The following is a 144,179-nucleotide window of genomic DNA, read 5'->3' as shown; positions in this document are numbered from 1 at the left end:
AGGCAAATGGTCAGGGCCCTTAGTGATACTTCTTATGTATTTCAGTTAAAGTAGCTGAGCATCTGTCCCAGCTTTGACTTTTGAGAATAGTGAGGCAGTGATAGAAAAAATACTTTGGATTGGTTTAAGATCTTAGGATTGCTACCTATTAACTGAGATGTCACCTCTCTAGGCCTCAATTTTTCCTTCTCTGCAGAAATGGGAGTGGACAGAAAGGGTTGGATTAAATAACCTTTAAGATTTTCCTTCCAGTGTAGATTTTGCAATTTCAAGATCAAAATCAGTGATTAGAGAGAATGCTCCTAATGCTAATAATGATCAGTGTTAGTTCAATCTTCTTATGGACCATTTCCTTTTTTTTCTTCTTCTTCTGTTTCATGGACATAGACTATACTCATGTCCGTACTGGTTATTAATGTACTATGCTAGCAGATTGGAAGGCAGATTTTTAAAATGACATTGTTTCTGGCCTTTTAGAGCTTGTAATATCATAGGAAAGGCTGAGATATACACACAAATGGTTATACTATAGGGGAGAGAAAACAAGACTAGGACAAGTCGTAATGACCTAAGTGATTTAAGGTGGTAGCCGTCTTGCAAATAAGGGCTGATCTGTCAGAACCAGGTATATCTCCCTTAACATGTGGTACATGAATGTTTATCGAATGAACAAAGTGAGAAATTGTAGAGAGTTCAGTGCAGATCCATCTCAAAGACTAGAAGCAACTCCATGCCCCCTCAACATCAGGTTAGATGAATTGTCCTTATGATAGTATGGGTTACTAGTAGACCAGCATCCCATTTTCCCCTTGGTTTAAAAAAAAATCTTGCAGTGCTTTAATTCTTTAATATGAAAGATAATGAAGTAACTAACCTTCCAAGTTTTTTTTAGCTTTGTTATCCCAGGACAGAAGAGCTGATGCAGTGCTGTCTCACTATGGTTTCTATACAGGTAGTCCTCAAAGATGGAATAGAATCAGAAATGAGAGGCAACCAAAGAAAGAAATTGGGCATGACACTAAGAGTGAAGATGACAGTAGAGAATGTTCTTACCATAGCCAGGCTTGTGCCCATTCCTCTGATTCAGAGACTGAGGGTGCTGAGGAATTATTTTTTTCCGTTATTGTAGGTGATGTACCATGGAACCCTGGGAAGAAACTAAGTCTTAATCAGAAGAATGTCTTGTGGGATACAGAAATGATGAGTGGCACAGCCACTCAGGCTTCCTGGATCATCGGGAGAAGTCACTCAGCATATATTTATTAAGTGCCCACAAGGTTCACAGCTGTGTACTCAGAGAACTTGGTGGTACATATTAAAGAACTGAGGTGGTCCCTGGCATCAAAATGTTTATAATTCAATAAGTTCCTCACAGATGAATCAAACATGGAATCACTTTCCTTAATTTGAAAAATACTCATTAATAATTTTCTGTATGCTTAGTCCTTGCTAGGTATTGGGGAAGAGGGCATGATATGGTTTCTTCTCCTAAGGAACTCATAATCCATGTATCTACAAAGCATACTGAGGTGAAAAGAGGTGGCTAAATTGTATTGGAGAATGTCATGAGTTACTCTCACTCTGAAAAGATTTCCTAGAAGAGGTGAAACTAGAGGGGAGAAGAAAGGGGAAGGAAGGGGCAGAAAGGAAACTGTTCCTTGAACACAAAATATGGCTTGGGAGAAGATTTGGCAGTGGAAGAAGGCATTGTCACAAGGTCATTGTAGCTGGAATAAGGGCTCCAGATGGGATATTGGGACAAAGAATAATGATCGGGGTTAAAGGAAGGAAACTGAAAACTCAAAAGTAGTAAAAAAAAAAAAAAGCCAAAAAGCACATTTGATCTTTGGCTACATGAATCATAGGGGCAAAATGTATAGGACTAGGGACACAATAGTCTTTCCATCCTGTTTATTTGTCAGGCCACATATCATTATTTTCAGTTCTTGGTGCCACATTAAAAAATTAATAGTATTTTATTTTTTCTAATTACATGTAAAGACAATTTTCAAATTCATTTTTTGAAAGATTTTGAGTACCAAATCTTTCACCCTTCCTCCCTCCCCTCCCCCTTCCCCAAGATGGCAAACCATCTGATGTAGGTTATATATGTGCAATCATGTGTAACATATTACCACATTAGTCTTGTTATAAAAGAAGAAACAGAACAAAAGAAAAAAATACCCCTCTCCAAATTGAAAATAGTAAGCTTCAATCTGCTTTCAGACTCCATCAGTTCTTTCTCTGAATGTGGATGGCATTTTTCATCATGAGTCTCTTGGAATTGTCTTGGATCATTGTATTGCTGAGAAGAGCTAAATCAATCATAGTTGATCATTGTACAATGTTACTATTACTGTTACTGTGTATAATACTCTCCTGGTTCTGCTCACTTCCTGCATCATCAGTTCATGTAAGTCTTTCCAGGTTTTTCAGAACTCTGCTTGCTCATTATTTCTTTTCTTTTCTTTTCTTTTTTGGTGAAGCAATTGGAGTTAAATGAATTGCCCAGGGTCACACAGCTAGTAAGTGTCAAGTGTCTGAGGCTGGATTTGAACTCAGGTCCTCCTGAATCCAGGTCCAGTGTTTTATCCACCATGCTGCCACCTAGCTGCCCCTTGCTCATTATTTCTTACAGCAAAATAGTATTCCATTACATTCATATACCACAACTTGTTGAGCCATTCCTCAACTGATGGGCATCCCCTCAGTTTCTGATTCTTTGCCACCACAGAAAGAGCTGCTATAAATATTTTTGTACATGTGGCTCCTTTTCCCTTTTTTATGATCTCTTTGGCATATAGACCTAGTAATGGTATTGCTGGGTCAAAAGGTATAAACAGTTTGATTGCCCTTTGGGCATAGTTCCAAATTTCTCCCCAGAATGGTTGGATCAGTTCACAACTCCTTGGTGCCACATTACCAGAAAAGAGCAACCTATATAGCAAAGGGAAACTCAAGATCATGCTAGATGTGACTCAAGTGAAGGAACTAGAGAACTGGACCCTGGAAAGGGAAATGTTAGAAAAGGGGACATGAAAGTTGCCTTTCAAGTATTTAAAGGGCTGTCAGGGTAGGATTCTATTTGTTGTGTTTGGCTCCCAATGCATAACTAGGAACAAATGGTGAGAGTGGCACAGAAGCAAAGTAGACTCAATGAAAGAAAAAAAAAGGAAAAAAGATCTCTGGTGAGGGGAAATCCACTACTTCCCCAGGCAGTCTAATACACTTTTGGTTAGCTCTAATCATCAGCTGTTTTTTATTTACATTGACTCCAAAAATTCAATCTCTGCAAATTCTTCCCATTCCTCCTAGTTCTGAGGCCAAAGAGAATGAGTTTAATCCTGTATTCAATTGAAAGTCTTTCAAATCCTTGAAGGCAGCTATCACAGCCACTCTAAATTTTCTGCTCTCTAAATGTATCTGGTCCTTCAAATGATCCTCATATGACATCATCTCAGAGTGTTTCACCATCCTAATTACCCTTTTCTGGGCATTCTCCAGCTCTTTTGATGTCCTCCCTAAAATGTGGTACTCAGAACAAAACAGGGCTTCAGAAAGCATTGAGATGCAATGGAAGGAATGAGGAATTGGGAGTCATAGGACCTGAGTTTTGAATTCCAGATCTGCCACTTACTACTTGTTCAACCTTGGACAAGACACTAAACCCCTGTTGGCCTCAGCTTCCTCATCTATAAAATGAAGGGATTCGACCTGATGGCCACTAAGGTGGTCAATCCTGACCAAAGTGGAGTACTGAGGAACCATTACCTATCTCATTCTGGACAATCTGCCAATTTCCTTTCATGCAGAGTAAGATCCTGTTAGCTTTTTGGGCTTCCATAGCCTAGTGTTGAATCATAATGAACTTGTAGTCCACTAAGACCCCCTGATCTTTTTTACATGTAAACTACTACTTAACCATCTCTCACCCATGTTGTACTCATGAAAATTATTTTTTTTCTAACTGAAGTGTAGAGCTTTATATACTAATCTGTATTAAATTTCATCTTGTTCCAAAAAATTAAGACTAAATGTACCACCAGACTGTTGAGATCTTTTTAGATCCTGGTTCTGTCATTTAACATGTTAGCTGCCCCTACTAACCTTGTGTCCTCTGAAAATCTGGAAAGTATGTGAATCTATCCTTAATCCAAATTGATAAAAACATCAAACAGCATGACAGGGCCAAGAATAGATCCTAGAGGTACTCCATTAGGGACCCTTCTTCAAGTTGGCATTGAATCATTAAGGATTACTTTAGCCAGTTTTGAATCTACCTAACCATTGTAAAGAATTAATTGTTATTTGAGGTTTTTATGATCCCATCTTTTGGCTAGAATTAAAATAAAAAACCTCAGCACACGCAGTGGCCTCTGGGGCCACCAACTGGTTGTAGCCATCACCATGACCCTGGCACCTCACGTCATCACCACTTGCTGATGCCTACATGGGCCTGGCAAAATTATAATGATTGGAAGCCCAGTGAAGGCAGTCATGTGACTGTCAGAGCAGCCAGCCAATTGGCTGGGGCTGTGTGTGGTCAGCCTGGGGTCTGCTGGAAAGAAGGGAGGTTTTTTCACCATTCCAGCTTGAAGCTGGAAGGTGACAGGATGCTGCTGTGTGTTCTCAGCTGATTCCTGGGAGGTGGTGTTGTTCAGGTTGTATAATTTCCCTTTCCCCATTTTATTTCCTTTCCCTTAATCCTACTGATCCTGTTTGTGTTGTTTTTTTTTAGTCCGTTCTTGTTAAATAAATCCTGCTCTGTTTAGAGGGAGGCTGTCTGTCTCCTTCCTTGCCCCAATATTGTGACGAGCTGCTTAGCTAACACTCCCCAATTAAAAATTGGTCCCCACACCATACAATCATGTAACTTAAATTCTGTCCAAAAGCATAGCATGAAACAATTATTCTGTAAGGTATGTATGAGAGTGTGTTGACCAAGTTAGATGTGTATTCTATATGTGTTGTCCACTGGCTCAGAAGAAGCATTGATAGATATCCCTGGAATATTTCTTACTTCTCTCCAAGGAAGACTGATTCCTTCCTGCAGGGAAACAGAAGAGGGTTATGAGTCTGGCTACTCTGCCTCTGAGAGAGAGGGGGCACTAGACTAGAATTATATCTTTTGCCTTTCTAGATTCAAGCTACTTTGTTTTGGTCATGCTATCCCTTAAAAGTGAAGGTTAAAATCATGCTTATACCTGAAGGACTGATTCTTTTTCACTTAATGTACGAAAAGCCCTCATAAAGGGTGAATAGTGAGTAAACTCATTTATCCAAGCCACTGATGAACAGAAATCAGAGAAGTTATGCAAATTACAATATCCCAGAAAACACAGAGAGTGAGTGAATTCTAACACTGGAAGTTCAACCAAGAGAAGAGGTCCTGATATCACAGAAGGGGAGATTTCCTAGTCACTAGGGAAGCAGATTGTCGAGGCTCTAGCTCCTTTACATGTTTGCCTTGTTCCAAAGACTTTTTTTCTCTCTCTCTATGAGTTTCTCCCTGAAGAGAGTTTGGAACTAGGTATATCTTTTCCCCAAGTTGGAATAAAAAAAATGTGTTTTCTTTACAAAGCCCTTGAACTAACCACAGGCACACAGAGAATAATCATTGTCTTCACCAATCCAAAAACAGGCCTCAAAAGAAACATATAAAATGCCAAAGTGTGTTTTGAAACCCAAGTTACAAATGCTCTACAGTATTCCCCCAGTACTACCATCCTAGTAACCCTTTCAAAAAAGGAAATGAGGTAAGTCTGACATAATCTGTCAGGGGAGTGGTACTGGTGGGGGCTTTTTATTTAACTGTTTTTGTTGATGCCTTTAATTTCACATCACATTCTTTTTTGAAAATGTAAGTGTCTTCAATTAACATTTATTATATCTGTTTTCTCTTCTTACCTCCCCTTGCATTGAAAGAAACCAAAAATCTTGCAAGAAATATGCATAGTAAGTTAAAAACAACTCTGAGGTACCACCGCACACCTATTAGAGTGTCAAATAAAACAAAAAAAGGAAAATATTGGATGTTGAAGGGAATGTGGGAGGGCTGGAACACTAATCCACTATTGGTGGAGTTGTGAAAAGATCCAACCATTCTGGAGAGCAATTTGAATATATGCCCAAAGGGTTTTAAAAATTTTCATACCCCCCTTTTTTTAAACCTTGTTTTTATTGTTAGGATCTGGGTTACTTGAGAGGGATGAAACGGGAGTGGGTGGCTCCAATACCCTGCCGGCTGTGTTTCACAGGCTTGTAGGTGATAGAGAATTCACCCAGGTAGTTTCCAGTCATCTCGGGCTTAATTTCAACCTGATCGAAGGTCTTACAGGTGTAGATGCCCACCAAACTGCCCACCATCTCTGGCAGGATGATCATGTCTCGAAGCTGTGTCTTCACGACCTCGGGCTTTTCCATGGGGGATGCCTCCTTCTTGGCCTTCCTCAGGCGCTTAAGAAGGGAATGCTGCTTGCGCTGCAGACCCCAGTTGAGTCTCCGCCGCTGCCAAGCGCTGCACAACTGCATGAGCTGTTCATAAGACATGTCCAGGAGCTGATCCAGGTCCACGCCGCCGTACGTGAACTTCCGGAAGGTTTACGTCTTCTTCTGCTCCACTTCTGCCATCTTATCTGCTGTCAGGAAAAGCTGTGCATACCCTTTGACCCAGGAATACCACAGCCAGGCTTATATCCCAAAGACATCCCCCAAAAGAGAAAAAGAACTATTTGTTTAAAAATATTTATAGCATCTCTTCTTGTGGTGGTTAAGAATGGAAAATCAGGGGGCAGTTAGGTAGCGCAGTGGATAAAGCACCAGCCCAGGATTCAGGAGGACCTGAGTTCAAATCCGGCCTCAGACACCTGACACTAACTAGCAGTGTGACCCTGGGCAAGTCACTTAACCCTCATTGCCCCGCCCCCCAAAAGAATGGGAAATCAAAGGAAAACCCATTAATTGGGGAATGACTAAATAAACTAAACAAAGATTTTGTAATGGAATATTCTTGTGATATAAGAAATGACAAGCAGGATGATTAAAAAAAAGTCCTGGAAACAGGACTTAGATGAACTGATGTATAGTGAAGTGAGGAGAACCAGTAGAACATTGTGCATAGTGACAGTTACATTGTTTGATGAAGAACTGTGAATGAGTTGCTATTCTCATCAATACAATGATTCAAGACAATCCCAAAGGACTAATGATGAAGCATATTATCCACCTCCAAGGAAAGAACTGATAAATGATTGAAGACAGAAGCATGCTATTTTCACTTTCATTCATTTTTTCTTTTATTTGAGTTTTCTTATAGAAAATTACTAATATGGTAATGTTTTACATAATTGCACATGTGTAACCTGTATATGATTGCTTCTTGCCTCAGGGAGAGGGGAGGGGAGGGAGGGAAGGAGGGATAGAATCTGGAAATAAAACTTTAAATGAAAGTGTTCATATAAAAAGAAAGAAATATACATAGTTAAACAAAATAAATTCTTATGTTAGCCACACAAAAATGTACAGCACATACTGCATCCCAAATATATCATTTTTCCATTAGGAGGTAGGTAGCATTCTTTATTGTTTGGTCTTCTGAAATTGTGACTAGTCATAAAAAGTTGTCTTTACAATGTTCTTATTCTTTTTTTGCTTTTTTGTGTGAGGCAATTGGGGTTAAGTGACTTGCCCAGGGTCACACAGCTAGTAAGTGTCAAGTGTCTGAGACCGGATTTGAACTCAGGTCCTCCTGACTCCAGGGCCAGAGCTCTATCCACTTCGCCACCTAGCTGCCCCCAATGTTCTTATTCTTATTAGTTGTTCTCCTGGTTCTGCTCATTTCACCCAGCATCAGTTCATACAAATCTTCCTAGATTTCTCTAAAAATCATTCCCTTCATCATTTAAAAAAATTTTTTTTTTTTTGGCGGAGCAATGGGGGTTAAGTGACTTGCCCAGGGTCACACAGCTAGTAAGTGTCAAGTGTCTGAGGCTGGATTTGAACTCAGGAACTCCTGAATCCAGGGCCGGTGCTTTATCCACTGTGCCACCTAGCTGCCCCCCTTCATCATCTCTTATGATATAATGTTATATTCAAATAACATAATTTGTCCAACCATTCCCCAATTGGTAGACATCCCCTTAATTTCTAGTTCTTTGACCTTACAAAAAGAAATGCTAAAATATTTTTGTACATACAGAATTGAATGTGACCACCTGTCTTAACACCTCACCATCCTACTTTCTCTTCCCAGAGAGTCTTCCCTGGTAACTGATTTTAAAAGAACATTTTTTTTTTAAGTTCAGCAAAAGCAAAACTTCCGCCATGTCTGTCAATATATATGTAACATTCCATACCCATAGCCATCTATCTCAGTACCGAAGAGAGGGAGGTATACACATTTAATCCTATTTGCCTAAACTTCCTCATCTGTAAAAATGAGCTTGAGAAGGAAATGGCAAAACCACTCCAGGGTCTTTGCCAAGAAAACACCAAAAAGGGGTCATGAGGAATCAGACCTGACTGAAACAAGTGAACAACATAACCGAAGAGAAGGAGAGAGATAAGAGAAAAATAGATAGTTATTCTCAATGAGTTCAAGTTTAGATGAGCAGATTCAGATGAACTTCATCCCAAGGTAATGAAAGAACTGGTGAATGTGATTGCTGAGCCACTGGTTCATGGACTTCTAAAGTAAATTCCATGAAATACATCTTTCTAAGGCAGTTACTTTGTGCAAAGCACTGAAAGAGGCAGAGAAGTCATTTAAAGACTAGGAGGACTAAGAAAAGGCTTTCAGATTTAGTAGCTATGGTAACCTTTGAGAAAGCAACTTCAGGAGAGTTATGGGGTTGGAAGTGAGAAAGCAAAGGTCAAAAATGAGAAAGTAGATGTAAGTGGAGAAACCTTTCTAGGACTTTGTCAATACAAAGGAAGAAGAAAATGGGCTTTGAAAATGGTAGGATAGGGGCAGCTAGGTGGTGCAGTGGATAGAGCACCGGCCCTGGATTCAGGAGGACCTGAGTTCAAACGTGGCCTCAGACACTTGACACTTACTAGCTGTGTGACCCTGGGCAAGTCACTTAACCTCAATTGCCCCCCCCCCACACACACACACAGATTAAAAAAAAAGAAAATCGTAGGATCAATGGAAAGTTTTTAAGGATGGGGAAAATCTGAACCTGTTTGTAGAGAGAAAGAGTCAGTAAATATGAAGAGATTGAAGATGTCTGATTAAAAGAAAATAATCAATGGAACAAGTTCCTGGAACTCATAGGAGGATAGGGACTCAAGGGCACAATCTCTAGAAACCAGAGCAAAGGAGAAAAAATGTATGTGACTTAGAAAGTTTTCAGATGCAGAGTGTAGAAGATGATGAGGCAATTCATGATGAATGACCTTGATTTAGTTACCAAAGCAGGAAATAAGATCCTTTGCTAAGCAGAGAGGAGAGGGGTGATATTGAGGGAGGAGGTTTTAAACAGCTGCTACAAGGACCATGATATAGAGTTATTGAGTGAAGACTAAAGAAGACACTGTAGAAGAAAAAGGGCCTAGTTGTTGCTAGATAACATGAATGTGCAGTGGTCCTAATGAACACATTTGCATGACCTTTTTTTTTGCATGACTTCTAATAGCAGCCAGCAATTTGAGAATAACATAAAAGAAGGCAGATGGCAGGGGTGACTTGGGTTGAGGATTGCTATGCCATGAACACTGGCAGAACAAAAGGTCAAGAAATTTAAGGATAGAGAACAGGATGTTGCAGAGTGGATTAGTTATGGGCTCAAGACTATGAAGGTCAAGAAGATGAGTGCAGATGAGGGATGATGGACTGGGAGAACAGGCAGGATTAGTAAAATGAAAGGTTATGTATGGTAGGGTTGAAGCCTAGGTTTGGGAGGAGTGAGCAAGTGAAAGATGGAAAGATGGAATTATTGTTGAAGAAGGGAATTTCAAAATATGAAATTGTGGAGGTATATTAGTTTTGGCATGATCTAGGGCGTGGTGTGTCTGAGTGCCTAAGGTAGGTCATGGGATTCAGAGACATAACTCAGAATTTTTTTTTACCTAGGACAAGCACTGAAAACTGTCCAGAGCAAGTAGTACCAAAGGTACTCACAGCTGGGAAGAAGGGATATATACTGTTTGTGGTGAGACAGACACCTAAAGATACCCAAAGGGCACTCCTGGAGAAGCTGCCCAATCCCTAAGTCCCTAGAATAATAGAGCCATTTGGCAGATTTGTAGGACATGGACCATATTTTTGTAGCTAGAAGGGAACTTAGAATTCATTTAATTGACACTCATTTTATAGATGGGGAAACTAGAGAGAGAGACCTAGAGATATTCAATGACTTAGACAACGTTACATTAAGTGATAGAGCCAAAAATTGAACACAGGTCTTCTGACAGGAACCCCAACCTTTCTGTGAGTATTAAATGAAAACAAAATCCATGAGAAGAGTAGCGCATGGAAGACATGGGGAGCTAAACCAGGCAGGAGATACTGGACAGAACCAGTATTATTATTGTTCAGTCATTTTCCAGTGATGTCTGACTCTTTGCGACCTCATTTGAGGTTTTCTTGGCAAAGATACCAGAGTGGTTTCCCATTTCCTCCTCTAACTCATTTTATAGATGAGGAAACTGAGGCAGACGGGGTTAAGTGACTCGCCCAGGGTCAAACAGCTAGTAAGTGTCTGAGGCCAGATTTGAACTCAGAAAGCTAAGTCTTTTTGATTCCAGGCCAGGTGCTCTGTGCACTCCACCACCTAGCTATCTAGACCAGGATTATGAATAGACAAGCCAGACAACTACCTAGGGTGCTACCTAAGAGGTACACCATGAAAGGCAAAAACAGATTTTTAAGTGTGTGTAGTTTGAATGACAGAAAGTCCCACTTTCCAGGATTTGCAGGAATCGATTTTGTGATAAAATGACTATTACAGTAAAGACTTAAAACCTTGGGTGTATGTTTATACTTGAGGAGGTATGGGGCATAATTTTCAAACCTTGACTAGGACATATATTTGAATCTACCTTGCCCTGGCTCTGATGGAGACGTTAAAACCCACAGATTGGGAGGTAGAGTGGAGGAGAGGGTGGTGATGAAAGTAGAAAGCAGGTGGGGAAGGCAGCCTTGGGGAGACCATTGGCATGGTGGAGAAACAGAATGTAACATCACACTGAACATTTTCCAGCTCCTTGAATGCCCAAGGTAAGTGCAGGAAGCCATTTCCTGTGCCATTCACAGGATAAAGAAACCCTCACCATCATCTCTTTTGACAAAATAAAATTTAGAGTCCCTATTTCCAGAGCTGTGCCCTGAGCTTGGCAGGACAACAATCCCTCACAATCACCCTCTGGATGATCTCACCCTCTGGGCTAGTCACACAAGTCACCAGGTGTCCTCTGGTCAAAGCAAACACTAGACAAAGTCGGAACATCCTGCAGTGAATTAAACTTGTCACGTGCTTGCTGCTCCCTCATTGTTAGGGCTACGACTCATGGGGCAGTCACTAGTGTAAGTGTAAGTATTGAAATCTCCCCGCACTAATTCAGGTCCTCCCACGAGGAGTGGGGCCCCGACACATGTGTCTATAGCTCCACCTTGCTTGCAAGCCTTTTTCCTCACTTAGAAAATAAACTTTCTAATTCCTGACTTACCGGTCTCTGGCCTATTCTGTGCAGCTTCAGTCATCCATAAGTTAGAGACTGGTTCTGGAAAAAGTCCGGTTGATACTTTCTACTCCTTCATGTTACCAGTGTATGTGAGAGGTGATATAGCTTGTGCTGAGTTACACAGTAAGTACTAGATCTAAGATTAAAATTCAACATCTTCTAAATTCTGTATTCATTTCATTACATGGTGCTACCTATGTATTCTCAGCTTAATATAAAGGGAAGCCCCCCCCCCCCAAACACTCTGTAGAGAAGGCAGGTCATTCCAATAGGAATTGAGGTAATGAATTTTCCATCTCTGAAAGTGCTTGAATGGAAGCTGAATGAGGTGGGATAGAGCACTGCACATGGAATCAGGAAGACAAGTTCAAATCCTGTCTCAGATACTTACTTACTAGCTTTGTGAGCCTGGCCAAATCACTTAACCTCTGTTTGCATCAGTTTCCTTAGCTATAAAACAAGAGAATTGAATTTGGTGGACTCCCAGAGGTAGTTTTAGCTCTAAATATATGATTCTGTGATGTACAACCCTACTACCACCCATCAGGAATGTTGCAGTTATGATGAGCAGTCTGGCTATGGATTAGGTTAAATGATTTTGGAAATTCTTTTCAGTTCTACGACTTACTGACTGCCCACACCTGCTCCTTACCCCTTCTCTTGCCTTTACCAACATCATTGTGATCAAAACCAGAATCCTGCTACTGTGTTCCCCAGGGCCCTCACTGTTTCTCCTTATAAGCTCAGGAAAAATCCTCTTTCCCTGCAGGCACTGCCTGGCTACCACCACCTCCTCACAGAAAAAATGTTGTGTCCCCCAGAGGGGTCTACTAACTGCCCTCCACTAATGTGGTCACTCTTAAATGTTTTGTTCACTGCCCCTCACTAGTGGGATTACTGTCATGTCATCTGTTCTTCATTCTCCAACATCTCTGTTGGCTGCTCTCTATATCATCTATTTTCTGCCCTTCATTCAGATGGTTATCCACAGCAGTGGTGTCAAACAAATAGGAATGGAACCCTGGGAATTTTGCTGATCACAGCAAGTTTGATATCTCTGCCTACAGTGACCATAGCAAACTCAATAACACTCGAAACAGTACATGCCATTTTTGGATAATTTTGATTGTTAGGAAGTTATTTGTTTTTTCTTTCTTTCTTTCTTTCTTTCTTTCTTTCTTTCTTTCTTTCTTTCTTTCTTTCTTTTTTTTTTTTGGTGAGGCAATTGGGGTTAAGTGACTTGCCCAGGGTCACACAGCTAGTAAGTATTAAGTGTCTGAGGCCACATTTGAATTCAGGTCCTCCTGAATCCAGGGCCGGTGCTCTATCCACTGAACCACCTAGCTGCCCCTTGTTTTTTCTTGTTCTTATTTTTTGGGGGGAGGCAGGGTCCCAAGTTTATAGGAAAGAAGACAAAAGTAAATATTAAATAGCTCCTTTTGGTGTTTTGAAGTTCATCCAAACCGTGGACTGGGTAACTTGCAGGTTGGACAAACTGCCAAAGTCCAGAAATTTCAACATGTCTTGGGTAACAGGATCCACTTCAATAATCTCCTGATTCAAAGCAGAGACCTCAGGGACATAGTTATCCTTCCTTTTTCTTCTTCCTGCAATTTGATGGAGACACCCCTCACAGGGCCTCTCCGGATCCACTTCAGTAGGTGAAGAACATATCCCATGATCTTGTTGCAGAGCTTCTTGTTGGGGATGATGGTGATCTCCTTCCTCATATGCTTGGTGAGAAAGTCATTGCCCAGGTGGGTGTAGTACTTTCCATGATCACACTTGCCATCTTCTTCATGGTCTTGGTCTGAACGCAACCCATGTTGGCTCTGGAGGGTGAAGGGATTCAGCTCTTATTTTTAAGTATATCTTTATTGGTGTCTTTTTTTAAACATCATAATCTCTCTTAGTATCTCTTCCTTTCCCCTTCACAGAGAGCTACACCATATAACAAAGAATATTTGTAAAAGACAGAGAAGAAAATCAGTATAACTGATCAATACATTGAAAAAGTCTGAAAGTATGTGCAATGTACAACACTTGTGGACCTTCCACCTTTGCAGAGGGGTGAGGTAGTGGTGCCTTCTCATATCTCTTCTTTCAGGTCATGCCTATTCTTTCTAATTTTGCAATATTCACTTTTGGTGGCACAGTGGATAGAGTACTAGGCTTGGAGTCAGGAAGACCTGAGTCCAACTCTGGGTTGTTATGAATATCAAATGAGATAATATTTGTAAAGAACTTAGCACAGTGTCTGGCATATGGTAGGCACTTAATAAATGCTAGTTTTCTTTACTTCCTTCCCAACTCCTTGCCTCCCTTTCTTCATTTTCCTCTCCTTCTGCCTTTACTCTCTTCCCTCTTCCCTCCTTTCCTTTCCTTCCTCCCTCCTTTCTTCCCTTCCTTCCCTCCCTCCTTCCTTCCTTCCTTTGTTCCTTCCTTCCCTCCCTCCCTTTTCTCTCTTTGCTTCCTTCCTTCATTCCTTTCTTCCTTCCTTCCTTCCTTCCTTCCTTCCTTCCTTCCTTCCTTCCTTCCTTCCTTCCTTCCTTCCTTCCTTCCTTCCTTCTTTCTTTCCTTCTGTCCTTCCTGTTATTGTATATATTTTTTTCTTGGCTCTGCTTACTTCATTCTACATCATCATGTAGATCTTTCCATGCTTCTCTGAATTCATCATATTCTTCATTTCTTATGGCACAGTAATATTCTACTACATTCATGGACCACAGTTTGTTTAGCTATTCTGCAATTGAAAAAAATATCTACTTTGTTTCCAATTCTTTGCTGTTACAGAAAGCACTGCTATAAATATTTTGGTATATATGGAGATTTTCTTCTTATCAGTGGTTTCTTTGAGGCATAATCCAGTAATGAATCTTTGAGTCAAAGGGTATAGACATTTTAGTTATTTCATATATATATATATATATATATATATTGGGGGGGCAGGGCAATGAGGGTTAAGTGACTTGCCCAGGGTCACACAGCTAGTAAGTATCAAGTGTCTGAGGCAGGATTTGAACTCAGGTCCTCCTGAATTCAGGGCTGGTGGTCTATCCATTGTACCACCTAGCTGCTCCCTATTTAATATTGAATAAATGAAAATCTGCTTCTTTGAAGCTTCTGTTAGTGTGACTACCCTCATATGATCTGATCACTGGCATGTATTTGTTTTTGTTTTTACCAATCTTCTCACTGCCCTCCCTTGGCATGATCTATCCTACATGGTCTACCTTCCACTGTCATAGTCACTCCTACTTAGTCTGCTTTCCGTCCTCTAGTAATGTGGTCTCTTCTTCATGGTGTTCTTACCACTCTCCTATGTTTACCTCTATATACTCACCAGCATATAGCCACCAGTTGATTAAAATGAGACGGTGTACTACAGTGGGAAAAGCACCAAACTTGGTATCTTAAGACTAAGAGTTTCAATCCCAGATCTACCACTCACTCACTACCTGTATATGACCAAGGGCAAATTGCTTAACCTTGGGCCCCCTTTCTGGGCCTCAATTTCCTTACCTATAAAATGAGAAAGTTGTACTAGATTATCTCTGAGGGCCCTTCTAGTTCTAGCTCTATGATCTTATAATCTTGCTTTGCTTCACCAAGCTTTCCCTGAACACTCTATGTGTAAATAGAGGGTATTAGAAGAGACAGGTGAGAGGGTTTCTTTTCTGGCTACAGCTCTCAGCCATCTCTATATGTCCACAGAGAAACTCCTAATGTCTCCTCTTTTTTCTTTTTTTTTTTTTTGCGGGGCAATGAGGGTTAAGTGACTTGCCCAGGGTCACACAGCTAGTAAGTGTCAAGTGTCTGAGGCTAGATTTGAACTCAGGTCTTCCTGAATCCAGGGCCAGTGCTCTATCCACTGTGCCACCTAGCTGCCCTCCTAATGTCTCCTCATGGAGGGTCATCTATCTCCTTTCCTTCAGAACTTTCTAGTTCCATAGGGTGGGGCTGGGTATCCTTTTCTCTAGGGGGCTATTATACACCAGAACTTTTCAGGGATTAGCTGGCTAGCCCAGCTTTCCCAGTTTATCCCCATTAGTCACTGAACCTCAATAAGAAAACTCCCTTGACCTATCGTGATATTCATACCTTTCCTCATGTTCAGGGAGACCTGGTTTTGAAGTCTGATTCCATTCCCAAGTCTGTATACCTTGGGGGCTTATCCTCAGTTCTCCAGGTTGGGGACTAGGCCTTGACAATATTCTTCGGATCACTTGGGTTTCAGACATGCATACTTGGGGCAGCTAGGTGGTACAGTGGATAAAGCACCGGCCCTGGATTCGGAAGGACCTGACTTCAAATCCAGCCTCAGACACTTGACACTTACTAGCTGTGTGACCCTGGGCAAGTCACTTAACCCCCATTGCCCCGCAAAAAGAAAAAAAAAAAAAGAAGTGCACACTCAAAGAATCATAAGTCCTCAGTGGGAAGAAACCACAGAGGTTATCCTATATCTGAGGAAGAATTCTCTCTGGATACAGTCTGCTTGAAGACTTAAAATGATAATGAACTAACCACCACTTGAGGTAGCCCATTTTACTTTTGGATAATTATATCATATTGGATCATGTTATATTATGCTACATTTATCATTATATATTATATTATGTTTACTATGTTATATTGTATTATGTTATGTTGTGATATGATATGACATGATAGGATAAGAATTATGTGCCAAAATCTACTTCTTTGGAACTTCCACCCACTGTTTCTAAGAAGTTCTGCCCTTTTGGGCTAAATGAAATATCTAACCCTAGTTCTCCATTATAGTCCATCAGATAATGGAAGGCAGGGAAAGTGTCTCCCCTGAATCCTTTCTTCTTGTAATAAAGTAGTTTTATTATAGCTTGGAATAAGGCAGATACTCAGACACTTACTAGCTGTGTGACCTTAGGCAAGCCACTTAGCTTCTGCCTGCCTCAGTTTCCTCAACTGCAAAATGGGGATAATAATGGGGTTGTTGTGAGGATCAAATAAGATATCTGTAAAGCACTTAGTACAGTGCCTAGTACATAGTAGGTGCTTAATAAATGCTTGTTCCCTTCTCCTTGTCCCTGGAGGATATGTAGATAGGATGGAAATAAATCTTGTGTAATAGGAAGTTGGAATCTAACTAGACCCTGTGGTCTAACCTCTAAGGTTGTTCCTCCCAGCTCTGAAACATTATCCACATGATGAGCTCTATGATCTATGGAGTGTGCTGGAGCCAACTCAAACCAACTCACAAGAGCTAATTGATATGTTTTCAGAGTATTTACACCTTGGAAATGTGCAAATCAGACAAATCAGGCCTAGATTTATCATTTTGTTGATTATCTAGACTTAAGAAAATGATGAAGAAAATGTTAATAATGAAGATTGGGGGGGGCGGGGCAATGAGGGTTAAGTGAGTTGGCTAGGGTCACACAGCTAGTGTTAAGTGTCTGAGGCCAGATTTGAACTCAGGTACTCCTGAATCCAGGGCCAGTGCTCTATCTACTGCGCCACTTAGCTACCCCCAATAATGAAGATTAAAGTGTGTTCTGCATATATTTCCCCCGCCCAGAAAACCAGCTGTCAAACATTTACCAGCACACCACTGTATGATTTATTTTCTAATATCCTACCGTGTTTCCTAGAGAAGTTTTTAAGTAGCTCTTTTGCTTTTATGGTTAATAAGTGCTGGGAAAGAGGCCAGATGAGAGAGACCCAAATCTTGTTCTCTGAGGCCAAAGTTCTCTGACCTGCCTCTGACAGTTTGACAGGACATTTGAATCTGATTATTCTAGGCTACTTACTGGCAAGGTTATTTTATCTCAAAGTTTGACTTAAAACTCAGATTTAAATGTAAAATGTGGTGGTAATTCTGAGTGGCTTTGCCAACAACTTTGACTCACTCCTTAGGTAAGATGTGACATACTTGGAACTCACCTAAGGGCCTGGAGGTGAAAAGCATGGATTTTCAAAGGAAGGAAAATATTAATATTTAGTGGTCACTGGGAATAACCCTCAGAGGTTGCTGGCCCTTTTGAACAACACAGAATGCACTGCATGTATTGTGACATGCGAGGTCACCTAGGATGAGGGATCCTCTATTATTCAGAGTCCCCTGAACTGGAGGGAGGTGTGTCCTCTGTCCCTAGGATTCCCCAGTTCTTGACTGCTGCCTCCCCAAAAGTTCCCCCAGCTCCTTCAATACTGGAACTGAACTTGGCTCTCTGCTGCCTCTTGGTGGTCACTCCTAGCAGCAGCACCTCCACCATGCTGGTTGCTTCTGATAGGTTGTATCAGGCATAGATCTGGAAATGGAAAAGACCTTTGATCATAGGATTTAGAGAGGGAAACACTTTCATAAATCATCTAGTCCAACCCATTAATTTTATAGATGGAGAAACTGAGGCCTACACAGGTGAAATGACTTACCCAAAATCACATAGGTAATGAGTAGGTCTGGGGGATCAAAGTCTAAGGTTCTCTTAGCTACCCAACACTGCCTGACTTTCACTCCATCTATTCTTTCAGTTTGAAACATACTCCTTAGACTGTACATCATCCTGCTCTTGCCCTAATTTAGGGCTACTGAGTTTCTAACCAGCTCGAAAGCCACCATCTCCAATAAATTTCCCCTTGAATTCCCCCGGGTAGATGTGATCTCTCTTCTCTCTGCTCACAGAACCCTTATATATCTTATCACATTCTTCCTTGTATTATAATTATCTGTGTCCTCCTAAACTGTGAGATTCCTGAGGGTAGAGGTCAGTTTTCATTTATTTTTATATTTCCCTTAGAGATCAACACTGAGCATTATATTCTTTTCTTCCCTTTGTTACTTGTTCTGTCATTTTCCTTCATGTCATGTCTGACTCTTTGAGACACCCTTTTGGGGTTGTCTTAGCAAGGATACTGGAGTGGTTTGCCATTTCCTTCTCCAGCTCATTTTATATGTGAAGAAACTGAGGTTAAGGGAGCAGCTAGGTGGTACAGTAGATAAAGCATCAGCCTTGGATTCAGGAGGACCTGAGTTCAAATTCAGCCTCGGACACTTGACACTTACTAGCTGTGTGACCCCGGGCAAGTCACTTGACCCTCATTTCCCTGCAACCCCCCCAACCTCCCCCCCAAACAACTGAGGTTAACAGGGTTAAGTGACTTGCCCAGGGTCACACAGCTAGTTGGTGTCTGAGGTCAGATTTGAACACAGGAAGAGGAGTCTTCCTGACTCCAGGCCTGGCATTCTATCTACTGTGCTACCTACCTGCCCCTTCCCTTGTTACACTTTCAATTTTATTGATGTGTTTTTTTTCCATTACAAATATTTATAATCTTCTGTTTTGTGAGGTCTCTTGTAACAAAGTAAAATAGTTATGTAAAACTAATAATACAATGACTTAATCTGAAAATTCATGGAACATTTCACATCGGTAACACCCTTGATCTCTCTATTTCTTTTTACTTAAATCTATTTTCTTTTCTTTCCCACCACTACCCCATTTAAAAAAAATGAAAAAAAAAACAATTTCTTGCAAAAAAAATACAGTCAATTAAAATAAATTCCCTCAATGGTTGCACACAGATATCTATTTTTATATGTATTATTCTGCTCCCCCAATCCTTAACCTTTCTGTAATGGATGGCATTCTTTACTACTGGGGCTCTGGTGTCATGAATGATCTTTGCACTAGTTCTTAGTTCTTACAGCTTTCAAAGTTCTTTTTCTTTAGCGTATTGTTATTATGTAAATTGTTCTTTTGGTTCAGCTCATTTCATTCTTCACTAGTTTGTAAATTTCCTCAAAATGATTAATTGTTATAATATTGACATTATAATATAAATTATTATTCTATTTCTTCTTTGTCCACTTGGCTTTGGTGCATACAAACAGAAGTGTCAAACTACCCTGCTTGACCTGCAAAATTCCTAAGTGTGGCCTGAACCAGATTAAAATGTTAATTGGGAAATGTTTACCAAAATAAATGAAAATTCAATACAACACAGATTTTCTAAGTTGAGATGAGGTTACAGGGATACATATATATAATTTGGGGCATCCTTCCTCAGTATTCCATCCTCAACCTCTGTCTTGGAGCATACTAGTACTCTATGAGAGTATTTACAGTACAGACCACTACCCTCAATGGGTGTTCAGTGAATGTTGGTTGAATAAACCATAATATCATTGGATTCCTAAGAGGAAGAGACTTCAGAGATCCCTGAATTTGGTTCTCTCATTTTACATATGAGCTCATTGAATCCCAGAAAGAGGAAATTATTTGCTCAATGTCACAAAGAAAGTAAACAACAAGAATTAAAAACTACATATTTAGACTACAAATCCATTGCTCTCTACACTACCACTGAATGAAACTTTTCTCAAGCTAATCCAACAGAGGTTTAGTTTGCACCCAGACCTTTTCACACACGGAAAGTTCTTAAGGACCCAGGAATTTTGAAAACTTCAAATATTCTTTCCCTGTATATAATCCATGAATCAGAACCACAGCTTTGGACTCACAAGGACCTGGGTTCAATCTTGAAAGATTCTCAAAATAACTCAACATGCTTCATTTTACTTCCAACTAATCTCCCCTGGGAGTATCGGAATTTGGCTTATGTCTTTCTAAGGGTGTTCATCTCCTGGGCAAGCATTCAGGCTGACAGAAATACCAAATGTAGCACAAATTTAATTTCACCCAACTGATAATACAAAGGAGTAATACTAGAACCCATAGTCAAGATAAGTCTCCTCTCTTGCATACTTGGCCTCCCTATGGAACCTATACAATTGCCCTGACATATAGTACTACTTTGGGGGAGGAGTGGTGCTTAAGGAAAGAATCCAGAGTTGGAAAGCCAGTCAATACTAATAGTATTCTCCTGGGGTTGAGAACTCCTCCTCCCCCACTGTGCAGAGGAAGAACCTAAAAAGTGTGGCAATATCTGGCCTAGGAAGGCTATAGAATATACAGTAATGCAATGATTATGGGTGTCTCGAGAGACTGGGACCCAGGTAATGAGTCTATGATATAGAGAATAAAAGGGAGACGAGCAACCCTCCCCCTCTTACAGGTCTCATCTTTCCTTGGAACCTATGGCATCCACATGTCTCAGTGCCAGTGAAGGAATAGGGTTAAGTTCCTTCCTTTTTTTCTCCATGTTTCTGTCAGAGTCCTTTCTCTCTGCCCCATATCTGATGACTATTTCTTTTTGTTAGTTTTTTAAAAATTAACAAGCATTTATTTTTTTCTGGTGACTATTTCTTTTTTGCGGGGAGAGGCAGGGCAATGAGGATTAAGTGACTTGCCCAGGGCCACACAGCTAGTAAGTGTCAAGTATTGAGGCTGGATTTGAACTCAGGTCATCCTGAATCCAGGGCTAGTGCTTTATCCAGTGCACCACCTAGCTGCCCCCTGGTGACTATTTCTTGATGGTGACTATTTCTTGCCTACTTTGGTTAGGTTCTTCTCCTAAGCTGCCTCAGTTGAACTGCTCTCTCCAGCTGTCCCTCCCTCTGTGGTGGTTCTCTTCTAAAGTCCAAACTTGGCATAGTTCTTTTTTGTCTTTAGAGTACTGTTGTTATATATAAATTGTTCTCTTGGTTCAGCTCATTTCATTCTTTACTAGTTTGTAAATTTCCTCAAAATGATTAATTGTTATAATATTGACATTATAATATAAATTATTATTCTGTTTCTTCTTTGTCTACTTGGCTTTGGTTCATACAAATGGAAATGTCAAACTACCCTGCCTGGCCTGCAAGATTCCTAAGTGTGGTCTGAACCAGATTAAAATGTTAATTAGGAAATGTTTCCCAGAATAAATAAAAACACAACACAACACAGATAATGTTTTGTGTGTGAATTAGTTGTAACAGTACCACAGAAGAAAGGTCACAGGCAGAGCCATGAAGACTCAGGACAAGGAAATTCAGGGGATACAAGGGGTAAGAGGTTAGCCTCTTGGGTAAGCCTGGGTATATTACATGTTTCCATCAAAACTTTACCAAAAGGGGCAGATTGGTGGTACAGTGAATTAAAGCACTGGCCCTGGATTCAGGAGGACCTGAGTTCAAATCCAGCCTCAGACACTGGACACTTACTAGCTGTGTGACCGTGGGCAAGTCACTTAACCCTCATTGTCCCACAAAAACAAACAAAAAAAAAACACCTCACACCTATCAGATTGGTTAATATGACAAAACAGGAAAATAATAAATTGTTGGAGAAGATGTGGAAAAATTGGAACACTGATGTATTGTTGGTGGAGCTGTGAACTGATCCAACCATTCTGGAGAGCAATTTGGAACTATGCCCAAAGGGCTATGGGACTGTTCATACCCTTTGACCCAGTGGTACCACTGCTAGGTCTGTATCCCAAAGAGATCATAGAAAAGGGAAAAGGACCCACATGTACAAAAATATTTATAGCAGCTCTCTGTGGTGGCAAAGAACTGGAAATTGTGGGAATGTCCATCAATAGGGGAATGGCTAATCAAGTTGTGGTTTATGAATGTAATGGAACACTATTGTGCTGTAAGAAGTGATGAGCAGGAGGAGTTCAGAGAAACCTGCAAGGACTTGCATAAACTGATGCTGACTGAGAGGAGCAGAACCAGGAAAACATTGTATATGGTAATAGCGACATTGTGTGATGAACAATGGCTCTTCTTGGCAGTGCAATGATCCAAAACAGTTTTAAAGAACTCATCATATGAGCAGAACCGGAAGAACATTGTACACAGTATCATCAACATTGAGTGTTGATCTACTGTGATGGACTATATTCTTCTCACCAATGCAATGGTACAGAAGAGTTCCAGAGAACTCATGATAGAAGAGGATCTCCAAATCCAGGGAAAAAAAAAAGAACTGTGGAGTATAGATGCTGAATGGACCATACTATTTCTTTTGTTTTTGGTGCTGTTGTTTTTTCTAATTTGAGGTTTTTCATCATTGCTCTGATTCTTCTCTTATAACATGACTAATGCAGAAATAGGATTAATGTCATTATGTGTGTGTGTGTATATATATATATATATGTATGTATGTATGTATATATATATATAGATATAAAACCTATATCAGATTGCCTGCTGTCTAGGGGAGGTCGGAGGGAGGGGAGGGAGGGAGAAAAAATCTGAAATTGGAAAGCCTGTATAAACTAAAAAAAAAATTAAAAAAAAATTAAAAATTAAAAACAAACAAAAAAACCCCAAAGAACTCATCATAGAAAATGTTCTCAACATCCAGAAAAAAGAACTGTGAATTATGAATGCAGATTGAACCATACTGTTTCTACTTTTGGACTGTTTTTTCCCCTTCTTTTTTGAGGTTTTTCCCTTGTGCTCTGATTCTTCTTTCACAAGATGACTAATGTAGAAATATGTTTAATATGATTGTATATATACAACCTATATCAGACTGCTTTCTGTTTTGGGGAGGAGGGAGGAAAGGGAGGGTGGGAGAAAAAATTTGGAACTAAAAATCCTGTGAAAACATATGTTGAAAACCATCCTTATATGTAACTGGGAAATAATAAAATACATAAAAAAACAAAGACAAAAACAAAAAAACTTTACCAAAGGCTTTTTTCTATCTGAATGTTGAGCAACAAAGCAATCTCCTGCTGATTGATTGCTGTAATATTTGTTTCTTGGAAGTCTGTAGAGAAGGGAGGCCTGGAAACCTTGAGCTTATTTTGAACTCTTCCCTTTCCCTCATATTCTATATCCAATCAGTTATCTAGTGCTGTCACTTCCTCCCCTTAATACTTCTAGAATTCATTGCTTTTGATTCTCACAATTAACTCCCTAATATGGCTTTTCATTACCGTCTGTCTGAACTATTATAATAGGCTCCTAATAGGTCTTCCTGCCTCTCCAATCCAATCCATCCTTAATACAGTTACCAGTAGAAATTTACTAGGCAGTGATGTAGTCATAGGCTTATGGATAGATCTGGAATGAACCTCAGAGGTCATCTAGCCCAGGGCTTCTTCAACTTTTTCCAATCATGACCCCTTTTCACCTGAGAAGTTCTTACATGCCCCTGGGTACATAGGTATATAGAACAGGTATACATAACCTTTTACTGTTGTCAAATTTTTCACTTCCCCCACATTCAGTTATGCCACCCGTTATTGATTCTCAACCCACAGTCTAAGAAGCTTTGATCTAGTCCAACCACTTCATTTTAGAGTTGAGAAAACTGAGGCCAAGGGAGGGCAAGAGACTAGCCCGGGGCAGCTAGGTGGCGCAGTGAATAGAGCACCAGCCCAGGAGTCAGGAGGACCTGAGTTCAAATCTAGCCTCAGACACTTAACACTTACTGGCTGTGTGACCCTGGGCAAGTCACTTAACCCCAACTGCTTCACCAAAAAAAAAAAGAGAGAGAGACTAGCCCAAGGTCACACTGCTATTGCCAGAAGCAAGAACTCAGGTTCTCTTACTTCCTGGCCAGTTTTTCTCAATATACCATGCCCCCTCCCTTGAAGGCCCTGACTCCTGTGCTCCCTGTTGCCTTGTTGACAGGGGTTGGAAGAGCTTTTTGTGTGTGAGAACTGCTGTGTTAAATACAGGATTTGAACTCAGGGCATCCTAACTCTAAGCTGGTCTATTTGCAATAGCAAGCTGCCTCTCATAGTAACTTACTTTTTTTTTTAAGTTTACAAAGTGCTTTCCATATTTTATCTCCTTTTTTTACAGATGAGGAAACTGAGATGTTAAATAAATTGACCCAGGCCATACAATTTATGTCAAGGCCTGTGAATAAAACTAGACTGTTGGCTTCCCGAGGGCAAGGGATCTTGTCTCCTCTAACCCCCAGCCCCTTGAAGTACTGGATTCTGCACTCAAAAAGTTCAATTTTAATTATTCCTTTTTGGGTTTTAACAAATTTTATTAATATCTTTGCATCTTCTAAGTCTCCTAATATATCCCTCTCCCACCCCCTCCCGGAGAGCCCTCACTTGTAATAAAGAACAATGAGAAAAGAATCAGCAAAACTAACCTACACATCAACGAAGTCCGTGGAGCATTCCACACACATGGTCTGCAAAGAAGGGAGATGTATTCGTTTCTGCTATTGTTCAGTCATGTCCTACTTTTTGTTTTGTTTTTTTGGGTTTTTTTAGTGAGGCAATTGGGGTTAAGTGACTTGCCCAGGGTCACACAGCTAGTAAGTGTTAAGTGTCTGAGGCCGGATTTGAACTCAGGTACTCCTGACTCCAGGGCCGGTGCTCTATCCACTGAGCCACCTATCTGCCCCTAGGGGTTTTCTTGACGAAGATATTGGAGTAGTTTGTCATTTCCTTCTCCAGCTCATTTTACAGATGAGGAAACTGAGGCAAACAGGGTTAAGTGACTTGCCCAGGGTCACACAGCTAGTGTCTGAGATAGGATTTGAACTCAGGAAGATGAGTTTTCCTGATTCCAAGCCCAGTGTTCTATCCACTGCGCCACCTAGCTGTCCAATGTATTTTTCTATTTCCTCTTTGGGACCAAGCTTGGGCATAATTCCACAGACTCCAGTAGCGCATTTTGTCGGGGTTTTTTTGCCCTTATGCTGCTTGTTGTCATCATTTACATTGTTTTGTTTTCTTGGTTCTGCTTATGTCGCTTGGAGTCAGTTCCCATGTTTTCCCCTGCCTCCCTGTATTCTTCATATTCGTTGTGTCTCATGGCACATTCATATACCACAAATTGTTTAGTCAATCCTAATCAATGGACGACTTTGTTTTAAGTTCTCTGCTACTGTGGTGTTGCTATGAATATTTTTATGTATATAGGACTTTACTTTCTATCTTTGATCTCCTTGAGACATATTGCTCGGCTCTGGGTCAAAGGGTATGAGCACTTAAGTATCTTTTCTTTCTTTTCTTAAAGGAAAATGCCAAAACATAATAGGCTTTAATTATCTGTTGAATCTGGGATATTGAATTGAGGAAAAGCCCAGAGGCTGGCCAGTAAACTGAGAGCTATGCCGGGATTTGAAGATCCCTGGGACCTTTCGCTGTCCCCCAAAGTACAGGTCCGAGCAGCGCCGCCCCCTGCCCTCCAACCGCCCCGCCCTTCTTCTCCCCGCCCCCGCCCCTAGCTCAACTTCCCTGGGGAGACAGATTCCAGACCCCGCAGCCCTGCTCGGTAGGAACCCGCGGCTCTCTGTGTTTCTCCTCCAGCGACTGGGCTCTGCGCTCTCATTTCATTTCTCGCTTCGCGGATAACGAGTGGAACCGGCACCAGAACTGCCCCAGTCCCTGCCCGATCGTGCTTAGTGCATCCCTCCTATAGCGTCTAGCAGGTAGGGCGCGCGTCGGGGTGTGGGGGCTCTCTGAGGGGACCGCGGAGTCGTGAGAGGCGTCATGGGGGTTTCTGTGGGGAGGAGAAGGTCGGGTTCGGGCAGGAATCAGTGGTTCTTGGAGAAGGCGAGAGATCTAGGGGTTCCTAGAGAAAGGGGACTGAGGGTCTTGATGCGAGGAAGGGGACCTTTGGAGATTCTGATGGAGTCGTAGGTGAGGTGTCTGGGAATTCTGGGGGGAAGGTGGCATTGGAAATAACGAGAGGATCATGGGGTCTCTAATGAGGGGGAGCAAAGGGCACTAATTGGAAAGGCGGCTCTGGGGGCTCTGGCCAACTTAGGGGGTTCTATTGAGAGAGGGGGTCAAGGAGTATTCTGTCCGCGAGGAAGGCTTAGTTAAAGTGGAGCGGGAGAATAACTCCCGGGGGGGGGGGAGGGGGGCCTCCGACTACCTAAAAGGTATGCAAAGGAAAAAAAGCCCAATTAGCTGCCTTAAGAGAGCAGCTTAAGGGCTAGAGGGGCGGAGTCCGTTGCCAGGGCCCTTCGCCTTCTTCAGGCCAAGCGAGGTGAGTGCCGGCCCCGGCCTGCCGAGGGATATTTAAAGGTACAAATGTTTAACTTCTTATTTTAACCTTCAAAGAGCGATTGTTGCAAACCCCTGGTTCTCTTTGCTCGGACAACTGTTTGCACATCTGTGGGGAGCCAAGCAGAGATGGGAAGAGAAGTCTCTGGTGGAGCCGAGGTGGGCGAGTTGCCACGGGCTGCAGACCCACTTTCCAGCCCCGAGTGGAGCTCAGAGAGGGTGTGTCTCGGTGGAGACTGCACCCTGCCCCGGGCTTCCGGGGCTCTGTCTGGCACTCGGCCAGCGCTCCCTGTGACCCTCGGCTCGCCCAGATCAGACCTGGAGCTAATTCTATTATTCATTGAGACGCTTGACTTAACTCTGAATATTTTTTTCTCTTTTTCTTAACTAGATTGTATCTGATAAATTGCTTTCCATGCAGGGTGTTTCCGAATTTACAATGTTAGTGTTAATTGTTACTTTGCATTATGTTTGGTAAACTGGAAGCCTAAAAGAAGTGCTGGAGCTTGGTTCCCGGTTCTGGGTGTGAGGGACTGAGTGTGTTTGGAAGAGAAAGCGAAGGTGTCGCTTTTTCACCCATTCATTTATTATACTCTCTTTTTCTTTCACTCTCTCTTTCATTCTTCTTGTTTTTTCTTTATTTCTCGTAATCTTCCTTTCTGTGTCCTTAACTCTCTCTTATCTCGCTTTTCATTCTCTTTACCTTTCCCTTTTTTCTTCCACTCTATCTTCTTTTCCATTCTCTCCCTAAATTCTTTTTCCTCACTCTTAGACTTCCTCTTTCTTTCCCATGACATTCATTACAAACAGTGACTATCTCAGCAAAAACTAATAAATAATATTATGCCTATAACCAGAAACCAAACTTGTTCGATAACAGAAAATCAGTGTTTGTATACCTATAAAACAATAGTATTTTCTCTGTGTCCATTTCTGGTCTTTTATTTCTATTTATCACATTTTTGTTGTCGTGTTCTTTTTACTTATAGTCACAGATATCATTCTGATCCTGCTTTCTCCATTTGGCATCACTTTGAGTAAATCTTTGCATTTTTTGTGTGTATTCTTTTTTGTTATTGGGGCAAAATAATCTTCTGTTTAAAGTGTCTCAGTGGTGTTGAGATTCAGGAAGGTTATGCCGTCTGAGCACAAGCTTTGGCAGGTACCATCAAGCTGGAAAAGTTTCAAGTAAGGACTGGACTGAGGACTTTGTGTCTCTTTTCAAATGACCAGCCTAGCTAATTGCAGAGGAAGGCTCTTTACCAGAAAGGGTGGCCGCCTGAGGCCATTTTTTCCCAGCAGCCATGAGAGCTCATGAAACTGCCATCTCAGGCAGTGGTGACATACAGGGAAAGAAATGGGAGCCACTAAACCAGACCAAAGAATCCCTGAGGGCGGAGTATTGACTTAGAAGAACATATCTTAAAATTATCTATGTTTTCATGTATTTTTATTTTGTTCACTCTTTTCCTCCCTTATGTGTCTCTTTGTTTTGTTTTTTTCCCCCCATATTTAAATGTTTCCCCTTGGTTTCTGGTTTCACTTAATGTTGTTCTGGAAGAATGTGGTATTTGCCACCTCTGTTCTAAGTCATCTGCTTCTATAGAAGGAGTAGTTGAAGCTATGTGACAGTGGATAGAGTGATGGGAATCTGGAAGATCTGGAAGTTATGGGACCCCAGGGTAAGTCACTTTAATTTCTCTCAGCCTCAGTTTTCTCATCTGTAAAGTGAGGATGGAGCAGCAGCTAGGTGGTGAAGTGAATAGAGTACCAGGCCTGGAGTCAGGATAGACCTGAGTTCAAAAGTGGCCTCGGACTAGCTGTGTGACCCTGGGCAAGTCACTTAACCCTGTTTGCCTTAATTTCCTCACCTGTAAAATGAGCTGGAGAAGGAAATGGCAAACCATTTCAGTGTCTTTGCTGGGAAAACCCCAAATGAGGTCATGAAGAGTTAGACAAGACTGAAATAACTGAACTACAACAACAAAATGAGGATAATAATTATTTTGAAGATCAAATGAGATAATCCATGTAAAATGCTTTCCACACTTACTATTATATCAAGGATCCTGGAAAATTCTAGATTATAGATTATAATAAATTCTAGATTATAATTATAAGAAATACTCTATATTGACATGCCACAATTCCTCATCTTTGGTTTCAATATAGGTTGCTACAAGCTTTTATCCCACTGCAAAAAAAGCCACTATGAATATTTTTATACAAATAGACTTCTTACCTTCTCCCCACCCCCTTTTGAGAACTTGCTTAGGACATAATACTTGAAGTGAGATCGCTGGGTCAACTTTATATCTTATTTCCAAATTACTCTGCAAATACATTATACCAATTCATAATCTACCAATAAATGATAGCTAGAATTTATAAAGCACTTACAGGTTTGCAAAATACAAGTATTATCTCATTTGATCCTTATGACAGCCCTGGGAGGCAGGTACTTTTTATTATCCCCATTTTACAGATGAGGAAACTGAGGCACAGAGGGGTCAAATGACTTGTCCAGGGTTAAACAACAAGCATCTGAGGCTATATTTGAACTTAGGATTTCCTGAGGTCAAGTCCTACAGTATACAGGCAGCTTGCTGCTTACCAACAATCTTAACAGTATAATTTCCCCCCATAGTCCCTTACTAGTGAATTTTATCTTTCTTTCACAATTTCTTTAGTTTAATAGATACCTCAAAGTTGTTTTGATATGCTTTTGTCTTGAGATCTTAAACAATTTTTCAAGTGATAATTAGTCATCGATTGCCTCCTTCCTCAATTATATGTGAATATCCTTTGACCTTCAATGTCTTGCATATGGCAGGTTTTTAAGTAAATGTTGCTTGACCTGAATCTGACCATACATTGGGAAATGGGTATTCCTCTTATAAATTTATTTCAGTTTTAGGGACTTCTGTTCCTTGCAGTTACTCTGTTGAAGAAGAGCAGTTTTTCATTTCCTTTTTTGATGTGGTATAGAAGAAAGAACCCTTCATTTGGGATCAGAGGACCTCACTTTTCAATTCACATCTTTGACTTACTATCTGTGTGACCATGAGTAAGTAACTTAACCACTGCTGGACTTTAGTTCTCTCATCTGTAAAAGGAGGGGCTTGTACTAGATATTCCCTAAGGGTCTTTCCACACCTAAATCTATGATGCTAAAACATGTGATCTTTAAAAAAAGGCAAAACAAACGAGCAAAAACCAACTACTCACAAAATTGTCTCTTTCTCCTTGATGATTTATTTTTTTCTTAGCTGGTCACATGGCAGATTTCTTAGGTGTATTCTTGCCTGTGGGACAGTTATGGAATACTGACCTTCTGAAAATAAATAAATAAATGTAAAGTTCATTTCAAGAGATATCAGCCTAGGTAGCCAGGTGTTACTTATGGCATCAACTCAGCAGTATTCGGCCTTTGTTTTTTTTTTTCCAGTTGTGTCCAACTCTTTGTGACCCTGTTTGGAGTTTTCTTGGCAAAGATACTGGAGGAGGGGTTTGCCATTTCCTTCTCTAGCTCATTTTTACAGATGAAGAATTGAGGCAAATGGGGTTAAGTGACTTCCCCTGGGTCACTCAGTAAGTGTCCTTAAGTGTCTGAGGCCAGATTTGAATTCAGGAAGATAAGTTCTTGACTGTAGGCCAAGCATTCTATCCACTATGCCACCTAGAAGATAAGTTCTTGACTGTAGGCTGAGTGCTCTATCCACTATGCAACCTAGTTGCCCATATTTGGGCTTAGTTTTCCAGAAAATAACTGCTGTTTGGACCATCAGTATCTGATTTGGGATCGCAAGAAATCTTTCCTCTAGTTCACTGGTGTCCACTAGCCTCAGGATACATTTGGGAATTAGTAGATGAGGCATTTGTAGGCTATAGTGAGGTCTTGAAAATAGTTGCTCATTTTTTATTATCTATCTAAGCTTTTACTGTTCTGATTTAATAACAATAGCTAACATTTCTATACCCCTTTAAGGTTTACAAAGAGCTTTATGTGGATTATCTGATTTGATCCTCACAATGACAATGAGGAAGGTGCTATTATTTATCCCTGAGGTAGACAAGTTTAGTGACTTGCTCAGGGCCACACAGCTTGAAATTATATGAGGCAAGATAAAAATTCAGGTCTTCTTGATTTTAAGGCCAGCACTCTGTCTAGATGTCTTATCACAAAACTAGCCCCAGTGGACTTGGGGAGCAGGATTTTCTAGCCTTAGAAATTTTTATCTTTCAAATTGATGTTTATATAGCACTTCAGAGTTTGTAAAATACAAACGTTTCAATTGATCCTGGCAACAACCCTTCAAGGTGTGTATTTCAGGTGTTATCTCCATTTTACAGATGAGGAAAATGAGGCCCAGAAAGGTTCTGTGACTAGACTATGGTTAGCCAACCAGATGGCATAGTAAAAAGAATGGAGTTCAAATCCCAGCTTTGCTACTTAGGACATGTGTGATTTTAGGTGGGTTAACATAGATGTGCTAGTAAATGTTTAACAATAAGCTTTCAAGAAAAACTGCATACATGTATCATACACTTTTTTTTTTTGGTGGGGCAGAGGGTTAAATGACTTGCCCAGGGTCACACAGCTAGTAAGTGTAAAATGTCTGAGGCCATATTTGAAGTCAAGTCCTCCTGATCCAGGGTGGGTTCTTTATCCAATGATATACTTTTTTTGTGTGTGTGTGTGAGGCAAATTGGGGTTAAGTGACTTTCCCAGGGTCACACAGCTAGTAAGTGTCAAGTGTCTGAGGCCAAATTTGAACTCAGGTCCTCCTGAATCCAGGGCTGATACTCTATGCACTGTGCCACCTAGCTGCCCCCAATGATATACTTTTAAGTTTAATCTGTGTTATTCATATTTTCTCCATCATATTCCTTCATCTGGACAATCAACAAAACAACTGGAGCTCTGATTTGTAACTTTCACCGTTTTCTGAGGTGTAAATGCTCACACTGAAAATGTGAACATTCAGCTTTCTGATGCAAGCTGATTCCAGTATATCCCTGAGCCCTTTCAGCTTTAAATATGAACCTAATGCCAGAGGTGAGAAATCAATGCATTTATTTTAAATATATACATACACATACATAAACATACATACACACATATATTTAAAAGTTGGTTAAATGCCGCACCTCTCCAATTTTTTTCACTTACCTGGTAAGACAAGTAGGTGAACAGAAGGGTGTGACTGACCCATTGCCTAGAAAGGCACATTAGTACCATGGGGCAGGTGGAGGATCTGATTGGGGTGGAACAGCTATCAAACTGTAAGGCAGGCATAAAGAGAATGTGGGGAGGGCATGGTGCAGAAAGGCTTAAGCTTTCTTGATCTAGATTGTCAGTAGGAGTACAGACTGTAAAAGTGGTGCTTCAACGTTTTGACCAGCAGCCATTAGAAAAGTCGACACAAAGGATTCTGTCCCTCCCTGCTCACCCCCTTTCCAATTTGTGCTCTGGGTGGCAGCCTATTTCACCTTTACATCAGCTCTGCCTCAAAGTCACTTTAGAGATTCCTGATAAATAGTCCAGGTTACAGCTTTTAACTGTGGGTTCAAGGGGAGGGGAGAGGGATGGATTGAGATGGGATGGTTAAGGGGCAGCTAGGTGGTGCAGTTGAGTCCCGACTTCAGGAGGACCTGAATTCAAATCTGGCCTCAGACACTTGACACTTACTAGCTGTGTGACCTTAGGCAAGTCACTTAATCTTCATTGCCCCACCAAAAAAAAAAAAAAGGAAAAAAAAAGAGATAAAACAAAAAAAGAGAAGGGGTGGTTAGGATTCAGAGATCTTGGATTGGTTTTTTTTGGGAGAGACTCAGAAGAGGAGAGAATCATAAAAAAAGCCTGGAGAGGATTCATGCCCAGGTACATACAGGTTGGCTGACTGTCAGCATTGTGTAAGATTTGGAATCAGAGGCCTTGAGTTTAAATCCTAGATCTGTGACATAAAGGTAGGAATCTGTGATCTCAGGCTTAACCTCTCTGAGCTTTTGTTTCCTCATCTGTTATGGGGAAAATGAGGGCTAGGTGGCCTCTGAGGTCCCTTCCAACTCAATAATTTTGATAGCAAGAATTTTTTCAGAAGAAGCACCTTGGGGTGTTTGTGTGTGTGTGTGTGTGTGTGTGTGTGAGAGAGAGAGAGAGAGAGAGAGAGAGAGAGAGAGAGAGAGAGAGAGAGAGAGAGAGAGAGAGATGGTAAGGATGAAAGAGGGAGAAAGAAAAGGAGAAAGAAGAGGGAGAGGGAAATGGGGGAAGGGAGATAGGTTTAGCTCCCCTCCAGTCTTTCTACAATTCTGATTAATGAGAATTGTTGGACATGTGTTTTTGTTTTTTTGGGTTTTTTTTGGTTTTGTTTTTTAGTGAGGCAATTGGGGTTAAGTGACTTGCCCAGGGTCACACAACTAGTAAGTGTTAAGTGTCTGAGGGCAGATTTGAACTCAGGTACTCCTGACTCCAGGGCCGGTGCTCTATCCACTGTGCCATCTAGCTGCCCCTGGGTTTTTTTTTTTTTTGAGGCTCTGTGATGCAGCTAGGTGTTACAGTGAATAGAGCACCTGGCCTGGAGTCAGGAGGATCTGAGTTCAAATCAGGCATCAGACACTGACTCTGGGCAAGTCACTTAACCCTGTTTGCCTCAGTTTCCTCATCTGCAAAATGAGACAGAGAAGGAAATGGCAAACCACTCCAGTATCATTGCCAAGAAAACCTCAAATGGGGTCATGAAGAGTAGGACACAACTGAACCAACTCAACAACAGCAAAGGTCTCAGAATTCATCCTTTCCAGTTTTAGGAGTCTTAAGCAAAAGACTAGAGGCTTTTTTGATTACATGACAGATTCAAATATCTCTGAGCCACAAGTGCACAACCACATAATACAAACTTATTTTTTACCAGTAAAAATGGAGTTAATAGAAAACTACAACCAGAACATCAACATTAATCTGCTAAAGATGCATCATGCTTGAGAACTGTGTTCAGCTGTCTAGTAATAGCACACTTTGTAGTCACAGTATGGACATAGCTTGTTTTATGCAAAAAAGGATGTTCCTAAAAAGCCTGGTGCAAATCAGTTTGTGGGGCAATATAACCCCATTTTCAACATTCCAAGTGAACTGCGAATGCTCTTTTAAAAAGGTAAATTACATTGTGGTTCAGGGGAAAGACTATTGAATTTGGAGTCAAAGAACTTGAGTTCAAATCCAAGGTCTGTCACTTACACTCTAACTCTGTGACCTTATTTAGGATCATCTTGGCAAAAATACTGGAGTGGTTTACTTTCTCCTTCTCCAGTTCATTTTATAGATCAGGAAACAGAGGCAAACAGGGTTAAGTGACTGAAACAACTTAGTTAGCTCACACACTTACTGGCTGGGTAATCTTGGGCAAGTCACTTAAACCTCTGTTTGCCTCGGTGTCCTCATCTATAAAATGCAGATAATAAAGCATCTACCTTCCAGCATTGTTGCGAGGATCTAATGGGATAAGAATTGTAAAGTGCTTAGCACAGTGCTTGACATTAAGTGTGCTTATTAATTGTGCTTATTAAGCACAATGTAAATGAATGTTAGCTATTATTATTACTGCCTATATAACCTTAGGCAATTCACTTTATTTTCTCTGTGGTCTGTTTCCTCTATAGCAAATGGGGGAGGTAGACTAGATTATCTCTGAGGTTCTTGCCCTCTGTTTTTTTTTTTTATAATAAACATTTTAATTTAAAGTTTTGAGTTCTACATTCTATCCCTCCTTTCCTTCCTTCCTATCTTCCTTCCCCCCTCCCTGAGATGGTAAGCAATCTATAGCTATAGGTTATACATGTGCAATTATGTAAAACATGACCATATTAGTCATTTTGTATAAGAAAATAAATAAAAAACAAAAGTGAAAAATAGTATGCTTTGGTTTGTGTTCAATCAATATCAGTTCTTTCCTTGGAGGTGGATAGAATGCTTCATCATTAGTCCTTTGGGATTGCCTTGGATCATTGTATTGCTGCAAATAGTTGTCATTCACAGTTCTTCATCAAACAATATTGCTGTCTCTGTGTACAATGTTCCCCTGGTTCTGTTCACTTCACTATACATCAGTCCATATGTCTTTCCGGGCCTTTCTGAAATCATCCTGTTTGTCATTTCTTATAGCACAATAATATTCCATCACCATCATATACCACAGTTTGTTTAGCCATTCCCCATTTAATGGGCATCCCTTTGATTTCCAGTTCTTAGCCACCAAAAAAGATTGCCCTCTGTTTTATTCTATATCTTCACATATATAATTGTTTCTTCCTTCAGCCTGTGTTAGGGCAGCTAAGATAGAGCATGGGCCTGAGTTCACATATGGCCTCAGGTACTTACTAGCTGTGTGACCTTGGGCAAGTCACTTAACCCTGTTTGCCTCTGTTTCCTGATCTATAAAATGAACTGGAGAAGGAGAAAGTAAACCACTCCAGTATTTTTGCCAAGACGATCCTAAATAAGGTCACAGAGTTAGATATGACTGAAACAACTCAAGAGCAATTAGACTGTGGACTCCTTGAGAGTGGGGACTATTTTTTTTTTTGGCCTTTCTTTGTATCCCCAGCAATTCGGGGCAATGATGGTTAAGTGACTTGCCCAGGGTCACACAGTGAGTAAGTGTCAAGTGTCTGAGGCCGGATTTGAACTAATAACTGACCTTTTAAAGTTTGCTTTTTCACATTTAAAAAAAGGTGTCCCAAAAGTCTTAATGCAATTCTAAATTATGAAAAATTTCTTTTTCATAACTTAAAACTACACTGTCTTACTTCCTCCATATTGCACTTTATACCTCACAGGATTATTGTGAAGGACACTTTTTGCAAACCTTAGGATCATAGTTCTAGAAGGGACATTAGAGATCATTTAGTCCATGAGGAATGGAGACCCAGAGAAGTTGTGACTTGCCCAGGGCCACACAGCTAGTGATGGTCTGAAGTGGGAATGTCATCATTGTTATTATGCTTCTGTCCTCAAATAAAAATTGCCATTTAAATACCACTTTGTGGGTTTGGTACAGAGAGGTCAAGCCTATTTTCCTTATTTGGTTGCCAAGAGTCATCTGAAGGATATCAGCTTATAGAAAGATTTTAGAGCTGGAAGGGACTTTATAGATGAACCCTTTCATTGTACAAGTGGAGAAACTGAGTTATAGAGGAGGGGAAATGATTTGTCCAAGTTAACATAGCTAGCAAGTGGTACAACATGTCTTATCACTTTCTCTTATTTCCTTTCTTTTTTGGGGGGCGTGTTGTTGAGGCAATTGGGGTTAAGTGACTTTCCCAGGGTCACACAGCTAGTAAGTGTCAAGTGTCTGAGTCCAGATTTGAACTCAGGTACTCCTGACTTCAGGGCCAGTGCTCTATCCACTGTGCCACCTAGTTGCCCCACTTATTTCTTTTCACTATATATGCTGGTATTAATATTGGTCTCCCACCCCACCTTTAAGACTGTAAGCTCTTCGAGAAAAGGAACCATGTCTCTCTCATGTCACTTAGCAAGGAACTGTTGTGGTTTAGTTGTCTTTCAGTCATGTTCAACTTTGTGACTCCATTTGGGGTGGTTTGCAATTTCCTTCTCCAGCTCATTTTTACAGAGGAGGAAACTGAGACAAACAGGACTTGCCTAGGGTCACGCAGCTAGCAAGGAGATAGGCTGGTACTATATACACAGGTAATAGTACTTTACAACTGCATTGGACTCTAGTGTTGCAAAATGCCTTCACGTGCCTATTGAGCCTCATAATTAACCTCAAAGGTAGGCAAAGGTACAGACTAGTGTCTCTGTTTTAGAGATGGGGAAAGGGGGGCTTGGCTCCAATGGACCATACAATTTAGAGCTGGAAGGATCCCGAAAACCAGCATTCTTTCTACTACCTGATGCTGCAGCTGATAAATGTATGTAACCTTTGTTTGCAGAAGATAATACTGGGCTCAGCACTTCTCACCCCCATTGCAGGTTGTGGTCTGTGTGCTATTTGTTAAACTCTGTTCCCTCAGCGAGCCCTTTGGGGTCTGTAGGAGTCTAACATGTAGCTTGTGGGGGAGGGAGATGATGGTGTTCATCTCTCTGTTCTGCCTCTCGTTTCTTGGGGGGAAGTTGATCTCTTCAAGGTCTGAAGGCAGTCCAATATATGGTACTAATAGCCGAACTGTTGGCTCAGCAGCAGCAGCAGCACCTAGTGGGCAGTCAGCGGCCCTAGGGGATATCCTTTGGAGGCTGCCTGAAGGATGTTCCAAGTTCTTTTCTCCAGCCAAGGTAAAGCTGGGACAATACTGAGGGCAAAAGCTCCAAGGCAAAGAAAGGAAATGCTCACTGGACTTGCCCATGCAGGAAACCAGCTGTCCTCCAGCCTCCCCTTCCCCCCTCCCCAATCTCCCACTTGGCAGATGATAGGAGTTGCAGCTGCATGGCCTACATGTGTGGAAATCCCTGCTATGTGGTCAAGTGAGCTCTAAACATGAGATGGTTCCATTCCCAGGAACTGTTGCTTCTTTGTGGCAGGCAAAGAAAGCAGAGACACTATGCATCTTTTCCCCACAAAGCTCACTTACCCCATCCTACTCTCGATTGGGGCTACTGTCCTCTCTGACAAGGCATATCCCATTCTATTCAGCAATGGTCCTGTTCAGTGCTTTTACTGGGTTCTGTCATTTATCTACTAGGAGGAGGTGTATTATATGACAGCCAAATCTGTCCATGTTCTAACCATCATAGCTTCCTTGATTTAGAGCTGAAAGGAACTCTAGAGATCCCAGAATCATATATCCTCAATCAATCAATATTTATTAAACACCTACTATGTGCCAAGTACTGCACTAAGCACTGGGGATACAAAAAGAGGCACCAGACAGTCCCTGTCCTCAAGGACTCACAATCTGTTTTTTTTTTCTTTTGACTTGCCCCGAGGTCACACAGCTAATAAGTGTCAAGTGTTTGAGGCTGGATTTGAATTCAGGTCCTCCTGAATCTAGGGCTGGTACTCTATCCACTGAGCCACCTAGCTGCTCCAATCTATCCTTTTTAAAAATTTATTTTTCACTCTTTGTTTTTTGTTGTTTTTTGTTTTTTGGTGAAGCAGTTGGGGTTAAGTGATTTGCCTAGGGTCACACGGCTAGTAAGTGTAAAGTGTCCGAGGTCAGATTTGAACTCAGGTCCTCCTGAATCCAGGGCCAGTGCTCTATCTACTGCGCCATCTAGCTGTCCCAATCTATTCTTTTTTTTTTTGGGTGAGGCAATTGGGGTCAAGTTACTTGCCCAGGGTCACACAACTAGTAAGTGTCAAGTGTCTGAGGCCGAATTTGAACTCAGGACCTCCTGAATCCAGGGCCAGTGCTCTATCCACTGTGCCACCTAGCTGCCCCCAATCTATTCTTTTTTAAAATTTATTTTTAACATTCAAATTGAGTTCCAAATTCTCTTCCTGCAGTCCCTCCCTTCCCCACTGAGAAGGCAAGTGATATATCAATTATACCTGTGAAGTCATATGAAACATTTCCATATTAGCCAATTTGCAGAAAAAAATACAAATAAAAACCCCCAAAAGGCAAGAAAAATAAAGCAAAAAAAAAAAAGCATGCTTTAATCTGCACTCAGGGTTTATTGGTTCTTCCTCTGGAGGTAGATAGCAGTTTTCATCATGGGTCCTTTGGATTCATAATCTAATCTTCTTCCTTTTTTGGATGAGGAAACTGAGGCCCAGAAAGGGAAAACGACTTGCCCAAAGCTATACAAGTAGTAACTAGCAGAGCCTAGGTGAGGGAATTTGGGATGGTAATGGCCTAAAAAAGAGTTGGAAAGCAGTGTAGTGTAATGGAAAGAGCAATGGCTTTGGCCTGAGGGATCCTGTGTTTGAATCCTGGCTCTCAGAACAGGGGAAAGGGGAACAGCTGAGTGAGGGGAAGAGTGGCATCCTTTTGATTTGGTGTTGGCCTTTTTTTTTTTTTGGTGGGGCAGTGAGGGTTAAGTGACTTGCCCAGGGTCACACAGCTAGTAAGTGTCAAGTGTCTGAGGCCACATTTGAACTCAGGTCCTCCTGAATCCAGGGCTGGTGCTTTATCCACTGTGCCACCTAGCTGCCCCCTGGTGTTGTTGCTGTTGACATGCACCATGATGTCTCAGTGGCAGATGTCTCCATGGCACAAGATGGGATTGCCTTTTCCAAACGGTCTGGGCTGTTAGGACTATACAACAACCCAATCAGATACTTGTCACAAATTCTTCAGTGACAGAATGGAGGGTCATAGATTCTCAGCTGGAAGAGACCTGAGAGTCCAATCTAATCCAACCACCCATTTTACAGATGATACCAAGGCCTGGGGAGGTTATGTGACTTGCAGGTAGGTAGTAAGGCACAAAGGCGAGTTTCCAACCCATATGCTCTGTATTGTTAAGGGCTAAAATTCTAGCTAGTCTGTCTAAAATATTTAATGAGTGGTCGCCAATAAATTATAAGCTTTAGCAAGAGTTAGACTTTTAAGCATTTATTAAGGAGAATAAGAATTTGGTAAAGAGAGAGAAAGGCCTAGATTCCTATCTATTAAAGGGAGAGCACATTTCTAGCTCCGCTCTCCACCCGAGTCCAGAGGAAAGAGAGCGAGACTGAGCGCCAGTCTCTTCCTTCCTCCTCCCACTAGCCCGTGTCACTTCCTGACACCAAAGAAAAGACTCCTGGTCTTGCCCTCAAAGACCTTCGCTTCATGGGCGGAGCTCTTCTACAGTAAGTCTCCAGCAGGTGGCGTCATTCCAATCGTTACAGTATCCAAGATGAACATATTTTCCTACTGGACCACACTATCTTTGGTGGGCTATATTCATTTGGACAGCTCCCCCAAAACTGCCTGCTGAGAGCTGCATTCCATACAAAGCTGAAACAATGTGCAACATCTGGATGGCTTTTGACCAACTTTCCTGGTTGGTTTGTAAAGTCTTTTGTATTCAGAGAGTTTTTGGCTCCTCAGCAGCTTTGCTAGTTGGATAGAAAGGGGTCAAGGCTGGAGATATTCTAATGTTAACTTACAGTAGATCCTGTGTCCTGGGACAGCCTTGAAAACAATGAGTTTGCTTATACTTACTTTTATTGCTTATCTTTTGTACTGATGGTCCCCAATCTCTTGCTTTTGCATGGAAGAGTTTAGGAGCCTGTTAAGTTCTTGAGGGCTGAGGTCACTTTCTTCTCTCCTCCCCTCCCCACCCCCTTACCTCCTTGTGAAGAAAGTAATTTGCTTTCCCTTAATATCTTGTTGGCTTTCTGCATTCTTTCTTTTCTTTTCTTTTCTTTTTTTTACAAGTTTTTCTTTTTCTTTTTTCTTTTTTTTTTTTTTGGTGAGGCAGTTGGGGTTAAGTGACTTGCCCAGGGTCACACAGCTAGTAGGTGTCAAGTGTCTGAGGCCGGATTTGAACTCAGATCCTCCTTACTCCAGGGCAGGTGCTCTATCCTCTGTGCCACCTAGCTGCCTCCAGACATTCTGCATTTATTGTCCTTGCTAGATCTGGGCCTGTTTAACAAAATAAAATAAAACCTGAAACTAATTTTAAAATTTCTCATTAAAAATGGTGATTAATGGGGGGCACCTGGGTTGTGCAGTGGATAAAGCACTGGCCCTGGATTCAGGAGGACCTGAGTTCAAATCCGGCCTCAGACACTTGACACTTACTAGCTGTGTGACCCTGGGCAAGTCACTTAACCCCCATTGCTCACCCCCCCAAAAAAAACCTAACTAAAAATGGTGATAAATGGAATGAATTATTGATCTTATCTCTTGTACGCTCCTTCATCACTGACTTGCTCACTAATGACTGCTCTTAAGGATACTGTACTGAGGTCTTCCCACCATATGTATACATTTCAGTCCATCCACACATCATCATGTGGATCTTGCCAACTTGGACTGGAGGACTTCCTTTGTTCTTTTAATATTTCATGGCTGCCAGGTCAATTCTTGGTACATTACTCTTGCCATGTGACCAACCCCTCCTTTCCAGTCCTTCATATCTTTGATGATGCTTTCTGTGTTGCTGTCCTATGCAGGCCATTGTAGTGGGGAGAAGAGATTAAACTTCTGTTTGGTCCTAGAGGCAGATGTGAGATCAATAGAGAAAAAACAAAAAAGGCAGATTTCTGTGCAATATAAGGAAAAATGAATGAATGGATGAAAAACAATTTATTAAGCACTCAGTATGTGCCGTGTACCAGATTTCTGTGCAATATAAGGAAAAATGAATGAATGGACGAAAAGCAATTTATTAAGCACTCAGTATGTGCCATGTACTGAGCTAATGGGGGACACAAATAGAAAAACCAAACTGTGCCTGCTCTCAAGGGGCTTACATTATAATGGGGGAGACAACATACATAGGAGGGTTGAGCTGCAAGTCAGATGAAAAAAGCCTGTGGACTTCAGGGTGCAATAGCAAAGCAGATAGTCATCATGCTTCCTTGGTGACAGGCCGTTAATAAAACCACTTTTATTTCTGATATTGGACCTCTTGGAAATGCCAAGGATTTTGGTGCCTAGGACTTTCTTTTCCAGATCTTTAGTAGTCACCACCTCTCTGGCAGGGGGCTCTAGCTAGTCCCATTTCCCTGACTGATGACTGTGGGGGCTGAGCTGGGAGCACCGCTGGTCAGGGTGTGTGTGATGCTATTCTGGAGCAAAAGATCCTGGATGGTTAATACTAGGGCCTTAGGGGAGGGAATGGTCAAGGTTGTGGTGGGAGTTTGACCCACCTGGTGTATACATGCTACTTCCTACTTTACTTATCATCGGGTCACTTTGTGGCTTTAGATGGTCTGGTTTGCCTGCCTCAGCAGGGGCAGCTGGTGGTGCTAGGGATGGTGGGTCCCCTTTCCCACAGGAATGTTCCTCAGGATGATGCTTGCGTGTCTGGTGGTCTGTAGAGCACTATTATTCAGGGCAGTTAGGTGGACAAGAGCTCACAAACAGGAAGGATCAGAATTATGACTAGTGTAGGGAACTAAAAGACCAGAAAGAACAGAGTAAAAGTAGTCCTTAATGAGAAACTTAATGACCTCAATTGTCTCTGGAAGCAAAGAGGTTTAGAGGGATCCAACTGAATCTGGATTGGAGAGACACTAAGAACTTTTTTAATATCAGAAGAGTTAACCACCCAGGGGGAGGATGAAACTTCTTCCAGGGGTGGAGAAGAGCAGATAAAGACAGGGGCTGTCAGGGTATGGTGGAAAGTAGAGAGCTTTTCAGAAAGAGGGAGAGCTGGATATCATTATGGGGAGAGAACTATATCACAGTTCTGTATATCTGGTGAAAGTCACAGTCTAGACTGTGTATGAGTGTATATGTGTGTATATTTTTTACTTTTTCTTTTTCCTTTTTTTCCCTTCTAATTTTATCTATATGTGCTTTTAGGATGATTTAGCTCATTTGGGTCTTAGCAAGCTTTCTGTAGAATCGTTTTTCTCACCAATGCTTTTTGCAATGGTGTTTCTCTGGCATGATGAACAAGTCCTTGTTTCCTAGAGCTGTTTTTGTTTTTTGGTCTCTTCATTGAGGTAACTGTTTTGCATAGTTGTAATTCACTACAAAATTGTGGTAATTAGAATTGATGCCCTTGTTTTTATCCATTTGAATTTTTTAAAGTTGAAAGCCTGTTAAAGCAAATCAGCTTAGAGACAGTGGATCTTCTTATCTTTCTCTTCTCTTCTAATCTGGCATTGATTTTTGGTCCTTGATGATATGACTATACACATACATTTGATCCTGAAATGGTGACCAAAGGAAATGATGACAATTGTCCTAAATACTTGTGTGTTCACCACCATTTTTGGATATTTTGGGTGGCAATGCTGCTCATAACTTTATATCACTTTCCATCAAAATGTTTTGAAATTGTTCTTACTCTCAACTGTCATTTTCCTTCAGCTGTCATGAAGACCCCTTTAAAGCCATAAGTTTAGTTTGAATAACCTATAGTGAGTTTCCTGTTATGTTAGACAAAAGACTTCTGATACAACTGGATACCAAAAATAACAAGACATTATTACATTCATTCAGATATGCCACAGAGCAACTCATGACACTCCATTGTAATTATAGTTATAGCTAACGTCCATTATAATAAATTTAATCTATAGCACAGGTGTTAGCCCTGTCCCTCAATGACATTATCAAAATGTCCCACTGCTTAAATGCCCACCTTGTCTTGCATAGAGAAATGTATGCATTTGTTTAAGAGGATTTGTGATCACTTTGTGCTACTTGATTGCTCATACTTTGACTGCAGAGTTTTCTTTTAAACATACTCCCAAACAGCAGCTCTCAGGGATGCTGTACCACAGTTAACCAAGCATGCTATTCCAGAGACTAATGATGAATAATGCATGTCATTTTACCTGCCAGTAATGTATATGCAGTTTATTACTTCATTAGAAAGCAAACATGTCACGTATTTACCACAACATAGCCCCTTGAATAGCAAAGCAAAACCACCTATCAAGTTTTCCAAAGAATGACAAAAAGAAAAGAAAAAGGCAGGAAAAAAAGCTAACAAGCCTAAGGGAAATATTCTTACATAATATGCCAGTCCGTAAACAACACTTATGAGCAGCCCCTATGCAAGGAACACTTCCATAAATGGTTTAGGGAGTTAGGACAAAGGCAAGGTTAGCTCTACACTGTCCAGTCTGAGTAACAGACAGCAGGTCCTTGCTCAAGATCTCATTCTCACTGTTGCTTATCAAAGGAAACTGTGAAACTTTTAGGAAGGGAAAAAGTATAGGATTAAGTGTAGTAGATATTTGTATACTGAAATGGTAGTAAAAAAGGAAGCTTCCAATGTGGAGCTTTGAATAGACAATTGGGCTCAATGAAGTGAACAACAATCAAGAAATGCAGGGGCTAGAAATCTCTAGTTTAATATGGCATCCCATGGGAAAATAAATTCGTTTCCAGGTGACTTAGTTTTCTCAACATGACTTCCTTTATCTGGCCTTCATCTACTTGAATATCCAGTTTGCAGTGTCTAGGTCTGACCACAACCCCAAATCTTTAGTACTTCCCTATTAATGATAGGATAAGCCTTAGAGTGACATTTTAAGACTTTCTTTAATCTGACTCCAACCTACCTTTTCAGCCTCACTTTTGCTTCATTGCTCTTCATGTACTGTCTATTCTAGCCAAATTGTACTAGTACATATTACTTGAAATTGTCCACTCTCTCAGGCACACAGTAAGCACTTAATAAGTGTTTGTTCAATCAAATTGAATTGTTTGGTTCTGCAAGCCAGTTTGAGCATTGTGTTGTGATAAAGAGGGCCCTGAAATTAGAATAAGAGGAAATAAGTTTGAATCTTGGTTTCATCAATTTATGACCTGTGAGAACTTGAACAAGCCTGTTTCCTTGCCTGTGAAATGGAGATATTGGACTAGATGATATCTAAAATCCTTTTCATCTTGAAATAGGTTTTTTCCCTTTTCTGAGTCAATGAGGGTTAAGTGACTTGCCCAAGGTCACACAGTCAAGTGTCTGAGGCTGGATTTGAACTCAGGTTGTCCTGAATTCAGGGCCAGTGCTTTATCCACTGCACCACCTAGCTGCCCCCCCATATTGAAATTTTTTTATGCTAAGGCAGAATGCCTACCATTTTGGCATGAATTGCGTAAATTGTTATATCACTGCAAACAAATTTAATTCCAGAGAAATACAAATTCACATAGCTTATTCATTATTGTCCTTTGGAATTCTTTGCTGGGAATGGTTCCAGTGGGTCAGATAATACAGTCGGATGTCTTTCCAGTTTAGTAGGCCTTTTCAGTCCCTATCTGTTAGGGGTTGTATACAGTGATGAAGGCTTATATCAGCACCTTGTCATACTGCCTTGGCATTATATTTTTCTTGATTTTTTTTTTCAGGGCAGTGAGGGTTAAGTGACTTGCCCAGGGTCACATGGATAGTAAGTGTCAAGTGTCTGAGGCCGGATTTGAACTCAGGTACTCCTAAATCCAAGGCTGGTGCTTTATCCACTGTGCCACCTAGCTTCCCCTGCCTTATATTTTTCTTAAGGTATTTGTTTAATTTGTGAAGCCATGAAGGTTGTGGCTGTTTTGGAATTTATACTTTCTTGTGCTTAGAGGAGGTTTGGAAAAGTAATTGATTCCTTTTTTTACTAGAAGGGAGGGACACAGAGACTCCAAATGTAAAGATGATGCTGTTGCTGTGGCAACTGATCAGATGACCTTGGATGGAAATGGTCTAGCATAGTACTTATCAAAGTATGGTTTTTAGACCCCTGGGAGGTCCATGAAACCCATTCAGTGGTTCCATAAGGTCAAAACAATTTTCATAATAATGTTGAAGTCACTACCTCTAAAGATTCTCTTTTCAACCTGGTCAAAGGTAAATTCACTGATACTTCTTATTAGTTAGATTAGTCAAAAGGCATTCTTGCTCTTAGTTTGATGATTACTCTTATTCGATCCTTTAACTCTCTGTGACCCCATTTTTTTTTTTGCAAAGATACTAGAATGCTTTGTCATTTCCTTCTCTGGCTCATTTTATAGGGGAGGAACTGAGAAAAAACAGGGTTAAGTGACTTGCCCGAGGTCACACAGCTAGGAAGTATCTGAGGTTAATTTGAATTCAGGTCTTCCTGACTCTAGGCCCAGCATTCTACTGAGCCATCTAGTTGTCCTGGTTTGATAATTACCCCAATCAATTTCAGAGTTGATTCCTTCCTTAACTTATCAGGCCTCTTCCTTGTTAAGCATTCAATAAAAATGATATAAAAAGATTTTAGTGAAGGTCATGAATAGCTAAAAGAAAGATGAATAAGATTTTTTTCAATCAGATTATACCAAGGACTTCAGACTACGATTCACTTTTAAGTTTAATCTGTTATTATATCACTTTCTTAAGTCTAGACTATCAGGTGTTACTTTTGGTGGGGGGGGCAATGAGGGTTAAGTAACTTGCCCAGGGTCACACAGCTAGTAAGTGTCAAGTTTCTGAGGCTGGATTTGAACTCAGGTCCCCTGGAATCCAGGGCCAGTGCTTTATCCACTGTGCCACCTAGCTGCCCCCAAGGGTATTTATAAGGTGTTATATTTTTTTTAAAGTCTAGACTATCAACAAAACAATAAACCAAACTCTGATTTATAGTGTGTGCCAATTTCCCAGATGTATTTGCTCATACTGAAAATTTAACAATCAGCTGCCAGTTTGAGTTGGCTCTAGCATACTCTTGTAATATAGATACATACACACATTCCTTCCTCTTGGAAGGCAGTAGTGGTAGTAATAAAAATATTTGGAGCTAAAGGACCTGAGTTTATATACTGACTGTCCTTTATTACCTCTGTGACTTTAGGCAAATTACATTTTTTGGACTCAGTTTCCTCATCTGTAAGGAGAAAGGCTTAGAATAGATGATCTCTCAGATTCCTTTCGGCTCTACATCCTATGAGCCTGAAATTTTTAAAAGTCTTTTGTTGTTTTTTTAAAGTTGGTAAAAAAACAACAACCAGTGTCATAATAACATTCTGTTGTAAAAATAGATACCATAGTGGAAACTTCCTTCTATTGTCATGGCTCTTCCTCTGTTTAATCTTTAGAAGTTGTTTAATTACTGTACTTAACTTGACCAGTCTTTAACCACAGCATCTTCCAGCTGTGAAGGCTAAAGTCCCACTCCTGTGTCTACAGTAAAGTCTTCCTCTGATGCCTCATCCTGGCATGGTGGGGACTCTGGGTTCTGGAAGGCTACACCTGTGTGCATCAAACTCTAACTGGTCCTACTAAGCTGGAAAGGATTCAAATACAGTTCTGGTAATGGACTGCATGTCTGCCATCCAAGGAAATGACTCCAGGATGATGGTGTTTTTTATCAAGGTAACTCTGGAAGACCATCTACCTAGTCATAAGAGGGTCTGTGATCCCGTCGTTAGCAGACAGGAGTATCTACACTAACAGTCACAGATCCCAAAGTGCTACATGATTGTTTGAACAAAGAAAACAAAATCGACCTGAGATATCTAACCACTGACCAAAGTATGGATTACAGCTTGTGATCGCTTTAGGCCGATACCAGCTGCTATAGGAAAAAACTGAAAATACAGTTCTCCCTTCAGAAAGCTCACAGTCTAGTTGGAGGTGACAAGACCACCTGCCATACATGAAACAACTAGAAAGCAATAGGAAATGGATGGAGGCAATTTGCAGCCAAATTTTGGTAAACCGTGTGGAATAATTAGAAGAGTGCTAAATTTGGAATCTGTAAAAATTAAGGTTCAGCTCCTGGCTTCTCCACTTGCTAGCTGTGTGAGCTTGAGCTTGACCCTTTTGCTGTCTAGGCCTCAGTTTCCTCATTTGAAAAGACAAACTGGAATATCCTCTTCCCCTCACATATAAGTTGTATTCTAATGCCTTTTGGCCATTTGCTGACTTCTGGAACGAGCTCCTTTCCCTTCTTTATGCCTTCCTGAATTTCTAATCACCCTTTAAAGCCCGATTCAAATGCCACCTTCTCCAGGAAGCCTCTTTTGGTCTCCAGGGTTAGTAATGGCCTCTTTGTGGTCACATAATACTTAGCTTTGCACCTCTCTAATGGATTTATCAAGCAGCTGGTGATGCAGTGGGGAGAACAATTGGCCTCATCAAATCTGACCTCAGAAACTTGCTACCTAGTTACTTAACTCTGTTTGCCTCAGTTTCTTCATCTGTAAAATGAGCTGGAGAAGAAAATGGCATATCACTCTAGTATTTTTGCGAAGAAAACCCCAAATGGGGTCAGAAAGAGTTATACGACCGAAAACAACGAACAACAACAATTGGGTAGTCTATCAAGCTGAATTTGTGTCTTATCTCCTGAGCTAGTCTGTAAGCTCCACTTGAGAGGAGAGACCATATCTTATTTATCTAAATCTTGTCTCTTCCATAGTCCCCATTAACAAATGTTTGTTATTGTTACTGGAAAGAAGAGTCAGGGTGGGGGAAGTTGGGGAGGTCAGGTTGGAGCTGCCAATGGTGATACATGGAAATAGGGGGAAAGACTCCCTGTGTTCTGACAATTTTGTGCAAGAACAGCAGGATTTAATGAGCGGGTTTAAGGGAGTAATAGTTAGGCCCTATATCCTGCTGGGTCCTTTGGTTTCCTATTTTCTACCAGTGGCCAGAGTTTGTGTAGTAATAAATAGTGTTGCCTGGGCAACACATTTCATATTTGTGTCTGTATTCTTTCTCTGATGAATTTCTTCTCTGCCCTCCAGGGTCCTCTTCACAGTCCCCAAATACTGTGATTTTAAGGGGAAAGTGGTTTTTCTTTTAATTTTTTCAGTTGTCAGCTGTATCAGGAGCAAGAGGTAAGAATCATGCTAATTGAAAGGATGCTTGTCCACACCTCTCAAGCCTTTCCTAAGCTTTAGAAAAGTAATAATAGTCACAACAGCCTGCGTTTCCATAGCCTTAAAAAGGCGGTAACAAACACTTTTGATAGTTATGTCATTTGATCTTCACTACCACCCCATGAAGTAAATAGGAAGAAGGAAGAAGGAAGAGGAAAATGAAGAAAAGGGGTCCAGTAGAAAGCACATTGGCTCTAGAGTCAGAAGACCTGGATTCAAATGTAACTTAGGATGTTTGCAAGCTGTGCAACCTTGGGCAGTTTCCTTAACTTTCCTGGGCCTTAATCTCTGCTTCTGTAGAATGAAAGCAGTTGGAACTAGATGGGTTTCAGAGGTTCCTTCATACTTTAAATCTATGTTCCTATGAATAATTTGTCCAGGTGAACATTAATAGTGAATATCAGAGGTCAAATTTTAAACCAGGCTTTCTGACTCCAAGTTTATCATTTTTAGGTGTGTGTGTGTGGGGGGGATGGATGGTATTGTATTGGGTACCTAGGATTTATTTGAGTTCTAGATTTAGGACCTAGCACTCCCATTAACTCACTGTGACTTTGGACTAATCACTAAATATGATCTAATAATAATAGGCCATATTTATATAGTACCTTAAGGCTTGCAAAGTGCTTTACAAATATTATCTCATTTTATCCTCACAACAACCCTGGAAGATAGGTACTATTATTATCCCCGTATATCAGAGGAGGATACTGAGGAAGACTGAGGTTAAGTGAATTGCCACATAGTTGGTAAGTATCTGAGGCTAGATTTAAACTCGGGTCTTTTCCTTTCCAACTCCAGGACCCTATTCACTGTAGCATATCACTGCCTCTAGCTTTTGGTTTTCTCAGATGGAAAATGAGGTGTTTAGGCTAGGTAATCTCTAGTATCTTTTCCAGAATGAACAGTTTGTGAATCAGTGAACACACGAATCTACCTCTGTCCACAGCACCACCCACATAATGCCCTCTCCCCCATTTTAGTGGCAAAATACCTATTCAAAAGGGTGGAAATGATTGCAGGAAATATTTCCTAGTGGCTGTTGTAGGAAGGACCCTGGCCGGGAGAGAGGAAGGAAGACCTTGGGGTGATGGAAGAGTGCCAGCTAATCCTGCCCTTGACTGAGTTCTGCTTAAAGTAGCCCATGCAAATCAGCAGCTTCCAAGAGGTCAGCCAGGATGTGTGTCTGTCCATCCGCTGGGGGATGTTTTTGGTTCATTTGCTAGAGACCCAGTTCCTGTCTCTGGCTGTTCTTTGATGCTGATTTGAGGAGGGTCCAGGTGGATCCTGTGTTTCAGTCTGGACCCCAGAAGAAAAGGAAATGGTTTGTCTCTCCGTGAGCAACCTCCCTTGCCATCCCCTGGTAAGGAACCAAAGAGGACCAGAAGCTGCCTTTATCATACCATGTGCTGCCTATAGGCAAATCTGAAGGAATCAGAGAAGGGTTAATGGTGAAGGGGACAGGAAGGTGTAGGAAGGTAGAGATTTCTGTGGGCACAAGGGAGGAAGGAATACGTTTCAGGCATGGGCCTTCTGATAGTGGGGATGTTTATTCCTTAGGGAGAGAGGCAGTGTGGTTCAGTGGAGTGTTGAGCTTGGGAATCAGGGTCCTTGGCTTTCAATCTCAGGACTGGTCCTTGTTAGCTGTGGGACACTGGACAGGTGACAGCCACTATTCCCTTCACTTCTTCATCTGTAATATGAATTGAAGAGGAATGAGATGAGGAAGCTCAGTCTATTTTTAAAATTTAATTTAATTTTTTATTTTTTGGTGAGGCAATTGGAGTTAAGTGACTTGCCTAGGGTCACACAGCCAGTAAGTGTTAAGTGTCTGAGGCCAGATTTGAATTCAGGTCCTCCTGACTCCAGGGCCAGTGCTCTATCCACTGCGCCATCTAGCTGCCTCTAATAAAGCATATTTAAAAAAAATTAAAACAACTATGCCACAATGTAGCAACTGGTGTCAGAGGACCTCTGAAGTTCCTTCCAATTTCACATCTATGATCCCTAAATGGAGGTATTTCCTTTAGCTTGTCCTCCACCCATTTCTCTCCACAGTCTCTCCCTTAGTGATCTCATCCACACCCACAGCTGCAATTATCACTTCTGTTCCGATGACTTCCCAGTCTGCAACACTGGTCCCAAACTGCCCTGAGCTTTAGACCTTCATTCCCCCATTGCCTATGGGACATTTCCATCTGGATGTCCACCTGGCACTTAGGCTTCAGACTGGTATGTCTGAAACCCCTGCTGTCTTGGTCACCTCAGAGGAAATCTTGGAATTATCTGTGAAGGAGGATTCCTCCTCTGACACTTTAAAGCTCTGGTACCTACAAGAAGCTCGGTGATATAAGGAAGAGAGAGAGAGATTTGGAATCCCTGAGGATCAATGCTATCTGGTACCTGCATGTCCTTGGGCAAGTCTCCCCTCCAGATTCCTAATATGTAAAATGAAGGGGATGGACTAGATTATCTCCAGGGTTCCTTTCAGCTCTATACACAATGATTCTAAGTTACTTTCTTTTTCTGGAGTTTTATAATGAGGTCCAGGTGGTTTTTTTTTGTTTGTTTGTTTTTGGCGGGGCAATGGGGGTTAAGTGACTTGCCCAGGGTCACACAGCTAGTAAGTGTCAAGTGTCTGAGGCTGGATTTGAACTCAGGTCCTCCTGAATCCAAGGCTGGTGCTTTATCCACTGCGGCACCTAGCTGCCCCTCCAGGTGTTCTTTTATTTTTTTTAGTCACTTTCTTTGAGTTTCAACTTATCTGTAAAATGGTCATGGTAGTACTTCAGCTATCTACCCGACAGGGCTATTGTAAGAAAATCACTTTGTAAACTGCAAAGTTATCATCATCATCATAAGTATTATTAGCTGCATGCCTGCAGTATGAACTGTTTAGTGGAGTGTACTCAAGAGTACTCTGCAGCAAGGCTCAGAGATGCAGTGATAATTTGCCATGGGGCAACCCTAGAATGTGTCATCAATGCCTATGGCATCACAGGGCCCTGGCCCCCACCTTTCTGGTCTACTTTTGCCACAGCTCTGGTAACTGCCCCAAATAGTGAGTCAGGCATCTCTGAAGTTGGTCCAGGTCCTCTTGATCAGAGTTTGCCCCACCCCTAGGTATGTAATTGAGGATTAAGCAGTGATGAATGGTACCCTCATCAGGGATACTTATGGGGTCAGAAGACCCATGTTGCTGAAGATGTACAATTTAGGAAGGTGGGAGAAGATAAAGTTAGGTGCTCTAATGGGTGTGCATGAAGAAGCAGGAAAGGTCATGTACAGACCCTTGGGTGCTCAGTGATGGTTAAAGCATGATGACATAAAGGCAGACCCACATTTTAGTTTCACTTGAGTAATTTATGGTGTCAGAAGGAATGTGTGTTGACAGAAAGGAGATGCTTCCATTTCAGGGCTGCATTACGTGGCCTTGGAGCCATGCCAAGCTGTTAAGCAAAAGCTCTAGCTATGTCTAAACCTGTAGAACAGATACTAGGAAGCCTTGGGGTTGATTTAGGTGGCATATTTGTGTGTTTGGAATTGTTGCTTAGTGCAAGTGGATTTCTTTAGGGAAGCCACACACACACTTCTCTGGGGGAGTGCTTCATCTCAGAGATGCAGGTGACTTAGGAACATATCAGCATAGATTTAGGCCCGAAAAGTACTTTAAAAATCATCTAGCCTATTTGTTTCCCCTCCCCCAACCACCAGTTTACAGATAAGGAAATTTAGCCCAAGATTAGTTAGGTGACTTATTCACGATCACACAGCTAATAAGGATTTGAATGCACATCCCTCTGTCTTTACATCCAACACCCATACTTAAGGAAGTTGAAAAAAACATTTTACCATATATTCAGTATCTCATTGTATATCTTGTCTTTTTACCCCTTTGTTTAGAGCAGGGCTTCTTAACATGGGAGTCTGTGAACTTTTTTTAAACTATATTATTTTCAAAATATTTCATTTCTTGTGTAAACCTATGTATTTTATTTTATGCATTTAAAACATGATTTTGAGAAAGGATCCATAGGCTTCATCAGGCTGCCAAACGACTACAGAACACAGGAAGGGTTAAGAATCTCTGCTTGTGACTCTGAAAGGGGTATGGATTCTATTCTGAGGGGAAACTGCATTCAGTTCTTCAGCCAGCATTTCCCAAACATCTTCTTAAATGTAAGGCCCTGTGTTGGGCCACTAGAGTTCTATAGAAATTACCAAGACATGTCTAAGATCCTCATGGATTTTAGAGCTAGCTCAAGAGTGGGATAAGACAAGGTTGACAAAAACTTCAGAGTGTGGCAAAGTTACAGTCCAAGCATTGTAGACATTCTGGGGTACAGCCAAGTCAGCGATCTTCTACTGGCTGAGGTGTGAAAACTTCCAGGAACTCACTCCATGTCACTGACCTGTGCTTCAGAGGACAACACAACTTATAGTCTGTGTGAGTGTGTGATTAAAAGAAAGGCATAATGAAATTATAATTCACATTTATCTAGAACTTAAGGTTTAGCAAGTATGAATATTATTATCCCCATTTTATGGATGGAAATTGAGGCTCTCAGATTAAGTGACTTCATGGTCACACAGCTAGTAAATCAATCAGCTAGCATTTATTAAATGTCTACTATGGGCCAGGCACTGTACTGAGAGCTGGAGATATAATGAAGGACAATTAAAATAGTCCCTGCTCTCAAGGATGGCACAGTTTAATGGAGACAACATGCAAACAACCATGTAGAAGCAAAGCTATGTACAGGATAAATTAGGGGTGATCTCAGAGGGAAGGCTCTAGCATTAAGAAAGTCTGGGAAAGGATTCTTGCAGAAGGTAGGATTTTAGCTCAGACTTGAAGGAAATAAAGGAAGCCAGGAGAAAAATGAGGAGAACATGCTGGGCATGGGGGACAGCTAGTGGAAATGCCTGGAGCTGAGAGATGGTGTGTTTGGTGCAAGAAACAGCAAGGAAATCAGTGTCCCTAGATTACAGAGTATGTGGAAGAGGGAGTAAGTCATAAGAAGACTGGACAGAGAGGAAGGAGTCAGGATATGAAAGGCTTTGAAAGCCTAACAGAAGATTTTATATTTGATCCTGGAATTTCTTGAATAAGGGGGTGATATAGTTAGACTTGTGCCTTAGGAATGTCGATTTGGCAGCTAACTGGAAGATGCACTGGAGTGGGGAGAGACTTGAGGCAGGAAGACCAACCGATGGGTTATTGCAATAGTTCAAGAATGGTGTGATGAGGAGTTTTGCCAGGGTGGAGGCAGCATCTGAAGAGGAAGTCGGGGAAGGGGGTGCAGTATGGATATACAAAAGATACTGCAAAGATAGAATCAAAAGATTTGATAACAGATTGGATGGGGCTGGGGAATGAGAGAATTATCTGTGGAGTTGCAAGCCTAGGTGACTGGGAAGTCAGAGGTACTTTTTTTTTTTTTTTTAGTGAGGCAATTGGGGTTAAGTGACTTGCCCAGGGTCACACAGCTAGTAAGTGTTAAGTGTCTGAGGCCGGATTTGAACCCAGGTACTCCTGACTCCAGGGCCGGTGCTCTATCCACTGCACCACCTAGCTGCCCCTCAGAGGTACTCTTTACAGTAAGAGACCAGTTAGAAAGGAAAGGGTCTTTGTGGGTTGTTTTGTTTTGTTTTGTTTTGAGGAAAGGTAACGAGTTCAGTTTGGACATGAATTTAGAGATCTGTAATGACATGCAGTTTGAGATGTCTAAAAGGTGTTTAGAGATATGAGACTGGGGGGGTCAGCGGAGAGGTTAGGCCTGGATAGAGAGATCTGCATGGGAGCTGAGACCACCAAGTGAAATAGTATATAGAGAGAAGAGGGCCTGGGACAAAGCCTTGGAGGACACCACTGTTAGCAGTTGTGATGTGAAGAGCCAGCAGACGAGATAGAAAAGAAGTCAGACAAGTAGAAAGAGAATCAGGAAAGAAGACCGACAGAAAGCAGTGTAAGAAGAGGCCAGATTCACAACCAGGGGCCTTGACTGCAAGTCTGTCATACGGCCTCTCCTTCTGGTCCCATGCTAAAGTTACAATCATCTTGTGGAGAAGAAAAGGGCTTTTTGGCTGGAAAAAACAACAAAGGGCTGGAGAAGGGTCAGATGAGAACTCTGTGGGAATTAGAAAGAAATGCTCTTTAAAATAAAGCTCAGAGAAACAACACTCTGGAACCCTATTCATCTACTTCCTAATTGATTTAGTTCCCATCTAGTAGATTGAGATCCCTGCTCCAATTCCAATCTAGCCTTTTATAAGCTTGCCTCTACACTCTTGATCTCAAGTAGCCCCTCACTGGGCAGAAACCCCAAGCCCATGTCTTATGGAAGGCTCTTTGTATGAGGTACTTAAAATGACACTAATAGGGGCAGAGATTATATTAATGATATGATATGATATAATATGATATGATATATCTCTCATTTCTGTGACACTCAAAGACTTGGCTTATAATGTGCTTTCCTCACAACAACCCTGTAGTAATTAGTGCAAGTATTATTAATCTCCATTTTAAAAATGAGGAAACTGAGATGTAGAAGGGAAGAGGGCTTATTCATTGGAAATTACTGTGACAGTATCAAAGGCCAAATTTGAATCTAAGTATCCTAATTCCATGTCCACCATTTTCCCACTATCCCGTGCTGCATCTCAGAGAAACCAGCCTCACTGGAAACAGTTGGACTTGGAGCTATAATCTCCCTAGAGTAGATAATAAACTCCTTGAAGGTAAGAATTACCTCATTTTTGTCTTTGTGTTTCTAGTGCCTAACACAATGCCTTGTACATGGTTGATGTTTAATAAATGTTTGTTGACTTGAATTGACTGACCCCTTTGTTGTCTTTCTTCTAAAGTATGAGCTAAGTTGGGTTTTGGCATTCACTTCCAAGGCATGTATTCACTCATTGGCATTAATGGATTTCAGAGTGTTTTCCTCACAGGGTCTGAGCAATGGGACCTTTCACATCTGCTCAAGCTGGGGTTGTCTTCCCCACAGCTGAGCTGTTATGAAATTGTGTTTTCTTTGGGACAGCTGTGGCTGCCTCATCCTGTCATGGAACTGAGAAACCAAGCTGTGTGGAAGCAGGAAGGTCTTGAACTTGGTTGGGCAGTGGGCAGCTGCTGATCTGTGATGATTAAAGAGAAACCCTTTCTTCCCAAACATTTCTTCCCTTGCTATATTGCAAGAATGTCATTAAGAACATTTTTGAACTGATACAGGATGTTTCCAGAAGGCTTCTGTTAGAATACAAATAATTACCCAGGAAGGTAATACAATAGGTATCTACTCATTTGTCCAATCTTCTTTTTAAGAAACACCTATTATATACAAGATGTTGATGCATTCACCAATTTCTTCAATTCAATCCCAATAGACAGTAAGGCCCTAAGGGAATGAGCTGTAGGACAGCCACATATATCTCTTTGAGGGGTTAAGTAGGTGGTGAGAAGGCACAGACCGCTGAGGGCAGATTTGAATGAGGTCCTTCCCAAAAAATAAAGGAGGATTGATGGTGGTGGAGGTGGCTTAAATTTCCATAATGCTTTAGGGTGTACTGACATTGGCTTAGAATGACATGGACTTGGAATCAATCAGAAGGGATTTCTCCTGTGAGAAACAAAACCAAAGATGCCCAGATAACAGAACAGACGTATCAAGGAATCAAGGGACTTTAAAAATTTAGCTTGACCAAATAGATATCAGGACAGACATACCAAAGGAGTAAGGGGAGATAAAATTCTATAGCAGGACCATCAATTAGGTGTATCTACTACCTGGCTTGAGCTGGGAGACAGAGATAACCCCAAAGGTCAGGACCATCATTTCAAAAAAATCCCCCTCAACTCTCAGGAATATGACAAGCATCCATGTTTTCCCCACCCCATCTCAAAAGGGAACTTTCCAGTTTTCAAGTGGTCACCCCATCTATCCTCTATAAAAAACCTTTTGCCTTTCCTCTGTCCAGGGAGGAGGAGAATGTTTCTAAGCCCTCCTTCCTGAGGGGCAAAGTCTTTGACTTCCCTCTTGGTCACTTTCCCTAGAGGCAAATAAAAACTACTTTAATTCTAATTGGACTGTGTGTGAGAGTATAATTTATTACACGCTATATTTTATAAATTATATAAATTTATTCATATTTTATATCTATTTATATCTTTATTGAGGAATACCTAAGAACCACCACAATCCACCTCCCCCTTTCCAGTACAAAGCATTTTCTTCTGGTCTGTGAGGTATGCATTATTACTAAAATTTTATGGTTAAGGAAAGTAAGCCTCATAGAGAGGAAGTGACTCGCCTGGCCTCCCATAGCTAGTAAATAGTTTAGCCTGGATTCAAACCCACATCTTACCTGATTCCAAACCCAGTTGCAGTGTGTGTGTGTGGGGGGGGGAGTCCTCAGTAACTGGAGAGTATTGGGCTAGAAACAGACTTCTAAAGGGGGAAATGAGTGGGCTCCCAAGGTCAGATACACCTATTGTCTGGTATTGACTGGGCCAGCTGAGGGGAGAAAAATGTGTTACTGTCCCTTGGGCTGCCTTGGACACTTCCTGATTATTGTCAGAGATCTCTAATGTGACAAACACAATTTACTAAGAATTGACTGATCCTTACCTAGTCTCTTTTTCCAGGCCAATGAATTGTCTGGGTCTGACCAGACTGTCGATTCTAGCTTCTGATTATTTTGTAGATCTCCCCAAAATCTCCCCTCCAGAGATTCCTTAGCTTTCTTTATATGCACAAAGCTAGTAAAACAACTTACCTTGTTGTGAAACTGTGAGAAACTTATTCTTCCCAAGGACAGTCTCATAACTCTCTCTGTTCTTTTACCCCATATAAACCCTGTCCCAAGTCCCCATCTTTGGGTATTCCTAGCATCTGCTTTGTGATCCTCTGACTTAAAACTCCTCTGCTCTGATTAAAGACCTTAATTCTGTCATATTAATGGTTTCATTAATTTTCAGGTTGACAAATGAAAGCATTAAATGTAACTTGGTGGGGAAAGATTTCTTGAGATATTTAAGCTCTCTTGTGATATTTTACTAGCTGGGAAACATTGACAAGTTTTCTTCTTTAGAATGATAATCAAACACACATTCCCAAAATGGCATAAATATGTGATTGATCTAGCATCGATACACATCATTATTTTAACTTTTACATAATGAAAAATTATCATGCACCAAGCTCAAAAGGTATGCAAAATATTATAGTGACCTATTCCAGTCGCAACAGAAACACAATTTTTTAGGGAAGCTGAGATGAGGAAAGAATTTTTCTTCTTTCTCCATCTCCCCTTCCCTAACCTTCTTTCTCTCTCTCTCTCTCTCTCTCTCTCTCTCTCTCTGGTTTTGTTTTGGTGGGGCAATGAGGATTAAGTGACTTGCCCAGGGTCACACAGCTGAGTAAGTTGTCAAGTGTCTGAGGCTGAATTTGAACTCAGGTCTTCCTGAATCCAGGACCTGACTGCCCCCCACCACATGCTTTTAATAAAAGCAATCATTGGTTTTTAAAGAACCACTTTAAATAAATACTGTCAAATATTTCAGGAATGTTTGAAGGATCTAAGATTTTGGTCAGCCTGGGGTTCTCCCAGTGTGGGAACTCTTTCTGCCTACATAGATTTGGAAATTTCCTGAACTACGTAGATAGAGATTCTTAACCTGAGGTCCATGAACTATTTTTTTTTTAAATTTGCTATCTCTTTTGATACAAGGTGTCCCAAAAGTCTTAGTGCAGTTTTAAGCTATTAAAGCTTTAAAGCTCTTTAATTTCTTTAAAATTTAAAACTGCACAAAGACTTTTGAGAAGTCCTGTGTGATTGGTTTTAAAATTTTTTCTATTGTATTTTATAATACTATTTTATTCATTTAAGAGGATTTTTCTGAGAAGGCATAGGTTTCACCACATTTCCAAAGGAGTCCATGACACAAAAAAAGTTCAGAATCTTGGAAGAAAGGTTACGTGACATGCCCAGGGTAATGCTGTTCGAGGTGGAATTGGAGCCCATGCCTTTTTTTTTTTTACATTTATTTTTATTTATTTATTTTTTTACATATAAGGTATTTTATTTTTTCCATTACATGTAAAGATAGTTCTCAACTTTTGTTTTATACATGCTTTACAATTTCAGATTTTTCTCCCTCCCTCTCCTCCCTCCCCCCTCCCCTAGACAGCAGGTAATCTGATATAGGTTATATCTATATATCTATATACATATACATATATCTATACACACACACATATATATATATATATACACATAATAACATTAATCCTATTTCTGCATTAGTCCTGTTATAAGAGAAAAAATCAGAGCAATGATGAAAAACCTCAAAATAGAAAAAAAAAAACAACAGCACCAAAACCAAAAGAAATAGTATGGTTCATTCAGCATCTATACTCCACAGTTCTTTTTTTTTTTTTCTTGGATTTGGAGATCCTCTTCTATCATGAGTTCCCTGGAACTCTTCTGTACCATTGCATTGGTGAGAAGAATATAGTCCATCACAGTAGATCAACACTCAATGTTGATGATACTGTGTACAATGTTCTTCTGGTTCTGCTCATTTCACTCATCATCAGCCCACACAAGACCCTCCAGGTTTCTCTGAACTCCTGCTCATCATTTCTTACAGCACAATAGTATTCCATTGTATTCATATACCACAACTTGTCCAGCCATTCCCCAATTGATGGGCACCCCCTCAACTTCCAATTCCTTGCTACCATGTAAAGAGCAGCTATAAATATTTTTGTACATGTGGGTTCCTATCCCCTTTCCATGATTTCTTTGGGAAAAAGACCTAAAAGTGGTATTGCTGGGTCAAGGGGTATGGACAGCTTTATCGCCCTTTGGGCATAATTCCATATTGCTCTCCAGAATGGTTGGATCAGGAACCCATGCCTTCTTACTTTCAAGCATGGGGGCAGCTAGGTGTTGAACTGGATAGAGCACTGGCCCTGAAGTTGGGAGGACCTGACTTCAAATCTCACCTCAGACACTTGGTATTAAGTTACTTAACCCCAATTGCTTCAGAATATCCAGGGCCTCCTCCAGTAGTCCTTATATCTATCTGTCTTGCCACTGGACCCAGATGACTCTGGAGGAGAGTGAGGCCCTTCCTCATTTAAATCCAAAGTCACTGCAAGTCATGACAGCAGTAGTGGTCCTTTTTGAGAACAAAGGACAAACAACATCCATTCCAAGCATGGCAGGCTCTCCATTGTACTGTGACAGCACAGGCTGTTCAGAAACTCTGTAAGCAAGAATCGCTAGCTGCAATAACAAAGTATCTTTACCCTTTAGGAATATTTATTAGTAAAGCCAATTTGCTTGAGAACAGGAACAAGAAATATTTAATTGTCCCCTCCCATTCTTTGTTGGTTGCCTCCTTGCCGAGCTTAACTGTAAAGATTTACTTCGTGTGTGTGTGTGTGTGTGTGTGTGCGCGCGCGCTGCGTGGCTGTGCCTGGACTGAATTGGCTACACCCAAGAGAGGAGGAGGAGGTGAGAGAGACTAATACCCAGTCAGCATGTGTGCATGTCTGTCTGTCTGTCTGTCAGTCTCTCTCTGCCTGGTGGGTGGCTCTGGTTGCTGTTCTCCAACTCTTCCCAGAAACAGATGAAACAGGATGAGGGCAGCCGCTCCTCTGCTCTGGGACTTTCCAGGGGGAGAAGTTTAAGTGATTTGGAAAAAAGGCGACTCCTGTCCCGTATCAGACCTGAGGAGATGGAAGAGCTGGGGCAGCCGTGGCCTGGCTTCACCCATACCCGGATCCCCAGGCCCCAGCTTGTGTGGCAGCCAGTACAGTACCGCAGGCACTGGCCGGGCTCGAGCCTGGTGTTCAGGTACCGGGGGTGGATTCTCTGTGTTCCCTTCCTTGGGTGAGGCTATAGTAGGTGCCTGGGGAGAGGGGAAGAGAGTCTAGCTCTCGTTCCTGCAACAGGCTTTCAGGAGAAAGATCATCTTGCCATTGGGCCCAGGAGCCTGAGGAACAGATTTGTGAGGCTCCTCAAAGGTAGATGAGAGCACATAAAGAAAGCAATAGAGAAATATTTTTCTAGATCTTTCTCAGTGTGCATTCTATGTACGGTAGAAAAAGTATTTTTTCCCTGCCAGTCATTTGTTGCACATTCGAATACATTTTTGAGTCCTTATCCTGTTTAGAAATTTAGAGTTGAAGAGGCCATAATCCAGGTGATCTTAACCTATGGTCAATGAACTTTTAAAAAAAATCGATATCTGTATTTTTTGGAGTGTTCATAGTCATTATTCTGCAAGAAAATGGATAAAATGTTATACCTGCATTCAGTACCAAGTACCAAAGAAAAACATTTCTCTTGCCACACTTCCATTAACTAGAACCAACAAAGTTTTCTTTGTTTATATTCTTCCTCTTCACAGTATTTGCCCAAGAATATAGTAGCTGGATTATTATTATTTACGTGGGGCAATGAGGGTTAAGTGACTTGCCCAGGGTCACACAGCTAGTAAGTGTCAAGTGTATGAGGCTGGATTTGAATTCAGGTCCTCCTGAATCCAGGGTTGGTGCTCTATCCACTGTGCCACCTAGCTGCCCCTGTAGCTGGATTATTGATAACCATATTTCAATATAATTAGTTTCCTTTGCCATCCTCTACATTTGATTTTTATACATTTAAAATCATTATTCTGAGAAGGGGGTCCAGAAGCTTCACCTGACTGCCAAAGGAATCTATGCCACAAAAAAGATTAAGAACACCTGATCTAGTCCAACTCTCTCATTTTACAGTGGGAAAACTGAGGCCCAGCAAAGGAATGTGACTCGTCCAAGGTCATACCTCTAGTAAACATGTGGGATTGAAATGGGGAGGATGGAATATATATTCCTGTGTATAGATGGGGCCCAGCTGAAAGAACTAGGATGTTTGATTTAGATAAGAGAAAATTTAGAGGGAATAGTGTTACTGTCTTCAAGTATTTTTACTTAGTTTAGCCCCAGAGGGCAGAACTCAGCATTTGGGGGAAGTTGTAGAGAAATAGGTTCTTGGAGAGTCCTCGCTCTCTAAAAATGAAACAGGCTGATTTCGAATGGAAGGAATTCCTCGTTACTGATGCTTCCCCAGAAGTGGTGAATGACTGATTATCCGGGATATAGAACTAAGGGTGGGGTTGAATGAAAGACCTCCAATGTCCTCAGAAGTTGGACATCCTGTGATTTTTAAAAGCTTTCTATGGAGAACTAGTCTAGGACCTGGACAGGTGGAGGTGACTGAACAGTGCCTTCAAGTACATTGATTTCTATGATACTAGTTGGGTAGTTTTAGGAAAATAGAAGAAATGGAGAGGTAACCGACTTCAGATGGGGATCACTATAATCTCGATTTTGTTGAGAGCTTGTCTGGGTAAAGAGAGAAATGCCCAGAATTTAGCAGAAAGTAGCACAGTAGAAAGAACTTTGGAACCAGAGAAGCTGAATTTGAATGTAATTTCTGTAATTTATTCCTCTGTGAGTCAGGCCAAGTTACTTGACTTCCATGGATTTCAGTGTCTTGCGCTCTAAAAAAAAAAAAGAGCATGTTGAACCAGGTGGATCCAATCCAGCATCAAATCTGTGATTTGACTCTACTCTCCCCTACCCCCTTTTAATTTTTTTAAGCAATTGGTTGCTATTTAGTAACAGCTGAAGTTCTTTTGTTGGCTAAAGTCCAGAGCAGCAGCACCAGGTGATTGTGTTAGGCTTTGATTGATCTCCATGTTTTCTCCTGTCCAAACAGGAGAGATTTCTCTGTCCCTTCTAAACTGGTGCTTCCCGCTCCTATAGTTCATAAAAAGACAGATGGTGTGAGCCCTGGCTCTGCACATTGGGGCATGTGCAGAAGAAGCTCCCTCCCAAACCCCAGAACCTGTTGAGCAGCATTCCGAACCCGCAACAATCCCGGGCTGAAGCTGTCTGAGGATCTCAGACAGGCCTGAGGGTGAGCCACACTCCCTCCCCTGGTGGGCTAGCCTGGAGGACTCCCAGGGGGTCGATGCTCCTCTGCACCAGGTGTGCCTTCATTCTCTCTCTCTCTTTCTCCCTCCCTCCCCCCCATCCCCTTTCCTCACTCTTTCTCAAGCACTAACGCCCACACGGTTGATATCCCGCAATGGTTGTTTTCACCAAACCTTGGCTCTGAGAGAAGGGTGCTTGGTCGTGAGTGGGACAGCAGCAGGAGGCATGGGAGTGCTCAACACATCCATGGGGACAGCTGTCCTTTGTATCTGCTGTGTGTCTGCCTCCTGGACACTGGATTATCTGGCCTTCAGTGTTCCTTGGTCACTGAGGGGGTCATCTCTGGCTCATTTGGTTACCAATACATATGAAATGTTCTTCAAATGCTATTCTGCCTCAACTGAGTAATAACTGGTGAACCTGGGCAAGCTATTTAATTTTTCAGCCTCAGTTTCCTTACTGGTAAGATGGTAATAGCAACTACTTCACAAGGTTGTGGTGACCATCATATGTAAAGTGTTTTGCAAACCTTAATGGACTATCTGAAAGCTAGCTATTTTTTATTAAAGAAACATTTAAGTAGCAGTTACGAGCAGGGTACATGTATTAGGCACTAAGGATACAAAGATGAAAAACACAACACAAACATTTATTAAGCACCTACTACATGTCAGGCACTGTAGTAAAAATGACAGTCCCAAGAGGTGGGAGAAAAAGGGGATGATGATGCTCAGGACCCTGGGAGGAGACAGAAAGCCTGGATATTTAGAGGTTACTTGTGGGGAGAACAGCCTTGTTAGAGGAGACACCACTTGGAACATCTGCAAATTTAAGGCCCTTCCCTCACTACTTGACAACACCAGAGCAGGAAGGGATTTGGGTCTTTCCTGACCGAGTTCCCTTAAATTTTTCAAAGTTTTGGCATCTGAAAGCAACCCATGGAAACTGATCAGACCTTAATAGAGATTACTGTTGTAATCAAATAAAAATTATCCTCTCCACCCACCCCCAAGTTTATCTGACACACATGATATGCATATCCATGATTTTGATGGGTCTGATTACTTGTCTCTGCCTCTGGGCTTGGGCCCAGCTGCTTCTAGGCCCTAACTCTTATCAGCCATCTCAAAGGAACGTGTCTAGATCAGTACAGATGGGACTCTTTAGTCACATAGTACTGGATGCTTAAGTTTTTCTCAGAGTTGTAAGTTTGATATCCCTCATCAGACTGAACTTCCTAGGGCAAAAATCTTGGCTCTTTGTTTATTTGGTACAGGTGTGTTCTCTGCTTTGATTAGAGAGGGAGTAGACTATTGACCTGTAGATATAACTATTTGGCTTTCATTGAAATCATGAACTAAACACAATGTGATTTGAGAGGTTGTTTTTTATTATCATATTATGTAATATGTGATATACAATTAATATAAATTATTAAAATGAATTATTAATAGTTAAAGAATTGTTTGTTATTGACAATGAAACAACTATTTACTACTACTGCTGCTACTACTCTACTTCTACTACTTCTTCTTCTTCTACCACCACCACCACCACCACCACCACCACCACCACCACTACTATTATAGAGAGGACCTATGGATTTCATTGATATACGGAATTCCCTGAGGAGGAAACTTCCTTTACCAATGCAGGTTGGCAATTTCTCTACAGCTTAGATGCCTGGGGCACTCAAAGGTTAAATGATTTTCCCAGAATCACACAATCAGTATGTATTAAAGTTAAGACTTAAACCCAGCTCTTCCTGGTTCTGAGGCCAGCTCTCTGTCTGCTCATGTTGCCTCTGTATTATTATTATTGTTATTTCAAGGGATCTTTGGTGTGGGTACTCCTTACACCATTCAACTTAAGCTTGCTACATGCCTTGGTGGGTATTGGGCAGGAATTTTTGTGGTCAAAAAAAGTCATCACCTGGTGAATAACCTTAGGGACCAGACTCTCCCAAGTTAGCTAAGCTATTCCTTGAATAATAGACACATAGTAGTGTTCAAAGCCTTTCCAGCTTGTAGGACCTGATAAAGTTTGTGTGCCACTGGGTTGACCTTTAAGGACCTAGGGTCAACCCTATCATGAACAGTTATCAGAGGGAGACTAGTTGGAGGGTTGTTATTGGTAATCATTACCATAATCCTATAGGGCTATAAAGCACATTTTTTCATTTAAATTGTTTTATAGAATGGGAGGGAAGGGTCATTAGTTCTATAATTCAAAGAATGAATATCCTAAAGCTTTTCTTTAGGGAAGATGAGCAGTTTGGGAAAAGGTCTCTGCTTGAGAGAGATTTCTAGAATCAAGCTGAGAAAACACTCAGTTACTGAACATGGTATTTGCCTTGTGTCTAAAGCAGGGGTTCTTAACATTTTTTGTGTCATGAATCCCTTTGGTAGTCTACTGAAGCTAATGGACCCCTTCTCAGAATAATGTTTTTAAATGCATAAAATAAAATATAGAGGATTACAAAAGAAACCAATGATAGTATGCATATGCATATACTTTAAAGTTCATGGATCTCAGGTTAAGAACTTTAGAACAAGAGTAGGCCCTGACATGGAGATTCTTCTAACCTTTTGTCTGGAAAGGTCGGCCCAAACGCTGACCTGCTTTGACCAGAACACCATTCCTCCCAGGTTCTGTAAAGGCTACACAGATGAGACTATGCAACTCATTCCTTGCTGTCAGTGTTGCTAAAAATTTTATTATCAATGACTAAAGGCCAAAGCTCCCTTTGTTGTTGCTGTTGGGTTTTTTGTGAGGCAATGAGGGTTAAGTGACTTGCTCAGGGTCACAAAGCTAGTAAGTCTTAAGTGTCTGAGGCCAGATTTGAGCTCAAGTTCTTCTGAATCCAGGACCAGTGCTTTATCCCCTGTGCCACCTAGCTGCCCCAAGGCTTCTTTTTTTGAACAAGGAAGGGATGAAATTACATTTAATGTACATGGTACAGAAAATGGAACTTCAAGGATCAGGCAAGGCTCAGACCTTGTCAGTCTTAAGAAGGCCTGTTTGGATTCCAACCAATATAGGTCCCCTGAGCAAAGTTATAGGGTGTGTCTTTGGCCCCTGAACTTCTAATGACTTTCCTAACCATAAGTTTCTCATTCACCCAGTTAGGAGCTATTGTTCCTCTTGGCCCTGTTTACTTCCTGACAGTGCAGGTGAGGGAACTTAATCTCTCTGGAAGGAAGGTGACCTTTGGAGAAAATCCTAAATTTGGAAATGGAAAGGAAGAAAAATCACTATTTCCCTAAATGCACTAGCCTACCCACTCTGCTTTGCTCCAGATGCGCCTTGCTCATTCCTATTTCGATGCTCATGTCTTCCTTCTACTTGTTTGGAATATCTTTCCCTGTGTCCATCCCCTGCTTTTAGACCACCCAAATCCTACCATCCTTCTAGGCTCAGTTCTACTCCTATCTTTTCTTTGGAAACTTTCCTAACCATCACACTGCACAATGACTTTCCTTCTTCTGAGGTCCTCCAGCATTCTTTTTTTTTTGGGGGGGTTATAGGGTTAAGTGACTTGCCCAAGGTCACGCTGTAAGTGACTGAATCTGGATTTGAACTCAGGTCCTCCTGACTCCAGGGCCGGTGCTCTAACCATTGTGCTATCCAGCTTTCCTCCAGCACTTTTTTTTTTTTTTTGGTGAGGCAATTGGGGTTAAGTGACTTGCCCAGGGTCACACAGCTAGTAAGTGTCAAGTGTCTGAATCTGGATTTGAACTCAGGTCCTCCTGACTCCAGGGCTGATGCTCTAACTATTGTGCTACCCAACTGCCCTCCAGCACTTCTTTAATGTAGCAATCACTAGGAATTGATAACATGCTTTCATAGGATGGATAGAAAGATATGTAGATAGGCAGATAGATGTGTAGATGTATAGATGGATGATAGATATGTTGATAGATGCATTTGTTATGTGCATATTTTGTGCCTAGGACATGGAAAAGGAAGATGAGGAAGGGGAATCAGGAATGTTAACTGTTTTATGTTCTTTCATTCAATTAAATTCCAAGTATTCCCGTGATGTATAGGATACTGTGGGAGGTACAAAGAAGCAGACAATCTAGCCTCTTTGGGGAATGTAGGGAGTCTGAAGATTTTTTGAGTAGAAGGTAGAAGATGCTTGGGATGTATTAGTGGTAAGAACCAATGGTGTCAAATTCAAATAGAAATGGAAGCCACTAAACTGTACATAAGGATTCCTATGTTCCACATAGTGACTTAGAAAACAACAAAATAATATCTATTTTATTGTATTTTTATTTATCTTGTTAAATATTTACCAATTACATTTTTTTTGGCGAGGCAATTGGGGTTAAGTGACTTGCCCAGGGTCACACAGCTAATAAGTGTCAAGTGTCTGAGGCCAGATTTGAACTCAGGTCCTCCTGACTCCAGGGCTGGTGTTCTATCCACTGTGCTACCTAGCTGCCCCTACCAATTACATTTTAACCTAGTTATCACCTCTGATGTGGGAGATAGATGGAGAGAGGATAGACTGGCAGAAGGGAGACTCCAATGTATGGCCTAATAAGACCATATACTTGTGTAACAAGGACCTGAACTCAAGTCCTTTAGTGGGCTACTATTACTGGCTTGATACTGATTTTTTTTTTTTGCAGGCAATGGAGGTTAAGTGACTTGCCCAGGGTCACACAGCTAGTAAGTGTCAAGTGTCTGAGGCCGGATTTGAACTCAGGTATTCCTGAATCCAGGGCTGGTGCTTTAACCACTTCCCCATCTAGCTGCCCCTGATACTGATCTTTTTTGATGTATCCTTCAGTTGTTGGGACACATTGGGACTGACCAGGAGCATCTGGTCACATATGCCTTTTAAGAAGGGGCAAGATGAAGGCCCAGCCCTATAGAACCAGAGTGCATGCCCTATGGGCTACACATGTAATTAACATCATATGAGTGATAGAAACAAAATGACATAGCCAGACCTAGGATTTAGAGTTCCAGAAGGGAGTGTGAGGGTCCACCCCCTCATTATACAGATGATGAAACTGAGGCAGGCCTATGAAAGAAACGGGATTTACTCAAGGTCACATAGTTAGTAAAGTGGCAGAGCTGGAATGTAAGTCCAGGTTTTCTGACTATAAGTCTGGTGTTCTTGCCACTGTGGTATATAACTATGTGGTGATGACATTGCTGCTGGTTTTTAGATGACTAAGGATACAGCATGATCCAGTGGATAAAGCGTGGGACTGGGAGTCAGAAGGCCCCAGTTTGGAATCATGCCTCAGACACAAAGAATTAGATATAGTTGTTACCTTCAAGTAATGTTCAGTTTTATGTATCACTTTTTGAGAATCAATCTATGAGGGGCAGCTAGGTGGCACAGTGGATAAAGCACCGGCCCTGGATTCAGGAGAACCTGAGTTCAAATCCGGCCTCACACACTTGACAGTTACTAGCTGTGTGACCCTGGGCAAGTCACTTGACCCCCATTGCCCTGCCAAAAAAGAGGAAAAAAAAAAAGAGAATCAATCTATGAGCATTTATAAGTGCCTGGATGTGTCAAGCCATTGTGTCGGGGATAGAAAGACAAAAAGGAGCTTTTCTTCCTTCTCAAGAGCTGGGTCGTGCAGTAGATAGGGCACTAGGCCTGAAGTCAAGGAACATTCATTTTCCCAAGTTCAAATCTGGCCTCAGACACTTACTAGCTGTGTGGCCCTGAGCAAGTCACTTCACCCTGTTTGCCTCAGTTTTAAAAAGAGAAGGCTGGACTTGGTAACCTCTAAAGTCTCTTTCACAACTATAAATCTATGATCTAGTCATCCTTCTTAGGACAATACTGGACATGTGCCTACAGTGTTGCAGAAAACAAAGTGCTGCTTGAGGTTTGACTCAGAAATTGAAAGACAAATGCTCTAGTTGGAGTCAGAAGACCTGAATTCCAATCCCACCTCTGTCACTGCATGTATGACCTTGGACAACTCCAGGTCTCTTTCCTCATCTGTAAAATGAGGGAGTTGGCTGAGATGAGCCCTGTGGTCTCTTCTAGCTGTCCCTTTGGGTGTGATCCTGTGAGTGCAGGTGGGGCTTTTGGCATGTCTTTCCCTTCAACTCACCTGAGTGGGTCCTTTGGCCTACAGCCTCTTCCTCCTCTTGTTTCTCATCTCCTTTTAGCTTTTTTGAGGATTTGGGTAGGATGCTGAACTGCTTTGCTTTTGGTGGTCCTTTTTCCATCACTGTCATCTTTCTCTGAGTGGCAAACTCTGATCTTTTTGAAGGGACCCTTGCACAGCCATCAGGAGGAGAATAGGGAAGGAGACCTTCCAGCCAATGCATGCTATTTTCTGGGCCCTTACTCTGCCTGTTTTACTTTTGCTACAAGGGTCACAGAATCTCAGAGTTGGAAGATGTCATGGGATCCTAGATCTAGATTTGAAAGGGACCTCAGAGGCCACCTACTCCAACGCCTTTACTTTTACAGATGAAGAAACTGAGGCCCACCAAAACTGTGACTTGCCTAAGGTCATAGAAGTAATAAATATGAGACCAGGTTTGAACTTAGGTCCTCTGGCTCCAGAAACACCACGGAGACTATCTAGTCTAATACATCCCTCAGCAAGAATCCTCTTTCCATGCCCAGAAAGTGGCCTCCTGGCCTTTGCTTAAGGTCCCTCTGGGGACAGGGAAGCCACTACCTCCTGAGGCAGCCTTTTCCACTTTTGGAGAGCAAAGATTGTTAGGGGGACAAAGAAGAAATAGTGCTGGAGGTGAAGTCAGGAAAGACTGGAACTGATTTCATTCGGGTGATAGATACCCGTAGCCCCACCTATTGGGGAGGCTTATTGTTTTTTCTTTCTTTATTTTTTGTTTGTTTGTTTTTGGTTCTTTTTGCGGGGCAATGAAAGTTAAGGGACTTGCCCAGGGTCACACAGCTAGTAAGTGTCAAGGGTCTGAAGCTGGATTTGAACTCAGGTCCTCCTGAATCCAGGGCCTGTGCTTTATCCACTGCACCACCTAGCTGCCCCCTGGGGAGGCTTATTGTGAAAATCAAGTGAGAGAATATAGTCATGGTGCTTTGCAAACCTTAAAATGCTATAGGAAGGTCAGCTCTTATCCACAGGAAGTTTTTCCTTATGTCTAGCCTAGCTCTGCTTTCTTTTCTACTTCCCCTCTCATTTCTGCCCTCTGGGGCCAATCAGAGCCAATCCAATCCCTCTTCCACTGACAGTCCTAGAGATACTAGAAGATGGCTCCCTCACCCACCCACTTCTCTTCCAGCTAAGGAGGAAATCCTTTTTGTTCTCTTCCAGTGTTGTTAGTCAAATACTTACTAGCTATGGGACCCTGGACAAGTAACTTAAAAAAAAAAATCTCTTGCTGCCTCAGTTTCCACATCTGTTAAGAAAAAAAAGGTGTGGGGGATCTGGGCTTAGGGTCTCTAAGAGCCTTCCAACTCTAAATCAATGATCCTGGCAATATCCTTCCTTCCTTCACTCTGCAAAATTACCTTGTTTTTATTTTGTATGTAGAGAATGGCCCAAAAGTAATTTTAGCTATTATAGCTAAAAGCTGCATGGAGATTTTGGGGATAGCCTTTATTTTCACAAATTATTTTATTTTTAAATTTTTTTTGGTGAGGCAATTGGGGTTAAGTGACTTGCCCAGGGTCACACAGTTAGTACGTGTCAAGTGTCTGAGGCCGGATTTGAACTCAGGTCCTCTGACTCCAGGGCTGGTGCTCTATCCACTGTGCCACCTAGCTGCCCCAGCCTTTATTTTCTATATGCTTATATATGACCATATTGTCTCCTGTTTCAGTCATCTGACTCTTTGTGACCCCATTTGGAGTTTTCTTGGCAGAGATACTAGAGTGGTTTACCATTTCCTTCTCCAGCTCATTTTACAGATGAAGAAACTGAGGCAAACAGGGTTAAGTGACTTGTCCAGGGTCACACAGCTAATAAGCGTCTGAGGCCAGATTTGAACTCATGAAGATGAGCCCACCTTTACTTCAGCCCTGGCATTCTATCCTCTGCACCAGCCACTTCTTTAGATAGCAGAGAAGCTCCGTTTTGTCTTTCTAGCCCTGACACAATGGTTCTGCACATAGCTGGCACGTGATAATTGCTTGTAGATTGATTCTTAAAATGTGGTGCATATTACTGAACATTCCTGGAAGGGAGCAACTCTATCTAACTCTTTGTGTCCAACAGCGAGAGAGCTCAAAAAAGCTCAGCAAATGCTCATGAACTGGATAGGTAGTTATCACATAGTGGCTAGTTTTGGATTTGAGTCAGAAAGACTTGGGCTCATATTCCACCACTAATATTTACTAGTTGTAAGTTAGAAGTTATTTCTTTTTTCTTTCCCTCAGCTTCTTCATACGTAAAGGTGAAGTAACAGAGCTTCTAGAGTCTGCCTCACAGGATACCTGAGGCTCAAATAAGATAATGGATGTTAAGTGATTTGCAAGTCTTGAATTACCTCAACGTTAATAGGTGATTTTTAACTTAGGGAATGGTATTTCCAACTTCAACTCAGTAGGGCCCTTTTGCTTTTCCTTCTTCTCTCTCAGATGTGGACAGAAGATAACAAATACAAAATCTCTTGAGTTTTCTGTTCTAATAAATAGTGGACACATAGTGTAGCTTTTTACTGTTTATAAAGTACTTTGATTATGTTTATGTCATTTAATCTCCATAACAGCCCTGTGAGGAAGGCACGGGAGTTATTATCCCCATTTTTCAGATGAGGACACTGAATTTCAGTGAGTATTATATAGTGACTTAGGAGACAGCTTGGGTGGCTCAGTGAATAGAGCACTGGCCCTTGGCATCAGGAAGACCTGAATTCAAATCTGGCCTCAGGTACTTACTAGCTGTGTGACCCTGGGCAAGTCACTTAATCTCTGTTTACTAAGAAAACTCTATGAACAATATGGTCCATGGGGTCACAAAGAGTCATGTCTGAACATGACTGAACAACAACAAAGAGCATAGTGACTTGTCTGAGGTCACATAAATAGCAATGACCAGTGGTGGGATTGGGACTTGGATCTTCTGATTTGAAATCCACTACTCTTCCCACTTCATTGTAGCTACCTACATCAAATCAAAGGCAACAAGCAGGAAACTTTGAGTAAGGTTTACTCGGGCCAGGTGTGATGGTGGCTTCCTGTTATCCCTGCTGCTGGGAAGGCTGAGGCTGGTGGATCATTTGAGCTTCGGACTTCTCAGTTGTGGTAGGGCTTAAGCCAATCATTGTCCAGGCCAAAGCCTGCACCAACATGGTGAGGAGTCCTTGGGAGGGGGGTGGGGAGAGGACCATCAAATTGCCTAAGAAGGAGCAAAAGCCTCCCTGATGATCAGCAGTGGGATTGGGCACTTCCAGCCTGCACAAGATAAGGAAATCCAGTTGAAAGAAAGAGAGTTAGTTTTTTAGTTAGTTTAGTCTATGAAGAATGTGGACATTCTCAGTTGTGTTTGTCTAGTCAAAAAATGTTTATTGAGAATGTTCCTGGGGAGGAGAACACAAAGGAAGAGGCAGAGTCCCTGACCCTTGGGACCTAACAATCTAGTGATGGGGACAACAAAGCTGTAACTAAGAATCCTGGAGAAGGATCATAAACATGCCAGTGTAACCTTAGTGGTGGGGGAAGTGGGGCAGGCCAAGACAAGAAGTTTTCCATAGCCTGCCATATTGCAGCTTCCTATTTTTAATTAATTAGTCTTGCCAACTAGGTGCTAACCTATTTCTGCAAAGCTTTAAGATCAAAAGTGCTTAAGACTCCTAAAGTTGGCACTTTGGTGCAAACCTAGTTTTGGCTCTAGGAGACTAGATTCACTTGAAGCAATTACAGGGTGACGGTGTCGGCCAAAGGGCCAAATTGTGTGCTTCAGACACCAGGTATAGAGGGGGTTCAGAAAAAGAAGACATCAGTGTGGGCTTGAGTGTGAAGGAAGATTCCATGAAAGAAGCTGGTCTTTATGAGGCTTGAAGGAAAGGGAACAAGAATTTAATAAGGGCCTACTATGTGCCAGGTGCTATGCTAAGCACTTTATCTTATTTGATTCTCACAACAACCTTGGGAGGCAGGTGCCATTATTGTCTCCATTTTATAAGTGAGGAAACTGAGGCAGACAGAACTTAAGTGACTTGATCAGAATCACATAGCTAGTAAGTGTCTGAGGCCAGATTTGAACTCATCTTCCCTTATCCAGGCCCAGTACACTATGTACTGTATCACTCAACTCCTTAGATAATGGGGAAGGTTTAAGGAGGTGGTGAAGATGGGTGAGGGCATCCTAGGTAGGAGGAATGGCATGAAAAAAGGTAGGGTGGTGGGAATGCATGCGGCATGTTTCAGTGGCCAGGGAGGAGACAGACTGACTAAGCTGCAGTGTTTGTGTTGGGAAGGAGCAGGAGATAAGGAAAATTATATGCAGGGCCTGTTTATAGACAACCTTGCTTCTTGCCTCTAATATAGAGCTGCTCGAATAAAAAAATCTTCTCAAGGCATAGACTTGACCATCACCCTTCTCAAAAATCCTTCATGTCTCCCTCTGGCACACACTATACATTCTTTTTAAAAAAATTTTTAAATTTATTAATTTTATTTTTTTTAGTGAGGCAATTGGGGTTAAGTGACTTGCCCAGGGTCACACAGCTAGTAAGTGTTAAGTGTCTGAGGCTATATTTGAACTCAGGTACTCCTGACTCCAGGGCCGGTGCTCTATCCACTGTGCCACCTAGCTGCCCCATACACTATACATTCTGATGATGAAGATCTTCCTCCATCTGGCACCAAGTTACCTTCCACCCATCTTTTACACTACTTCCCTTTGAGGGCTCTCTGTTCCCATCAGACTTGACTACCCATTGCTTCTTAAACTCTACATTCCAGGTCCTGCCCCTGAGAATTTGCTCAAGCCACCCCCAGGCCAGGAATGCTTCTTTGCAGCTCTGCCTTCTTTCCAACCTTAGCTCAGATGCTGTCAGTTGACCCTTGCTCTATCCCTCCCAGATACAGGCATTTTCTTCTTCCTCAAATAATCTTGGGTTTATTTATCTGTGTGTATTCTGTATCCCCCCAGGAGAATGCTAGCTCACTTAACCCCCAATTGCCTCACTAAAAAAAAAGTGGTTCCAAATGGTTTTAATGATTACTTCTTCTTCTTCTTCTTCTTCTGGTGAGGCAATTGAGGTTAAGTGACTTGCCCAGGGTCACACAGCTAGTAAGTGTTAAGTGTCTGAGACCAGATTTGAACTCAGGTACTCCTGACTCCAGGGCCAGTGCTCTATCCATTGCGCCACCTAACTGCCCCGAAGTGTCCTTTTTTAAATAAAAATTTTTTGCTTCTGTCTTATTTACCACCTAATTTCTGTGGTGTGGTAAGGAATTTAACAGGTAATCAATATTTAGGAAAAAATTAGCTAACGTTTATATAGTGCTTACTATGTGCCTGGCGTTATGTTAAGTGATTTACGGTTATTTCATTTGATCTTCACAACCACCTGGAAGGTTGGTACAATCATTATCCCCACTTTACAGATGAAGAAACTGAGGTAGGCAGAGGCTAAATGACTTATTCAGGGTCACACAGCTAGTCAGTGTCTGAGGTTGGATTTGAACTCAGGTCTTTAACCCCCACATTTCACAGATGAAGAAACTGAGGCTCAGCTCCTGGCCAGAGACTGTCTGGAGCATTGTGTTTATTTCTTGGTACCACATTTTAAGAAGAGCATTGACAAATTCTAGCATCCAGAGTAAGGTATCCAGGATGGTGAGAGGACTAGAAAAATGCTGTCTGAAAACGGAATGGAAGAAATTGAGGATTTTAATAAGGAAAAGAGAAGACTTAGTGAGGACATGATTTCTGCCTTTAAATATTTGAAGAGGCTATTGCATGGAAGGCAGAGGTAATATGGTTTAGTGGCCAAAGAGCCAGCCAGGAAGGAAGGAAGGAAAAAAAGGAAGGAGGGGAAAGAGGGAAGGAAGGAAGGAAGGAGAGAGGGAAGAATGAAGGAAAGAAAAAAGAAAGGAGGGAAAGGAGGAAAGAAGGAAGAAAGGAAGGGAAGAAAGAAGAAAGGATTTATTAAAGTGCTAGGCACCAGAAGACCTTGGTTTAGGTCCAGCCTCTGCTGCTTACTGGCTGTTTGACCATAGGCAAGTTACTTGATCTCTCCTGCTTCAGGCAATAGCCCAAGGCATTATGTTGTAGAGAAGGTGGGGACCTGCATTTGCAGAGGGAATTTCTTCTCGGTGAAGTGCCCTATGACAGTGAAATCATAGATTGAGTCCCTACCCCTATCACATGAAAGAATAGACAGAAAGCTGGGCTCCCTGTTGAAAAGACCTGGGTTCAAGTCCATTCTCTGGTATATACCATGGAACAATCACTTAACCTGGATCTGTATTGCTTGAAGGAGTTTCCTCACTAGAAGTTCCTTAGACCACTGAAATCACCAGCCCAGGCCTTTACCTTCTGAAGTAGAAGAGAGAAGAGGCTTGTTCTGAATGACCCCAAAAAGCAAAACCAGAAGAAATGGGAGAAGTTGCAGATAATTGGAGAATGAATTTGCCACGAGCTGGCACAAAGTGGAATGGTTACTTTGTTTCTTTCTTTTATTTTTTGGTGAGGCAATTGGGGTTAAGTCACTTGCCCAGGGTCACATAGCTAGTAAGTGTTAAGTGTCTGAGGCCAGATTTGAATTCAGGTCCTCTTGACTCCAGGGCTGGTGCTCTATTCACAGAATGGTTACTTTGATTGGTGATGAGTTCCCCTTCACTGGAGCTGTTCAAGCAGAAGTTGACTTGTCCTAGCCATTGGGTGCTGTTTGGCCCAGATAACTTCTGAGGTTCCTTTCAACTCCAAGGTTGTGTGCAGCAGCTTGTCTAAGGCCACACAAGCTGTGAGTAGCATAAGGAACCTTTCTTGGTCTTTCTACTAACCCACACTGCTATTCACTTTCACATATATCCAAACCAACAATTGGTCGTCTCTCTCATTCGTGACCATAGGCTGCTCTTCACTCTCTGCACCCATGGAAATAGGAACTGATCTATGGGCCAAAGGCTCAGACTTGAGGTAGTCTTGGATGGACTCCTTGAGGAGTCCTCCAAAAGGAATTAGGGGTGTTTGAGGCTTTTGAGGCCAGCATCAATGGGCACTGGCACTAACTGATAGGATTGTAGTAGAGATACCAGATCTCTATAGCTTGAGATGATTTTGGAACAACTGTGTTTTAAAAATATTATTGCTTCCCCCTTCCTCCCCCTCTCTTCTTTTCTTTCCTGCTGGGCCTTCACAAAGGAGACATTGTTCGCTTCCCAGTCAAAATGGCGGCACAGCTCAGATTTTTGTTTTGGTTTGGTCATGCACGTGGTCAGATGTTTGTTTATTTTCAAACAAATGGTAAGCATCTTGATAAAGCTATGCAGTGCCTTTTTTGCCAGCATGTGGTGCAAGCTTGGTCTGTAGGTAGTTCAGGGACTGACTTTTCTGGGAGAAGGCCAAGAGAGTGAAAGGCAAACCCTATAATTTATGCAGAATTGGTGTCTACTTGAAGCTTCTTGTCTCCAAATGGCCACTGAATCACCTAGAAAGGATCCTTCAAAGACTGAGTAAAAGCCACTTACTCTGACAACTCTTTCTTAGAAAAAAACTTGTTATGAACTTAACATCAACAATAATCATCAACAATCATCTACAATCAATATGTAGATAAGAACAGAAAATATCGTATATGAAACTATAACAAAATTGACCTGCATGTCAGTGTCCCATTCTGAACTCCCTTCTTTCTCTTCTTTGTATTTTAAAATATTTCATTGATACTTTTTTCTTTCTTTCATCTTTTTTACTTCTCTGTATCACTACTTACCAGTTGCCCCTTCTATAAAAGTCTTTTTTATTTATATAAATGTTTATATATTTATATAAACTTTTTTATTCAAAACTTTTAAAAAATTGATCTATTCCTCCCACTATCTTTCTACCCCATCAAACAAATTAAGCAACAAACAAACAAACCCCTGAAAAATCAAGCCTTTAATATAGATAGGAATAGTCTAGCAAAACACCCAAATATAAAGCTGTAAGACCACAGATGTAGGGTTGGGAGGGACCTTAGAAGTCATCTAGTTCAACCTCATCATTTTAGATAAGAAAAATAAGACCTGGAGAGGTTAAAAATTTTGCTGAACATCTGGCAGGGAGTAAGCAACAGGGTCAGCATTTAATCCAAGGACTTCTAACTCTAGAGCCAGTGTTCTTAACACTGTACTCACACTGACTCACACTATTTGCTTCCTGATTAAAAAAATATATGATGTATATATATATACATATATATATACACACATAAATATAATATATATTTTGTTATTCATTCTATTCAGTTGTTTCTGACTCTTCATGACCCTGTTTGTTGTTTTCTTGGCAAAGATACTGTATGGTTTGCCATTTCCTTCTCCAGCTCATTTTACAGATGAGGAAACTGAGGCAAACTGGGTTAAGTGACTTCCCCAGGGTCACACACACACACACATACATATGTATATATATATATATATGTATGTATATATATATAGTGTGTGATGCCACATTTGAACTCAGGTCTTCCTAACTCCAGGCTGGGAGCTCTATCCACTGAGCCACTTAGCTGCATATATACATATGTATACACATATACACATATATATGCATACATACATCTATTTATTATACATATACAAATATACATATATTTATTTAAACATAGCAATAACATCATAATAATGTTTATTTGCTCTGTATCTCTTCTGACTCCTTATGCATTAGGTTAATATTAACATTATATCTTTACAGTTGTAGTCAGTATATGTGTTCTGATCCATTTTTCTTGGCTCAGCATCACTTTGTAGAAGTCTTACTAGGTTTATTTATATTCCATTTCTATCACTTTCTGTGGTGCAGCATTTTATATGGCCTCTGGCTCAGCTCATCAGATAAATTCCCTGCAGAGGATGTAAGGGATATATAGACAAGAAGTAAAGTCCACATGTTAACAAGCATTTATTAAGTTCTTAATATATGCCAGGCACCATTCTAAAAGCTTTAGCTATGAAGGAAGAAAAAAATATCCTTTGCCTTCAAGGAGCTCATATTCTAATGGGAGAGAGAATGTGCAAACAGGGATATACATACAAGATGTATACAGGGTACATTGGAGGTAAGCTCAGAGGGAAGATACTAGCATTGAGGGGGACCAAGAAAGGCTTCTTGCAGATGGTGGGATTTTTTTTTTAATTAATAAAGTATTTTATTTTTTCCCTGTTACATATAAAGATAGTTCTCAACTTTTGTTTATACAAGCTTTCCAATTTCAGATTTTTCTCCCTCCCTCCCCCCTCCCCTAGACAGCAGGTAATCTGATATAGGATATATATATATATATTCTGTTAAGGGCTAAAATTCTAGCTAAACTGTCTAAAATATCTAATGAGTGGTCGCCAATAAATTATAAGCTTTAGCAAGAGTTAGACTTTTAAGAATTTATTAAGGAGAATAAGAATTTGGTAAAGAGAGAGAGAAAGGCCTAGATTTCTATCTATTAAAGGGAGAGCACATTTCTAGCTCCGCTCTCCACCAGAGTCCAAAGGAAAGAGAGCGAGCCCAAGTGCCAGTCTCTTCCTTCCTCCTCCCACTCGCCCGCGTCACTTCCTGACGCCAAAGAAAAGACTCCTGGTCTTGCCCTCAAAGACCTTCACTTCATGGGAGGAACTCTTCTACAGTAAGTCTCCAGAAGGTGGCGTCATTCCAATCGTTACAATACATATATATACACACATACATACACATATATACATATATACACACATAATAACATTAAACATATTTCTGCATTAGTCATGTTATAAGAGAAAAATCAGAGCAATGAGGAAAACCCTCAAAATAGAAAAACATCAGCACCAAAAACAAAAGAAATAGTATGGTTCATTCAGCATCTATACTCCACAGTTCTTTTTTTTCCCCCTGGATTTGGAGATCTTCTTCTATCATGAGTTCCCTGGAACTCTTCTGTACCATTGCATTGGTGAGAAGAATATAGTCCATCACAGTAGATCAACACAATGCTGATGATACTGTGTACAATGTTCTTCTGGTTCTGCTCATCTCACTCATCATCAGCCCACGCAAGACCCTCCAGGTTTCTCTGAACTCCTCCTGCTCATCGCTTCTTACAGCACAATAGTATTCCATTACATTCATATACCACAACTTGTCCAGTCATTCCCCAATTGATGGCATCCCCTCAACTTCCAATTCCTTGCCACCACATAAAGAGCAGCTATAAATATTTTTGTACATGTGGGTCCCTTTCCCCTTTCCATGATCTCTTTGGGAAAAAGACCCAAAAGTGGTATTGCTGGGTCAAAGGGTATGCACAACTTTATTGCCCTTTGGGCATAATTCCAAATTGCTCTCCAGAATGGTTGAATCATTTCACAGCTCCACCAACAATGCATTAGTGTTCCAATTTTTCCACCGCTTCTCCAACATTTATTATTTTCCTTTTTTGTCATTTTAGCCAATCTGATAGGTGTCAGGTGGTACCTCAGAGTTGTTTTAATTTGCATCTCTCTAATCAATAGTGATTTAGAGCATTTTTTCATATGGGAATAGATAGCTTTGGTTTCTTCATCAGAAAACTGCCTGTTCATATCCTTTGACCATTTCTCAATTGGGGAATGACTTGGATTCTTATACATTTGATTTAGTTCCCTATATATTTTAGAGATGAGGCCTTTATCAGAAGTACTGGCCATAAAAATTGTTTCCCAGCTTTCTGCCTCCCTTCTAATTTTGGATGCATTGCTTCTGTTTGTATAAAACCTTTTTAATTTAATGTAATCAAAATCATCCATTTTGCATTTTATAATATACCCTATCTCTTGTTTGGTCACAAACTATTTTCCTTTCCAAAGATCTGATAGGTAGACTATTCCTTTCTCTCCTAATTTACCTATGGTATCACCTCTTATGTCTAAATCATGTATCCATTTTGACCTTATTTTAGTATAAGGTGTAAGATGTTGGTCTATGCCTAATTTCTGCCATACTATCTTCCAGTTTCCCCAGCAGTTTTTGTCAAATACTGAGTTCCTATCCCAGAAGCTGGAGTCTTTGGGTTTATCAAACACTATATTACTAGTGTCATTTACTATTGCTTTTCCTGTGCCTAGCCTATTCCATTGATCCTCCACTCTATTTCTTAGCCAATATCAGATAGTTTTGATGACTACCGCTTTATAGTAAAGCTCCAGGTTTGGTACCGCTAACCCACAGATAGTGGGATTTTAACTGTGACTTGAAGGAGGCCAGCAGATATGGAGATGAGAAGGGAGAGCATTCCAGAGGTGGGGGACAGCCAGTGAAAAGTTGTGGTTATGAGATAGTGTCTTGTGCGAAGAACAGTAAGGAAACTGGTATGACTGGATTGTAGTATAGAGGGGAATAAAATGTAAGAAGACTGGAAAGGTAGGAAGGAGCCAGTTGTAAAATGTCTTTTAAAGCCAAACAGAGGATTTTATCATTGATTATGAAAGTAATAGGAAGTCAGTCGAGTTTATTCACTAGGGAGGCGAAACCATCAGACTTGAGCTTTAAAAGATCACTTCGGTAGCAGAGGCTGGGAGAGACTTGAGGCAAGATCCTCCTGATGTTCCTCTTTGCAAGGACGTTGTGATCACAGAATTTGAGAGTTAGTTGGATAGAACCTTAAAGGTCATTTAGTCCAATCCATTCCCCAAAAGAATCTTCACTGTAACATGAAAGACTAATGATAATCCACTTTCTTTTTAAAGACTACCAGGATGTTTGCCACCTCTTGAGTCATCTCATTCCACTTTTGGACGACTCTCATTGTTGGTAAATTTTTCCTCAAGATCAAGTCTAAATGTACTAGCTCTTAGCACTTTCTATCCCTTCTGCCTGGCTCTGCCCTTTTGAGACAAACAGAATAACAAAAACCGACATTTATATAGGACTTTAAGGCTTGCAAAATGCTTTGCATGTGTGATCTCATTTGAACAACTCTCTGCCACGCTGGAACCCTTCCAATGCTTGAAGATGGCTCTCATGCCCTACTCCCCTTCCCTTATCATGTCTTCTCTTCTCTCAGCTAACATTCCCAGGTCTCTCATCCAATCTTCATATCATATGAACTCAAGACCCTTTATAATCCCTGTTGCCCTCTGGACATTGTCTATCCTCTCAATCTTAAATAATGATGTTTGCATCATTCCCCCCGCCCAAAACCCCACAAGTTCTCTTCAATAAGGTCACAGATTCACAATCTCAGAAACTATCCAGTGCTCCAGTCCTTGATTTTTTTTCTGATGCCCCCCTCCCTGACCATAGCTTAACCCTCCTTCTTCCTTTTGCTCCCCCTTTTTTTTCTGGGAGGAGATTATTTCTTTTGATGTTTTTAGAACCTAATTCTTTAAAATACCTACTTCTTCCTACATTCACTTTTCTTATAAAATTGTAGACTATTGATTCCCTTCTATATCCTTTCTCTGATGTTGATTTTGCCTCTATTTCTGAATCATAAACCAAGGCAGTGTGGTGCAGTGGAAGGATAACTAGGTTTGGGTCAGAGGATCTGGTACAGATCCTATCTCTGCCACTAGTAAGTGGCAGGTTTGTGTGTCCTTGACCACATAATTTTATTGCTTGGAACCTTAGTTTTTTCTCTTGTAAAATGAAGGAGTCAGAGTAGATGACCTATAAGATCTCTTCCAGCTCTAAATCTAGGATCCTGTTCGTTCTGAGATGGTGTGGTTGATTGCTTCCAAAGTTCTCTTCACGTTTCTAACAGCATGGCTTAATCAAGGGCGGTTCATGTCAGACTAACCTCTTTTCCTGTTTAAATGGGCCTCCTACTAGATTGGTAGCTCAGAAATGCTGTGAATATAGTATGTTTGAAGTTCAGCAAAATGTTTGAAAAACCTTCATTCTCTCCTTGTGGACAAGATGGAGAGACATGTACTAGCCAGTTGTACATTTTGGTGGATTAAGAACTGATTGAGGGGCAGCTAGGTGTCGCAGTGGATAGAGCACTGGCCCTGGAGTCAGGAGGACCTGAGTTCAAATCTGGCCTTAGACACTTAATACTTACTAGCTGTGTGACCCTGGGCAAGTCACTTAACCCCAATTACCTCACTAAAAAAAAAAAAAAAAAGAATTGATTGAATGAACATCCTAAAGAGTAGTTATTAATATTCTGATAGTGACTTGGAGAGAGGTCTCCTGTGGAGTATGTCAGGGATGTCTCCTTGACCCTATGCTGTTTAAAAATTTTTATCAATAAATTGAAGTCATAGATTGCATACTTATCAAATTTTCATATGGGATGTGTGGGGACCAAGAAACTAAGAAGGATCTCTAATATGTTGGATGATGGTCAAATCCAAAGAGATCTTGACAAGTTGAACCATCAGACTTATAACTAATTAGATTTAAATTGAATAGCAATACACGTGAAGTCCTAGAACAGATTCAGAAATTTAACTTTACAAGTAAAAAGATGAGGGGAGTATGGTTATGCAACAAACAGTCAACTATGAAGAAGGTTTGGCAATTTCAGTGAGCTATGTTAAATATATATATATTAATCCATGTAATGTACATTAAAGAAAAATAGTTAAAAACCAACCCAATGTTGATATCTAAGACTGCAATGAGTGAGGTCTGGTATCCAGAAAGAATTCTGTTGTGTTCTATCCTGTCCGGGCCACATCTACAGTATTTCAGATTCTTTAACCATGATGCCAAGGTGCTTTTCTTTCTTTCTTTCTTTCTTTTTTTGCAGGGCAATGGGGGTTAAGTGACTTGCCCAGGGTCACACAGCTAGTAAGTGTCAAGTGTCTGAGGCCAGATTTGAACTCAGGTCCTCCTGAATCCAGGGTCAGCGCTTTAACCACTGCACCATCTAGCTGCCCCCTAGGCAATCTTTTTAAATTTTAACTTTTTTTTTATTTTTAATTTTTTTAGTGAGGCAATTGGGGTTAAGTGACTTGCCCAGGGTCACACAGCTAGTAAGTGTTAAGTGTCTGAGGCCGGATTTGAACTCAGGTACTCCTGACTCCAGGGCTGGTGCTCTATCCACTGCACCATCTAGCTGCCCCTCTATAGGCAATCTTTGAGGCATGAGAACTGTCCCATCCCCAAGAAATGGGTGGAAGCTCATTAAATTGAATTAAATTGAGAACTCTCTGTTCTCAAAGTTAGATTTTTTAAAAAAAGGCAAGAAATTAATCCAGTGCTTACTAAACCACTGTGCTAAGCACCGAGAATAAAAATAAAACAAGCAAGAGAGACACTTCCCTTAAGGAGTTTACATTTTAACTGGGGGGGAGAAAATACATGGGGGGAGGGGGATATGCTCCTGGAGATGACTAGAAAGTGGCATGGAAGCCTATTTTGGGACAAGATAAGGGAAAAGGTCAACTCCCAGAGATAGGTATTTCTGGGATTGATTCCAAAGTTGTGTTGTAGAGGAAGAGGGAAGGAGAAGATGAAGTTGATGACTGGAATGTAGGCAGCAGGATGGGGAAATGGTGGGGAAGAGAGTTAATAAGAATCTCGGTAACACTTTTTGACTCTGAGATTGGGATTGGGGAAAGGGAAACAGGGACCTTTATGGGAAGGGGACTCAAAGCTATGTAGGATTAGGATCAGTTAAAGAAACTGGGTCTATTTTATGTGAAGAAGAGATTTACCTTTGGAGGGATATGACTTCAGGCTCCTAGTATTTGATGGACTGTCAGGTTGAAGAAGGATTGACTACTTTCCCTCCATCCTAGAACCCAGAACTATGGACATTGGATAGGAGCAACCAAGAGACAGATTTCAGTTTAATGATAAAAAGAGGTGAACAATATTTCCTAATAATCAAAGCTATCTAAAAGTTGAATGAACTGCTTTAGAAGGTAGTGAGTTCTTCTTCTCTGAAGGATGCAGAGACCCCCTTGTTGGCCTTCCCTTGGGTATCCCATATAGGATATCAGGAACTTGAGGGTGATGACTACTTTTCTTTTAGCCTTTGTTTCTCTAGCACCAAACACAGTGCCTAGCACTTAATATATGTTTTAAGAAATGCTCGTTGGGGGGCTAGGTGACTCAGTGGATAAAGCACCGGCCCTGGATTCAGGAGGACCTGAGTTCAAATCTGGCCTCAGACACTTGACACTTACTAGCTGTGTGACCTTGGGCAAGTCACTTAACCCTCATTGTCCCACCAAAAAAAAAAAAAAAGAAATGCTCGTTGAATTTTATTGAATGTTGTAAAGGGTAGAGCTGGATTTAATGCGCCCATGCTTTTTAATTTTATACTAGGGTTGGAAGTAGACTCCTATATGGACAGTAAGCAAAAGATTCTGTGATTTTACTGTGTGAAAATAAACTGGAAATTTTATTCTTATTTTATCTTGTTATGGGTCTTTTATAGTCTTACTCTTACATCTTATTAAATGTCTTTTATAAAAGAGATGTGTTTTTCAAACTGAAGGCTTGAGATTTATTATTAACCCAGAGACAGAACTAGTAAGGAACAGCCAATGCCTGCTTATTAATTATTCTTTGGGAATACAAGGAGGGTTCCTGAATGGGGAAGGATGACTTGTGGCTGATCCTTCCCTCTCCCTCCCTCCTGGTATTTTTGCTTCCTCCTCTCACACGCCCACTTGCTCAATCAAGTGCCAGAGAGCTTCTTGTTCTCAAAGGGACATTCCAGAGGTTATGCACTTCCACTCATAAACAAAGCTATTGGGTCCCTACTGTGTGCAAGGCACTGATGTGTAACTCTTTGGCTCACAGAGCCCCTGAAGCTAAACTGGGCCTTCTGATGGCTTGAAAATAGACTGTCACCTTGGCCAGGACATACTGTGTCCATGCTGGGTTCATTGATTCTCACGTGTGCTGATTCTTCTCTAGGCACGGCATAATAAGTCAAAAGAAAACAGAGTAGGTTGGGAGAGGGCCAGGACAGAGACATAATTATAGAAATGCCAAACCACGTGGACCACACTGAATTTAAAGAGGGGCTACATAGTTACTTGCCTGTGGCTTAATACTTAGTGGGCATTATAATCTCAAAGCACTTGGGCAGCTAGGTGGCACAGTGGATAAAACACTGGGCTGGGAGTCAGGAAGACCTGGGTTCAAATCCAGTCTCAGGCACTTACTAGTAGCATGACCTTGGGCAAATCACTTAACCTCTGCCTGCCTTGGTTTCCTTTACTCTAAAAATGGACATTATAATAACACTTCACAGAGTTGTTCTGTTGATCAAATGAGATAATATTTGTAAAGCACTTAGCACTATGCCTGACCCATAGCAGGTGCTTAATACTTGTTTCCTTGTTTCCTTCCTCTTCCAGGTGTGTATGTGGTGGTGTATCCATCACATGTCCAAGTACTTGCCCCATTCTAGTCTAATCAAAGTTCAAGTCTTCCACTTTGAGACAAAGTTGAGTATAACTTTGTACTTCACTTACACAGGAGTTAGAAACTGGACATGAAGCCAGTGGAACCTCAGTTATGGAAATACCATTGTCGTGATATTTTGATGACTAAATCTACTGGGACCAAGGCTCTTGTAAAAACTCCCATTTCTGTAGTATTTTGTAGTTTCCAAAGTACTTTCCTCACAATAATCCTGAAGGGGTAGCGTATTATCCCCACTTTAACCAATAAATGAATGAAAAGCACTTATTGATTGACACTCCCTTTTCTGGGAACAATGGCATTATTGATACCTGGGGATGAGGAGGGAGGATGTTAGCTCACTGGCTGAGACAAGAGAGACAATGGGATGGTCCAAGGGGAATGTTGGATGGATGGAATTTGAATAAGTCTGGAGTATGGGGTCACTAAATATAGGGAGCCATGTGTGTCGGCATTCACTGACTTACTAATCAGGTCAGCAGTTCCTCAGGGTGGTGGCTCCATAATGTGAGTGGATTAAGTCACTCAGATGAGGAAACTGAGTCTCAGGGAGGTCAAGAGACTTGGAGGTCACATAGTTAATAAACATCACAACTGGGATGAAAACTCAGTTCTTCTGACTCCAAGTCCTGTAATCTTTCCATTGTTGCCTCTGCAATAATTCATCTTATTTCATATGCCTGGGTAAGTAACAGACAAAATATATTATTGTGGATCAGTTTTGTGATTAGAAAGTGGTGAGTATGAAATGTAGTCTATTGACTTGGGACAAAATGGCAGCCATCAAGAATTTGCAAGTGGATATTTACACTTCATGCTTTGATGGATCCATACTATTACAGGCATGGATATTCCATCCACCAGTGCAGATCAAAAGCCTTCACAATTCTCTCATCCTGTCAAGTCTGCATTCATACTATTTTGTAAAATCTTCCATGGAGGAGCCAGGCATTTATTTCAATGGCCAACATCCAGTTCTTTTATGTGACCCAATTGCTCCAGTAGTATATAGACTTGGTTATGATTATACATTGGAAGTACCAACAGTAAAATCAGTGTGTGAGGATAGTCTAAGAAATCTGGAATTCCCAGCACCCTGTTTCCTTTCCCACCATTGCACTGCCATCATTGCGGAAGTGAAAGAGGGCTACACAGGACCGAAGGTATCTAATGTTTTTATCTGTTTCATGGATTGTTTTGGCCAAAGAATTCATCACTCAGTAACCAAACTTCTGTTGATTTGCCTCTTGAGAGAATTACTATATAAATAACTAATTATTCATTTGTGATCCATTCTTTTCCTCCTATATCTGTTAAGACCCAGCTCCAGAAAAGGTCAGGCAAGTTTTAGAAGGGTGTAACAATAAGGTAATCTCCCAGCCCAGCCCAAGTAGATGCTTTAGTTATTAATATAATAGTTAATATATCAATATAACAACATATATTAATATAATAATTTCTCTCATTCACTTTACTTACCTAGTCTACTCTTCAGACAGTAGCCACATTATCTGTCCTCAAAACCATTTACTAAATAGAGTTAGGATAGGGGATGGAACTGTAGTTTCACTGTTCTAGAGAATTCTCAGGTGAGAGAATACCCTTTACCCATGCAGGTGGGCACATCTTCTGCAACTTATAGACTTAAAGGGCTGCGAAGAGTATATAGAGGTTAAGTATTTGCTGAGAGTCACTAGGTGGGAAGTGAACCAAGTGTGCCCAGATTTGGGTCTAGCTCTCTATCTACTGCACAACTTTGCTTCTTTATAAGTTTGCCCCAAGAACTTAGAGTCCATTCATAGAACCCGAGTGTATAAGAGTTAGAAGGGACCTTCAAGGCTATCTAGGCCAGACTCTGTCTGCTCAAATATTCCTTCTATAATATACACAAGTGATCATTCAGCCTTTACTTAAAGACCTCTAATGAGAAGGAACCTACTACTTGTGAGGTAGCTCACTCAACTTGAATTTTTGCTGTTCAATTGTTTCAGTCGTGTCCAACTCTTTGTGACCCCCTTTTGGGGTTTTCTTGGCAAAGATACTGGAGTGGTTTGTCATTTCCTTCTCCAGCTCATTTTATAGATGAAGAAACTGAGATAAACAGGGTTAAGTCACTTGCTAAGGGTCACATAGCTAATAAGTGCCTGAGGCCAGATTTGAACTCAGAAAGATGAGTCTTCCTGACTCCAGGCCTGGCACTCATATCCACTATACCACTTAGCTGCCCTTTTGACTTGAATAACACTAGTCATTTTAGAAAGTTTTCCTTACCTCAAACCTAAATCTGCCTCTTTGCAACTTCTACCTATTGATCCTTTTTCTAGGCGGTGGCAAAACAATTACGATTCCTCTTTTATAAGTTAGCCTCTTACATACTTGAAGAAAACTGCCCTGTCCCTCAAGAGCTTTTCTCCAAGTTAAAAATCCCTTGTTTCCTTAAATGAAGAAGCATTGTGGCATAGAGAGCTGGTCTCAAAACTGTGAAAACCTGACTTCAAGTCCTACCTCCAACACATTATGGCTATGTGACCCTGTCCAAGTCACTTGACCTCTTGGGGGCTGTGGCCTCACTTGTTTGACTTCTCATTCTTTCTCATCACTCATGGCCAATCAAAAGCCAAATCTTTCTACCTGTACAGAATCTCTTACTTTACTATTCTAAGTGTATTGGTCCTATTGGTCTCTCTGCCTCAAGTTTCCTCTTCTTACTGTAGTCTCTCCTCTGCTCATCTCTGATTTTCCTTTACTAAAATGATTTTCCTAAAGCTCAGATATGACCCTGTTACTTCTCTAGTCAGTAAGCTCCAGTGGTTCCCTATTGACTCTAGGATCAAATTTTATTAAAAATATTTATCTGGGGGCAGCTAGGTGGCGCAGTGGATAAAGCACCAGCCCTGGATTCAGGAGGACCCGAGTTCAAAGTTGGCCTCAGACACCTAACACTTACTGGCTGTGTGACCCTGGGCAAGTCATTTAACCCCTAATTGCCTCTCAAAAAAAACAACCAAAAAAAATACTTATCTGCTTCCTTTTTCATTTCTATTTTGTTTTATAAAGTATATAATTATTTGGACTTTAGCACATGTACATAATTCACATATAAGTGAATATACACCTATTAGGGATGGGGTTCATTTTTTACTAAGAATAAATATCAATATTGATATTTATATATCAATAATATTTTTATATAAATATCAATAAAGATTGGACACTGCTGCTCTAGATAACTTTCTTTCTTTTTTTGTGTGGCAGTGAGGGTTAAGTGACTTGCCCAGGGTCACACAGCTAGTAAGTGTCAAGTGTCTGAGGCCGGATTTGAACTCAGGTCCTCCTGAATCCAGGGCTGGTGCTTTATCCATTGCGCCACCTAGCTGTCTGTAGATAACTTTCTAAGACTATAAGCTACAAAGAGTTGGTAAGCTGCATTGGTCCCTTTTCTAGTGATATCAGAAGTACAGTCCCTATCCCAATCCCAATCTTTCAACCAAGCCTTGAATGTTATGATTTCCATTTACTCTACATTATTTTTAGTGCCTTGCCCCCAAATGCTGCTGCTTGACCTTTAGAAAATGCAGCAATGTCAAATATGAGAAGTTTGGAGAATCATGATATTATTTGTATGAACTGATGCAGCAGTATGAGAGAAGTAGAACCAAGAGAACAATATACAAAATTACTACAACCATGTAAATGAAAACAAAATCACTAAAAGAAGTTGAAATCTGAGTAGCAGAAAAACCAATGAGGGTTATAAAGATGAAAAAATGAAGCCTTTTTCCTTGAACATGGTAGAGAGGGCAGGAACTACTAGGACAAAACAATGTGTGTGTTATCAGTTATGGTATTTGTCCCTAGGGGAGGAGGGTTCAATTTGAAGAGGGGTGAGAAATGACTTTCATGCAAAGACAAAAAAAAGTAGAATTTATTAAGATAATATGTAATAGAAATGAAAATGAAATAAAATGCTGAATTATTGTGGTGTGTGATCAGTCCTCTGATTGTGGCTTAATACTGTGGGACTGTCACCTCCTTTATTCTTGATAATATGCCTTTCAATGTAGCCTGAGAGCATATTAGCACTTTTGGCTTCCATGTTACATTGTTTATTGATATTGACCTGAAAATCTCCTAAAAATCCCATACTTTTCCCCTATGAACCCCATTTCACCCCATACCTCCACCACCTTGTATTATGATACAGTCTTTTGTTCTATTGAGTCAAGATCTTTTTACACCCCAACCTGGTCATCCACCATATCTCTCCCAGCTTCATGTCATCAAAAACTTTGATAAATCTATGCCTTTATCTAAATCACTGATGAAAAATGGTAGACAAATGCTGATCCCTGAAGCAATCCACTAAAGACCTCTCTCCCAATTGACATCTAGCTTTTTAATTAATGATGGCTCTTTGGATCTAGTTCTGAATTCACCTGCATATACATACTGTTGTTTAGCCCATATCACTCCATCTTGTCCACAAGGGTAGCATGAGAAATTTGATTGAGTAATTGACTGAAATCTTGGTAAACTATGTCTATGGCATTATCCTGATCTACCAGTCTGGTAATCCTGTCAAAAAAGGAAATGAGGTTAGTCTGGCATGACCTGTTTTTGGCATTTAGTGCTGGTATTTAGTGATCAGAGTTTCTCTTTCTAGATGTTCACAGGCCATACTTTAATTACATGCTACAGAATCATGGCAGGAATTGAAGTCAAGTTCACTGGCCTACAGACTCTGTTTGCTTTTTTGAAAATTAGGGCACTATTTGTCTTTTTCTAATCCTGTAGTACAATTATTCCCGTTTGTAATGATGTGCCAGAGATGATGAGCAGTAGCTCAACCTGAATCACATGCTCTGGTTCTTTTAGTACCCTAGCATGTAGTTGCTTTCTTATTATTTCCTTGCTTATCTTGGGTTTCAAATCCTTGTTCACTATTTTTTTCTTCCTCACCTTTCCAACTCAAAATTTATTCAGCTTGGCAAAGAAATAAAACCAAGGAGAACTGAGCTTTCTTTTTTCTCTATCATCCTAGCTGTCCCCTAAGTAGTGCTGTCATTTCTCTGATACTCCCCATTTTCACAATATAGCTAAACATATTCTTTCTGGTTGTCCTTAGCTTCCAATCATTGGGCTCCTGACACTCTTCTTTCATAGTCACTTCCAGGAATTTTCCATCATGCCTTTTCTACCTTTTTTTTTTGGGGGGGGGGGACGACAATGAGGGTTAAGTGACTTGCCCAGGGTCACACAGCTAGTAAGTGTCAAGTGTCTGGGATTGGATTTGAACTCAGGTCCTCCTGAATCCAGGGCCAGTGCTTTATGCACCGGGCCACACTCTTCTTTAATGGCTGTTATACTTAAGCATTCATCTTCCACGCCCCTGACCTTGAGTCTATCTTCTATACATTTCCTTTCAAAATCTCCAATGGTTGGTGCATCATCTTTTGTTGTTGTTTAGTTGATTAGTCACGTCCAACTCTTCATGACCCCATTTGAAATTTTCTTGGCAAAGATACTAGAGCGGTTTGCCATTTCCTTCTCCAGCTCCTTTTATAGATGAGGAAACTGAGGCAAACAGGATTAAATGACTTGCCCAGGGTCACAATGCCAATAAGTGTCTGAGCCTGGATTTGAACTGGATTCCTGATTCCAGACCTGGAGCTCTCTGTCCACTGTGTCACCTAACTAGGTTATTATTATACTACATTTTAAAGATGAAGAATTTGAGGCTGAAGGAGATTAAGTGATGTGCCCAGGGTCACACAGTTAATAAGTGTCTGAGGCAGGATTTAAACTGAGGTCTTTCTGACTCCCAAGTCCAACGCTATCCGTTGTGCCACCTCTTTATCCTAACTTGCACAGCCATGGAAGGCAGTATTCTGACAAATGGATACGTTATTGAGGATCTTACTTTTTTCCCCCTGGGTTTGGTTTGAAGGTGTTAGAGTTGGAGAGGCAGGAGAGAATGTGAATTTGCCTCTGACACAAGCTGTGTGACCCTGGGCAAATCACTTCTCCCCTTTGAGCTACACTGTCTTCATTTGTTTAAAAACAAACAGCAAGGGGCAGCTAGATGGCAAAGTGGATAGAACACTGGCCCTGGAGTCAGGAGTACCTGAGTTCAAATCCGGCCTCAGACACTTAATACTTAACTAGCTGTGTGACCCTGGGCAAGTCACTTAACCCCAATTGCCTCACTAAAAAAACCAAACCAAAACAAAACAAAACAGCAAGGCTCTCCAAATCCAGGGAAAAAAAGGAACTGTGGAATATGGATGCTGATTGGACCATACTATTTCTTTTGTTTTTGGTGCTGTTGTTTTTCTGTTTTGAGGTTTTTCCTTTTTGCTCCGATTCTTCTCTTATAACATGACTAATGCAGAAATATGTTTAATGTCTAGGGGAGGGGGGGCGGGAGGGGAGGGAGGGAGAAAAATTTGAAATTGGAAATCTTATATAAACAAATGTTGAAAACTTTCCACATGTAACTGGAAAATAATAAAACCAACAAACAGCAACAAATTTGAAGTCCCTACCTCACAGGGTTGTTGTGAAGCTTCAATAAGAAAATGTATGTAAAGCATTTTGTAAATTTCACAGCAATATATAAATACTAGTTATTATTGTGATCAAATAAAACCAGATCTTTAACATTTAAAATTTTTCAAATGCTAAACTTAGAAAATTTTAAAAAAGGAACAATACCCCATTTGCTTCAGTGTACTCTTTTAACTGATCTTTATTCTCAGCATTCAAAACATTTTATTCTTTGTAAAACTGCATCTTTATTGACTTGCTTTTACTTTCCTTTACAGAAACCCCACTTTCCCATGCAGCATGAGCCAGTTTCCAGCAAAGAGCTCTTCCCAGCGTCCGCCCCTGGGGGATTCACACTCCTGGCTACCCTCCATAGAGAGCCTCTCAATGGATGACTTTTGGATGGAGGTGGAGAACATGAAGCAGAGTGATGAGCTGAAGCAGGAGGAGGGTAATATTACTGAAGCCCAGATCCCAGAAGGTGAGGAACTTAGCTGCTGCTGCTAGGATCATGGGAAGGGAAAATAGAAAGGAGTGTGATGTGTTAGGGGGTTCCATGGAGAAAACATTTCATTTTTTTCTGATAAAAGTATTTTATTTTTTTCCAGTTACATGTAAAGATAGTTCTCAACTTTTGTTTATACAAGCTTTCCAATTTCAGATTTTTCTCCTTCCCTCCCCCCTCCCCTAGACAGCAGGCAATCCAATATAGGTATATATATATATATATAATAACATTAAATATATTTATGCATTAGTCATGTTATAAGAGAAAAATCAGAGCAATGAGGAAAAACCTCAAAATAGAAAAACAACAGCACCAAAAACAAAAGAAATAGTATGGTTCAATCAGCCTCTATATTCCACAGTTCTTTTTTTTTTTCCTGGATTTGGAGATCCTCTTCCATCATGAGTCCCCTGGAACTCTTCTGTACCATTGCATTGGTGAGAAGAATCTAGTCCATCACAGTAGATCAACACACAATGTTGATGATACTGTGTACAATGTTCTTCTGGTTCTGTTCATCTCATGCATCATCAGCCCATGCAAGACCCTCTAGGTTTCTCTGAACTCCTCCTGCTCATCGCTTCTTACAGCACAATAGTATTCCATTACATTCATATACCACAACTTGTCCAGCCATTCCCCAATTGATGGGTATCCCCTCAACTTCCAATTCCTTGCCACCACATAAAGAATAGCTATAAATATTTTTGTACATGTGGGTCCTTTTCCCTTTTCTATGATTTCTTTGGGAAAAAGACCCAAAAGTGGTATTGCTGGGTCAAAGGGTATGCACAGCTTTATCGCCCTTTGGGCATAATTCCAAATTGCTCTCCAGAATGGTTGGATCAGTTCACAGCTCCACCAACAATGCATTAGTGTTCCAATTTTTCCACAGCTTCTCCAACATTTATTATTTTCCTTTTTTGTCATTTTAGCCAATGTGATAGGTGTCAGGTGGTACCTCAGAGTTGTTTTAATTTGCATCTCTCTAATCAATAGTGATTTAGAGCATTTTTTCATATGGGAATAGATAGCTTTGGTTTCTTCATCAGAAAACTGCCTGTTCATATCCTTTGACCATTTCTCAATTGGGGAATGACTTGGATTCTTATACATTTGATTTAGTTCCCTATATATTTTAGAAATGAGGCCTTTATCAGAAGTACTGGCCATAGAAATTGTTTCCCAGCTTTCTGCCTCCCTTCTAATTTTGGATGCATTGCTTCTGTTTGTACAAAAATTTTTTAATTTAATGTAATCAAAATCATCCATTTTGCATTTCATAATATTCTCTATCTCTTGTTTGGTCATAAACTGTTCTCCTTTCCAAAGATCTGAAAGGTAGACTATTCCTTTCTCTCCTAATTTACCTATGGTATCACCTCTTATGTCTAAATCATGTATCCATTTTGACCTTATTTTAGTACATCTTACACCTTATACTAAAATAAGGTCAAAATGAAAACATTTCATTTTGAAATATTAAATGTGAAAGAATGAGTGCATTGGCCTAGGGCAGGTTTTGATGGGAGAAAGTTAGGTGTCTCAGTGTATAAAGCTCTAGGCCTATAGTCAGGAAGACCCGTATTCAAATCTGGCCTCAGACCCTTACCAGTTGTGTGACCATGGGCAAGTCATTTAACCCTGTTTGCCTCAGTTTCCTCATCTGTGAAATGAGCTGGAGAAATAAGTGGTAAACCCCTCTAGTATCTTTGCCAAGAAGACCCCAAATGGGGTAAAATCAGAGACACACTGAAATGAATGAAAAACAAGAATGAGGTTTTGATTGAGTTGTATGGCAAATAGAATATGAGTCTGTGTGTGTGTGTGTGTGTGTGTATGTTGTGTTAAATTTCAGCAACTAATTCAATTCAGCAAACATTTGTTAGCATCTACTCGGTGTAGAGCAATGGAGGAGGTGCAGAGTATAGAAAAGAAGCATTTTCTGTCTTCAGGGAGCTTGAAGTTTAATGGGTTAAGATTCAAGACACAGGTAACTTACACAAAATAGGAAATAAGTGCTGACATGTGGTGAAAAACCAAGTACATCATGAGGTCCTGGAGGGAAAAGGTTCTTGCCTACATGGAGCTTCTTGGAGGAGGTGGCATCTGAACTCTAATTGCATTATATTTATCTCTGTAAATCAGGAGTTATTAACCTGGTGTCCAATAGCTTGTTTTTTTAAAAAAATATTTTGGTAACTATTTCAGCACAATTTTCCACTGTAATCCCATGCATTTTTTTATTATGCCTTTAAAAACATTCTGCAAATGGGTCCAGAAGGCTTTACCAGATTCTGCCAAAGTCTATAACACCCAAATGTTTAGGAATTCCTGGTGTAAATGTTTATTCTCTCCTTACACCCCCCCCCCCCAGGAAAATGAAGACTCCCTGAGGACACTACAGCCCTTTCAAAGTTCTAGAGAACCGGGAGGAGATAAGGGAGTGGTTTTCTAGTTCATGAACCCCCCACCAATGTGCTTATTCCTGTGTTTATCAGCTGATATCTATTAGTCAGCCAGACAATAAGCATTTAGAAGGGGGTATTTAGTAAAGTGTTATAGTAAAAAAAATGTTGGTATAAAATGCACCTCCCCCCAAAATAAAGTCTGTAGCATACTTTCTCACAAGTACATACAGAGTCCAAGGGAAAGTCAGCTCAAGCTTGGAGCATATATGGCAAAGGGGAGTGACTGAGAGCCTGCTGGAGTACTCAGGATGTTCTTTCTCGGTAAGGTGTAACTTTCTTCTGGGTTCTTTATAGATTCCTGAATCTGTCCTTCCTTGGCTTATCTAGTTTGTTCTCATCTCCTGATAATGAAGCTGCCATAGTTCACTGGTGTCTCATGAGATGCTGCTGGGACACTGATGAGCAGACCAATTTCTGAGCTTCACAAGGTCATTGCTCTAGTTAAGGGGGAGGAGAGGAAGGACCAAGGTGCTCTTCTTCCCCTTCCCCAAGTGGTTCCCTTATGGAGGTGTGGCTAGGACTGCTTTGACCATTTGTTGGCCACACACTGCAATGGGAATCCAGAGCAGATTGCTATTTTGTACAAAACCCATAGATCGATGGCTGGTTTGTTTTTGTTTCCAGTCAATCCTAATACACTTCTTTCTGTGTCTAATTGAAAAGCCTTTGGTTGGTTGGTGCATTGCTTGATTGATTGCTTCCTTCAAGGAGATAGCTAGGTTTTGTTTACACCTAGTTCATACCTCTGATTGATTAATTCAATTGAGAAGTCTTTATGACTTCAGTCCTTACATAAGGAAGCTCTTTCCACAACAGCTGTCCAACATTAAAATAAGCTAGGGAATGGGATGCTAATTACCAGGCAGCTGGTGGCATAGTAGATAGAGGGATGGGCCAGGATTCAATAAACCCCAAGCTCTAATCCCACTTCAGACATTTATTTGCTGTGTGACCCTGGACAAGTCATTTAACCTCTGTTTACCTCAGTTTCCTCAACTGTAAAAAGAAGATAATGATAGTATTTACCTTCTAGGATTGCTATGAGATAATGCTTATTTTTTTAAAAAGAGGGGGGGAAGTATTAAAGAATAGAAATTGCCTGGCATATACATTTATATATAAGCACCATATAAATGATTTTTCTCTCCATTCCTAATCTGTGGGGAATGTTGTAAAAAAAAACACACACCAATCTTGCATTGTCTGGGAGCTCTTCAAATTCCATTCTAGCTCAGAGCCTATTATTCTATGACTATCAGCTTAATATTAATAATACCCATGTTTTTACCAGGGTTTTACAATTTACCAAGATTTTTTACATGCATTCTGATATGACCTTCATAGGAGCCTTCAAAATACACAGGGTAGGAAACTCCACTAATGTCCTTTCTTTTGGTGAGACTGTGTAGTTCAGTGGAAAGAGCACTGGCTTTGGAGATAGAAGACCTGGGTTCAAAACTTGGCTCCATACTTAGTACTTGGATGACCTTGGGTGAATACATTAGCCTCTGAGGCTCAGCTTCCTAAACTATAAAAAGGGGAGTTTGGCCCGTTAGGTCTGTGAGGTCCCTTCAAAACAACAAAGTGTAAGGCTTTGTGGTAGGCTCTGGGGGACACAAATACAAAAATGAATTTTTCTTACCCTCAGAGAGCTTATCTTCTCCTTGGTGGTTTTTTTTTTGTGTGTGTGTGTGTGTGTGTATATAGGTAGAGATAGAGATAGAGATATATACACATATACAGATATGTACACACGTATATATATTTGAGTATGTAGGGTATGCGTTTATGTGTGTGGTAGGTATGGCATTTGTATATATGTGGTGTATTGTGCGTGTACATGTGGCGTGTTTTGTGTGTGTATGTGTAGTGTGTTATAGTGTCTGTGTATGATTTATGTGTTTGTATGGTATGTGCATGCCTCCTTGCAGTTACCTAAGTAAATAAATACAAAGCATATACAAATGAGAGAGAGAAGAGAAGAGAAAAGGAGAGAAGGAGAGAGATATCATAGCAGGAGGGGCATCAGTGAAGGTCTTGTATAAGAGGTGGCACCTGGACTGTGCTTTGAAGGAAGCAAGGAAGGGATTTTGCAGGACAGATTCTGCCTGGCTAGGAGCTATTTGCAAATTTCTGAAGTATGTCCCCTTTACCTTCAAATCATTGATAAAAGGGTTGAATGAGACAAGTAGGGTCAATGGCAGAACCCAGAGGCACTTACTTCATTAGAGACATCAGTCCTGGTATACGAAATCATGAATTAGCCAGCTGTGAATCCACTTAACCATACAGTCATCTAGCTCCTATTTCTCCATCTTGCTCATGAGGATATTGTGAAAGACTTTATAGGATCCTGAGATTTGGAGCTAGAAGAAACTTTAAGCAATAAAGACCACCTCAGAGAAGTAGTCTCCCAATGTATCAAGTCCTCAGAGAATAAATCCATCATGAGATTCCCATCTCCCATGCCAGGTGTGTGTATACAGAGAGAGAGAGAGATTATATGTGTGTATATGTAAACACACATATATGTGTATATGTATATACACACATATATGTGTATACATAATGTATGCACACATACATATATACCTATCTCATCCCCCATGGGGGTGTTTGTCATTTAGACCTCCTCCATTCTGTTGAGTCCCTCCAGGTTTAACCCCTCATTTTATAAATGTGGAAACCAAGACCCAGGGTGGCATATAGGTGCCAAGCAGTAGAGCCAGGATTCAAATTCTGGTCCTCTGACTCCAAAGATAGCACCCTTGCCAATATGCTTTGGTGAACTTGACAAATACTTTATTGAAATCAAGATCCAGTGTGCCTGGAGCATTCTTCTGATTAAGCAGCCTGATAAGAGATAGCATCCTTACTAATGTGGTATAACAAGTCCTTGCCTAAAAGATATCTCTATTTGTCAATACTGTTTAGCCCAATTCTTTAAACATGTCAAATAACTCTGGATATTCTTCTCACCCTCTTCCCCAAATAGTCCCCAAACAGTACACATACCCAAAGGAGTAGATTCTCTTCTGTCCTTCTGCCTTTTTGTTTTACCTCTGAACCCATCTCACTGTCCTGAACCCCAAACTGAAAGAAACATTCCCTTCCAAGTTTTGTTGGTTGGGGTGATGATCAGCATGGTGAGATGGGGAGGTGCACTTCCATGAGGAGTGGGACTGTGCTTTCAGCTCACTTTTACCCTTGCGATTATGTCCCTCCTCCCCACCCCCAGGTACATTTGTGTCTGGCGCCCACAGACTACATTTTTGGTAGTTTCAGTCTTAGAGGCCACCTTTGCAGAACGGAACATAAGAAGAGCTCAAAATTCTTTCTAGTTTCCTTTATTTGGGATTTCCAGGAACATTAGAACATAATCTATTCCCTTGCTCATGTAACAGTTAAAATTAGGGTAGACTGAGGCACAAAGTTCCGAGTATGAACAATTTATTAGTAATGGGCAAATTTACCAATAAATAGAATCTCAGTTTCCTCAGCAAAGCTAAGATCCTGAATGAGGGGGAGAGCTCTTGTTTATCGTTTTGGGGAGTACAGAAAATAGGGAGGCTAGAATCATAGATGGAAGAAAATATAATTGGATGGAAATTGGGAATGAGGGCTAGCAACAACCCTTCCCTCCTCTGACTGAGAAATGGTCATTGTTTGAGTCCAGCTGTGTCTGCAAGAATAGAGATAGCAAACCAGACTTCTTTGGGTAACAAAATAGACATTCATGAAGGATAGTTTGGTGGTGTAAAATAATAGACCAGACTCCCTGGTGTCCACCTGCATCCTTTAAGGGTAACAGATTTCCTTGACACAAGAATAAAACAATGATTAACAGGAGAAATGGATTTCTAAACCTAACTCATTACAGGCAGCTAAATTTCTGAATTAAGTTCAGAGACAAAGAGTCATGGCTTAGGCAGTTATAGGACAAAAATCAATTAATTGTAAATAGGATCAATTAAAAAACAGACACAGAATCAATCTGATTATTTCATTTAAGAAGATTCAGTGACACCCTATTGCCTTTAGGATAAAATACTTACTCCTCTGTCTGGAACATAAAGCAATAAAATGCATCATTTTGGGGTGGCAGAACCAACTCTTTTATAAGCACCAGAGCTCATTCAGCCCAGGTTCAGTCCTGAAGGAGACCAACTTCAAAAGAGAGAGAATCAAGCTTTTCTCATACTCATAATATACCCCACCTAGGAAAAAAATCTCTAAAAGCTCAGGAATGGCTAGGATCTCCCCCAAAGGAATTAACAGGGCCTCATACATAGGTACAAGGAAGATGAGGTATAGGACAATTTTTTCTTTCTTCTGCTAAAGAAGAAATGTTTAAAACAGAAAAGGCCCATATGTGTATGTTGACAATTAAAGCATGTAACAGTAAGCTATATCCCCTATCATACCCTTGTGAGTATGATAACTCCTGACCTATTGAACTCACAAAATTGTTATCAAGGCTGGAACCGCCCATTTTAGGATTGCTGTTTGGCCACCTGTGCTCAGGGAAAGAAACACAAAGAAGAGACAGCTAGCGACTTGAGGTCCAGTCTCAGGTTTATCTAGGCCATCGGGTGTTTACTATTATGTGCGTGGAATTTTCATAACTTTGAGGGGTGGGAGATTCCCCTTCTCCCCTCCCCCCTTTGCTGGAAATCTGAGGGAGGGCTTGAAAAGTCCTAACATGTTTGACAAATGGGAAGACGGAATGATCAACGAAGTTGTCTTTCCTTTTAAAGCCTATTGAGTAGGCAGTTTTTCCTGTTCAGTGGCCAGTCCTGTTGGGTTTGTCTCTCCCCCCCCCCACCCCTTCCCTATTACAGGGACCAAGAGACCAACCACAAGTTTCTATTTACACTTGTGTTTTAGCAAACAGCCCGGGCAAATGTGTTTATCAGAAGCAGTCCAATGATGGGGCCATGGAAGGGAACAGAGTGCACACTCAGCCCCATAGGAGGGGCTCCAGACACAACTTTTCCTCATTACAAAGCCCTCCACAATCTGGCTCCAACTCCCTCCCTCACCCCATTCCCTTTCAGGCTGATTACATATTACTCTCCTTCATACTGTTTCAGCCAAACTCTTCTACTTGCTGTTCCCTATAGAGGGCCTTCTGTCTCCTTCATTCCTGCTCAGAATGCATTCCTGCCTCTTAGCATCCCTGGCTTCTTCCAAAGCTCAGCTCCTGCACCACTTCCTACATAAAACTGTTCCTGACTCCCCTGCCTGCTAATGCTTTCCCCTATTCAACATTAGTTTTTACTTTATGTTTTTCCTACTAGAATGTGAGCTCCTTGAGGACGGGCATTTAAAAACATTTTAAACTTTCTATTTCCAGCACCTAGAATGCCAAAACACATAGTAGATGTTTTACAAATGCTTGCTGATTAAGGGACTAACTGAGTAATCTGAAGTCCAAATCTATTAGAATTTAGGATTAGAAATTTCGATCCGGAAGGGCCAACGCCTTTATTTTTACAGATGAGGAAACTGAGGCCTGGGAGAAATTAAGTAATTTGTTTCAGGTCACACAGAGAGTAAGTGGCAAGGTCTCCAATTCCACAGCCAGATTTCTGTTTGCTGCACTAGACTGTCTCCAGATCATTTAGTTTCCCGGTGAAACTGGAAGATCAGAAGACAAAGCAATTTGCATTTACTATGTAAATGTCAGTAATTCTGTAGCAGAGCTGGTAGCAAATGCCCTCTGGGTAAGTTGTGGAGGGCACTGCTGGGTATCCGTGTATCTCCCCATTCTTTCTTTTCTAGTGACCAGTATGCCTTATAATGCTGGTGAGTCTCTGGAGATACCCCATGGGCTTCAATTTGCACTTCCATTTTTTGCCAGGTTTTAAAACGGCTCCTAAGTGTATGGGGAGGAGGAAAGTTTACCCCATAGCATAGGGAGTCCATCAAGGGACAAATGACCTTTTAGATAATTGAGCTCAGATGAGTATGGCCTGTATCACAGAAAAACTGTTCTCTCTAAAGGACCAAATAGATGGGATATTTTTCCATTGTAGTTTGCCATTTAGCTATTTCTTTTTCATTCTTTTTCTTTCTATCTTTTTTATGTAGTAACAATGGATCTTGTAACTAACAAAAAACTGGTTTTTTTTAAAGAAATTGGGTATTTTGGGCTGAAATGAGTTTTGCAGTTGGATAGATGAAGCTTTGGGTAGAAAATGATAATGATGACAAACATTTATATAGTGCTTTGTGGCAGCTGTAAAGGACCAGGCTTTCTCTGAACTCAGACTCAGCCCTTAAGTTTATCACTAGGTTCTGTTTGTGAGAAAAGTGGGTCATTACAGGGAGTCTCTGACATCAGTTGAGAAAAGCTCATTTTCAGAGAACAAGGATGGTTTTTTGAGGTTAAGCTTCATTATAGGCCAGCAGGATCTCTAATTAAATTGTGTGCAAAACATCCAGACCAAATCCAATTTTATTTTGAAAATTTGTGATTATTTTGCATAAGAAGCTGAGCTGTTCATAGAACATGGGCATTGATTTCCGGAGACCTGGAACTTGATGGACTCAGTTGGAGACTCCTTAGCTTCATTTTATTATCAGAACCTGCCCCTCACCGCCCCCCCCAAAAAAGATTGATGAGCTGGAGAGAAAAAGGCAAAAAAGTTGCAGAGCATGGTCTCCTTTCCTTTCCTCTCCTCTCCTTTCCCTTTTTTTGTTCTTGCTATTCATTCCCTCTTTTATTTCTCTCTCCTTCCTTCCTTCCTTCTTCTTTTCTTTTACACCCTGAGAGTTTACTTTGCCCTTGCAGCCCCATTCTCTGTTTTATCAGTTGTTCTCTCAACCTCCATTTCAAGGAAAGCGTCCAAGTCAGCTACATCTTCATTTTTCTCTGAGTTCCTCTCCTAACACTCCAGATTTTTCCCCCCACCATGCCTCCCCTCCTCTCTCCCTCTCCCCACCTTTTTGTTGCTTTCCCCCATTAGATTTTACCTTGAGAACAGGGGCTATCTTTCTGATTGTATTTGTATTCCTATGGCACATAGTAAGTGCTTCATAAATGCTTGTTTACTGTTGACTTCCTTCTTTCTTTTCCTTTCTGTCTATCCCTCCTTTCCCTCTTTCCTTTATTTTTCCATTCATTCATTTCTTTCTTTCCTCCTTCCTTTCCTTTCTTCCTTCTTCCCATTCATTTTGATATGGGGCTGGGGTAACTCTCCTTGAGAAGCTGAAGTAAAGGACACACCCACACACACCCACCCACTCACCCACCCCCTAAGAAGTAAGGGACATAAGCCTATTAGGCATGGCTGCTGCCTGAGAGGTACCAGGGGACAGAGCTAACTCTAGAAGTCAGGACCACCACCCCTCCATTGTTAGGTGGTTGGACACCCCATCCACCCTCTATAAAAGCTTTGGCTTCCCCTCCATTGCGGAAGTTTTCTTTTTTGATCACCTTCTCTAGTTCCCAAATAAAAGACTATTTTATTCTAATTGGATTGAGTGGGAGAGTTGTAATTCTTTAAAGAGGAACACTTAAGGACCCCCACCACCTCTTTCCCCCATGACAATTTCCTTCTTTCCTTTCCTCTTTCCCTCCTTCCTTTTTCCTATGAATTTCCTTCTTTCTTTTCCTGTTCTACTTTCTTTCCTTCTCTTCTTCCTTCCTTCCTTCCTTCCATTCATTCATTTCCTTCTTTCCCTCCCTTTACTTCCTTCCCTTCTCTTCCTTTCTTCCTGGCTTTCTTTTGGGAAGGAATGTGGCCTCAGATAAAAACTCTGTATGGTACCATTTACCATTAAGGATACTTCAAGAACCTGTGATTTAATCAGTGTATGTCCTCCACCACTAATGAGAATTATAGCTCCCACCTGCATTAGTTGTTGGTTTAATGAGTTGCTATAGCTGAGACATTCCTTATCTTAGTGGCCAACTTTCTGGTGATTAATTTCTTTCTTGACTAGGCCTATACTCAAAGTCTTTCCAGTTTTGTAGGACCTAGCAGAGCTTTACTTGACTAGGATGATGTTAAAGAACTCCAGGTCACCTCCATGCCTGTGTGAATCATCAGAGAATGTCAGTGGAGCCTCTGGTTTGAAACATTTAATAAAATAGCATCAATTTTTTATTTTTGGTGCCTGGGGCCTTCAAATGCCTGGCAATTTTCCCTTGACACACACCCATTAGGGTTGTTTCATAACACTTATTTCTTAAAAATGATCAAAGGTTGACAAGTGAAAGATCAGATGAGGAGAACCTGAAGTATTGGGGTGGAAGAGGGAGGGAGGTAAATAAACTGAAACAAGAGCAGGGGGAATTCAGTTTGCTTTAACAAAGCTGTAGTACAGAGAGGGGAGGCAATATGATAGAGTGAAGAGTACTGGATTTGGAGTCAGGGAACCTGGGTTCAAATCCCAACTCTGATACTTTGTGACCTTTGGCAAATTCCTTCCCCCTCCGAACCTCAGTTTCTTCACGTACAGAATGTGGCAGTTGGACTAGATGATTCCTAAAGTCCTTTCTGGTCCCATAGCTTTTGATCCTATGACTTCCAAACTTATTACAAACTCATACCTCCCTGTCCCCTCTCAAAGAGCCAGAGGACTACCCTTGGGACAAGGTACCATGATGCCAAGGCTCTGAGTGGTGCCCCCAAATTGGTTCTACACTGGCATCTTTATTTATTCATTCATTTATCTATCTATCCATTCATTCATTTGTTTATTCATTCATCTATTTTTTATTTATTTACTTTTCTGCTTGTTTATTTATTTAGAATTTTCTCCCACCTTACATGTAAAAACAAATTGTAACATTGATTTTTAAAACTTTGTGTTTCAAATTATCATCCTTCCTCCCTACACTGGCACCTTTGAAGAGGGACATTAGTCTATTCTGTCACTTTTTAGTGAGAATGTGACCATTCTTTTAACTTTATTACTATATTTGTTTTTGTTTTTGTTTTTTTGGTGAGGCAATTGGGGTTAAGTGACTTGCCCAGGGTCACACAGCTAGTAAGTGTTAAGTGTCTGAGGTCGGATTTGAACTCAGGTGCTCCTGACTCCAGGGCCGGTGCTCTATCCACTGCGCCACCTAGCTGTCCCACTATATTTGTTTTTGAGATTCTAGTGAATCTCCTTTTAAAAATATTTTAGTAATATCTTTAATTAATATAATAATTTCTAATGATTCCCCCTGCTCTCCTGGTACTTCCCTCACTTATGAAAATAGCAAAGAACATTTATGCAAAATCTTCTAATACAGCATATTTGTCTGATAGAGTATGAAACATTCGTACCCAAAGTCCGTCACTTCTCTATTAAGAAGAAGGAGGTATGTTTCAGTTTCTGTCGTCTGGAACCAGAATAGATTTTTGCATTTATTCTGAGCTATTTTCTCTTTTATGTGTTATCTTTCATTATATTATTATCACCATTAGCCTCTTGATCCTTTCTTTGCATTTCATTATTTCATACAAACCTTCCCATGTTTCTTTGAATTCCTCATAATTGGTGCTCCTCAGAACAAAGCAATATTTCATGACGTTCATTTAGAGTGATTTGTTTAGCCTGTATCCAATCAATGAGCATCTGCTTTTGCTATTACAGAAAAGTGTTGCTATGACTATCCTGGTTTATACACAACCTCTCTCTCTCTCTCTCTCACACACACACACACACACACACACCTTTTCTTTCTGTCATAGAACTTCTTGGGGTTATTTACCCAGTAGTGGTACCTCTGAGTCATAGAGTATAAACAAGTTAGTAACTTTGCTTACATACTTCCAAACTATATTAGTGTGCCTATGTTGACAAAATCCTGCCAACATCCAATTCTAATTCAAATCACTGGGTATTTGTATCTTTTGTCATCCTTGCCAATTTGATGAGAAGTTATTTTGATTTGTAATTATCTTAGTGATTTGGACAGTTTTTTTCATGTTTGTTAATAGAGTGTATTTTCTTCATATTCTTTGATGGCTAAACTTTTGTTTTAAAATAAAACTTATTTTGTTAATTTATTGCAATTTCCTATATATGTTTTAGGTCAGACTTTTATCAAGAACGTTGATATAAAGATTTTTTCCTCAATAGTGTTTCTCAATTAAGTTGCATTGCTTTTGTTTGTGCAAAAAAAAGCCTTAAAATTTTATAGCATTCAAATTGACTGCTTTCTCTTTTATAATCTCTTCTCTCCCTTTTCTGATTATGATTTTCCTCATAACATGACTTTAATATTTAGATCACTTATACCAGGTACCACAGTAAGCTCCAACTGGAGAAGAGGTTGGTTTAAGCCTATTTTCTTTCTGCTTTCCAGTTTTCCCAGAACTTTAATAAGGGATCTTTCCAATAGTTTGTTCTTGGATCTATCAAACACTGAGCCCCCATCTTTATTTGCTTCTCAGGTTTGCTTATCTAGTCAGTTGTAATTATAGCTGTATAATGTAATTTGAAAACTGGGCTACTTGTCTATCGACATTCTTTGGCTTACATCCATTAATTTTGTTATTATTCTGCCTAGTTCTGTGGGTAATCTTTTGGTAGTTTGGTGTATCACTAACTGCTCTATTTAATGGTACCTACTTTGCTGGGCTTTTATGAAGAGAATACTGAATAAAATGTAAATGGGTTTAAGCTAGAGCTTTGGGCAAGATGGTGATAAGACACAAAAGACAACTTATTGGTCAGCATAAGGATAAAATCCTTGAAGGAGTGAGTAAGGATGGTTGTGGCTCCTCTGACCTTGAAAGAAAAGAAAAGGCACCATTCGTCCTGGATTGTTTAAACATTCATTTGCCTTTAGTCAAGGGCCAGGGATCTCTTAAAACTCTGGCAGCTGTGATATATTATGCTTGGTATAAAGCATAACTTCCATTAATCATGCATTAAGCCTAACTGAACATCATAAGTAAAATATTTACTGAGTGTTAAATATTTCTGAAATGCTAATCCAGCCCCCTCATTATACACAGGAAGAAACTAAGGCACATTGACCTTGTGCTAGATGTTCTGTGACACACAGGAGGCCCTTGGTTAATACTAAACATGTTTAGTCCTTAGATGAAAACATCCAGCAAGAAGTGGTATATTTCAAGCTTGGTTTTACTCATGGCAGTTGTGCTCTTGTGATTATGGCTGTAAATGTGGATATCTATCTCTGAGAATTACAAAATGAAGGTTTGGATGGGGCTTCAAAGGTCATCTAACCTGGCACCCTCTCAAACCGTAACTATCCCCTCTGCCCCAAATCCCTGACAAGTGGTTATTTAGTGTGAGCCCAAATACCTTGGTTGACAGGGAGCTTATTACCATAAACATCTATCTGTTCATTTGGTATTATCTGTGTGAGTAAGACCCTATCTGCCATCCCCCTTGCTTCTGGGATCGTCGTAATGTGATTACTGCATGCAATGCTTTCCATTTGTTGACAGAGGGTGAGGCAGAAGCCCAATGGCTTCAGGACACAGGCTTGGCTGACCTCATTGGGTCCCCTAAGCCAGACAGTGATAACAGAGTGCTCCTGTCCACGCTCACAAAGACCCAAGCGGCTGCTGTGCAACGGAGACTAGACACATACACGCGCTCGATCCGTAAGAAAAACAAGCCACCAGTGAGGGACGTCAGAGACATCTTTGGCACCTTTGATTCTGGGGTCAGTTAAATCTTGTCTTTTCTGATCGTTGCTCCTCTCTCCACTCCCCTCCCCTTCTTGCCCCATTCCCAGTGCTCCTACTAACAGTATCAGCTTTTCCACAAACAAAATTAACCCTCGACACTTATACACACAAAAGAAGGTCATACAGTAGGAAGTCAGATTTTCAACTGAACAGGTGATGTATTTGCCTGGGTAAGAGAAGGAACATTAAGTCTCTAAGGCAAATTTAATTCAATTCAATAAGCATTTATTAAGTACCTCTTGTGTACATTATACTAGTTTCTAGCAATATTGTGTAGTGTTATGGAAAGGGTGGTTGCATAATGAAGTCAGAGGATCTTAGTATAAAACTTGTTTTTAAAATACCTGTACTACCCTTGGATATGGGCATCTAGGTGGCAGAGTGGATAGAGCACTGGGCTTGGAATCAGGAAGACTCATCTTTCTGAATTCAAATCCAGTCTTAGACACTTACTAACTGTGTGATCCTGGGTAAGTCATTTAACCCTGTGTGCCTCACTTTCCTCATCTGTAAAAATGAACTAGAGAAGGAAATGTCAAACTACTCCAGTATATTTGCCAAGAACCCCCCACCACCCAATAGGGTTACAAAGAGTTGAACGTGACTGAAATGACCAAACAACAAAAATTACCTTAGACAAGTCACTTAAATTATCTGGGCCTCAGTTTTCCTCTCTGTAAAATGAAGGGGTTGGACTAGATGACCTCTGTGGCCCCTTTTTGCTCTAAGTCTCTTATCCTATGACAAAGGTCAAAATCCTGGCTCCTGACCTCCTGGAGTTTATCCAACATAATGATTTTAGGATCACAGATTCAGAGTTAGAAAAAACTTTAGAGCCCATTGAGTCCAACCCCCTCATTTTACAGAGAAGGATACTGAGGTTCAGAGAGTTTAATTGACTTGCCCATCCATGGTCACAGAAGTGGTTTATAGCAGAACTGGGATTCAAACTTACATCCTTTTAGCCCAAATCTATACCTCTTCATTGTACCATGCTGGTGTTTACTAGCCCCTCTAAATCCATGCCAGGCTTCTAGCACCTTTCCTGGATCTAATCAATAAAATGTCATTCAGAAGTCCCTGCTTCCATTACCACTTTAGAGAATACAAATAATAGTAATTCACATTTTAGAGTGCTTAAAGCTTTATAAAATGCTTTCCGTACAATAACCCTGGGATTGGCCGTATGATATTGTCCCCATTTGTAGATAAGAGAACTGAAGTCCTCAGAGAGGGGAAATGACTAGTATAAGGTCACACACCTAGAGCACAGCCAAGCCAGCATTCACAAAGCCAATCCTCTGACTCTTAGACTTCATCCTTAGACTAGACAAAGGCCCTTTTCTCCAGATAATGGCACCTGAAACATCCTTTCCTGCTGTGGGGGAAAGGTGATTAGAAAAATGAACAGCAATCAACTGTTAGGTAATAGAGCAATTCTTCAGTGAGACATGCTGGTGGTACTTTATGACTTGAGAAACACTTTTGGCTAGTGGTGACATGTTTTAAAGAAAATAAAAATTACTGGGTCCACTTTCCCTTCTCTCCTCAATCCCATTTCTGTCCCTCTCATTCATTCATTCACTTATTTATTTGTTATCTATTTATTTATTTTGTGAGTCAGTGAGGGTTAAATGACTTGCCCAGGGTCACACAGCTAGTAAGTGTCAAGTGTCTGAGGCTGGATTTTAACTCAGGTCCTCCTGAATCCAGGGCCAGTGCTTTATCCACTGCGCCACCTAGCTGTTCTACCACCTAGCTCTTGCTCTCTGTAGTCCTTTTCCTCCTAGTTCATTGAGAAGATTGAGGCCATTAGGTGGAAGTTCCTTTAAGTTCTCCTTTATGGGGCAGAAATTCTCTTGATTTCTTCTGCTCCAGGGGAAGAAGTAACCCTCCTTTCGAAGCAGTCTTCTGCTCCCTGGGATTCAGTTACTGCTCTCTCCTAGTCTGAATGCTTCCATGAAATCCCATTCTCTTCTACCTGTCCACATGACATGTCCAGCTGAATGTCCCACTCATTCTTCAAAATCTATGGGATGTCAGAGACATCTTTGAATACCAAACTGAACCCATAATCTTCTTCCTAAAACCTTCTCCTTCCCCTAACTTCCCAGAGTCACACAGTAATTGTCTAAGACCAGAATCAAACTGGGTCTTCCTGATCCCAGGCCCAGAGCTCTCGACATTGCACCACTTAGCTGCCTCAGGGGATTATCTTTATCTTCTGTGTGAGGCTCAAAGATCATAAACATATGTAAACACACTTTGCAAACCTAAAAACTAGCTATAATTAGCACGCTGACTCATTTCATTTATTTCTTTAGAATTTTATTGATGCGCTTAATTTTTATATCACAGTCATTTTTGAATCTAATCTCTTTGTCTCCTGTTTCATCCCCCCACACCCCTAGGTCTTCAAGGGAGCCTTCTTTGTAACAAAAAATAAAAATAAAAATAAACAGTTAAGTGAAACCAAGTGACTCACTATGTCTGACAAGGAAACATGATCAGTGTCTCCTACCCATTTAAGTGCCTTTATTTGGGGGGCAGAAATCTCTCCTTGAGGGATTATCTGGTTGCACAAGACTTATGTGTCCAAGTAATATTTTTTTTGGAAATAGTATTTTATTTTTTCCAATTACATGTAAAGATAGTTTCCAACATTCATTTAAAAAAATCTTTTTCCGTATAATTCCAGAAAGTATTCTAGAATGATTGGAACAATTCACAGTTGGTCCAAAAGTATCAGTGTACCCATCTTCCACAGCCCCTGTAATACTATTTCCATAATTTATCATCTCGATCATTTTGATGGGTATGAGGTGAAACCTCAGAATTGTTTTATATTTATAGTTCTCCAATATTTAGTTATTTGGAGCGATCTTTCATATGGTTATTGGTCATTTGAATTTCTTCTGAAACCTGTCAAAATTACTTAGTACTTTAAAAAATTATATACATATATATATAGTTTTCAATATTTGTTTTCATAAGATTTCTAGTTTCAAATTTTTCTCCCTCTCTTCCCCCCTCCCCAAGACAGCAAACAATATGATATAGGTTATATATGTACAATCACATTAAACATATTTCTACATTAGTCATGTTGTGAAAGAAGAATCAGAGCAAAAAGGAAAAACCTCAAAAAAGCAAAACAAAAAAAAAATAGAAATAGTATGGTTTAATCTGCATCTAGATTCCACAGTTCTTTTTTCTGGATTTGGAGAGCATTTTCCATCATGAGTCCTTTGGAACTATCTTGGACCATTGTATTGCTGAGAAGAGGCAAGTCTATCACAGTTGATCAACACACAATCCAACATTCATTTTTCTTCCTTCCTTCCTTCCTTCTTTCCTTCCTTCCTTCCTTCCTTCCTTCCTTCCTTCCTTCCTTCCTTCCTTCCTTCCTTCCTTCCTTCCTTCCTTCCTTCCTTCCTTCCTTCCTTCCTTCCTTCCTTCCTTTCTTTCTTTCTTTCTTTCTTTCTTTCTTTCTTTCTTTCTTTCTTTCTTTCTTTCTTTCTTTCTTGTGAGGCAGTTGGGGTTAAGTGACTTGCCCAGGTTCACACAGCTAGTAAGTGTCAAGTGTCTGAGGCCAAATTTGAACTCAGGTCCTCCTGACTCCAGGGCCAGTGCTCTATCCACTGTGCCACCTAGCTGCCCCCCAACATTCATTTTTCTCTTCTTCTTTTTTTTTTTTTGCAGGCAATAGGGGGTTAAGTGACTTACCCAGGGTCACACAGCTAGTAAGTGTCAAGTGTCTGAAGCCAGACTTGAACTCGGGTACTCCTGAATCCAGGGCTGGTGCTTTAACCACTGCGCCATCTAGCTGCCCCCCCACATTCATTTTTAATAAGATTTTCAGTTCCAAATTTTTCCCCCCTCCTCAAGATGGCAAGCAATCTGATATAGGTAGTCCAAGTAATATTTATTAAAAGATGTTCTGGGGGGCAGCTATGTGTTACAGTGGATAAAGCACCAGCCCTGGATTCAGGAGGACCTGAGTTCCAATCTAGCCTCAGACACTTGATACTTACTGGCTGTGTGACCCCGGACAAGTCACTTAACCCTCAAAAAGAAAAAGGAAAAGGAAAAAAAGAGATATTCTTTATAGCTGACTTAAGGCCTTAGGAGGGTCGGAGATGGGAGTGGGATGTTGCAGTCTCCAAATCTGTGCCTAGATTGAGGTTGTAGTGTGTTAGCTTCCTCAAAGATGGCTTTCCAGATTTCCCTTTATGTATTTCCTATGATGGAAAATTTCCATTTCAAAGGTGGGTTAGGCTGGGAACGAGGTATTATCTGTCCTCTCTATTTCCAGATCTATTCTTTGGGACCTTCGATTATGATCGTTGATTAAGGGAAATGAGAATATTAGATTGGAATATTTCCTGGTTGAGTCAAGATTGGCCAACCGAGCATTGTGGAAGATTTTACTTATCAACCCAGGTTTTATGGGGCCATTTGGACATTTATCTATAAAGTTGTAAATGGGAGCACAGGAGGAATTCTGGATTGGTTTCAGGGATAAAAGCAAAAGAAAGTGAGAAGCAATTAAAATTATAGAGATATATAGGATAGTATATAAGATGGATATGATTTTCCCCAGCAAGTTTTGCTTCTAAATTGCCCCATCAGTGTGAGGAAATCTTGCACTATTGTCTCAAGTGAGAATCAGAAGCCCTCTGGTGGAAGTGCTTATAGCTTTTCCCCTTGGAATTCTTCATATAAGAATACTAATTCTCATTCTACATGGGAAAGGGAAATAAACTTCAATACACAATGATCCTAACAAGAAGAGAGAAAAATCCTGAATCCATACCAGACTTCTAGCACATTTACTGGATCTAATAACATCTGCCTCTATATATGAGTATACACATATATGTATTTTCTGGTAAGTAATTGCCATTTATTTTTCAGTGCCCAGAGGAAGGATTTTTTTTTCAGGAACACAATTCTAAGAAACAAACCTCTTCTTACATACATTAAAAGAGAGGCATATGTAACAAACCAGATACTTAGGAATGAATGACACTAGTCATAGTTTAAGGGGCCTCTAGAACGAGGACTCTATTTCAGATATCAGGTCGAATGATATCCTTCCCCTACTCCCTGCTCTCAAAAAAATTCCACTAGCTTCCTGTTACTTCTCCCCCCCCCCCCCCCCATGGCAATGAGGGTTAAGTGACTTGCCCAACGTCACACAGCTAGTAAGTGTCAAGTGTCTGAAGCTGGATTTGAACTCGGGTCCTCCTGAATCCAGCGCCAGTGCTTTATCCACTGCACCACCTAGCTGCCCAGCCCCCCCAACCCCCTATTACTTCTAGGAGCAAATATCAACACCTCTCTCATTTTGGTATTATAGCCCTTTACAACCTGATTTCAGCCTTCCTCCAGGTTTATTATAGATTACAGTTATCCCTTCCACATCATGACTTTCCCCGTCAAAGTTTTGATATATCAAAGTTTCGGGTGTGCATAAGAAATTAAATGGGAATTTTGGGGCAATTTTGTGGAAGCAGCAGATGACACAGAAAAAATTTAGAAACTCAGAAATGCATAAATATATGTATGGTATTGTATATTATCACATATTTAATTTTTAATACTATAATAATTCAGAATTCTTCTCTGTTACAAAGGAAGGGCCAGAAAATTTTATGTGGATTTTCTAGATCTCAGGGGTGCTGTGGCCCTAACCCCTGTGATGTAGAAGGGATAACTGTACTTCCCTTCATATATACTATGGTCTAGCTAAATTGGTCTTCTGGAACTTCTCTCAGTCTCATTTTCCTTCTCTGCAAAATGAGGGTAATAATATCACTGGCTTTTATCATGTTATGGTTAGAGTCAAATGAGATGACACGTAAAGCCCTTTGTAAACCTTAAATACTAGCTGTAATGTCATTCCATTGATTATCTGTCTGCCTCTACATAGATGGTCTTCCTCCCCACTCCACTCCACCCCATCCTACCCTGGACCCACACCTGGAATTTACTCCCTCTTTACCTCTCCTACCTTTTAGAAACTCCAGTTTCCTTCAAAGTTTACCTCATGCCTTTCCTGTGTGATGCTTATTCTGATTGCCCCCCTCTCTCCCCTCAAAATTACCTTGCATTTACTTCGTATCTGTATTAGATATCCAGTTTGTATATACTTCTATTATACATATTGTTTTCTCCTATAGCCTGTAAGCTTCTTGAAGAAAGGGACTGTTTAATTTTTGTCATTGTGTCCCCAGTACCTGGCACACAGTAGGTACTTAATGAATGCTTACTGATCGATATAATTTGCAACATTCCTATGCAGGATGTGTTAACAGAGAGAGTGGATCCAGAAGGGAAGTGGACACAGCTCAAATCCAGACCTGCAGAATCCCCACCAGGTAAAAAGTCCTTTTGTGGTTGGTTGTTTTGTTTTGTTTTTTTTAATCTAAAAATATATCTAGATTCCTCTTCAAGGACATTCTCTATAACAATATTTTAGAGCCATTGGTCTTTGGACAACATCAGTCTCTGGAAGCTGTTTGTCAGCCAAAATAAGCTTTTTACTACCAAAGTCCTCACTTGTTAAAACTTTAAAAACAACAACAACAAAAACACCTTTAAAAACAAACTCTTCCTTTCCTTCCTCCCTCTCCCGTATTCTACTCATTCCATCTTCTTGGCTCCCAGCTTCTGCCACCTGAGATGTCAAGAGCTGACCAGGACCTTGGTCTCTTTCATAAAACTGTCATTGAGTTTGAAAGCCAGCATGGGCCGGCTGGTAGACTTCTAGTCCCCTGTGCCAATGTAGAAACGACCTTAAGCAAGATCAATGGAGGGGGTCAGATTTCTTGGCATACTAGGCTGCCTGAGTGCTTGGGATCCTGGGGATAGAGGCTTAATGGTGGCGAATCTTTCAACTGCATAGAGTTGTGTGCCTAACACCTGGCATTAACGTGACCCAGATAAAATGTTTTCTTTTCCATGTATCAGAGAACTTAAGAAATGCCAGTCACAGGCACTGGGAGTCCTGGTGGACTCTGGGACCTTCCATCATAGAAAAAAAGGCACTTTGTGGTTATAAGACTTTTAGATACAATTCAGCAAACATTTATTAAGTGTTAGGTGCTGGGAAAGATACAAAGTTTAAATAAGTCTTGTTCCCTGTCCTCGTAAACTTAGTCTAGCAATATGCTAGTAACATAGCTACCTATAATATACAATATTACTTGTTGAGCGCATTAGGGAGGTTCAAGTAAAGTGCTGTGGACAATCTGAGCGGGGGAAGGCTATTGTTGCCAACCAGTGGGATCAGGAAAGACTTCTTCGAAGAGGTGGAATTTGAATTGGAAAAGAATGGGAAAGAAATCAGCAGGCAAAAAGGCCAGGAATAGTAGGGGGATACAAGATCTTACAAGGAATTGGGAATAGGCTGGGTAAAGACAAGGAAGAGTGAGAGGACAGTGGCTATTCTGCAACCTTAGAGATATCCAGTTTGGCTGGTTTATAGTATGTATATAAGATAAGGCAGGAAAGGTAGGGTGGCACCAAATTGAAGAAACCTTGAATGTTAGTCAAAGAAGTATGAACCTTACTCTGGAGGCAATAGGGAACCATTGAAATTCTTTAACAGATAAATTACATTACTAGCTAGATCTATGTATAAGGAAGAACATTCTGGGTATGAAGGATGGATTGGAAGGATAAGAAAGAAGTGGGAGAAACTTGGATGGGATCTCCATAGTTAGGCAAGATTCCTTTGCTTATGAGAATTAAAAGTTTGGGCCGTGTCTCTGGGGTACAGGTAGGAAGAAGTACATTTGTAGCAGATAAATTTCTGAGCAGCTGTTCCCCCTCAGAACCACAGTCCTTGACATCTGCAGGACATCTGCCCTGTGGCTTCTGTTGAAGAGCTCTGTTTTTGTCCCTTGGCAGTAGCAGATTATCCAGGATGTGTGGAATATCCTTGCCCAGTTCCAAGTTCTGGGAAGGAGGAAATATTCAGCACTGATTCTGCATATTCGGAGCAAGCAGCTCTCCTGCAAAAAGGAACACTATCCCCAGAAACCAGGTGGATGAAGGGCAAGGGCTCACTGCCGGTAAGGGATTGGAAACACACTTGGATATTTAGTTATATCAACTTTTTTGGGCATTTGAGGCATCACAGAGGATATGCTATCAGATTCAATTTCATAAACATTTCCTGAACACCTACAATGACTAAGGCCCTATGGAGGATTTATAGATGAATAATGCCTAGTCCCTGCCTTCAAGGTACTTCCAGTTTTGTATGTGAAATAAGACATCTAATACACAAAATTCATTGTGATTGGGGTCATACAGGAAGTCCAAAGTACTGAAAGGTGTACAGATTAAGGAATCTTTTCTTTCTTCTCTCTTCTCTCTTCTCCTCTCTCTCTCTCTCTCTCTCTCTCTCTCTCTCTCTCTCTCTCTCTCTCTCTCTCTGGGGTGTTATGACTAATGGGTGAATTTGTTTTGCTTAATTATACATATCTGTAATGGCTTTTTTATTGTTTTGTTTTTCCTTCTCAATGAGTGGGGGAGGATTAAGTGGGGGAGAGAAATTGGAATGGAAAATAAATTTAATTTTAAAATTCAGTTGAGGGGATTCAGAGAGGAAGAAAAGAAATGGATGGAAATTACTAAGAGGCAAATTTAGGCATGATGTCCTAGTGATAAATTGGAGGATTGTGAAGTTAAATATCTGCCCTGAGAGGTTGTGAGTTTCTCCTTCTTGGAGGTTTCAAAGTAGAGTGTGGACAACCATTTAGACAGTATGTTGTAGTGGGGATTCCTTTCATGTGTGCTTTGGATAAATGCTTGCTGAAGAATGTCCTAAGGAGTCAACAAGAGATGAATGGGGGGAAAACTGTGAAGGAACTTTGGCTCCACTATACAGTTCTGACATTTGACTTTCTAAATGAGGCCTTCAATCAATTTTGTGACTTTCAGTGAGTTTTGTGACTTTTCTCTGTCAAAGACCAGCCATTTGGGATTCCTCCTGGATGGGATGTTAGGAAGGATGGTTTGGCAGTGGACACAGGAGTGGTAAAAGAATCTAGGATTTCAGCAAGAGAAGTGTTGAACTACTTGACCCTAGGTTCTAAGCTAAGTAGGGGGGAGGTGAAACTAGAAATAGGCTGATATACTGAAAAACTAGGGAGGCCTAGAAGGTACTGGGGTTCCTCATGGGAGCAAAGGATAAGTCCACTAAAGTGGGAAATAAGAGGCATAGGGACTTAATTTTGTAGTCAGAGAGAGTGTTTCAAAGGGCAAGTTCTTAATAACCATCCATTATTATAGATGCATAGTTTATCAGAGCCAAAAGGAATCTTAAAGATGATGTAAGACCTAGATGATCCCTAAGACTCCTTCTGGATTCTAGACCAACCCATTCATTATACAAATGACAAAACTGAGGCCCAAGGAAGAGAGAGTTGTTGATTCAAGGTTACTCAGAGTGTTAATATCAGACCTAGGACTAGAATCTGGACATTATGATTCCTAGACCAATGATCTTTGCAAGTGACAATCATGTGTTACCTGAAAATGACTGAATTTCCTGGAATTATCTGTAATTTCAAACACCCCAGTCCCTACTAAAGGATTTGAACATTGGGAATTGTCTTCTGTTTCTCTAGAAGTTTAGAATTCCCAAGGGAAGACTCGGAGTGACAAGAATAGGAGACTTATCACCACAGGATATGAAGAAGATCCCCACTCTGGCTCTGATTGAATTGACGGCCCTCTGTGATATTTTGGGACTGGACTTGAGGAGGAGCAAGGCAGGAAAATGGAAGGCAACAGGTTAATGATCCTCTAGTCTATTTAAGAATCTTTAACTGAAATAAGGTTTGATTGAAAACAAACTCATATTCTCTTGAGTTTTTTTTTTAATTTGGGGGTAGAAGGCATAGGTGATTCTAACCTCTTCAGAGGTGCTGTGGAGACTGGGGAATTCTAGATGAGGTTTGGGTCCCAGCTTCATGGGTGAGTCTATTCATCAAAGGAAGGAGACAAAAATTTATTAGGTACCTACTATGTGCCAAACACTGTGCTAGGCACTTTACAGGTATTATCTCATTTGATCCTTACAACAGCCCTGGGAGGTAGGTGTTGTCATGATCTGCATTTTACAGATGAGGAAACTGAGGCAGGCAGCAATCAAGTGATTTCCCAGGGTCACATAGCTAGTAATTGCCTGAGGCTGGATTTGAACTCAAGTCTTCCTAACTCCGTGCCCAGCCAGAGCCAGGCTCCAGGGTCTATCCACCCTGTTATCTAACTGCTTTTAGAGCCTCGTGGCCAGTAACAGAGCCCAACTTTCCCCAACCCCAAGTCTACCCCACCTTCATTTGTGGGTTTGCATCAATATTTTTGCTATGCATGTTTACCCACAAACATATGTGTATGTATTTGTTCTGTGGCACATGCATATTTTTCTCACACCCTCAGAGCTTCATCTCAGTAATCTTTGACTTTGGCTGATCCACTTGCTTGCTTGCTAGACATGGAGAAAGCTGAGACTCAGCTTTTGTTATTTCAAGCACCTGTGGTCCCGCTGATACAGATTGTGACCTCTCCATGTCTTGGGAGAAAATTGAATAAGTTGTTTTGAACAAAGAAATTTATGACCCAGTGGCCGATCTCTGGAGATGAGTATTTCTGAACTTAACAGATCCAATTCAGTGTGCTAGAGCAGCACCTAGAACTAGGGAGACTTGGATTCATATCCCACCTCCAGTACTTAGCACTTGTTTGAGGCAAGTCACCCTCTCTAGGTCTTAGTTTCCTCATCTGGAAAATGAAAAGCTTGGACTCACTGACCTCTAAGGTCTCTTCTGTCTCTAAATCTCTATGTCCCTTGTGTGATGGATACTCAGTTTGTCTCTGGTCCTGTACTCAAAGCCCTTTTAGCTCAGTAGGGCCTGCAAGAATTTTCCTTTGCAATCACCCTGAGAACTGAGCTTATCATCCACATCTTGGGGTGGCTTTGGAGGAGGACTTTTGTGGATATAAGCCAGTTTCTTTAAAATTTGCCCATTAATTCTGTTGGAATAGATGATCCAATGCATGTTGTTCTTGGAGAAACTAAGGAAGGAAACTCAATACTAGTTAAAAAGACATGGGGGAAAAAAAAGACATGAAATACTTTTTTTGTCTCTTCTTTCTACAGAGAACCGGCTTTTTGGAGTCCCCCTTAGCACTTTGCTGGAGACTGATCAGAAAGTTGTCCCCAACACACAAGTCCCATTGATTCTACAAGCTGTAAGTTGGCTTCAGATGTCATATGCGTGTAGCTACAAGTCAGTTTCTGGCCATCAGTCTGAATAAACTACTGTTCCCAAACCTCTCAGACTCCTGGTTATATATAGAAACCAGTTCCCAGGTTGGAATCTTTTTAGGTGTATTTTCAAAGTTTCTGTCACCTGCTGTTTTACTCATTGGCTCCAACTCTTTCCTAGCTGCTTTCCTGTTTGGAGAAGAGAGGGTTAGACACTGAAGGGATCCTGAGAGTATCTGGCTCCCAGACCAGGATTAAGGTAATTGGAGGTGTTTTTCTTTTTGTTTGTTTTATTTTTTGCTAATGATTGGAGTCGGGTCTTCCAACTACTATATCCACCTATGCATATGGTGGTCTCTGCTCCTGGCATTTTACTTATTAATGAGCATATATGGCTAGAAATACTCTTATTGGCCTGTACATTTTCTGAATTGATATGGTTGATTAACCATGGATGTTTGTTGAATGAGTAAAATGCAAATTCAGTTCACATATATTGACAGTCTTTTTTGGGGTGGTTCTATTTAATTTCATTTGGCTTCTTAGGCACCTGCCTTGACTATCTTGTCTTCCACATTTCTTTTCCTACCCACATTTCCTCTTCTTGGTTCCCTTCTTGTTTGGCACATTTTTTATCCCCTTCTCTTAAATTCTCCCTAAGACTCACCTGATTTTCCAGCCAGCAAATACACTGATTCATAGAATTGAAAGAATGAACAAAAACAAAACAAAACAAAAGAATGAACAAGAAAGCATTTATTAAACACTTCCCATATGCCAAGTTCTGTACTAAGCACTGAAGCTACAAATAGGAAAGCAAGACAGTCCCTGCTCTCAAAGAGCTCACATTCTAGTGCGGGAAACAACTTATATAAGAGAATTCTATGGTCCTGGCATGTGAAAAGCACTGGGAGTCCTAATGGTAGACAACAGGACATAGGGCAAGCTATGGGGTACTTCATCAGCTCAAATTACAGTGCCCAGGCTTCTGGAGGGTAGAAAAGTAGGGCAAATAATAAAGCCCAGTGGTCTTCTATCTCACCACAAGGGTTATAGTCTCATTCAAGTTGTGTAAGCAGCCATGTTTCCTTCTGCCTCTTGGACTTTGGATAGCAAGGAAGCTGGGGAAGGGCAAGGAGAAGAAGGGAAGTCAAGGGGGTAGATGCTCTTGGTGGTGGGTCTTTTGTCATGCCCGCACTCTCAGTGGGGTCTGGATGGACAAAAGGAAGGAGCAAATGGAAGGAAAGGTTGAGGGCACTCCAACCACCCAGTTTCCCTCGAGAGTTAATAGGGTTATAGGATTTAAAGCAGGATGGGACCTTAAGGATCATCAAAGCCCAGGGTCTGTAAACTCTGGCCCTAATATCCCTCAGCCTGTGGCCTGCTTGGCTACCCTGATCTAGGTCACCGCCATCATTTTACAAAGGAAAAAACTAAGGCCTGAAGAACTTCCTCTTGTTACAAAGGTCACAAGTTGAGTCCAAATCCAAGGATTCTGACTTTGTCTAGTATTCTCCACCACACCGTGATGCCTCTTGATCACCTAGCAGAGAAATTGTGTTAAAGGAACAAGCATATGCCCCTATCTATGGCACTGGACTCCTAGAAAAAAAGGGCAATTCCCATGTGATTCAACACACTTTTATTAAATACTTTCTGCGTGTACCATGAAAGGCACTGGGGATACAAAGACAAATCTAAACAACCCCTGTTCTCAAAGGGCCATAACCCTTTTTTTTTAGTCTTTCTGAAATCCAGTACCTGCTCTCTAGGAACTATCTCCTCTTTTCTTGGAATTCCCATGGATGGCTGGGTTTACTGGGTAATTTGGATAATTAGTGTACTACAGTCAGCTTGAGTCCCTACCTCAGGTTATCTCAATTCAATTACAACATCTTCATAGCAAATCAAAAGAAAGAGCAGGTGTTTTAAAGTAAAATATTTCATTAGCATGAAAATAGCAAAGGAATGGAGAAAATAATTTTGCACACATTTCTGGAGGGTTATGATCTAATATACTGTGTGGTTTAAAAATCTAAGTGTGGATTCTAATCTGTTCCCCTAGTTTTGGGGAAAACTGGCTAAAATCACTGATAAATTCGCCAAGAGTTTAGGCTTTTAAGGGTTTATTAAAAGATATAAGATAGTAAAGAGAGAAAGATTGAGGACAGATTCCTTATAGCATGGAACAATAATACTCTGGCTTTTCAAAGCCTCAATTATAGGGGTGATTCCTTCTATAGCTTCTTTAGACAATGGATACTGTGGAATGGATGGAAGTGGTCCCCCTTTAACTTTAAAGGTAACAGGCATAGCAGATTTAAGGAGGCTCACTTCAGTAGAGGATAAGACCCATAGACTCAGGAATGTCAGAGGGGATTTTGGATGTATCCCCTACTGTTCCTTGAGCCTCTGTAATCAAAATTGGTAATAAATGAACAGTATCCTCTGGCAATTGTAGGGAGACAGCCCCATCTGGAGCACAAGATATGGTTGCTCTGAGCTTACAAAGGAGATCATGACCTAATAAATACAGGGGCATCAGGCATAAGTAAGAATGAATGTTCCACTGTTAAAGGCCCCATAGATACCATACAGGGGGTTAATCTTGCCACTCTTTGGGCTTTTCCCAAAACTCCTACCACATTCGCAGATCCTACAGCTTCACATCCAGGGTCTGGTTTATTCACTAATGCTGATTTAGAGGCTCCTGTATCTAATAGACAATCATAATATGTGTCCCCAACTTTGAGGGTCACATGAGGTTCATTACTTTGTGAAGGTGAATGGATTGGTATAAAGGGGTTTATATAATCAGGGTCTGGAAATATGTAGCTTTCAGTATCTATTTTCCACCCCTCCCCTTTGTTTCTTTGAGGAACACAAGTGTTTCCTTGATGAAACAATACCCAGTCACACACAAATGATGGGGAGGTGGGGAGAGAGAGGGATGATGGGGAAGAGACCTGGGAAGCATTATCCCTTGAAAGCCTTGTATGCCAGGATGAGGGAATTGCATCTTACATGATCAGGTGAGGTAAAGAAGATATAATCCTTCTTCATCTTTCTTTGTCTTAGTCTTTGTAGTTGGTCAGAAAACCATACAGCAGTGGGACTTCTTGTGCTGTGTTCTGCTTCCTTGTTTCACATGGAGTTAGACTTTTTTCTTTCTTTTTTCCTTTTCTCATGAATGTGTTCATGCCACCTTCAGATGGCTTCTGGAACTAAAATGTGGCTAATATAGCTTGTGTTGGAGGCAGGGCCACTGAGTGGGTCGAGTCTCATGACATCATATTGTTCTAATTTAACTCTATGCCTTCAATGGCTCAGGAACCCGTTCCTTTGCTCTGGGGCTGATAAACATGTTGGGACTTCTGAACCCCTGGCTTCTACCATTGCAGCTCACCATATTCTTCCTCTCTGATATTCTAGTCCCAGGATAAACCCACCCCCCCAGGTACTCAGGCACACATCAGAGGATGTCAGGCTTTGGGACTCTAATCAAGCTAATCCTTGAAGCTGAGAGCCTCATGGGAAATTTATAGTCTATATTCTATTCAGCAGGTAGGAAAAGGTGGAGCTTGGTAGAAAATATAACAGGCACACAAATAAATGAAGTATTTTAAGTAGAGAGAAAATACTTAAAACAAGGGGGCATCAGGGAAGGCTTCAAAGAAAACATAGTTAAAGAAAGGAAGATAAGGATTCCCAGAGGCAGAGTTTAAGAGGCAGTGGATTCCAGGCACTGAGGATGTGCAAATGCAATGTTGCATTAAGGAAACAGCTAGTAATCCAGTTGAACTGGAGCAAGGAGTACAGGAAGGAGAGTAATAGAAAATAAAGCTGGGAAGGTGGGTTGGAGCCAGATTTTGAAATTCCTTAAGTATTTACCTGAGAAAAGTGTATTTTATATAAGAGGCAATAGGGAGTCCTTGAAGGTCTTAGAACATGGATGTGACCTTTGTCTTAGATTATTTTGGCAGCTTTTTGAAGGATGGATATGAGAAGCAAAAGACTCAAAGGGGATAGACCAATTAGTTGAATATTACATAGTCCAGGCAAGAGGAGATTAAGGGACAGAACTGGGATAGTGATTGTGTACTTAGGGAAAAGGCAAAGGATATGAGAATTGGTTTTACCTGAGCCTAAGGTGTCTAGCTCATGTTCCTTTTGCTTTCAGAGTTTGGAGCAGAAGCTGGAGAGAGAGTTCTATGCAGGCCTCTTCAACTGGGATGAGGTCCATCAAAATGATGCATCAGGTTTGCTGAAGAGGTTCATCCGAGAACTTCCTACTCCACTGCTCACAGCCGAATACCTGCCTGCCTTCACCATGGTGCAGAGTGAGTAGCCTCATCCTTGGGTCCTGGGGTGTGAGGGAATGTGGAGAGGAGAATGGCAAGAGCTCAGTGAATCCTTCTGCTTTATAAATAAGATTTTTCTTTCCAAAAGCAGAATGAGCTGCCTCTAGGGGGTCTCCCATTACCAAAGGTCTTCCAGCACAGGGCTGCTAGATGACTGCCACTTACTAGTCAGGGATGTTAGAGAAGAAATTCCTCTTCAGCTATTGGTTGGACCCGATCAGTAATGTCAAAATAAAATAGAAATCATTCTCAGCAGGCTCATGTTGACTTCAAAAATCACAAATTAACTATCTGTAATACTGTATTTTTATTTAGTTAAACATTACCAATTACAATTGAATCTGGTTCAGCTGAAAAACAAACACAACCAGCTCTTCTTTTTTCCTCATATATTTGTTTGCTGACATCTTTTATTCCACTCTGTTTTCTGATTTTGTCCATACTGAGTTGCAAACTTCTCACCCACCCCACGTGCCTTTGTGATGATCGTTTTCACTTCTGTAGAGACTTCAGGTGCATAAAAGATCAACTAAAATGGCAGGAACTTTCGTGTGTGTGTGTGTGTGTGTGTGTGTGTGTGTGTGTGTGTGTGTTTTCTTTCTACCTAGAAGACACCAGAAAAGATTAGGAAGTTTCCTTTGAGGGCCAGTGCAAGCTTCTTCAGTACTTCCTTCTATTTGTAAGTGGAAATCTCCATTACTTCCCTGGAAAGTAACTTCTTGTCAGGCCCTTTTAATAAGAGCCATCCTTCTATTAATCAATCAATCAATAAACATTTTTAAACACCTACTATGTGTTGACCATTGTGCAAGACATTGGAAAATACAAGGACAAAAATGAAATGGTCCCTGCCCTCAAGGAACTTGCCTTCTGACATAAACACATATAAATAGATGCAAAATATAGAGAGGGATAGGGTGTGCATCCATGATTATATTGGTTTTGGGAACTCTCAGGTGAGGAAACTCCTTCTCCTAGTGCAGGTCAGCATCTTCTCTGATATGTTACAGTCTTACTTCATATATAGAATGGGTATAATATTTTTTTGCTTTCTCAATGAGTCCAGTGAAGGAGAGGAAGAGAAAGAATTTGGAACTGAAAGTAAAACATTTGTAAATTTAAAAATTAAGGAAAATTTACTTTTAGATCTAGGAATTGCCTAGAGTCTAGAGCCCTAAGAGGTTAAGTGACTACCCCAGTTTGTGTTAGAGGTAAAGCTTGAACCCAGGTCTTCTTGTCTTTGGAATCATCTCTCTAGCTACTATGTCCCTTTGCCTCTTAATAGATTATGCATTACTAACCATGCCTATTTATAATTGGTTTTGTTTTTATTAGCTTCTCAATGGTGGGAGAGGAGGGAATGGAAGGAGATAATTTGGAACTGAAAATAAAATAAAAAAGGACTTAAAAATTATATTATTCCTTATACAAAATGTATGTAAAGTAAATACAAGGTAATATTTTTAGAGGGGGGGAAAGCCACTAGTACCTATGGGAATTAGGAAAGGCCTTAAGTAGAAGAGAGTATTTGAGGTGAGGTTTGAAGAAAATTAAGAATTCTGGGAGACAGAGGTGAGGAGAAAGTACATTTCATTATACACATTGGCTCCTGCTGGAGTTTTAATTGTCACTAATAAATGTGTTGATAGCACTGGAGGAAAAGGTGTCCCAAGATTAACAAGAAAACAACAGTAAGAATTTTTAAAGCACAGTGCCAGGCACTGTGCTAAGTGCTTTACAAACATTATCTCATTTGATCATCACAACAACCCTGGAAGGTAGGTACTATTATTCTCCCTATTTTATATATGAGGAAACTGAGGCAAACAGAGATGAAGTGATTTGCCCAGGGTCATGTAGTTAGTGAGGATCTGAAGCCAGATTTTAATTCAGGTCTTCTTGATTCCAACTCCAGGGCTCTATGTACCTACCTGACTCATTAAACTCAAAATAGAGTAAGAGATCTTTAGAAGAGAGCTGGGTGCCAAATGCTCTTGATATGGTGTTGAGATTTAATCTTTAAGGCCCCTTCCAGTTCTGATGGCCTTCTGTATAAAGTGGTGGGGCTGTTCATTTTATTTAACTCAATTCTACAAGCATTTATTAAATGCCTACTATGTGCTAAGAACTATGCTAGCTGCTAAGGATACACTGACAAATTAAAGTGGTGCCTTTCTTCAAGTAGTTTATACAGGCCCATAGGTTCAAAGCTAGAAGGGACCTTAGAGAGCATAGAATCCAATCCTTTAATTTTTTGGGGGGGGTTTAGTGAGGCAGTTGGGGTTAAGTGACTTGCCCAGGGTCACACAGCTAGTAAGTGTTAAGTGTCTGAGGCCGGATTTGAACTCAGGTACTCCTGACTCCAGGGCCAGTGCTCTATCCACTGCGCCACCTAGCTGCCCCCCAATCCTTTAATTTTACAGTTGAGGAAACTGAAGCATAGATAAGTTAAGTGACTTGTCCAGTGTCATATGGTAAATGTCTCTGGTGAGATCTGAACCCCAGGTCTTTCTAACTCCAAGCCTAGTCCCCTGTCTCCTCCTTTTCACAAAGCACAGCCTTGCATGGACTTGACCCAGCAGCCTTCTAGTTACAGCTGAATGCACAAACCAGTTACAGCAGGGATCTCTACTGCTTTCCCCCCAAACAGATATCCCAGACCTGAAGCAGCGGTTACAGGCTCTGAATCTGCTCATCTTGATTCTTCCTGAAGCGAACAGGAACACCTTAAAGGTAAGGCCACTAATCTCATTCCACTCCTCTCCCTAGGACTCATCATGTACTCTACCCCCCTACCCTGAACATCCCCAGATATATTATTGTTCCCTTTCCCCTCCGTCATCCTATTAGCCCTGGATCTGGCTCCACATCTGTTAGCACACATGCACTAAAGGTCAAGCTTTGTCCTTGGCCAGGACTAACAAAGGCACCATTGGCTAATGGAGTTACATCATGCTTTCACTGCACAGAGGAGTTACAGGAGACACGATTTGATCTGTAGTGTACCCAAGTCACTTAATATGCCATGTTGCAATGGGTTTTTACCTGATTCCCCAGGTGATTCTGGATCCATAGAGGCTAAGTCAGCAGGACCGAAGTCCTGGTGACCTTTCTCTAGTAGGAAAACTATCAGTTGCTCGATCAGTCCGAGGCTATGGGGAGCCTCCTTCAAGGACCAGCCTAACTAGGGCCAGAATGATTCAGCATCCCAAGATTAGTCACCACAAAAAGTACTAGGAAAACTGGAAGCCTGTGTGGCAGGAACTAAGTATAGACCAACACCTTACACCGTACACTGAGATAAGTTCAAAATTGGTACACGATTTAGACACATAAAGGGTGATACCATAAGCAAATTAGGAGAGGAAGGAATAGTTTACCTGTAAGATCTGTGGGGAAAGGAAGAATTTATAACCAAACAAGAGATAGAGAACATTAAAAGATGTAAAATAGATACTTTTGATTATATGAAATTAAAAGGGTTTTGTACAAACAAGATTGGTCACTAGGTGATGAATTTTTTTGGCCATAGCGATTCATGAAACTATCTATGAAGGTTTAGAGATGTTTCCCTCTGCACAGGAGGGAGGACACGACACCAATGAAAGCACAGAACTTGTCAAGTATGGAAGTCAATGCCATCATCACAACACTTGAGTTACCCTTCTCTCCTTTATTCAGAAGGAACTAAATGTTGTTGTAGGGATTCTCTTACTCATCTCATTTATGAGATGCTAGTAGGATGCTGTGGAAGTGAACGGTGGATTTGGGGTTAGATGACATAGGTTCAAATTATGCCTCTATGACTTGCTTCTCTACTAATTATGTGTCATCTCTAGGGGCCTTAGTTTCTTCATCTGTAAAATGAGAGGATTGAGGGGAGCAATTAGTGCTCAGCACAGTGCTTGGCCCATAATAAGTGTTTAATAAATGTTTATTGATTATTTATCGGGATAGAATCTGAGGTCCCTTCCAGTTCTAAAGCCACATTATCCCCAAGAAGTAGAGAGTAATGGTATGGAGAAGGGAATTCATTCCATTTTACAGAGGATCACATAGACCCAGAGAAGTCTAAGCAGCTTGCCCAAGCTCACACAGGAGGTTGGTGGCAGAAATGACTCTAGAACCCAGTTCTCTATAATTCCAGCCAGTACTCTTTTCTTTTTTGTTTTGTTTTGTTTTGGTGAGGCAGTTGGGGTTAAGTGACTTACCCAAGGTCACACAGCTAGTAAGTGTCACGTGTCTGAGGTCAGATTTGAACTCAGGTCGCCAGTATTCGTTTCATTCCCATAGATTACTGCTTTGGGTTCCTCTCAGAATTAGAACTGGAATACTCAATAGGAAGATGTGGAAAGTTCAGAGCCGAGAGCTGACTTTTTCTAATTCCTTCTCTCAGACATAGGATTTAGGACTAGAAGGGACCTGGAAGTCCCTGTAGTATGATGCCAGATTTTACAGAAGATACTAAAGCCTAGAAAAGGGAAGTGGCTAGCCTACGTGTACCTAGCTAGTTAAATGACAAAACTGGGGTTTAAACCCAGGTTCTCAGAGTTCAAATCCACTAGGCTTCCTATTACCAGGTATCATCTTTCCCTCCTTCCTTCTCTAGGCCCTGCTGGAATTTCTCAGGAAGGTAGTTGCCCGAGAGCAGAACAACAAAATGACTTTATGGAATGTTTCCATGGTGATGGCACCAAATCTCTTCATGCATAAAGGACAGCCTCACAGAATCCCAGAGGGAAAGGGAAAGCAGCTGGCCGAGGGGGCTGCCGATGTCGTCCGGGCCATGATCCATTACCAGGACCTTCTGTGGACTGTAAGTCGGCGGCTATAGGTTCTTACTGTATAGGCTTGGCGATAGGCATGGAGAAGGGGCTGGCTCTGTACTGACCCAGATGGTGACAGACCACAGAAAGTGGTTTTATGAAAGGGGAAAAAAACCCTTATAAATCATAAAAGTACTGTATAAATGCCATTATTATTATTATTATTGTGCTTCATCAAGCTGAATGAAAAAAAATTCAAGTTAAAAGGGTTATCATTACTTGGCTTTTGTTAATCAAGGTCTTAGAAAATGCATCTATTCAGGGATGATTATCTCTTTTTTTTTCTTTCTTTTTTTGGTGAGGCAATTGGGGTTGTGGTAAAATATGAAAGTTTTTAACAGTCGGTTAGGATAACTGAAAGACGCCAGTTTTTCAAGGACCACCCTTTTGGGGAGGAGATGAACAGTCCGCCTGCTGCGCATGTCAGACTGCCTGCCGGGTTTTTTGACTTCCGGGGTGGAGAGAACGAGAGGAGGCCTTTTGCCTGCTTGGCGGGACTCCTGACGGCGCGGCACAGACTCTCTCTCCAAAGGTGGCCCTTTTTCGGTTTGGTGAGTTTTTATAAGGAATATAGACTAAGCTTAGACTTAAGACGATTTGTATTGTGTTTCTACTTTCCTATCCTTCTAATCAACATCACCTTGTGACTATCATAACTATAAATAAAAAGGTCTATCTAGAAAACCAAAAGCTGCTTCCATTTACTAGTTTGGGAGATAAATTAAGGGAAAGGTTAAGTAGGGGAGATTTATGATCTAATATCCAATTTTAAATCTCACAGGGTTAAGTAACTTGCCCAGGGTCACACAGCTAGTAAGTGTCAAGTGTCTGAGGTCGGATTTGAACTCGGGTCCTCCTGAATCCAGGGCCGGTGCTCTATCCACTGCGCCACCTAGCTGCCCCATGATTATCTCTTTTATGAAATAATCCTTTTCTTTTCTTTCTTTTTTTTTTTTTTTTGTAGGGCAATGAGGGTTAAGTGACTTGCCTAGGGTCCCACAGTTAGTAAGTGTTAAATGTCTGAGGCCAGATTTGAATTCAGGTGCTCCTGAATCCAGGGCCGGTGCTTTATCCACTGTGCCACCTAGCTTCCCCTAATCCTTTGCTTTTCAAAAGGAGTCACCATAGTAACACAGTACTGAGCATATGGAGGCTGTTCAGTGTACTCTTATTGATTTGAATTGATCCCTTTAAATAAGAGCACCCCTTGAATATTTCAAATATGATTGTATTTGTGTGCATTATACACATTACTGTTATGACAAGTGAGGTGTGCCTGCCTGCATTTTGTACTTTTCACACTTAAAAACATGAGAGTTGCTGCTTGGAAATCAGCCTGGTGAATTTTATTGGAAGCTTTGCTGCCATAATGGAAGAAGCAGCATAGTTGAGTAAGAGGAGTACTGGATTTGGAGCCAGAGGTCCTAGATTCAAATCCTGACCCTGTCACTTAATATCTATATGACCTTGGGCAAGTCAGTTAAGCTTCCAAAGGCTCAGTTTCCTCATACATAAGATGAGGAGAATGGGATAGGAAGACTGGGCTTTAATCTCTCTTCCATCTTTTCAATGTATGGTCTTATGACCCTCTCCCCCAAAGGAATGATGGGTTCTGGGCCAGTCCTAATTCAGTCACCCAGGTAACCTTGTTCCCAGAGATACTTGGGGGTCACTCTGCTAGTGGTAAAATTGCTTGAACTGGGGCAGCTAGGTGGCGCAGTGGATAGAGCACCAGCTCTGGATTCAGGAGGACCTGAGTTCAAATCCGGCCTCAGACACTTAACACTTACTAGCTGTGTGACCCTGGGCAAGTCACTTAACGCCAATTGCCTCACCAAAAAAAATAATTGCTTGAACTGCTGTTGGTTTTGTTTGGTGTCAGGTCTCCTCCTTCTTGGTGGCCCAAGTCCGGAAACTGAATGAGAACAGCAGCTGGAGGCATCAGTTCTATGACAGACGGATCAAGAACTTCCTTAGGAAGATACACACGGACAAGGACAAGGCAAGCAAGACCCCTGAAGAGGTGAGTGTGTAGCTGTCACCCATTTTTAGTTTGATTTAGGAAATATTGAATGCCTGCTGTATACACTGTATTTTCACTGCTGTAGGCAACGGCAAAGTTCATTCCATAAAACTTGGTACCTGTCCCTGGGAAGCATATGTATAGTTTCATTGTTTAACAGATTCCATTACTCAGAATGGTGTTTGGGAGTTCAAATATCACCAGATACCAAAAGGACAAGGTTCAAAATTGAACTTCCTCACCAGGCATTAGGTTAGGAGTCACAGGATCTGAGTTTGAATTCTGACTCTGCCATTAATCACCTGGGCAAACTTGGGCAAATCAACTCACTTATCTGGGCTTCAGTTTCTTCACGTGTAAAAAGAAGGGATTGGACTAGATGGCTTCTCACGTCCCTCCTAACTTAAGAAATCTATGATCTCATCCCCATGGACTGGCCCAGCAATACCCCTGTCCTTATCTATGATGCTCAGGTTAAGTATTTCTAGTGGTCCTAGACAATGGGGTCTGATCTTGGAGATAAAAACAAATTCCTGCCATTTGTAAAGTCCTTCCCATCTCTCACTCTGGTGATCCTTTTGTGTCCTTTTTTCTGAGAGTCATAGAATCCCAGAGTTAGAAGGAAGAGAAGGGAATAGCATTTATATGGTATACACTACATGCCAGGCACTGCGCTAAGCACTGTTTACAAATATCTCATTTGATCCTCACAACAACCCCTGGGAGGTAGGTACTGTTATTATCCCTGTTTTATAGTTGGGGAAACTGAGGCATGCAGATGTCAAGTAATTTACTCCAGGTCACACAGCTAGGACATGTCTGAAGCTGAATTTGAACTCAGGTCTTCCTGATTCTAAGCCCAGGGCTCCATCCACTGAGCTACCAGCTACTTCTAGAGAAGGGATCTCAGAAACAGCTTTTTTTGGGGGGGGGGGCAGGGCAATGAGCGTTAAGTGACTTGCCCAGGGTCACACAGCTAGTAAGTGTCAAGTGTCTGAGGCCGGATTTGAACTCAGGTCCTCCTGAATCCAGGGCTGGTGCTTTATCCACTGTGACACCTAGCTGCCCCCCTCAGAAATAGCTCTTAACTCTACTCATAGCTAAAGAGAAATCCCCCTAGGGGATCCTAGATAAGTGACCCTCCAGACCCTTTTGAAAATCTCTAATGATGGAAAGCCCACTATTTTCCCCTCGAGGCACCTCGTTCCATTCTTGGAAGTTTTTCCACTCCTTTACAGACTGACTAAATCTGCTTCTCTACAATTCCCATTCATTGCTCTTTATTCTAACTCCTGGGACCAAGAAGAAAAAGTCTCCTGCCTTTTCCATATGGCAGCTCTTCATATATTTGAAGACATCTCTCATGTCCCCTCCCCCCCTCACCCTTTGTGACCTTAGGTAAGTCACTCTCCTTCTCTGGGTTTCAGCTTACTCTTCTGCAAAGTAAGAGGGTTGGACTAGCTTCCAGCTTTAAAACTTGTGACCTAACCATCCTTATCTGTGAACCTAATTCTCCTGGGAAAGCACCATGCTGCTGCAGACAGCCTTGTGATGAAGGGCAGGAAGAGGAGGGAATGAACACAGTATTTCACTATAGTACTCTTCTATGTTTAACTGGCAGTTTCTCTGGGAAGAAGAATTTCCTGTCGGTGGTCAGTCAGTAGATAAGATCTTGATTGGGTGATAAATTTGAATAGAGTGAACCACAAAGGAGGGAGGGCTGCTGAGTGATAACTCTAACCTTTGTGTAGGAGATGAAGGGAAATCCATTTGGATTCACACGGCTTGCCTTCCCCAGTCATTCAGCCTCAGACTAGTCATTTTTAAAAGGAGCCTATGCCACCTCTGAACACCTGGGGGCGCTCCAACTTTATTCCCAAATACTAACTGGGCTGGTGATTCAATTTGGCAGGGAGGTTGTTTTCATGTATTTATTTATGTCGACAGCTCTTAGTGCTGTGAAAAGACAGAGGCTGGCTGGCTGAGTGTGAGCCATTGTTTTCAACCTGGCTTCCTTGGCACCCAATCCTGGGCCTCCTTTGGGAGCTTTTTCCCAGGTGTCCCACCCTCCCCACTCTGCAGAATGGCTTAAGTCGGGGCCAGAGACCTCTGCTTCCTGACAGGGAGAGGCAGAGGGAGGTGTAGCCTCTGCCAGAAAACAAAGAGATCCAAAGCTTGGGCAGCCTTTTAACCATGAAGACGTTAGTCACCTCTCTGTTGAGTATGTTAGATGCTCTTTGGAGAGACCACGTACCACCAATATGCTGACCCTCATTCTGAATTCTTGAATGCACCAGTGACACTGTTCTTTGGTTAAAGCCCAATACAGAGAAGTGAATCAGTCCTATGTGACAATGTGTGTCTATGTGTCCATGCTTCTTTCTCCTTAGCAAGCTCGTGTGTGCTCATATTAGCCCTCTAAAGACCACTCTGGCAGCCAGATGGAGCAGTGCATAGAGTGCTGAGCCTGGAGTCAGGAACACCCATCTTCTTCACTTATTAGCTGTGTGACCCTGAGCAAGTCACTTAACCCTTAGTTTCCTCATCTGGTAAAATGAGCTGGAGGAGGAAATGGCAAATCACTCCAGTATCTTTGTCAAGAAAACCCCAAATGGGGTAATGAAGACTTAGAAACAACTGAACAATGAAAAAGGCCATTCCCTGTGTTCAAGTATTCTTAATTTTAACCTTCCTGAGTTCATCCAGTGTGTGTGCACACCTTTAGTGGTTCTTTATTACCTTTACAACAATATACACTCTCCCAAGCCTAGCTTTCATTCAAAGTCTTCCATATCCTAGCTTAACCTACCTTTCCAGCCTCATTTTGCAATATTTCCCTTTCATCTTTCCTCTCTCTTTGCAAGAAGTATCATTAAGTCTTCTCCAGTCTTGTCCTGGATTTTTGCAGCCTGTCCCCCATTCCCAGACCACATGCATTCTCTCCTCCTCTCTGCCTTTTGAATCTATTCTCATTTTTCAAGGCAGATGTCACTTTTCCACAAGTGACTGAATAAATGAAAAAGCATTTACTGAGCCTTTACTATGTGCTAAGCCTGGAGAATACAAATAGAAAAGTGAGATAGTTCCTGCTTTCAGGGAGCTCACATTTAATTGAGAGAGACGATACATATGAGAGAATTCGCCTGTAGAACTGATGGAAAAACCTTGGAAGTCCTAAGGGATCAGAAATAGTTCTCTTCCTCCTTAAATTTTCTTAGTGTGGGCAGCTAGGTGGCACAGTGGATAGAGCACTGGCCCTGGATTCAGGAAGACCTGAGTTCAAATCTAGCCTCAGACACTTGACACTGACTAGTTGTGTGACTCTGGGCAAGTCACTTAACCCTCATTGCCCCACAAAAAAAAATTCTTAGTGCACTTTGTATCTTTCCTTTCCCTCTATCTTATATCCTTGAGTGTGCTGGTAAATCTTTAAGAACCAGTTCTTTGCAGGGTGGGGTGGAAGATCTCTGCACATGACATACATTTAAATCTTCATTATTAACATTTTCTCTATAACTTTCTTGAGTTTGGGCAATCAATAAGACAATAAATCAAATTCTGAGTTGTAGCATTTGCCAGTTTCCAAGGTGCAGATGCTCACACTGAAAATTTAAAAATTGCCTAGTCATGTCCTACTCTCCATGACCCCATTTGGCGTTTTCTTGGCAAAGATACTGAAGTGGTTTGCCATTTCCTTTTCCATGTCATTTTATAGATGAGGAAACTGAAACAAACAGGGTGAAGTGATTTGCCCAGGGTCACATAGCTAGTAAGTGTCTGGGGCTGGATTTGAACTCAGGTCTTTCAGACTCCAGGCCTAGCACTCTAGCCACTGTGGTACCTTACTGCTGTCCCCTACACAAGGCCAATCCTTCTTCTCCCAGGGATTAGTGCCTTCTTTTCTGAAATTACTTTGTGTTTTTTTTTTTTGTTTGTTTGGGTTTTTTTGCGGGGCAATGGGGGGTTAAGTGACTTGCCCAGGGTCACACAGCTAGTAAGTGTCAAGTGTCTGAGGTCGGATTTGAACTCAGGTACTCCTGACTCCAGGGCTGGTGCTCTATCCATTGCACCACCTAGCTGCCCCTACTTTGTGTTTTTAAATATCTGTTTTGCATTTAGTTATATGTATACATGTAGCTTCCCCTGAGAGAATGTAAGGTCATGGAGTGCAAGGAGGGCTTTGTTTTTGCACAGTGCCTAGTATAGAGTAGGTGTTTAATAAACACTTATTGAATGAATGAATGATATAGACTCTGAAAGGCTGAACAGAGATGTGTAGAATTCAATTTGTACCTATTATATATTTTCAATGATCTCAAGCCATTCTTTTTATTATTATTTATTTCATTTAATATTCTTCTGGAGATACCCTATGGCTGTGAATCATGGGACACCACAATCTCAGACGAATCATAATTTGGGGTTATCCCAAGGTCAATGAGACTCTGCACACTGGGTACACATTACCAATGATGTCTCGTGAGGGATGACACGTGAGAAATGGCCTCAAAGACAGCACCGATGATGGGAAAGGGAGGTTGGGGTTGTTAATTAGCAAGACTGAGGGATAACAGGTGGGCAGACCAAGTGCTGCACTGGCACCCACAAAGTTCAAGTGAAGCCTGAACCCCTTTAGATTAACAACAGAAAAACAAGCAGACTCTTTAAAGGAGGTAGAATTTGAGATGGAATTTAAAGACTGAGTAGAAATTCAGTGGGTAAAAAGAACCAGATGGTGAAATGGCTTGCCTAAGGTCATACAGCTAGTAAGTATCTGAGGCTGGATTTGAACTCAGGAAGATGCGTCTTCTCGACTCTAGGCCTGATGTATCTGCAAGTCAGAGTGGAGTAGGAGAGATGAATGAAAATGAAAAATTATACTAGTTCCCACCCTCAAGGAACTTACCCTCCACTGGGGAGGATTCAACATGTGCATCTATAAATAAGATATAAACAGAGGTATGACAGCTTGGACAACGAGGTGGTGCAGTAGATAAAGGACCAGGCCTGGAGTCAGAAAGATTCATCTTCCTGGTTTAAAATCCAGCCTCAGACACTTATAAGCTATGTAACCCTGGGTAAGTCACTTCCCCCTCTTTGCCTTGGTTTCCTCATCTGTAAAATGAGCTGGAGAAGGAAATGGAAGACTACTCTAGTATCTTTGCCAAGAAAACCCCAAATGGACTCACAAAAAGTTGGACATGACTGAAATGACTGAACAACAAGGAAATGGCTCTTGGACAGAGCCTTGAAGGAAGCCAAGGTTTCTAAGAGTAGAGACAAGGAGGGGAGTGTATTCCAGGCATGGGGGACAAGAAGTGGAGAAAGGAGATGTAATGTTGAGCAGAAAATTGATCAGTTTGCCTGGAGTTTGTACACATCAAGTCCACAAGCATTTAAGTGCTTACTACCATGTGCCAGGCACTGTACTAAGTGCTAGGAATACAAATTCAAACAGAAGGAAAAACAGTCCCTCAAGGAGCTTACATTCTAATGGGAGAAGATAACCTAAAAGGAAGCTGAACAGGGGGTTTAGGGGATGATGAAGTACCTGGTGAGTTGGACATTGTAAAGCAAGTCCTGGAGAGTCCGAAGTGTAGCCTGGAGAGGAATGAAGACATAGCTGGTCTGGGCTTGTTGTTCAATTGTATCTAACTCTTTGTGCCCCCATGGACCATAGTGTCCATGGCTTTAGCAAAGATATCGAAGTGTTTTGCAATTTCCTTCTCCAGTGGATTAAGCCAAACAGAGGTTAAGTGACTTGCTCAGGGTCACACAGCTAGTAAGTGTCAGAGACTGGATTTGAACTCAGGTCTTCTTGACTCCAGGCCTAGACCTCTATCCACCGAGCCATCTAACTGGTCTTGGCATCTTCCTTAAAAAGGAGGATCTGGATAACTCTGAAGGACTTATGAAAAATGCAGTCCATCTCCAGAGAAAGAACTGATGGTATCTTAATACAAATTGAAGCATAATTTCTTTTAGTTCCTTTTTCTTAAATTTTTTTTGGTCTATTTTCTTTTACAACCTGACTAATATGAAACTGTCTTGCATGACTACACATGTATAATTTGTATTGAATTGCTTGCGTTCTTAAGGGGGCAGTGGGGAGGAAGGGAGGGAGGAAGAGAATTTGGAACACAAAGTTTTAAAAATTGACGTTGAAAATTGTTTTTACATGTAATTTGGGGAAAAAATTAAATTCTAAATAAATGGGAAAAAGGAAGATCTGGGAAGAATCAACCTATTAGAGGGAGAAAGGTCACCGGAGGGTACTTCCAGTGTGAGAAATCCAGAAGTGCAGTCATCTTGAAGGGTGAAGAGGTTTCTGGGGCATTGTAGAGAAAGTCTGGGAGAGTCAGGTGAGAGGAACTCTTCTAACAAGTCTCTTCATGTTTGTATATGCTTGTATCCATTCTTCATTCTTCAGCCCTCCAAAGTGGTGAAAATCCAGGCTGCTCTGATCCTGAAGGACTGTTTAGAGGTACACCTACACAACGGCACCAAAGCTGCTGATGTGCTCAAGCAGTTCCAAAGGCACCTCTGCTCCAACAGCTGGAATGTCATGAACACAGTCAGCGTAATCCAATGGTAACTCCTGCTTGGAAACTCAGGGGCCTAAACTAGTGAGCAGCCTGGCGATGATGGAAAGATGGTTGCATTCAGAATGAGTGCACCCTAGATTCAGAATTGCCTCTGCCTTTTAGCTTGACCCTACAAAAATTAGGCCCACAGGGGCAACTAGGTGGCACAGTGGATAGAGCACTGGCCCTGGAGTCAGGAGGACCTGAGTTCAGATCCGGCCTCAGACATTTGACAGTTACTAGCTGTGTGACCCTGGGCAAGTCACTTAACCCCCATTGCCCTGAAAAAAAAAAATTAGGCCCACAGCCTTGGTTGCTCTTAAGTTCTTTCTTCTAACCACTAGCACTTGGGTAAGTCGCTTCCCTTCTCTGGCCTTCAATTTTCCTTCTGTAAAATGAAAGGGTTAAGCTAGATGGTCTCCAAGTTCCCTTCCAGTTCTAAATGCTTTGGCAAGCAGAAAGAGCTCCGGACTTGGAGCCAGAGGGCCTAGTTATCACATCCCTAGATTTAAATTCCAGAGTCACTTAACTATCTGTGTGACCTTGTACAAGTCACTTCTCTATATGCCTCAGTTTCCTCCTCTGTAAAATAAAGAGTATTGGACTAGATGATCTCTAAGGTTTCTTTCAACTTCAGTTTCTGATGCCATAATGATATCATAGCACGAACTTTAACATTAAATACTAGTTCACTTGCCCCCAGACACCCTTAAAGAGGCATGGTAGGGTGACTTGGTCTAAGAAGAAAGAATGCCTTGCCCCTCAGAGAAAAAAAAGCCAATTTCAGCAGTGTATGGGTAATGTTTTGAAGGGCAGCTGACCGGTTATATCCTTTGCTCTCAAATCCTACTCATGCCTTGGCATTGGAGGGGAGAGATTTTTTTGTGGAAGAACAGGATAATAATGATTTCCATTTCTATAGTGCTTTTTATTGTACATAGTCTATAATTACAAAGTGCTTCTTCCCTAATCATCTTGTTCATAGCAGGCAGGATCCTAGCAGAAAGTAAGCCCCAGAACCAAGTGCCTTTGAAGTCTGTCAGGAAGTGCTTCCCTGTTGGCAACAGAGGAAGCAGAGGTTCAAGTTCAGTCCCTCAGGTGACTTTGTGGTGCTAGTAAGAGGCTGTGCTCTTGCTTAGTGCCAACTTTGTTGACAGGATGAATACCACCTACTCACACAAAAATGAAATAGGCTTCCAGAATCTCATTGCTGAAAAGAAACTTCAAGGTATCTGAGTCCCATTTTATTCATTTTGCACATATAGAACTCACATCTCAAAGAAGGGAAGGGACTTTCCCAAGGTCATATAGGAAGTACAGTGTTCTTGCTCCCAGATCCTTGATGCAAATTTAGACTTACTGTTAACTATTAAGGTTTTTTTTCTTATCAATAGTATTAAGTTCATATGTCATAGGGTTTAGAACCAGAAGGGACCTTCTAACTAATTTAGTCCAAGCACTTCATTTTAGAGATACAGAAACTACAGCCTGAGAGGGAAAATGATTTGTCCAAGGTAACAAAGTAGTATATAACAAAAGGTCAGATTCAAACTCAGTTAAAATAACACAGAGCTCAAATTCTCCTGTAACAAGTATTATCTGAAGGAAAAATGGAACAGACACAAAGTCCCAGCCCTCCCTACGTTATGGCCCCTGTGCCCACCCCTTGCCAGGAAGGAAAGAAAGGCCTACAGTTGAATCCCATTTTCATATCTCCTGGCAACAATCTCCTTTTCATATGTCCTATACCGGGGCTTTGACCAGGCTACTCTTTTGGTTGTTGATCTGAGTTAGTTTACTGCAGGCCTCTCTATATGTTGTGCATGAGTCAAATCAATTTAGTTATATTCTTTTTTGTGTGTGTGAGGTAATTGGGGTTAAGTGACTTGCCCAGGGTCACACAGCTAGTAAGTGTCAAGTGTCAAGTGTCTGAGACTGGATTTGAACTCAGGTCCTCCTGACTCCAGGGCTGGTACTCCATCTATTGCACCACATAGATGCCCCTGTTTAGTTATATTCTTTGCCCCACCTTGTCAAGACCTGGCAACCAGTCCTGTTACATGCCTTTGTGCCTTTCCCTGACCAGACCATGATATCTAGAGCTGGAAAGGGTCTTAGAGATCACTCCATTTTACAAAGGAGAAAACCAAAGCTGAGAGTGGGTAAAGGACTTGGCCAAGATTACACCTAAGAGATCAGTGGGGCCTGCACTACCAGGTGTGGAGTCTCTAAAGAGTCCCTCACCCATGCTGGTGAAGTTTTGTGGAGTTAGTAGAATTTCGAGTCAAAAAACCTGACTCCCAGTCCCAGCTTCCTAGTTAGATACATAACCGAAGGCAAGTCATTTAATGGTGCTTGAACCTCAACTAACTCATCTATAAAATGAAGAGTTTGGACTTAAATGGTCTCTGAGGTCCCTTTTGGGTCTCTTTGCTCTTAGGATCCTTGATCTCAGGTGAAATTGAGGCAATAATCACTTCCTTACTTGTCTCATAGGGGGGTTGTTTGAAAAAGGCTATGTAAACCTTAAAGCCCCATTGAAATGAGAGCTTGTGTCATTAAGAATGTCTTGGCTGGGGCAGCTAGATGACACAATAAAGCACCAGCTCTGGACTCAGGAGGACCTGAGTTCAAATCCAGCCTCAGACACTTGACACCTACTAGCTGTGTGACTCTGGGCAAGTCACTTAACCCTCATTGCCCTGAAAAAAGAATGCCTTGGCTGCCTTTGGGCCATCCTCACTAACATATGTCTCTTCTTCTGTATCCTACAGTAACGGGCCTATTGAATCATCAAACCTACTCCTCTATGAAGTCGGTGGGAACATAAGTAAGTTTGTCTTTGAGCCTTTCAGACAATCACTTTGGCAGTGATCTGCATCCACCAGTCATTCTCTCTTTGAGTGAGACACATCTATGAAGGCAATCAGAGAGAGGAAGGCTTCTTGATTGTGGGATTTCACTCACTCACTCACTCATTCATTCATTAGTTCATCAGCTCAGTATTCAATCACCTACTATCTAGGCCTTTTGGTTAAGACTGTGGGGAAAACCAAATGTAGCTCAGTGAAAAGAGTGCTGAATTAGAAATTAAATGACATAGGGACGGTTGAAGAAAAGATAATATTAATACTGTTGCTGTACTCGATTTTTAGACTCAACTCTTCCAGAAACAATTTTATTGAATATTGTTCATTTCACTAAACATTTATTAAGTATCTACTATGTGCCAGGCACTATTCTAAGTGCTGGGGATACGATTAAGAAAAAGAAAGGCAGTCCCTGCCCTTGAGGAACTTATAATCTAATGGGACTAAGACAACAAACAAAAAGAGGCAGTAAAATGGGGGTCAGGGAGAGACAGGGACACCAAGGGGCTACTGATGAAGGGGCATCTTGTTCCATGTACTTGAAACCAGACAGAGAAGTAGATGCACAGTGTAGTGAGCTGAGTGTCCCAACTTCTGCCATGTATAAAGAAAGGCATAGTCCCCCTTGTCCTCTGGCATGACTCTCTACCCCAAGATGATTATAGGAAGTATTATAGGAATCCCAAAGAAGTAAATCATTTGGCTTATGCTTCCAGAATAATCAAGTTCCATTCCCTCCTGGACCACTCCTCTTACTCCAGTAGTAAACAAAGGGACCTTCTTCCTGGATATAGTTCAGTATCCTTTCTCTAGAGAAAAGAGTAGTTCTTGGCACTAGTCACTTCACTGTTGTTGAGTAAGTAAACAGTGATGTAAACTAGAAAAGAGTTACTCTTGGTTAAAAAATTGTGTCCTGTCCTTTTTCTATTTCTCAATGAAGAGTCCTTTTTGGCTCTGAGCTGCCTTTCCAAGGGGCTTTTCCAAGGTTTTTAAAAGGGGCTTTAGGGGCAGCTAGGTGGCACGGTGGATAGAACACCGGCCCTGGATTCAGGAGGACCTGAGTTCAAATCACCCCGTCAAAACATGGCGTTCTTCCCCCCGCCTTTCCTCCTGTTCCTCTTTCTCTTCCTTCTACTTCTTCCTCTTCTTTTTCTTACTCTTCCCAACTCTGATGCTAATTAGTTGTGTGACTTTGAACAAGTCATTCCTTTCTCTGACCCTCACTTATACAATAAAAATTTTCATTACATGGGGAAAGGTCTTTGAAAACTTTAAAACCATGTGTAAATGTGGTCTTTCTCTGCCTTCTCTTCCTGTTGTTATTTTTCCACTTCCTCTTCTCCATCCTCTTTTTTTCTTCTTTGCTGTTCTTCTCAGGTCTGATACATACTAGTTGTATGACTTTGGAGAAGTCATTTTTACTAATCTGGCCTTTAGCTTCTTCACCTATACAATAAAGACTTGTATCACCTAAGGACATTGTCTTTGAAATTGTCTTTATCTTCTTTCTCTTCCTCTTCTTCCTCTTCCTGTTGTTGTTTTTCCTCTGCCTCCTCCATTTCCACAGGCACCGATGGGTATTTTTCAATTGTCCCTTTTCTCCACAGGTGAACATTGCCTGGATCCAGACACCTACCTCTTAGACCTGTATCACACCAACCCCCATGGGGAGTGGGTCATCAAACAGAGCCCTACCTTATCTCGAACACTTTAGGAAAGTTACCAAGGTAGGCGGTATCTTTTGTACTTTAGTCTTGAGGAAAGATAAACAGCCACATCTAAGGTGGCAGGGGGTCCTTATTTCCCACTGAGAACTGCTTTTACTCCCTTGATGGGGAGCCTCCGTGGCCTTAGGTGGAGAAGATTTCAACATAATATTATGAAGGTTGAATGAGATCCAGTTCAAGGTCCCTTCCAATTTGCAATGCCTCTGAAACCTTGATTTCTTAGGACCCAGCTTAGACTGAAAAATAGAAGCATTAAGGGCCAGAACATTGCTGTCTTTAAGCATCTCAAAGGCTGCCATGAAGACAAGGGATTAGACTGGTTTTACCTAGTCCTGGCAGAGAACTAGAACCACAGTCTCCCAGCTGAAAGGAACCTCATACAACATTGATCTAATTCAAGTCTAATTTGTAAGAGCAAGAATCTCCTTTACATCATTGGTGTCAAACTCTGACTTAGAAAACCACAAATTAACATTACCAATGTTGTACTGCATTTTTGTTTATTTTGTTAAACATTTTTCCAATTACATTTTTTTTTAGTGAGGCAATTGGAGTTAAGTGACTTGCCCAGGGTCACACAGCTAGTAAATGTTAAGTGTCTGAGGCTGGATTTGAACTCAGGTACTCCTGACTCCAGGGCCGGTGCTCTATCCACTGTGCCACCTAGCTGCCCCGACCAATTACATTTTAATATGGTTCCCTCTTGAGAGTTTTATGGACCGTGAGTTGGACACCTCTGTCTACAACATCCCTGAGAAGTGGTCATCTAGCCTTTTAATTAATGGCTTCCAGTGATGGGGAACTCACTACCTACTGGGGCCATTCTTTATATTTTGGGCTAGGAAGTCATCCTTTATAACAAGCCTTTTGGAAATGTCTCCCCATGGCTTCAAGTTATGTTCTCCTGAGCCAAAAAAATCCTAATCCTTCTTCCTCATGATAATTTTTCAAATACTTAAATCTAGTGTTCTCTGCTAAATGTTTTATTTAAGTTAGACATACCTAGTTATTCAACTGATGCTGTTCTGGCATTCAGTCCCCTCAACCTTCTGTGTCCCCATCACTTGAAATGCTCAATTTTGTCAATGCCTTTCTTAAAATGGGGTACCTAGAATGGAATATGGTATTCTAGCTGTAGCCAGAAGGTCTTCGTGGTAGAAACTGCAGAGAAAGACTAAAAAATTAGGCTTGAGGGGCAGCTAGGTGACGTAGTGGATAGAGCACCGGCCCTGGAGTCAGGAGTACCTGAGTTCAAATCTGGCCTTAGACACTTAACACTTACTAGCTGTGTGACCCTGGGCAAGTCACTTAACTCCAACTGCCTCACTTAAAAAAAAAATTAGGCTTGATAGGAAGAAAAACTGCCTGACAATCAAAGGTGTCTAAAAGTTGGGATGGGAGGCATGTTTCCCCATTACTGTAGCATATCCTGACTGATCACTTGTCAGAACTGCAGTGGAGGGAATTCTTCCTTAGATTCCAATTGGGCTAGCTGACTTCTGAGGCCCTTTTTGATTCTATGGTTGCTAAGGTTTGCTGTATTTTATTCAATTTCTGCCCTAGGGTCAGAAAGAAAGAAGAGCAGCAGGAAGAATTTTTTTTCCTTTTGAGCATCTCTGTGCCATTTCCTTCATCCAGTGCCTTTATCGGGGAGGTGTGCAGAATTCAACCTGAAGGTGGGCAGAGATGTGGAAGCCACAGATCACTTCATGTTCCAAAGAATCCAGCTGATCAACAGCATAGTGCCTACCATTAGTGATGTATGAATAACCCATCTAGGTGGGCAGACATTCTCCTACAAATCATTCCAGCCAATGGTTGCCCAGAAACCAACCTGGCAGTGAAATCCTTGCCTATTCTTGGGCAGTGACTCATGGTAGAAGGAGAGAAAACAGGGTTCTAGAAACTAATTCTGAAAGAAGTGTGCAACTGAGAAAGGCATTCCCATTGTGAAAAACTTTGTGGCTACCAGTCAAGAGATCAGCTCCCTCATGTTTTCTGCTACTCACATAGTTCTCTACTCTGTGCAGAGAAGAAATACTGCTTCTCAGGGATGCAGTAGACTCTTTCCCAGGCAAGAGAGCTCAATCCGCCCATCCAGCCACCCATCCATCCACCCATCCACCCATCCATCCATCCATCCATCCTGCCCTCAAGGACCTTACATTCTACTGGAAGATCCTCTCCAAGATGGAGGATGTGGACTGTTACCCTAGTCACTCACTTCCTCAGCTGCCTACTCTGACTTTCCAAAGTGATTTTGTCCTTCTTATTCACGAGACTATGGAGTTGCTGCCCTCAGAGTCCACCATTGGTCATTTTCCAGAAATCAAGCTGAGTGTTAGGGGTCGTTGAAGATGTATTTTGACCCTTTTTTGCCAGTTCAATGACCCAGTATTACTTCTTGCTTCAGAAGCATCCAGTGTCTTAACTTTTAAAAATGTGTCTGGTATGAAGTCTGATAACCCCATTGGAAATCCCTGCTCCATATCTGAGATTTGCTGATAGAAGAGTTCCTAGGGAATCTTTCCTACTCTGACTCCACTGATGACACTGATGACACTCGGAGATGTCCTGTGCCCCGAGCCACATTGCTGTCTCCTTCCCTTGGGTTTCATTATTGTCTTGGAGATGTGATCTTTGTCTCCAAACCATGTACATGTTGATAGTTAAATGCATCTTGCAGAATGTAGAGAATGAAGCAAAGCCAGGCAGTTGTATTGCCTGGGGGATGAGATCTTCACGCCTTTCTGATATGGTTGAAAAAGTCAAAGTAGCCACAATTACAATCCTGACTCTGGCTATCTCCCAGATAGAAGTGGAGACTTTGCCCATGTCAGGGACAATAAAAGCACCCCATCTTCCCAAGCACAGTTTTGGGGGGGCAGGACCCCACTGTCCCCCTCCACTGTCCTCAGATTTGGCTGGAGTTGTATCTGTGCCTGAATACCCTGGCCTGTAGCCATGATCAGGGAGGCAAAGAGGAGATACTGTTCTCTGACCTGAGTTTATACAGTTGCAACAACCCACACTTTGGTGAGAGGCAAGAAGTAGCAGCTTGGCCAGAGACCAAAACAACAAGAATGGGTAGGGTGCAGCCCTGTGCCCTAGGGTTTCCTCCTGCATGGCCCCATTTACCAGAACAGAATGGACTTCTGACTTTTCCTCCTGGCTCCTTGAGCGTCTCCGATGCCTTCTAATTCCTCTGCCTCCTCCCCATTGTGGATCAGTGCTTCTTGCTCCAGACATCCTAGTGTCCATGTGCTGTGATCTTGCCATACTGAGAATCCATTTGGTACTTCTGGGCCTCCATGAGTTTTATCACCATACTTTGGGTTTAATTGTAGATTGTGGCCTATAGAGATGGGAGCACAGAAGTCCAGTAGCTCAGTAAAGAGGCCAAGTTTTTTTTCAGGGAAATTGCTGTGAATTTGACATGTAATAATGATGCAGTTAGCTGGCCTGGAATTTGAGACCCATGCTACCTTTGGCGGGTCCCTTAACCTCTCTGGGTCTCAATTCTTCCTTTGTAAATGGAGTTTGGGTGGGGTAGGGGTGGTGCTAGATGATCTTTGAGGTCCCTTGCAACCTTCCCTTGACTTCAAATCATGGAGCAAAGATAGCGTCCATTCTTGGGACTGCATTTAGATTGAAGGGAAAGGTGGTGCCAGCATTGTCAGCAGAGACAGTGGTCATAGGACTGTAAGATTTGGTGCTGAAAGGGACCTTAGAGATCATTCCATCCATGGGCTTCATTTTTTATAAATGAAGAAACAGAAGCGCAGAAAAGTGACGTGACTTGCCCAGGCTTGCAGAGCCAAGATTCACACCCAGGTCTTGTGATTCCAGACCCTAGGGGCTCTTTCCATGACCTCACACAGGTGTTCCCGCCATCTTTTATTTCCTTGCTTGGCAGAGGAGAAGAAAATGAAGAGGTTAAAACACCACAAATTCTTGGTTTTAAATATTAAATTTATTATCTTTTCCTTTTTTAAAGTTATATTTAAAATTAGTTTCAATAATAAAGATATGAAAAAGTTTCAGTCTTTTCAGTTTTATGTCTTTCAAGATTTCTCCCTCCCCCTCCAACTTTCAGTGGGTGACACATGTCCTAGGGAGTAGTCCAGTAAGTTTAAATGAAAGATGCTTTTTGATGCTATTCAATTGATTTATACTAAAGTATTTAAGCAACACATTTCACCTAAGATGACTTAGTTACCATGTAATGAATTCAGAAAAGAGGCACCATAGTCTTATCCTGTCTGTGCTGTTTAAGATTTATGAGGCATTGTGTGTAGTGGTATGAACACTGAGCTAGACCTCAGGACACCTGAGTTCTAGACCTTATTCTGCCTTTAACTTTCTGTGTGAACCTGGACAGATCATTCAGCCTCAAATGAGATATTTGTAAAGTGCTTAACATAGTGCCTGGCACTTAGTAGACACTTAATAAATAAATGCTTATTCTTTTCCCTCTCTGGGTTTCTGTTTCTTGGAATTGGGTCAAATTCAGTTCAATTCAGCAAACATTTATTTAGCGCCTACCTGGTGCAAGACATTGAGGCAGCTAGGTGACTCAATGGATAGTGCACTAGGCCTGGAGTCAGGAAAATCTGTGTTCAAATACAGCCTCAGACACTTACTAGCTGTGTGACCCTGGGCAAGTCACTTAATCTCTATTTTCCAGGGTTCCTCATCTGTAAAATGGAGACACATGGGAGGAGGAAGTGGCAACCCATTCTGCTGTTTGCCAGGAAAGCATGGGCATATAGATTCAGACATAACTGAACAACAATAAAGGTACAAGACATTGTTAGGCACTGGAGATAGAAAGATAAAAACTAAGAGTCACTACTTTAAGGGGCTTTGTTTACATT

General features: G+C 41.2%; 1 protein-coding gene and 1 pseudogene across 1 annotated transcript; one reads left to right on the top strand and one right to left on the bottom strand.

Annotated features, from left to right (window-relative positions):
* Positions 1-6,075: 6,075 nt before the first annotated feature.
* Positions 6,076-6,645, bottom strand: LOC122744004 (annotated as a pseudogene).
* A 52,960-nt stretch (positions 6,646-59,605) lies between these two features.
* Positions 59,606-143,244, top strand: ARHGAP40 (Rho GTPase activating protein 40). Its single transcript, XM_043986396.1, has 16 exons — positions 59,606-59,832; positions 91,255-91,457; positions 105,379-105,599; positions 111,932-112,007; positions 113,542-113,705; positions 115,269-115,434; positions 116,804-116,895; positions 117,093-117,170; positions 121,092-121,251; positions 123,923-124,005; positions 125,882-126,088; positions 127,981-128,121; positions 134,552-134,712; positions 137,480-137,535; positions 139,183-139,302; positions 140,866-143,244. Exons 1-15 carry the CDS (start codon positions 59,606-59,608, stop codon positions 139,287-139,289), a joined length of 2,142 nt encoding a protein of 713 aa, XP_043842331.1. The 3' UTR covers positions 139,290-139,302; positions 140,866-143,244.
* Positions 143,245-144,179: the final 935 nt, after the last annotated feature.

The sequence above is a fragment of the Dromiciops gliroides genome, chromosome 2 (assembly GCF_019393635.1).
Source record: "Dromiciops gliroides isolate mDroGli1 chromosome 2, mDroGli1.pri, whole genome shotgun sequence".
NCBI lineage: Eukaryota > Metazoa > Chordata > Mammalia > Microbiotheria > Microbiotheriidae > Dromiciops > Dromiciops gliroides.
This window is presented reverse-complemented; position numbering and strand designations above follow the sequence as displayed.

What these genes read in the sequence shown, in the direction of transcription:
- ARHGAP40 (XM_043986396.1), top strand. Translation starts at nt 59,606, where the DNA reads ATGAAACAGGATGAGGGCAGCCGCTCCTCTGCTCTGGGACTTTCCAGG. An exon ending in GGCTCGAGCCTGGTGTTCAG is followed by an intron (nt 59,833 to 91,254) that starts GTACCGGGGGTG and finishes TTTCCTTTACAG; the next exon opens with AAACCCCACTTTCCCATGCA. An exon ending in TGCCTTCACCATGGTGCAGA is followed by an intron (nt 121,252 to 123,922) that starts GTGAGTAGCCTC and finishes CCCCCCAAACAG; the next exon opens with ATATCCCAGACCTGAAGCAG.